The 144,179-nt window shown below is 44.9% G+C and overlaps 1 non-coding gene across 1 annotated transcript; it reads right to left on the bottom strand.

Annotated features, from left to right (window-relative positions):
• Window positions 1-24,335: 24,335 nt before the first annotated feature.
• TRNAP-AGG (transfer RNA proline (anticodon AGG)) lies at window positions 24,336-24,402 on the bottom strand. Its single transcript has one exon. It is a non-coding gene; the product is annotated as a tRNA-Pro (tRNA).
• Between the last annotated feature and the right edge of the window lie 119,777 nt (window positions 24,403-144,179).

A 144,179-nucleotide genomic window follows, 5' to 3' on the forward strand; every position in this document is an offset into this window, starting at 1 on the left:
ATCCCTGGGCCTAAGGAGGCCAAACTTAAAACAACCAGGGAGCTGGCCTTCTCTATAAAAGCCCCCCAATGGTGGAATCAGCTGCTGGAGGAGGTGCGGGCCCTGCGGGACCTCAATCAGTTCCGCAGGGCCTGCAAAACTGCCCTCTTCCAAGAAGCCTTTAGGATGTAACCAGAATAAATATGACGCTGCCGGATAAATAGAGGTTGTAGCACCGCTGTATTGTTTTAACTTTTTAAATTAATTTATATTTGTACTTATATTGTTATTGATTTTATCTGTCATTTGTGATACCATGATTTCGTATCATGTTCTGTAAGCCGCCCTGAGCCTGCCTCGGCGGGGAGGGCGGGGTATAAATAAAAATTTACTTACTTACTTACTAATCATTCTAGTTGCCCTTTAAACTTGCTTCTCCTGTGATTGTCCTGTGATACATTCCAATGCAAATATACTTTCTGTAAGGGAAACAATTAGTTTCTGAAATGCTGTTGAGAGAGAACGACAAACTTTTAACCAGGTTTTAAGCCACAAACTTTGAGATCGGAGCTGTGGATGCATTGACAGGGTCCCTACAAACGCCAGGAAATTTGAGTTTCAGTGCCTAGGGAGGGTGATGTTTGGGGAGAATGTGACATCTCTTCTTGGCGATGCTGTAGGCTTCCTCCCCTAGTCTCTATGGCAAGGGGGGGCCAAGGGTAGCCTTTTTTGCCTACAACTTCCATCAGCCCCAGCCAGTATAGCCAATGGCTGGGGCTGATGGGAGTTGTAGGCAAAAAAACATCTGGAGAGCTACCCTTGGCCACCCCTGCTCTATGGTAAAGACTATGGGAAAATTCCAAGAGCATTACTATGTGGATGTTATGTATGTGAAGGCATGCCTGGACATGTTGGGTGAAAGCTCCTTCCTGGCTCATTGGAGCTATAGGACTGAGCTTGAGGTGCATCACAATAGACTGAGAGGATCCTAGGATCTGCCAATGAGGATACATATCCAAATGAAGGATTCAAAAAGGGCACAATCACAGATGAGCTTCGGCTTCTTTGGGGCTGAGTTTCTCCTGCCCCAACTGTATCTATTGCCATCTGTTGTGGTACTTGGCAATAGTATGTAGCAACTTAGTAGAGATGCTGAATCACTAATAAAAAGCTTCGATCACTATGCAAGAGCCTCCTCATGTATTGGACCCACTATCTAATAGTGGAGCAGGGCTTTTTTTGTAGCAGGAACTCCTTTGCATATTAGGCCACATCCTCTGATGTAGCCAACACACTGAGAGCTTACAGGGTTGTTAGTACGGGGCCTACTGCTCCAGCATCATTGACTACATCAGGGTGTGTGACCTAATATGCAAAGGAGTTCCTGCTACAAAAAGCCATGATGTGGAGTGTATTTTGTCTTCCACTCTCAACTCCTGAGGGGGAGAGGCAGGAAATTGGGACTGGTATGGGTAGTTCACCTCCTAAGCAGGTAAATGAGAGGCCTAGTCACTGGTCCATTCTGGGTACAAAGCTTACTTCTGATCTTCACTGAAGTCAAGTCAGTGGGGTTTAGCTTGAATGCTGTGCCTGCATTCTATATCTTTTTCTCTCTTGCCAATTTCCATTGAGAACTGTGGTGAATATATTCTGCATACCAATGAGAAAACTCAGGTAGTGTTCTGGGTTCGCGTCTCCTGATTGGTTAGTTTCACACTGGGCATGCCTTATGAAATAGAAGATTCTTCCAGTTGAATTTGCTGTGGGGTCACCTTTAGTGTCCCCCACACACTTTATCAGTGGCTAAGGAGGTTGCTGGAGGGGGAAAAAAATCACTAGCAGGGAATGCTGACCATGTGACTGGAGAGGAGGTGATTCATGAGGGGGGAGGTGGAGATGTCAGTGCTTTGCAGCCTGAGTTCCTCCCATTGTTATTTAAACATGAGATGACAAAAGGGGAAGGCAAAATGCTTAGATGAATGAGACTTATTCTGTTTTGGCAGTGGTTCTCCCCTTGGAATGTTTTCCTTGAGGAATTATGGCGGCCTCTCACTTTGGCCTAGTTTCATAAATATTTTGTTCAGATGTGCTTTGGCAACATTAAAGATTAGAGGGCCCCCCTCCCCCATGTAGGGGTTGTGTCTTTCTTTCTTTCTTTCTTTCTTTCTTTCTTTCTTTCTTTCTTTCTTTCTTCTTCTTTCTTTCTTTCTTTCTTTCTTTCTTTCTTTCTTTCTTTCTTTCTTTCTTTCTTTTCCTTCTTTCTTTCTTTCTTTCTTTCTTTCTTTCTTTCTTTCTTTCTTTCTTTCTTTCTTTCTTTCTTTCTTTCTTTCTTTCTTTCTTTCTTTCTTTCATTGGACCGCAAAAAATCCTGGGATTTCCGAAAAATGCTGGATCCCAATACCGGCAAAGTATATGGACTGGGGACCAGGATTTTTCAAAAATCCCAGCTTTATGAGGTCCAATAGACCCAAGATGGAGGGAGGGGACGGGGGGGCGGGAACCCCAGGAGCGGCAAATCCAGAAAAGACAGATGAGTGTCAGGAGCACATTGTTCCTGTCGCTCAGCTGATTCCCTCAACTTTAAACCAGTCTGGTTTAAAGGGACTGCAGAATAAGGGAGGGAGCTGAGAGGCAGGGAATGCCACCCTGGTCATCATAGATCATGTGACCTGAGTGCAGCATTAATAGCAACTTTTTGCCGCTGCATTAACAGTTCTGCCTCTGTAGAAGTTGACAGTTAAATTCCTATCGATTTTACCGGTCTGGCCAATGCCTGTGGACAGGTAAAGGTTTCCCGGAGCAATCAATTGAGTGTCATGTAAGTAGAAGATAACAGTGGCCAAAGCGCCTATTTATCCACGCCATTTATTGACACAGGAGTTGCAAAGGCTATTGCTAGTTGCTTGAGGTATCTGTCATTTAGGAACATATCAAATTCATTTATTTGAGGTACGTGGGCTATTCCATTCACCTTCTGGGCCGGAAACATCGCCTGATCTATTTCTTTGCAGATTTCCCCCCCTTAAGTAATGATTTTTCTCAGACTGCTCTGCAAAAACAACAACAGTAATAACAGTGATACCACGGTGTCTGGTTAGATCCTGCTTTTTTGTTTGTTTGTTTTGAACGGCATTTTTGGACACCTTTTTTTACCGCAGGGTCACCGCTGATGAGTAAAAGGTCAGCATAAATCTCGAGAAACGTGAATGGTCTAGTCTCGCATAGGCTAGCCAGACCGGCTGTTAGTTGACCCTGTTTCATTGACTGGGTTTTCTAATTGGAACTCCAGGTGCCATACAGACGGCCATGCAAGGCTGCTAAGCGCTTGTTTGGTCGGAACATGGAAATCAATTTGCCCATATCTCTCTCTCTCTCTCTAAAAAAAAAAAAAGGATGGCAAATGCCTTGCCTGTACTGTCTGTCTGACTTTGGCATTTAACAAATGTTTCATTTGAACTTTAGAAGGAAAGTGTTCCAGGCACGTGTTAGATCGTTATTGGCCTGTGGGTTGCTGCTGCCTTGGTTTTTGATTTTTGGGGTGGGGAGGGAGGAAGATGCTGAATGGAAAGCAAAATAAACAGGGCTCCCATACTGGAATGGTGCCATTCTAAACAGGACTACTCCTTTCTAATCCCGTTTTGGAGGGTGCAACCCTATTTAGGGTGGCATTATAAGGGATGCCAATTAGTGTAGACCTCTAAGGCTTTGCTGCGGCTGCTTCATTATTGATATGACCTTGAGATTCCTTCTCAACGTAGGGCGTTTATGTTGGCTAGATAGGGTTGCCAGGTCCAATTCAAGAAATATCTGGGGACTTTGGGGGTGGAGCCAGGAGACTTTGGGAGTGGAGCCAGGAGCAAGGTTGTGACAAGCATAATGGGATGCCTAAGGGAGTTTTGGCCATCACATTTAAAGGGACCGCACACCTTTTAAATGCCTTCCCTCCACTGGAAACAATGAAGGATAGGAGCACCTTCTTTTGGACTCATAGAATTGTTCCCCTGGTTCAATATGTTTTAAACTTGGCAGGTGTTTTTAGGAGAGGCACAGAATGCTATGTGGAAAATCTAGTGTCTCTATCTCAAAAAAAAAACAGCTGCCCCAGAGCTCCAGATACCCACAGATCAATTCTCTATTATACCCTATGGGAATCGGTCTTCATAGGGAATAATGGAGTGCCCGGCAGACATCCCCCCCCCCACTTTCTGATGACTCTGAAGTGGGTTGAGGGCCTCCAAACCGGGGGATCCCCTGCCCCTACCTGGGGATTGGCAATCCTATGGCTAGAATGAATGCATTCCCTTCCAACGTTCTCCATGGGAGATACCAACACACTCCTTTTCATGAGAGACTTGGTCCCTGTGGAGTGAACCTTCCTGAATCAATCCAGCATATAATTTTTGATGATCAGTTATATGGAAGCCTACACAGGAATTTGTTTGAGAATTTATCCCATTTAATTGATCTAAGAATCAAGGTAATCAATTGTCGGTTCCTCTTCAATGATTCGGTAGTGGAAATCACGAAAGAAGTTGCAAAAATTTCAGAGGATATTCTATAATAATAATAATAATAATAATAATAATAATAATAATAATAATAATAATAATAACAATAATTTTTATTTATATCCTGCCCTCCCCGCCTAGGCAGGCTCAGGGCGGCTTACAAGATATGGTACATATACCATGATATAACAATAAAGTACAGTTAAAATATAAATTCGTGAATTTGAGTTAAATAAATAAGTTAAAACCGGTATAAATTAATGGTGCTACAGTTTCAGTACATATATAAAGGTGGCTTGATATCATTGCCAAGATTCCACCTTAGAAGGCAAGTAGGAAGAGGGCGGTTTTACAAGCCCTATGGAACCAGTTAAGATCCCGCAGGGCCCGCACCTCCTCTGGCAGCTGGTTCCACCATTGGGGAGCCATTATCGAAAAGGCCTGCTCCCATGTTGTTTTTATCTTGGCCTCCCTCGGCCCAGGGATTTTCAGAAGATTTTGCGAACTAGATCTCAGTGCTCTCTGGGGAAATTCTGAAAATTAAATCCAATTATGTTCTGTTATAAAATTTGTATTATTCTAATCATATGTATTTAAACTTTGTATATGATTTTAGTCTTATATATCGATCTCAAATGTTATTGTATATATATATTTTTTTACAATGCCAATAAAGATACTGTCTGTCTGTGTATAGCTACAGAATCCTTACATGTTGTGATGCTCCCTCATGGTCAGCCCTGAAGCACATCCTTCTGTTGTTTTGTGTGTACCAGCCCCCAAGCTTCCCTAGTTTCACAATGCAGAGAGGAGGGGACTGAACCACTTGGTTTCTCACTCTTCCCTAGATGCCTGCTCTCACAAGCCTATAGCAGAATCCTCAGGACATCCCAGCTCTCCGGTGAGACAAAGGATTGCAGAAAGTTTTGTACCAGTTGTGATTCATGAATACATTAAGCATTCAAAAAGACATTATTGGACACAAAAGAAGACCTCATGGTTTTGGCACCTTTCCATTGGCAGTTCTTAGTTTGGGGTGGGCTTGGTGAAATCAGATCTTGTTTATCCATTCAGGAGAGATGCCTTGAAAGTGCAATTAAAGTACCCTGCTTTCCTGTTTTCCTCCTTCTGATCTCCGGACCATTTGGTGATAGTTCAGTGTTAAATCAGGCTTTTCCCTATTGAAATGTAGATTGATGCTCACATCAATGTCTTGTAAGGATGTTTTCCCATGTTTCTGTATTTCTAAATTGCCCTGTTTCCCAGGAAAGAGAACACCTTTATGGTGCTGTTAAAGGACTCCAGGGGTGCGGTCACACTCACCATTAAATCCATCTGCAACATGCCTCTATTATAATCCACACAACCAATTTCCCGATCAGACAACAGCCAGGCTGCCGTTCTACCCTGTGTGGGTCCCGTCGCTGGTCGATCAGAGCGCTCTACCGGACCTCGTTTCATGAGACGTCAATCCGCATTAGTGCAGGCGCAGTGATGCCGCTATCGCGCTTTGCTTTTTTAAAAAGGAATTTGGAGTTTTGGAGTTCAAGGCCACCACCTTTTTGTATTCTAATCACAGGGCTTTGGTTTTGTTCCTGCACTCCTGCACAGTCTGATTGTGGCCGCACGCACGCATCACTTTAGATATTTCTTTGTATATATCGATGTTTTGATGTGATTGTCTTAAGGCCGTCTGAATTCTTTGTTCGCCCCAGAGGGCGAGCAGATCCAGCATCTCCTCCCTTCTCCACAAGAGACCTCGTACACCTGCCATGACCTTGTTCTCGAGGGCGGGGAGGCGCATCGCTTTTAAATGGGTCAGATCACTAACAGTTTTGCTCGTCCGTTGGCACTACTTTTCCAGCACGAGCACTACGCGTGCAGAAAAAAACCCAGGAATTCAAATCAGTTCACATCTAGTTTCAAAAGTGAGTTTTGTTTCCGGACATAGAGGCGGGTAAACGATTTATTGAGTCAACATTTGCTCGCTCATTCACTGGCGCAGTGATATCACTTGCAGGGGGCTTTGAGTGGGAAGCGGTGGTGCATTTCTGATGAGTCGCCAATGATGGGGCATTCAAACAGAGAAATTCCACTCAGGAACCATCAGAAGAATTTTGTTCCGGATTTAAAGCAGTATCAAATTAGTCTGTGCCCTAGTCGTTTCAACCCGGGACTCGAACGAGCTAACCACCATTCGCAGATGCTGACGTGTGGACAACCGCTTAAAATCCAACATGCTTCCGGACTCCACTCATGCCCGTAGCAGGATTTTTTGAATGTCTGACCTCACCCCAGCGCCCTTTTCTACCCTTCGGCTTGGACCATGCCACAATGGTTTTGAAATATGAAATGCAACCAGGACTTGGCCACATGAAAACGTGAAGCTGCCTTATACCCAACACTCTAGTGCAGGGGTGGCCGATCTGTGGCTCAGGAGCCACATGTGGCTCTTTCACACACATCATATGGCTCTTGAAGCCTCCACAAGAGAAGATATTTGTCTCTTTAAACCACTTCTTCAAGCCAAGCCAGCCAATGGCTTGGAGAATACATTTAAAGTTCAAGTTGCTTTCTTTCCACCTCTCCATCCCCACCTATTTTCTTTCCACCTCTCCATCCCCACCTATTTTCTTTCCTTCCTTCCTTCCTTCCTTCCTTCCTTCCTTCCTTCCTTCCTTCCTTCCTTCCTTCCTTCCTTCCTTCCTTCCTTCCTTCCTTCCTTCTCTTAGACATCTGACGTTTGTGTCTGGTGGCTCTCATACATCTGATATTTATTCTATTTGGTCTTATGTTAAGCAAGTTTGGCCACCCTGCCCTATTGGGTCCCCTCTAACCCCCTTCCTAAAACTGCAGGAATCCCTGCAAGGAATTTTCCTGTGTGTTGTGCTTGGGGGCTGCATTATGGTTCCACCCACCCCCCCACATCAGAATTCCAAAGGTGCCCACGAGCTCAAAAAGGTTGGAGTGCCCTGTTGTATCTCTGAAGGAGGCCCAGTTAGGGTTGCCAGGTTTGGGTTGGGAAATACCTGGAGATTTGGGGGAAGGAGCCTGTGTTTGGGGAGAGGAGGAGCTTCAATGAGGTATGACTCCATAGTCCACCTTCCAAAGCAGCCATCTTCTCCAGGAAAACTGATCTCTTATCACCTGGAGATTCGTTGTAATCCCAGGAGGTTTCCAGCCACCACCTGGGGGTTGGCAACCCTGTTCTGCACCCATGCTCAGAAGGGTAGAATGCCACAGGGTCCACCTTCCAAAGCAGATATGTTCTCCAGGCGAACTGACCTCCATCTCCTGGAGATCAGTAGTAAAAGCCAGCAATCTCCAGCTACCATCTGGAGCAAGGGTGACCAAACTGTGATTCAGGAGCTATAGATGGTTCTTTCGCAACTATTGTGTGGCTCTCGAAGCCCCCTCCATCCCATTGGCCAGCTTGGAGAAGGCATTTGTTTCTTTAAATCCCTCTCCAAACCAAGCCACTCAGACCCCTCTCTGTGGGCACATGTGCTCCCTGCTCCCCCGCACATAAGGCTTGGCTCCCCCCCATGGCCCCCCTGCAGCCACCCCTTGCCTTCTCTCCCTCCCCGGAGCTGCAATGCAGCCGTGCTCCATGGCCCCCCATCTCCTCAGAGGTGCACCAAGCCGCGCTGTGCCAAAGCTGGACCCTACCAGCTTCGATGCGGTTGGGACACCTTCTAACACTTTGAATTTGGAAGTGAGGGGGAGTGAAGCCTTCTCCCATGCGGGCTTCAAAGCTGGCCGCATCGAAGAATTATTAGGAAGGGAATTGAAAACAAATCAGCCAGTATCATAATGCCCCTGTATAAATCGATGGTGCGGTCTCATTTGGAGTACTGTGTGCAGTTCTGGTCGCCGCACCTCAAAAAGGATATTATAGCATTGGAGAAGGTCCAGAGAAGGGCAACTAGAATGATTAAAGGGCTGGAGCACTTTCCCTATGAAGAAAGGTTGAAACGCTTGGGACTCTTTAGCTTGGAGAAACGTCGACTGCGGGGTGACATGATAGAGGTTTACAAGATTATGCATGGGATGGAGAAAGTAGAGAAAGAAGTACTTTTCTCCCTTTCTCACAATACAAGAACTCGTGGGCATTCAATGAAATTGCTGAGCAGACAGGTTAAAACGGATAAAAGGAAGTACTTCTTCACCCAAAGGGTGATTAACATGTGGAATTCACTGCCACAGGGGGTGGTGGCGGCCACAAGTATGGCCACCTTCAAGAGGGGTTTAGACAGAAATATGGAGCACAGGTCCATCGGTGGCTATTAGCCACAGTGTATGTGTGTATATAATTTTTTTTGCCACTGTGTGACACAGAGTGTTGGACTTGATGGGCTGTTGGCCTGATCCAACATGGCTTCTCTTATGTTCTTCTGTGACACAGAGTGTTGGACTTGATGGGCTGTTGGCCTGATCCAACATGGCTTCTCTTATGTTCTTCTGTGACACAGAGTGTTGGACTTGATGGGCTGTTGGCCTGATCCAACATGGCTTCTCTTATGTTCTTCTGTGACACAGAGTGTTGGACTTGATGGGCTGTTGGCCTGATCCAACATGGCTTCTCTTATGTTCTTCTGTGACACAGAGTGTTGGACTTGATGGGCTGTTGGCCTGATCCAACATGGCTTCTCTTATGTTCTTATGTTCTTAAGCCGGCAGGGTCCAGCTTCAGCACAGCACAGCTCGATGCACCTCTGAGGAGGAGGGGGGCCACAGAGCATGACTGCATTGCAGCTCTGGGAAGGGAGGGAAAACAGGGGGCCGTGGGGTGGGGAGCCAAGCCTCATCTGCAGGGGTGGCAGCAAGGGAGCATGCGTGCCCACAGAAAGGGCCCGTGCCATAGGTTCTCCGCCACTGGCTTAGAGGCAGCATTGGTGGTGATTGTTAGATTTGGAAAGGGGAGACTTGAGTTCCGAGTGAGAGAGGATCACAAAACAGTCAGTATCTTTGGTCATGAAAAATATTTAGAATTAGACATGGCTGAACATCCCCTCCCCCCCCCCCACAGCTTGCAATCCAATTTTTTTTTTGGGGGGGGGGAGTACCTCTGAGTTGAGTAGCGATTTTGACACTTTGTCCATTTCTCTAGTGATGCTCTACAAATAAATCCACAATTGATTCGATGTCATTGTCACGCGGTTGCCGGCCCAAGAAAGATGATGCAGGCACAACTGCTGATAAAGAAGTGGAAGACCTTAAAGAGGAGGTTTTGCTTTTTTCTTCCTCTGTAGAGGCACTGCACAGAAATTGCTGATGTGTTGATTTCCAGCCCCCACCCCCCCTCCCAGCTAATTATATAAAAGCAATTTCACAGCAGCAGCTCTGAACGACTTAAAAATGGATGCTAGATTTGTTAAAAAAAAAAAAAAATCCCGGGTGGTAAAACGTGAATGCAGCAGCCGTCCTCGTAATCCCCATTAGCCAGGCTTGCCTCTGCCAGTGATCCTCAAAAATGCTTTTTAATTTTTTTTTTTATTTCACCGTTCTTGTAAGTTTGTAATAATATTTATTACATATGCTCCTTCTGTGCTGTTTAGCTGTACAGTGAAGAAATACACTTCTTAAGTATTGATTTTTTAAAAGAACTCGCAGCTCAATCGAACCGTTTCCTGCTGGGGAGGCCGAACGGAATCACTTCCTCACCTTGCTTCTTAGAACAATGACCAGCCAGGCATTTCTTAAATACAGCTATGTGAAAATAAACATGACTCCTCTTAATAGAGATCCCAAACAGTTGGAGACTACGCTGAGGAACACTTGATCCTTAACTCTGGGGGTGAAGTTTCGTGATTTCTCCCGTGTCTCCGAGGATATTTTGCATTGCGGCAAACTGGCTTGGTTCAGGAAGGCTCAGGGATTTTTCTGACTTTTCTTCCCCTGTGTCAATAGTCAGCAGGGCGCCTTTCTTTCTTCAGCACGTTCTTCTCTAGCTTGCCGTTGCTCTCTGATGTGTCAGGAATTGGGGTAGGCACCTGTGGGTCGATTCACAGACCAGGCTCTTAAAGAAACTCAGGGTGCGTAGAACTTGCTTGGTCCGGTGGTGACTGCTTTCTCCTGAGGACTGGGGCTGCCTAAGCAGGTGAGTTGCTTTTGAAGGCTGAAGCCGGAGTCAAATTCAGTGCGGGGGTTGGTAGTGCTGGCTGTCAAACCAAGGCAAAGAACCATGAGTGCCGAAAAGATGGGGGAAAGGAATTCTCTGAGGGAAAGAGAACATAAGAACATAAAAGAAGCCATGTTGGATCAGGCCAATGGCCCATCCGGTCCAACACTCTGTGTCACACAGTGGCCAAAAAAACCAAGTGCCATCAGGAGGTCCACCAGAGGGGCTAGGACACTAAAAGCCCTCTCACTGTTGTCTCCACCCCCCAAGCACCAAGAATACAGAGCATCGCTGTCCCAGACAGAGAGTTCCAACAATAAGCTGTGGCTAATAGCCACTTATGGACTTCTGCTCCAAATGCTTATCCATTCCCCTCTTGAAGCTGTCTATGCTTGTAGCCGCCACCACCACCTCCTGTGGCAGTGAAGAGGAATTCTCCCTTCTGAAAGCTTCTAATGAATCCCTGGCATCTGCTGTTAAAACGTATGGTAGTAGGTAGGGCTGTTTTTATAGCACCAGCTCTTTTGCATATTAGGCCACACAGCCCTGCTGTAGCCAATCCTCCAAGAGCTTACAGTAAGCCCTGTAAGAAGAACCTTGTAAGCTCCTGGAGGATTGATTACATCGGGCGTGTGTGGCCTAATATGCTATGCAGCCCCTGCTACAAAAAGAACTCTAATAGTAGGTGATTGGAAAGACCTTAGCCTGAAACCCTGGAAAGATGCGGCCAGTCTGATTAGCCAATATGGAGTGTGATAAACTGGTGGTCTGATTCTGCATAAGACAGCTTCATATGTGTTCATGTGCGGCCGCTACTAGCATGGCCTTTGGTGGGTGAGAGCCGTTGAATCCATGGAGCTAATTGGCAGTAGGTTTAAACGTTGACCCAAAAATATTTTGTCACACAATAAGTATTTAACTTACAGATTTAATTGCCAAAAGATTGACTCGAACAACTTCCTTGAAGATAATTCTGTTACTGTCCTGTAGCCATATTAGCTCAATGGAACCTCCATGCACAAGAAGCAGCATGATTCTCAGTATCATGCGATGGATCCCTTAAGACTTCCTGACCAAATTAGCCATAGTTCATCAGCACATTCTTTAATGGTGGTTCTTTTCGAATGGTAGAAAGGGAAGGAAGGGAGTGAAATAGAAGTTTCTCCTTGGCTGCAAATCACACACGCTAAACAATGCACTTTCAATCCACTTTCAATGCACTTTCTGTCAAGTCTGATGTTTCAATAACGAGTCCTTGTTGATAAAAGTTTCAAGTTTATTGTAACATGTTGAAAGACTGGTCGACAGAGATTGAGAGAACTGGCGAGCATATACAGAGGGCAAACATTTAAGGTACAGATCAGAGGAATTCCTACGGGGGGGGTATTCTTAAGCGAGCACATTCACACATCGTTGTTACTTTATCGTTCTCAGGCCTGGCTGGCCTTGGGCACTTCCTTGGTACCCATTATCTCTGAGAAGGCACAGTAATCTTTTTCTCATAGCTAGTTGCAGAGCTTTGCTACATAACAAAGGGAAGAAGGGGGGGTAGGGAGAGGTTGAGCTAGCAGCACTTGAATACAGTATGGCTTTTACCCAGGAGTCACTTCCTGAACCAAAGTTTGAACCAGAGTTTAAATCTATACTAGTAAAGCATAACTCAGACTTGACACTTTCCAACTGGATTTTCCTGGGCGAACTGGCAAAATCCAATTGGAAAGTGCATCGAAAGTGGACAGAAAGTGCCTTATTTAGTATGTGTGATGTAAGGAAAAAAACCAGTAGGTTCCACAAGCACCATTTATTGTCTTCCCCCACTTCTCAACTATCCAGTGAGCTATCTTCCTTTGTCCATGTCAGCAAAACAATTCAGGAGAAGGCAGAGCGTTTTCGCACTGGCCTTACTCGGGAGCGACGTCCCTCTTCACCGCGCAGCGTCTGCGCGGATTTCGCACTAATTGCTCCGCAGAACCGGGAAGAGCCGCAAAGTCTCGCGGCTTTTGCGTCGCAAATGTAAACTGGCCAAAAACCAGTTTACATTTGCAACGCAAAATCCGCAGGACTTTGCAGCTCTTCCGGGTTCTGCGGAGCAATTAGTGCGAAATCCGCGCAGACGCTGCGCGGTGAAGAGGGACGTCGCTCCCGAGTAAGGCCAGTGCGAAAACACCCACAGACAAATCTGGTATCATTGTCAAATATTATTATAGAAGATTTGAAACCTTCTGTTTCACAGAAGTCTAAAAGGAGTTATTACTATTTCAGCTGCGGCTTTTTTACACCTGCTTTCTTCCCCATTAACAAGTTTGGACCTGAGGTTAACAAGATAAATCAAGTTAACGTCTCTGGAGCCCTCTTGCTTGGATTTAATACTTGGATTTAAGGTCTGGACATAAATAAAACTTGTCTAAAAGACAGAGGAGAGGGTTAAATATTTACATGTCACTCACTTTCTCCCAGCTGCAATATTTTAAAAGTGAGAATGAATTGCTGATATCAATATTATTTTAAAATGGAAGATGTCTAGCAATGTGTATACCAGCTCACAAATGAGCCCTGATTTTATTTCACACTGCGTTTCATAATGCAAGTAGTCATAGGACAAAGCAGTAGACAAGTGTACCTTTAAGACCAACTAAGTCTGCCTACTGGGATCTATCTACATGGAATGCAAGTAGTCATTTTACTGGCAACAAAAAAAAGTTACAGTTGAGTCAATGTCAACGAAAATGTCTCATAGCTTTTTATTTAAACTCAGGCTTCACTTTTAATTTTTAAGGACTGATGATATGGAAGATTAAAGGACATTTTCCCTCCAAGTGATTTGTTTAATTCCATTGTGAATAAGTTTGATACTGATGGGCAATGTGTTTGAATATTTCATCACCACGGAGGATGGAGTGCCTAATCTTGGCTGGTTACTGCGCTCCTGTTACACACCCTGTCACTCCTTTTTCTCCTTCTTCCCATTTGACATGACCTGAATAAAGAATGACCAGAAGGCTCAGCAAAAAGAACGGAGCATACAGTTCACTGAGCAATGCTCTTCTGTAAAGTCCTTGAATGGGAGGGGACTGAAGTAGGGGCCAGGCCCAGTAAAAATGCATGGAAGAGCTATAAAATATTGCAGGGAGGACAGAATTGACTTTCCTGTCAGTCATGCTGTCCTTCTGAAGAACTGTACTTTGTAACTCTAGAATATTGCGGGGAGCAGAGGTCTTGCCCTGATCTGGATAGTTCAGGCTAACCTGATCTCTTCAGCTCTCAGAAGCTAAGCAGGAAGTCCGGAGTTGCTACGCAGTGGTAGACAATGGCAAACCAGCTCTGTATGTCTCTTGCCTTGAAAACTATATGGGGTCACTGTTAGTTGGTTGTGATTTGATGCCACTTTACACACACACACACACAGGTCTTAAGCAAGGACTGTGGCAGTAGGAACTGGGCTGCAGGTAGGCAACCAGTCAGTCAAAAAATTATTGTGTATAGTCATTGGCCATTACAAAACAAAACAGAACCCGAACAACAAAGTTTCCAATTAACATCTTAAAAGTTCCCCAGAAAGGCCAACTTCAAGAAATTACAGCGTTTGATATTACTCTTGCTCTTATCTTTTTAGCTGCAAGGGCAAACAAAGAGACTATAGGACACACGAGCATCATTGTCAGATAACACAAATATAATCTTTTCCGTTTCTGAACGTGCTTTTAAGGAGGTTAGTACTCCAGAGAGAAATTTAATTCTGGGAGTGTTGTAGAGTGGGCAAGATAGAATATAATGGGGAAGGTTCTCTATCATAGGTGAACCACAAATGCAAAAACATTGTTCTGTTGGGATGTAAGAGTATCAACCAGTTCAGAGTTGTTTGCATAGCCTGAAAGCGAAGAGCTGTGAAGGATGTTCTGATATTAAATCTGGAGATATTAACCAGGTATGGGGGGGTAGGCAACCAACAGTCTCTACATGTGAAGCTCTAGGTGTGCCTATGAACTCTATTTTTTTTGGGGGGGGGAATTCAGCTGGTAACCACCCAGAAGGTAGAAAATCTGGATGTAGCAGTGGAAAACTAGCCACCCTGGGTAAATGTTGTAATAAGCCAGACACTCTGGGAGGAAGTTGAACACAAACATTGCTGCCAGAAGCTCAGGGACTTCCCTTTGATCCAGCTGGCAGTTGTGTAGAGCTGGGAGAAAAAGGCATAACCCATATGTAAGGAAGCAATCAGCTTAAAGCCAGCTGATAAATTAAAGCAAGTTACTGACCTAAGTTTTGCCAGACACTTTGCCGATTTTTAGTTTACCAGAGCTGCTGTCATCCGAATTAGCTGGGCTGGAGGAGGCAAAGGAAGCCAGTGGATCAAATCTTTTTTCTCGGCTTCCAAGACAAAGAGAGGGAGAAAAAAGGCTGTTATTATCACGCGCTTGCGGGTCTAGCAGAGGCAGGAAATCTTCCTGCCCTTCCAGTTGGGATTTATTTGGTTTTTAGCTTTGTTGTTGTTGTTTGTAAACTTCTAAAGGCACTCCCATTTTCTCTGCCTGACTAGCAAGGCACGTGAGCTGTTCTTGCCTTCTCTATATCAATAAAGAGCCTTTACTTGATTTATGAGAGTGAAATGTGCACCTTTGAACCAGGCGACAAGCAAGTGACCTACAGCGGGGAATCTTACACCATACCTATTGCTTTCTCTGGCCAGTTTCACTGGCACTGTGAACATTGTCAGGTACTGCAAGTTTTCTCAAAGGTTTTATTTGATAGGGGAAACACGACAGTCAAGCAAGCCCTCGCTAAAACTAGTTTCCACGGGCAAAACCCACCTACATATACCTAGAGTCTGTCTGCTATATAGTTCAAATGCAAAAGGGCCAATACCCACCAATCACATTCCCTCTCCTCATAGTTCATTCCATTCCCCTGGTTCTCAAAGCAAACTGGAAATGCCTCTGTGAACTAGAATAATAATAATAATAATAATAATAATAATAATAATAATAATAATAATAATAATAATAATAATAATAATAATAATAATAATAATAATAATAAACAACTTTTATTTATATCCCGCCCTCCCCGCCAAGGCAGGCTCAGGGCGGCTAACAAGACATGGTAAAACCATGATACAATAAAACAATATATAATATAATTAATAATTTAAACAGTAAAACCAATAAAACAATATAACATTATAATATAATCAAATTGTGTATAAGATGGCTCGGTGTTATTGATGTTATCAGGGGTTCCGTCTTAAAAAGCTAGCTGGAAGAGGACAGTTTTGCAGGCCCTACGGAATTGGTTAAAAGCCCGCAGGGCCCGCACCTCTTCCGGCAGTTGATTCCACCATTGGGGGGCCTTCATAGATAATGCCTGTTCTCTGGTAGTTTTTAGTTTGGTTTCTTTTGGCCCAGGGATTTCGAGAAGATTTTTTGATCGTAGTGCTCTCTGGGGAACATATGGAGAGAGGCGGTCCCTATGGTAGGCAGGGACCTACAGTGAATCTTGACCTTGTGTCTAGTCCCAAGGCAAAGAGATACATTATGAGTTATTTGATAAATTGGGCTCCCCCCCTCCCGGTGCCAAGAGAACTGCCTAGTTTTCCTCTCTCCCCTGCCATCACCACCACTGCAGCTGCCAGCCACCGCCAGCCCCCTCCCTTCCCTTCTGCTATGCTCTGCCCCTCAAAGCTCACCATCACTGCTGTTGCTGCAAGAGGGCTGACCCAAGGCTATTCCAGCAGCCGCAGGTGGAGGAGTGGGGAATCAAACCTGGTTCTCCAAGATAAGAGCCCACACACTTAACCACTACACCAAACTGGCTCAGAAGTGCACAAGCGAGGTGGATTGGTGCCCAATCCTGTCTAGATACTCACTCGTATTTTCCTGACTGCACCACGTCACCCTGTGGGTGGGATAGGGGCTTCTTGCGCTGGAGCTTGTGGACGGTTTAGGACATTTCTTTCTGAGCCTGCCTAATTTGGAATGCAATGCCTCTCATTCGCCCCAAACTGCCCATCTGTAAGCAACCCAAGTGCCACAAAACTGAGAACCCGAAGGAGAACACTTCAGCTTCCCCAGGACACTCGGTGGGGGACCTCAGCGTAGCTTTTTTCTCGCAAAATAATTTCAGAAACAGACTAGAATGAGAGATTCCTGAACTACAAGCTATTGTAACACTCAAGACAGTGGAACCTGCAGGGCTTGACAGATAGATGAATTTCTTAGCTTCCTTAAACATGCTAATGGCATTCCCTTTTCGCATCTGTTTGTAAATTTTTATTATGCCGTATGCTAATCTGCAGCTATTCACAGGTTTTACCAATTGTCCTAATCCAATTTTAGCTATATTTGCCGTTATTCACAGGTCTTACCGATTGCCTCACTCCAGTCATAGCTCTAATTGGCCTTTTCTGGTAACATCCTCCTCACCTGCTACCTGTACGTATTAGCTTTTCCCTAATTAATTCCCTCCAACCTCTCCCCGCTATCACTTGTCTCTTCTGACAAAGAGCAGACTGCCTTAGTGTTTGTTACTGTGTCCCCTAATAAAGTTTCGGCAAAAAAAGCTGAATAATATGGTACACATGAAATTAAATGTCAAACCAAGGTGGCAATTCTGCAGCCTCTTATTCCGCAGTCCTCCCACTGACCCTTTAGCTCAGAAAAGCCACAGAATAGTTCATTTTACTAGTGAAATGTATTTTAGTGACTCCAATCTAATTGGAAATATATTACATTATACTATTATTTGTAGTACAGGAATACCATTATGTAGATACAGCGCCGACCCGAGAGAGCATGGCACCCCAGGCAGGCTGCCTACCTGCCAACCCCCAGCTGTCCCCCTGCTCCATTGCCCCCCCCCATCAGAGCACGCAGTGCCTGGGCTTACTGCCTACGATGTGGCTGGTGGCACAGGATCTACTCTTTTGAAGAGCCTACAGAAGGAGGCTTCTCCTCCCTCCTTCCAGGAACCGGAAATGAGGGGGAGTGAAGTTTTCTCCTGCAGGCTCTTCAAAGAAGTAGATGCTGTGCCAGCCACATCAAAGGCGGTAAGGCCCAGGCACAGCACACATGGGGGGGCAGGCGACGGGCAGGCTCTGATGCTCTGATTGCACTGGGGGGGCAAAGGGGGGGAAGCGCAAGGGAAGGGAGGGACAGTGGTGGTGGGGAGGCAGGCAAACTAGGCATTTGCCATGGGCACCGGGGGGAGCCCAATTGGGCGCCCTCCATCTCCCTACCCTAGGAAACCACCTAGTTTGCCTAGTGGGCAAGCCAGCCCTGTTTAGATATCTGGTCTCCTTCGCACACACATACCCAGTTTGTATACCCTGATTCCTTATTCACTTGCACACTTTTGCCTTCAACAGTAAACTTCCTGGACTATTTTAAGTATGGAATAATTAACACCTCTGATCTTGGTTTTCTGCATAAATCTGAATTAACCATCAATGTTATTTAATGACAACCCTCTTTGGTTCATTGCAGGATAATTTTATTTATTCATTTTATTTTATTTATATCTCACCCTCCCCGCCGAACAGGCTCAGGGTGGCTCAGGGTAGTTAATCCTAAACCAATGTCTGTAGTTGGTTTAGAATAGCTACTAAGCCCCGTGGAAGCACAGTGCCCTGTTGCTGATGTACCGCTATAAATCTAGTGCCCATATAACTGTGCTGGCATACAGGCCAGATATGGTTGGCAGTGCAGGGGCCAGGCTGCTGGAGAATCAGGACTTAGTCTGTATTTTTAGACTCCACAAGTCATGTTCTACTACTGGTATAGCAGAATGTTATCTTGTCTAAGGCTGTGGTCAGACAGGCAGTTTGGCCTGATACATTTGCTGTCCACTTACAGCTTAAATGGACTCGTTCACACAGCCACATCTGCTGTCAATTCCCTGGTTGTACTCAACCTGTCGAGTGATTAGTTGGATGCAGAGGGGAGTAAACAGTCCCTAGAGAAAGTCTGGTCCTTACAGATGTCTGTGGATTCATCCCACATTTCCCAGTGCCTGAACACCCCCTCCCCACACTGTTGCAAAGTCAAGCTGTTTGGGAAGTCTGAACCTTTCCTTCCATTTCCACCTCTTTTTTAAAAAATCAGGTAGCTATGAGTGAATAAGTGCCTTATCACCCCTGAGATTGTCAGTCATCACTGTCAAGTAGTCAGAGGTGGAATTCTAGCAAGAGCTTCTTTGCATATTAGGCCACACACCCCTGATGTAGCCAATCCTCCAAGAGCTTACAAGGCTCTATTTTGTAAGCTCTTAAAGGATTGGCTACATCAGGGGTGTGTGGCCTAATAAGTAAAGGAGCTCATGCTAGAATTCCACCCCTGCAAGTAGTTATTCTGGATTTGGAAGCCCTGGGGGAGGTGTGTTTGTTTTTTAGCAACAAATCCCACCTGCCCCACCTCTTGTTTCTGTGTCAAAGTTGCTATTGGAGAGCATCTCATGATTGACATGAGGGTAAATGTACAAAAGTCTTTAGTACTACTGTCATGTAAATCTGCACTTTTCCCGCAATGTATTCCAAGGGAAGGAGTCTAAGAGGGGCCAGAGTATTTGAAAGAGGGACTGTGGAGCTGTCAAAAAGGAGCTGGAGCTTTGGAAACATGCTTATGTGCGTGGGTGAATGACCAAGGGGGGAGGGAAAGCCAGAACAGTCTGAGTGATCGACCATGGGGTGGGCGTGCGGTGAAGCTGGTTCAGGCAGGAAGTCTGATCAAAACTTTCCCATAATTATTTAAACTGCAGCAAAAAGAGACTTGACTAGATCATGCCAAGCCTCCAGTGTGACTGAAGCCTCCATATCGTCATCCCCCACACTGAACTCTGTGAGAATGAAAAACTGTCTACACCCACCAACTACCTTCTGCCATGCCAACACAGCCCTGGCTCAGGTTATGACACATGCAATCACACAAGCTCAATAAGGCACTTTCAATCCGCTTTCAATGCACTTTCCAACTGGATTTTGCCAGTTCACACAGTAAAATCCAGTTGGAAAGTGCATGGAAAGTGCATTATTGAGCATATGCGATCACAGCCTATGTCTGCAGTCAATCACAGTTTATATAGTGCTGTCCTAAGCAATGTATAAACCCCAGCCAGGTTACCTGTAATCTCAGAGGATAGATTGTACAGCTTTGGGACTACATCTCAACGAGCCTGACATGAGACCCCTGAGAGAAGACATGAGACTACCAGCCACCCCAACCATTACTTCTGCTGGATGTAGAGTCATGACATCTTTTGCCTTTCAGGATCTGGGCCCTTTAGAGTAATCCCAACAGAACCTTCAGGTCCAAGGCAACTCTCTACAAGAGATGGCTGGTCCAATGACTACCCCCTGTTCCCCAGTGCTGCAATGTGAGATCTCCAAAGTTGTCAATAACAAAGTATAGGAATTGGAGAAGACAGTTCCATATGAAAAAGCACAGATTAGGGGGAAGTTTTACCTATTTTAATATCTCCTTGGAATCATTCATAACTCCCAACTTCAGAGGAAGGTTGGAAAAGTGCGTAAATATATCATTCATTCATTTTAAAAAACTGCGCTAGTAACTCTGTAAGACTGTGATTGTCTCCCACTAATTTCTTTAGCTGCAGTTCTCACCTTCTGATTCAGGTTACTGTTTCAGATCCTATCCGTATTGGGTAAGATACTTATGCTGATTGCAAGATTTTTTTATTTTATTTTTTTAGTGCCTGCAAAGGCATCACTCTGGGAGCTTGTTAAAATGAAGTCAGGGGCTTGAGAAAATGTGGCAGACAGGAAGAAGTTGAAGGAAGTTGACACTGGGCAAGGGAGGCTCCAGGAAGATGAGAAAGAAGTTATCAAAGGAGGGGGATTTCTTCCATCACTTTTCGCTCTGTGTTGAATAATGAAGGTAAGCCCTCCAAGACATTGGGATAACACCTTCATCCTATTTCTGACATGATGGGCATTTTTTTTTTTAAATAATTGCTAATTTAATTTGAAGCGATGTTTGACAAGCTCTTCCAGGAAGCCGATCAGAATTATGCTTTCCCCAGACTTCCCTTGTCTTGTCGCATCCTCCTCACTGCAATCATGTCAAATTAATGTTCACAAGGTGTCAGTGTGTTCATACAGGCTGTATGTCATCACTGTATAGTTTAAAGGATTATATTTATGGTCAGATTTACAGAAAAAAGGGGGCAGTTTTCAAGGACTTGTTCCTGGACGAGTCAATCAAATGCTGATGCCTTTTCAGCCCCCCGTAGTATCCGCCCGTACTTGTGAAGGGTCTCAGAATTTTCCAATGAAATCTTACTTGGATTCTCAAATGAAACACTCCTAGTCTTTGGTTATGCACCAGCCCAGTGCTGCAAAGGTCAGTTCTGAAAGTGGCAGTCACAAAAATCTTGTCAATTTTATTTTTAAGAAGCCAATTTAAATTAGCATTGAAACTGCGTCATTAAGCCTTTGTCGAAAGCATCAGTGTTCTTCAAACGAGAGGCTTTTGAGTTTAGATACAGGACAAAAGAGTTTATGGTGTCTTACTCGGAGACAATTTGAATCAGCAGTGAAGTTCAAAGTATTTTTTTTTTTTGCCACCGTTTTGGGTGCACAGTGTTTAAGTCTGTTACAGCGGATTACTTTTGACAGCCTTCCAAAATATGTCATGTCCATTTAACCAATTGTCAGTTGTCCTGTCCTTTTCATCTCAAACACCCTTTGATTAATTTTTTTTTCCGCTAAAGTGCTCATGGGTTATCTCTTGTAAAACAATAACAATGCAAGAATAGTTTTTTTTGCTGAATCAGACCAGAGTCCATTCAGTCTGTTGCTAGCTACAACTGACCAGATGTTTCCAAAAGTTAAGCATAAAGGCAATGGCTGTTTGCTATGTTTTGGTCTCATAGGTAATGCTATCTTTGTTCATGGAGGCATTGGTTAACTATAATTGCTAATAGTCATTGATGCTCCGTTGTCCAAGAGTTTGTCCTGTGTTTTATAAAAAGAAGTCAAAGCTCCCAGGGGTGATCACATCTTGAGTTCATGTAGAAGCTGATAACATGCTGCTTGATAAAGTATTGTGTGTTCCATGTCCAGACCCTACTGCCTGTCACTTTCAGGTGTGACTGAGTTGAGGTCTGACATTATGAAATTGGGAGAATGAACTTATATATATTGAATTGCCCCTGCTATTTTGCTGTGCAGTGAGTCATCTTGGAACACATCCTAGCAGGTTAGAACGGATAAAAGGAAGTACTTCACCCAAAGGGTGATTAACATGTGGAATTCACTGCCACAGGACGTGGTGGCAGCTACAAGCATAGCCAGCTTCAAGAGGGGATTGAATAAAAATATGGAGCAGAGGTCCATCAGTGGTTATTAGCCACAGCGTATTGTTGGAACTGTCTGGGGCAGTGATGCTTTGTATTCTTGGTGCTTGGGAGAGGAGCAAAGTGGAAGGGCTTCTAGTTCCACTTGTGAACCTCCTGATGGCACTTGGAGGGTTTTTTTGCTACTGTGTGACACAGAGTGTTGGACTGGATAGGCCATTGGCCTGATCCAACATGGCTTCTCTTATGTTCTAGCTTGTTTGGGTTTTCATTGTTCTGAATAACTTGATGATGTCTGTGTCCACAGACTTGGCTATCTCATCCCAAAGTGGCTAATTACTTTTAACCCTATTCTTTCAAACAAATCTTCAAGCTGAAGTCTTCACGGCTAAAGTGCTGTTTCAGCTTTTCTATGGTGTGACCTTTTGGGTTATAACTTCATTGTTTGACCTTTTGAAGCTTTTCTTCAGAAAATCAACGGAGTTTCTCCTTGTGTTGCCTCTTCAGGTCTCTCATTGGAACTGGGCTTGGGGTTCGTGGAAAGACAAGCCGGTAAGCTGGTTTTTCAGCTTTATTTGAAGGTCTTGTTTTCTAAAATTATAAGAGGGAGAGAGGGGGACAGGGAGAGGGAGAGGGGGAGGGAGGGAGGGAGAAAGGAAGGAAGGAAGGAAGGATTCTTCTTTCTCTAGGCTGTTCAAGCGTCCTGCTTACAAATTGCCCCAAATACAATACTTTTCAGACCAATTTATTTCAATAGAGAAGATTTAAGCATTCGTTTAACTCCTCCATTCAGGGTAACATGTGCTGAATCCCTACTTCTGTTCTATATTTTAGTGGAACTTAAATGAAAGTATAAGAAGTTTTCTCACGTTGACTAAGCCCAATGTTGTTTACCGTTCCGGGGAGTTGTTCCCTAGAGTTTCAAGAAAAATATCTTCCATTCCTGAGGCAGCAGAGCTATTGAATCAGAGAAGACAGGATTATCTTGATGTTAGTAAATACAGCCACTTCACTTCTGTTGACCAGTCGGATTTAGACAGTCACTGGTTGCTTCTAGTTGTCAGGATTTCTTCAGATACTTATCTATCTGATTATGTGACTTTCCAAAAACCACGAAAGCTGATAGAGTGGAATGTTTTATTGGTCTCTCAGTTCATACTGAGCCCAAAATTTTATTTGATTTTCTTAATGTCCTTTTTCTAGATTTTTTTTTTTCTATTCAGTGTGCCTCAGACATCATGGCAGATAACAGACGGGTGGTTTGGGGTGAATGGGAGGCGACCCGAATTGGGCAGGCTCAAAAAGAAGCAGCCACAGAGCCAGTTTGGTGTAGTGGTTAAGTGTGCGGACTCTTATCTGGGAGAACCGGGTTTGATTCCCCACTCCTCCACTTGCACCTGCTGGAATGGCCTTGGGTCAGCCATAGCTCTGGCAGAAGTTGTCCTTGAAAGGGCAGCTGCTGTGAGAGCCCTCTCCAGCCCCACCCACCTCACAGGGTGTTTGTTGTGGGGGAGGAAGGTAAAGGAGATTGTGAGCCGCTCTGAGACTCTTCGGAGTGGAGGGCGGGATATAAATCCAATATCTTCTTCTTCTTCTTCTTCTCTCCCCACAAGCCATTCCTATCCCATCCATGGAGCAACTTGGCACAACATCTCTATAGCTGTGGTTGTGCACGTGTGTGCTCATGTGCCCATGCACCTATGTGTTTGAAATCAATTTTTTTTTAACAAAAAAGGCCAGAAGCGGCTTGGGGTGGCTTGGCGGGTTCACACTGCCAAGGTGCCTTGCTTGCGTGCTTCCGCGTCCAGATGTGTGGCTGGTGTGTGGCTCAGAAATTTGCTACCACTTTGAAAGCGGTAGATTTTTGAGCTGCTCTGAGGATGCCAGAGGATGGGTTGAGTATGGGACGGGGATGGGCAGCAGATGTGAGCGTTTGGAAGGGTTTTCCATAGCACTTTCTGAGGCGTCTCTGGGTCACCTCAAACTGCTGTGTGTATGCAATTTCAGCTTTGGAAGCTGTATGAAAAGACCCTAACAATTGCTGTACCGAGCTAGTCAGCCAGTGAGTGGGTGAGTATAGCACAGGTGTCTTAATTTCTATTTTAAGAACATTCTTAAAATTCCATATATGCCCAGGAGATGGTTACGTTCAGCCTCCCAACATCTGTTGGTCATCCCCGGCCCAAGAGATTCCTGCCTCGCTTAACTAGGGCCAGGGTTTTTTCAGTCCTGGCCCTGACCTGGTGGAATCAGCTCCCTATTGAGATCCAGGTCCTCCCTGGCTTACATATGAACATATGAAGCTGCCTTATACTGAATCAGACCTTTGGTCCATCAAAGTCAGCATTGTCTTCTCAGACTGGCAGCGGCTCTCCAGGGTCTCAAGCAGAGGTTTTTCACACCTATTTGCCTGGACCCTTTTTTGGAGATGCCAGGGATTGAACCTGGGACCTTCTGCTTCCTAAGCAGATGCTCTACCACTGAGCCACCGTCCCTCCCCTAAGGCTTATTAGCCTTCCGTAGGGCCTGTAAAACGGAGCTGTTCCGCCAGGCTTTTAGCTGAGGCTGCGGGCGTCTAGTCTTGATCCGGTTGGCCTCCCCGGCCAGCACTGCCATCTGTGCTAGGAAATGGAATAAAAACTGACATCTCTATAAGATATCATGATGTGAGATGGCGAGGCTGGGCAATATGTGATGACATGGTCATCTGAGTGCTGTTGAGTTGTCTGTTTATAGAATGTTTTTTTTTTATTGTATTTTATCGTTTTATCATATGTTGCACTCCGCCCTGAGCTCTACGGGGAATGGGCGGAATAGAAATATACTAAAATAAAATTGAAATAAAAGAACATTTGCAAACGCAGGATGTGCGTAAATTCTTAAAACATGACATTACCCTAACATCTACATATTCCTACCATACATTTCAGAGAAAGTGTCACTCCTGTGCTAGCTGAATAACAGAGGTAGGGAGAAAAACCCTTCTAAATAAAAAATAAATAAATAGCCATTCTAAATAAAACTTGGTTGGTTGTATGCTTGAGTTTTTCTCCAATAAAATATAATTTTGCTTTAGTTAAAACTCTCATCCTTGACTCTGGGGATCCTGGGAAAACCAACCCTGGTATCCCCAGGTTATTGATTCCGTGCTACTGTTGCCATCTTGCCCACCTAACTAAAATCCCCCAAATTCATACAAAAAGGTAATTTGACTAACACCATACGACCATATAGTTATTGCGTGGGACTCTGCCTAAACTGGGGTGTTCCTCTGAGCCAGTCGTAGACCTAGAGATAGAAGCTTCTTTAGAGTGCAAGGCGGCAGCAGGAAAGGGGGGGTTTCCCCCCAAAAAAATTCAGTTGTATAACTGAATTTGAACTCCAATTTGAAAGTGAGTCACCTTCATATTGAACAAAGCAGGAGTCAAGTTTCACCTTTAAGACCAACCAAGTTTTATTCAGAACGTAAGCTTTCGTGTGCTCTCTAAGCACACTTCATCTGATGGAGTGTGCTTAGAGAGCACACGAAAGCTTACGTCTGAATAAAACTTGGTTGGTCTTAAAGGTGAAACTTGACTCCTGCTTTGTTCAACTGCTTCAGACCCACACAGCTGCCCACCTGGATCTATCTAGAGAGGAAAAACAGTTCTTGTCTTCATGGCTACTCCATAGTGACAAAGTCCCCCTCCATTAAAAGAGTTAGAGGCTGGGGACCTTTTGGGTTGGCTTCCAGGAAATGGCAAAAGTGAACTCTTAATTGGCTTTCATTTCATTAAATATTTTCTTATGCTAAATAGCATTTTGTCACCCTTATTATGATAACCGCAGAACCCGTTGGGACAAGTCAAAATAGCTATCATCACATCTTTGATTGTGTTGTTCTTAATGATTTTGTCATTTCAGCATCAACCACAGAGCTCATGCAGCACCCCTTGGGGGCAAAGGCATGAGCTCACAAACGGATCTGTAGGAGACAAATAAGAGGGTTTCGATGCTTCCATCTACCTTAACCTGCAGGCCGCAGCATAGGGTTGCCAAGTCCAACTCAGGAAATATCTGGGGACTTTGGGGGTGAAGCCAGGAGCAAGGCTGTGACAAGCACGACTGAACTCCAAAGGGAGTTCTGGCAATCCCATTTCAAGGGACCGCACACCTTTTAAATGCCTTCCCTCCATTTGGAAATAATGAAGGATAGGGGCACATTTTTCTGGAGATCATAGAAGTGGACCCCCTGCTCCACCCTTTTTGAAACTTGGAGGGTATTTTGAGGAGAGGCACTGGATGCTGTGCTGAAAACATGGTGCCTCTACCTCAAAAAACAGCCCCCTTAGAGCCTCAAACACCCATCGATCAAGTCTCCATTATACCCTATGGGAATCGATCTCCTTAGGGCATAACGGAGTGCCCACCAGACATTTCCCTCTCCCCACACATTCTGATAACCCTGAAGCAGGGGAAGGGCCTCCAAACTGGGGGAGGGACGGTGGCTCAGTGGTAGAGCATCTGCTTGGGAAGCAGAAGGTCCCAGGTTCAATCCCTGGCATCTCCAAAAAAAGGGTCCAGGCAAACAGGTGTGAAAAACCTCAGCTTGAGACCCTGGAGAGCCGCTGCCAGTCTGAGAAGACAATACTGACTTTGATGGACCAAAGGTCTGATTCAGTATAAGGCAGCTTCATATGTTCATATATGTTCATCCCCTTCCCCCACCTAGGGATTTAGGAAAACTGGAAATTGGACCAGGCTGTGCTAATACTCCCTACAACTGAGTGGTCTCTCCTCACCGCCCTGTTGCTCTCTCCATTTATGTTCAGGTCCTTCACCAATTGAGCAAAACAAGGCAGCTCTGTAAGGGCCTGAAACCCAGCAGCACATGCCCTGCGATCCACCTGATGGTCCTAGTCAATGGGCTGAAGACATCAGAGGCAAAGAACCCTGGAAACATTCACCGGCAAACTTAAATTACATCCAAGCAGTTAAGGTTTCCATTGACTCTTCTGAGCTAGGCTCTTTGGTTTGTCTTCGACATTTGTCAGTACATAAGGACCCAAAACAAATAAAATATGGTTTTCCTTTAGCAATATGGTGTCGCTTTTTATTCTTGTTGGACTGGCATTAACCAAAAATGGGTTTCGAGGCTCCTGTTGCTACATAAGTCATGCATTAAGGAAAAGAAAAAGTAGGTTTTTATACCTCCCTTATCCCTACTTTGAGAGGCCCGTGGCGCAGAATATTAAAGCTGCAGTACTGAAGTCCTAAGCTCTGCTCACGACCTGAGTTCGATCCCTGGTGGTAGCTGGGTTTGCAGGTAGCCGGCTCGAAGTTGACTCAGCCTTCCATCCTTCCGAGGTCAGTCAAATGAGTCCCCAGCTTGCTGGGGGGAAAGTGTAGAGGACTGGGGAAGGCAATGGCAAATCACCCCGTAAAAAGTCTGCCGTGAAAATGTTGTGAAACCAACGTCAACCCACAGTCGGAAATGACTGGTGCTTGCACAGGGGACCTTTCCTTTCCTTTCCCTACCTTAAGGAGTCTCAGAGCTGCTTGAAGCCACATTCCTTTCCCTTCCACGCAACAGGCACCTTATGAGGGAGGTGGGATTGAGAGAGTTCTGAGAGAATTGTGATTGGCCCAAGGTCACCCAGCAAGATTCACACGGAGGAGTGAGGATTCACACCCAGTTCTCCAGATTAGAATCTGCCTCTCTTAACCACTCTACTGTACTATGTTGGCTCTCCTTGAGTGATTACTGAAGGGGACGGGACTCGAGTGATTACTGGGAAGGAAGGGCTTTAACATGTCTATGCTTTGCAGAGAACAGCTATGAAGAATCCTAGCTTTTGTATGTGCAAGTCTGTATGGAAAATGTGAAATGTTGTTGTAACTATTAGCAGGTGGCAGAACGAGATGAGAAGTCTGCTGCATAAAAATAATAAAAACTCCCACAGAAAATGAAGCTTGTCATAAATCAGAAAATGGCACAGTGATAAAGGGCAAGAAAGAGAGAGAGAGAGAGAGCTGACCAGGGAAGGGTGAGTAAGATCACACAGCCATGAACCAGAAGAGAGTAACAAGCGGCTGTTAAAGCAGATGGCAGGTTGAGGGTGTTTTAAACGTAAGACTAAAAAGTATATTTCATGTCAGTTTTATGCATTCATTTTCTACAGTTGCTGATCGTATCTCAGCGGTAGCTACGGATGGACATGAACCACAGAAATGCAGTCTGGTTCCGTTTTTGGGAGAACTACAAACCAACCACGAACCCAGTTGGCTTAAATACAAATTGAGGTTCGTACCCAAATATCTGAGCTATGGAGGGGGGGAAGCCTGCTCCCACATCTCAATTGTTTCAGGGTCTAAACCAGGGGTGAGGAACGTCAGGCCCGAGGGCTGTTTACAGCCCTCGAGACCACTTGGTCTGGCCCTCGAGGATTGCTGGGCCGAGCCCCCCCCCTCTCGTGGTCATTGTGAAGGACTGCTGCTGGCGTATGTGGGTGCCTTTAAAGGTCTGCTGGGAGCAGCTGAAGGGAAGGAGGGAGGGATGGCAGGGGTGGGGGGTGGAAGTCAGCTACTACCAGTTCAATTTGCACATGATTATCCCAGATGGTGTGGCCTAATATGCTAATGTGTGTGATCTAATATGCTAATATTAGGGGATGTGGTCTAATATGCCTGGACCTAGGCATTTGCCTAGGGCAGCAGGCTGGGGTGTGTGTGTGCTGAATTAGGCTCTCCCAGCGTAACTTCAAATAGAAAAACAATTATTTGCATTCATTTTGCTGGCCTGAATCGTTCTCCCTCGGTGGAGCATTGTTTTTTAAGTTGATAATTGTGTATGGCCTGCAAATGATGTTATAAATATCCAAATGGCCCTTGGCAGAAAAAAAGGTTCCCCGCCCCTGCTCTAAACAGCTGAGCCACAGGGACAGCCTGCTCGGTGCGATTCAGCTGTTTAAAAGGGCTTTCTTGGACAGCTAGCCCCAGGGGCTGGCTGCCAAGAAAACCCCTTTAAACAGCTGAATCCTGGGAGCATGCTGTCCTCATGGTTGCAGAAGATTTTTTTTTTTCTGACTTTCAGTGGAAACAGAAAGCTGGGGTTTAAAGGGACCCAGAGTCCCTTTAAACCCCTGCTTTTTGCTCCATCCATAAACTGCCACAAACTCCTTCAAAAGTTTGTGAATGTTCGTGATGGTAGACCCACCATGAATTTCTGTTTCCGAAACAGCAAAATTCATGATGAATTTTGGTTTGTGGTTCAGCTTGTACCCATCCCTAGACATTTGGTTCCGCTTTCTTTGGGCAGGGTACCTCAGCAGGTTCAAGGCTGTTTTTCTCTTTCACAGAACTCCTGACCACAGAACCTATGCACACCACTTAGGAATGACGGGCCCTTAAGAAGATGCTTATTTGTACCATTAAAATGAGCTTTCATTCCTAAGCTAACTCTCAAACTCTAATTTAAAAACAAATCAAATAAAAGCATGGCTAAGCTAAGACTAAGCTAATACACCAGTTTGGTGTAGTGGTTAAATGTGCGGACTCTTATCTGGGAGAACCAGGTTTGATTCTCCACTTGCAGCTGTTGGAATGGCCTTGGGTCAGCCATAGCTCTCGTAGGAGTTATCCTTGAAAGGGCAGCTTCTGTAAGAGCCCTTTCAGCCTCACCCATGTCACAGGGTGTCTGTTGTTGGGGGAGAAGATATAGGAGATTGTAAGTCGCTTGGAGTCTCTGGTTCAGAGAGAAGGGTGGGGTATAAATCTGCAGTCTTCAGCAGTCTTCTTCTTTTAAGAGCTACACAATCTCTAAGAATTCTTTTTTTCTTAAATTCTTTTTTTTCTTGTATGAGGTTTCCATCAAAAGGATTGGTTCAGAGCCCTGGAAGGGAGGCATGGCTTTTTAAGAATGATTGCCACACTGTTACGGGACTCAAATCTAACTTCTGTAGCTACCTTCTGGGAAAAAAAAAATATGTAAGGATGAGTATAATTCTCTGTTTAAAATCAACAGGATCAGACTTTTGTCTTAACTTGTGGAGGAGTCATTCTTGGGCTATGCATACTTTGAGCTTCTTCTGAATTTCAGAAGGGAAAAAAATGGTAATTGAGAATGAATAGGAGCAGAACAGATTGCAGTGCTCTGTAATCATCACCATTTGGCGTGTGTATCTTGTTTCCAGCTCTACACTGAAGGGCATTGCCCTTGTCCTGAAGGATGGCTGCTTGCTCCTACTGGTCTTTTTTTTGGTGATTCCGGCAGCGATCTCATGTCACCATTTGCATACTCCTGTTCGCTTTTGTTTTTCGACACACGCGTGAACACCTGTTCTGTCAGTGTGAAATGCTCAAACATCACGAGCGCCTACTGAGTTTTAATCTGCTCCAACTTGGAAAACCATTCAGGCAGCGGTTTATGCTTCCCATTTACTATATTGAGGACGGGCAGGTATCTTTGCAGTGACTTGGAAAAGTACAGTGTTCTCTCACTGATGTGTCTGTTCTATGTTCAATCCTGTTGCATATTAGCAGGGCTTTTTTGGGTTGAAAAAGCCCAGCAGGAACTCATTTGCATATTAGGCTGCACCCCTCATTCCAAGCCAACCAGAACTGTGTTTCCTGTGCGTTCCTGCTAAAAAAAAAGCCCTGCATATCAGCATATGTGCATCACAATAATATCAGTTAGCCATTTGGGGGCACATAAAAAAAATGGCAGGTTTTCATCTGGGAGGTGATATCCTGGATCATAAGCCTTTAGTGATTTTACTTTCTTGTCTTTCAGTGTGCATACGTGGCAACAGGAATGAAATTAAAATGTGGTGGAGCTGCCAAGGACCTCTCAAAAGTCAAGTGGCATCCTTCAGTCTGGTTGGCTAAAGACATCATAAAACTCTGCTCTCCTTTCCTTGTGGGTTCTCAACATGTGTCCATCAGAAGCAGATCCACAAGTCTAATTAATCATGGAAGAAATAAGCTGTGACAGGCATGGTCTCTATCACTAAGACAGGTTGGTAGGAAGGGCAAAGGACAGGGTGCTTTCACACGGCGACTGTTTGCAAGTGGATTTTGCTATTCTGACTTGGACCGATTCCTCATTAGCAGTCCTTATGCCAATAAAGATCTGAACTTGAACTCATTAGCAGTTGCTCCGCCCTTGGGCTTCTGCTTTCCTCGGATCAAGCGATCAGTTCCTCACTAGTTGCTGCACAGCCATGTTTTGACTCACGGCGCCTTCCAATTTCCCTCACAGCTTCTGAATCTCTCCCCCCCCCCCAAAAAAAAACACAAACAAAGCAGGAAGCTGTGAGGGGAATTGGAGAAACCACGGATCAAAACGAGCCCCATGGCAAAGAGTGGTAAAGCTGCAGTACTGCTGTCCTAAGCTCTGCTCACAACCTGAGTTCGATCCTGGTGGAATCTGGGTTCAGGTAGCCAGCTCCAGGTTGACTCAGCCTTCCATCCATCTGAGGTCAGTAAAATGAGTCCCCAGCTTGCAGGGGGGGAAGTGTAGATGATTGGGGAAGGCAATGGCAAACCACCCTGTAAAAAGTCTGCCATGAAAACGTGAAAGCAACGTCACCCCAGAGTCGGAAACGACTAGTACTTGCACAGGGGACTACCTTTATCTTTATGGATCAAAATGCACCCATGCAGCAACTGGTGAGGAATTGATCAATTGATCCAAGGAAAGCAAAAGCCCGGGAACGGAGCAATTGCTAGTGAGGGATCAAGGACAATAAAAATCCAATTGCAAAGCACATTATTTAGTGTGTGTGAACAAATCCATAGTCTTGCCTTGATGGAAATTCTCCATAAACAATGTTATCCTTGGAGAATAATATTCGTAATATATTTTTTTTTTTGGTTAAAAAAGAAAAGACCAGTATGCTTTTTTCCCCCTTTGTCTAAACACACATTATGGTTTTGGGAAGTGACTTCACATTTTGCTATTTAAAGCAGCCAGTGGGGGAACCCTGGGTCTTCTCTGAGAGTTTGCTCCAGGTGTGCAAATCATGCATGGCATGATGGTGTCGCCCAGAAGTGACATCATCATGCCATTGACATTGGGGGTGACACACTAGTTTTGGGCAAAACTCTTTGGTTTGTAGCTGATTTTACCATAGAGTTATGCCCCAAAACTAGCGTCGCTGGGTGACATCAATGATCACTTCTGGGTGGTATCTTCATGTCACCTTTGAGCTAGTTGTGGGTGGGATTTCCCTCTGCCAGCAAGCTGACGAGTGGCAAAAAAAAAAAAAAAAATTGTCCTGCAAAACCAGAATTTTCTTCACCTTGGGCAGGGGTCTGGCAACCCTAATTCGTAGAGTGGTCTATGACCAGGTAGTTATATTTAGAGTCAAAGCTGATGGAGAGCCAGTTTGGTGTAGTGGTTAAGTGTGCGGACTCTTATCTGGGAGAACCGGGTTTGATTCCCCACTCCTCCACTTGCACCTGCTAGCATGGCCTTGGGTCAGCCATAGCTCTGGCAGAGGTTGTCCTTGAAAGGGCAGCTGCTGCGAGAGCCCTCTCCAGCCCCACCCACCTCACAGGGTGTTTGTTGTGAGGGAGGAAGGTAAAGGAGATTGTGAACCGCTCTGAGACTCTTCGGAGTGGAGGGCGGGATATAAATCCAATATCTTCAATATATTTCGGTTTATAAGCCAACTAACTGCAATTTACAAACTAACTTCTTTTATCATGTTTTTACAGATAGTTCTTATGGTTGAATAGATATTCTTTTTGTTTAAGATGCTGGCTTTTGCCATAAATATCTATCTATAAGCTAACTTCAGATCATGATCCTGAGCTGACATGTCTGAAGTAACCATAGTTAGTTGACTGGCCCATGTGCAGATAATTATATCTAGGATCACAGTTGTCATGACAGAGATCTGCAGAACTCAGTCTTTTAAAGGCAAATTGCAAATGGAATTAGATCCAAACCAAAGTTTCCATTGGTATAAGGGTTTCTACCTGTGGAGCACGACCCCCCCCTCCAAAAAAAGCCCAAGTAATTAAGAAATAACGAGCTGTCAGAGAATTTTGAGTTCCTTGGAGTACATCATGCTACTGTTACAGCTTTATAATTGTAAACCTTCACCTATGCAATAAAGGAGAACAGTCTTTGGTTACAAACAGAGCGTCTGCACATATTAGAACATGGCACATATTTTACAGAAATTTTTATCCAGTCCAGAAAGTTGCACTTTGGTTATTTGTTACTGCGATATCCTTCTCCTGCTTTTGTGGTTTGTTTGTTGTGGGATTATATAGATCTTTTGGGGTTTTTTTTGGCTTTCTGAATATTAACAACAATAACAAGTAAGTAAAGTAAAAGTAAAATTTTATTTGTATCCCGCCCTCCCCCGCCGAAGCAGGCTCAGGGCGGCTAAGCAGGCTCAGGGCGGCTACAAAAACCTGTTTACAGGAACAGAGTCAAATACCAGCAGAAAGTGATAATGCCTCATCGTTGTGGTGATGGCATCATTTAAAGTGTATACCCGGGAAAAAAAAGAAGCAAAGAAAGGGGAACTAATTTCTATGACTACTGCTGCAGCTGTGGTTTAGGGAAAGCAAACATCAGCAGGAAACATTTTTTTAAAAATGCATCAGAAGACAGGGCAGGTTAACTTTCATGTAACTGGGATGGACTGTGGATACTGTGAGAGATGTACAAGTTCCTGGTGGAATTTAATGTAATTCTTACTTTGATAATCTCAGCAGTGGTATAGTTAGATGCCAAACTCTGGCTAGTAGGAGCTTATTTTAATAACATCTCACTTTGAAAACTGGCAAGAGGCCCTGGAGGCTGGATTTCAGCTGTATAGATGGCACTTTAAAACCGGAGATGCTTTTTTCCCTTGGCATTCAAGTCAAATTCTGCTCATGCTCAAGCAATTACATATAGCTCAGTATGTCAATCATAGCCAATCTTTTCCTATGCGATTGGCTATGCCGAAATCTTAATGAAAGGGTTAGATGACATGTGAATGGGTATCAGTTCCATCCTTATAAACTGAGGCTGTTGTACTAATGATGGCTATCCAACTATAATATAGTGAGTTCAGCCAGCTTGAGGTAAGCAAGAGCAGAATTGAACACAAACAGGCAACACGAACCCTTATATACATTTGGCCTGAGTCAAACACGCCTCTTTATGTGGGCGGCAATCCACCCGACTGGTCTCTCCAGGATCCTTCATTTGCATTTCCTGAGAGAAATGCCTTGTTTCCTGATTGGCTGGTTCTAAAAGAACAGCCAATTGAAATAGAGGCATCAGGATCCAAGAGGGCAATGAACTATGTGTCAAGGTCAACTAACAGACATAGCAAAAACAGTCAATATACAACACCAATGCAGTGGTTTTTCAGGAGACTGCTGGAGCTGCCAGCATGCTCAGTTCTGGTAAAGATTCAGTTCCTAGATAGAGGTCCCAGGTAATTTGAGTGGGGAAGACAGAACTGGGAGCATGCCGCATTAATCCAGAATTGGTGCCTCCTCAATTACCCGTGGCGCAGAGTGGAAAGCTGCAGTCCTAAACTCTGCTCACGACCTGAGTTCGATCCCCAGCAGAAGCTGGGTTTTTCAGGTAGCCGGCTCGAGATTGACTCAGCCTTCCATCCTTCTGAGGTTGGTAAAATGAGTCCCCAGCTTGCTGGGGGGGGAAGTGTAGATGACTGGGGAAGGCAATGGCAAACCACCCCGTAAAAAGTCTGCCATGAAAACGTTGTGAAAGCAACGTCACCCCAGAGTCGGAAATGACTGGTGCTTGCACAGGGGACCTTTCCTTTCCTTTTTTCCAATTACATGAACTAGAAGCTGGTGAGAGGTGCCCTGGTGGGATTGATTCAGGTTCCAGTTATAGAGGACAAGAGGCTTGACTCAACAACAAACGACTCTTTTCTTTCCAAGCTTGGAAAGAGGGTAGTGAGCAAGGTAGGGGAGGCAGCTATTGGTTTATTTATTGGTTGAGGAAGAGGAGAGGGGGATGAATAAGGGTCCCAAGAATATTTCCAAAAAGGATATGAGTACAAAGCTATCCAGATGGGGAAGATGTGATTTGGAAGCTGTCTTGGTTTCAGTGGTGATATGTGGTGTTGGTGAGAAGTTATGTCCCAGATAGTCCCAATTATCTTATTGTCTGGCCCACAAATGGATAAATCCTAATGTGGATACATTTCTTTCTTTGACAGGATGGTAAAATGGCAGGATCTTTTTTTTGTGGCTAACGCACTGATGTGCTGGAAAAGGCTCAGCTTTCTCTCACTGTGTGGGAGAGGATTGGTCATGAAACTGCCCCATCTGCTAACTCTCTTGCCTCTGTTATGGCAACAGACCAAACTTGTTTAGCGGTTCATGGAAACCAATGGAGATGAGAGTGGCTCCATCGTCAAGATGGAGGATGTGAGAAGGAGAAGCCAAAATGGAAGCTTGTTGACAACACTTGTAGCTTCCATTTTTTTTTGGGGGGGGGGGGGTGGAATTAGGCAGTTGTGTCATCTCTCAACCATACTGTGAATTACAGGCCATTGAACTCAATCAGATATTGAAATTAGGCTTGCCAATCCCCAGATCTGGAGGGGGGCGGAATCCCCCAGTTTTGCAGGCTCCTCCCCACTGCCAGTCAGCTGGCCAGTGGGGAAACCCCCACCCAAACAGCTGCAGTGTTCCTTTAGATCTCAGGCAGGTTTAGAAGCTTGCAAACGGCTTGTTATGAAAGAGGTGTCTATGTGTGTGCCTTTAAATTTCATACTGAAGCTACTGACCTAGCAGGGGAGCAGGAAGAACAGGCAGAGCCATGTTTGTGTGTGAAAGAGGAAGAGAGAGAGGCCAGTCTCTCTCTTCATTTTGCATTCCCTTCAGAAGTCATTTGCATAGTAAAAAAGGATAGTAGAGTCAACTAGAATCAGATTATGTGATAGAGGAAAACTCCACCCCCTAGATCTCTGTCTCCTTAAGTTGGTTGAAATACAACAGATTGTTACATTCAGCAACTCTGGTAGGTAAAGTTATCTATACAATTGCCCCAGGAAGATCACAAAAGTGTGGGAATGAAAACTGTGTTTATTTCGACTGCTTTGTGAGTGTGTTCACTTCCATTTAGTGGGAATACGGCTGCTGGTGAACAAAAAAGGCAAAAAAAGAGGCTAAGGAACGAAGACTATTCAGGTGAACTGCACTGCTGTGTTTATATTTATCTATTTGGAATTGGAAAGTCTCCTGGCTCAGAAGTCCCCAGACATTTCCTGAGTTGGACCTGGCTACCCTAATCGAAATCAAATGTCTGTTGTCCAAGACCACGAGATGATCTGTTGAAAATTCAAGATTAAAATTTGCAGAGGAGACATGAGAGTGACCGTTTTGTTGCTTGCATGGCTCTAAGCTTCCATTTGCTCCTACACACCTGGCCTCCCTTTGGCCATTACAGGAAATCACAGCAACCGATGCTTCAGACTGAGCACGATGATAGATGAAAAATCCCCACTGTGGACATAGTTTTGCACCTTGAAAACTGTACCGCCGTCATGCTGCTGTTTCAACGGCCTTTTTTGAACGGAGCCCAGGGAAGAGATGGAGAAAATGTCAGCTTTGCCAGAGTGAGTGCTAGGCTGGTGTGCTTGTGGATGGTTAGTTCCGTATCTCGAATCATTTCAGTGAAATCTCTTAAGGCTCCCGGGGGCTAGCTGCAAAATGAGTTCTCTGGGGAGCCTATAATCACCTCATTGACACTCCGGAGCTGCATTAATATGCACCTAGAGCCATGCTGGCAGTTTCCAAAGAGCAAATTACAGAGTTTCTCTTTCACATATCCTGCAGGAGTCTGGCTCATTGACATATAAAGTGGACGTTATTAAACCGAGACAGACATCTTTGAACTCTAAATTCTGGCCTTGGCAGACGCTGCGGATTCAGCTCGGGGAATATAAGAGAAGAAGGTGTTTGCTTTTCACTCCCTCCCCCCGCCACCAATAAAATTGCAAGGAAAAATGCTACTTCGGACAAATCGAACCGTTGATCTCCTAACATTTCTGTATCTGGAGAAAACAGGTTACAGGGGACTGCTTGGCATTTAGGGCAGTATTTCACAGTCCTTACGAGGAGCTGTCTTTTAAAAGTAGTTTCTAATTTGGAGCTCAATGTTTGGGAATGCTTTCGTAAAAGTTTGGGAATGAAACCAGCCGCCATGAACGTTCCGTGCATCAGTACGTCAAAAGCTTCCATGAAGCTTGCGACCATGACGGAATAAGTTTAAGATGCCTCCTGGCAACCCGCTCCACCTCGGGTTCTGTTTTTGCAGACCTTCGATACATGTTGCACAATTGCGAGTGTGCTTCTGGTTTAAAACTTGCCCTGATCTACAACAATGTGCTCTGATCTTCAGCAGCAGCAACAGCAAAAAGGCAGATATTTCTCAATAATTTCCAAGAATAGAGAGGAGAAAAGCCCTTGCAGTTGGGGGATCAGGGCTTCTTTTTTTTTTGGCAGAAAAAAGCCCAGCAAAAACTCATTTGCATATTAGGCCACACACCCCTGATGTCACCATTGTTCCACACAGGGGTTTTTTTTTTTTTTGGTAGAAGAAGTCCAGCAGAGACTCATTTGCATATTAAGCCACTCTTGGGTTTTTGGCAACTTCATTTCCAAGAGTCATGAGTTAATTACGGTAATTGTTTGTTTATGCATGCTGATGCTTAGATGGTTTAGTGGTAGGGCTAATTAGCAAGTCTGCACATACTTTCCGCCACAAGCTAGGTGTCAATATGCATATTAACATTTATTTATTATTTAATTATTACTTCCGATATTTATCCCGCCCTCTCCACAGGTGGACTCAGGGCAGCTAACAATCAATTCAGATATCTATAATTACAATTTAAAACCGATAAAACATAATTTAAAAACATTTTATGGTGCTCATTTAACTTCAGTATAGGCGGGATCTTTCTTCTTCTTTTCTGACGGTGATCCCATGATCGTAGCTCCTCAGCAGTGCAAGGTGTTGGGAAGTCCTAATTAGTTAATCAATAGGTTGGGGATGGTCTATGGAGAAAGCATTGGGTTTCAGTTTATGGTCTTTCTAAGTCCCTAGCCTTCCTCACCAGTTGCTGTTTAAAACTCAGAAGGCGTTTTCGCACTGACCTTAATCAGCAGCGACGCCCCTCTTCACCGCGCAGGATCGGCGCGGATTTCGCACTAATTGCCGCGGAGCACCCGGAAGAGCCGGAAAGTCCCGCGGCTTTTGCGGCGCAAACGGAAACCGCCAAAAACCAGTTTCCATTTGCGCCGCAAAAGCCGCGGGACTTTCCGGCTCTTCCGGGTGCTCCGCGGCAATTAGTGCGAAATCCGCGCCGATCCTGCGCGGTGAAGAGGGGCGTCGCTGCTGATTAAGGTCAGTGCGAAAACGCCCAGAGAGTCAATATGTAGTTAGAGAAGACAGATAAGATGTTAAATCCTTTTTTTTTTTTTTTGTACGACTCCAAGTTATCCTTTCCTCACTAGATTAAGTAAAGATTACTTTGTTAAAGCTAATTACGTGAGCCTGGCTGTTTTGTGGTTTAATCTTTTTGTGGTTAAATCCTAACAGCCACATCCCCTGATGTCACTATTGTTCCACACAGGGCTTTTTGTGGAAGAAGCCCAGCAGGAACTTATTTGCATATTCGGCCACATTCCGTGACACCAAGCCAGTCGGAGCTGCGTTCCTGCTTAAAAAAAAAAAAAAAGCCCTGTATGGGATGATTAAATGAACGTCATTTCCTGGTATCTCATCTTCCCATTGGCACTGCTCTCCTGATAGAGGCTGAGGTCCTCAAGTCCAAGAAGAAGTAATTGGGGCTGGACCCAGCAGTGTTGAGAGCTCAGATGCTGTTCCAGCAAAGATTAAAGGTGGACTGCGGCCTTAAGCGCTCCTGCAAGGAAGTAGAGATGCATGCTTTGCCCTTAGAGGGACAGGCTACAGCCTGTCTTAAAGATCATCCCTGTATGGGATGATTAAATGAACTTCATTTCCTGGTATCTCATCCTCCCTGGTATCTCATCCCATACAGCTTCTTCTTAAAGAAGCTGGGCATGGTTGCAGAAGCAAAAAATTTCATGGGGTTAGTTGGATGTTTCTTGATGTTTTGAGCCTTCATTGGTCAGGGATCTTGGGGCTGCAATGGATTATGGGTTGGGGGTTTGGAGTCTGAGTCCAAAGAAGAGAGCAGGGCTACTTCCCATTTTAGCAAAATGTCCACTCTTTTAGGTTCTTCTCCATTAAATGACTCAAGTGGATTCAAGAATCAGTTTATTTGGCTACTGACATGACAGGCTAGACGAGTGCTGCTAAAACCGGCTTTGGCAGGCAAAGCCTCTCTACATATATCTTGAGGAGAACCATTATACCATTCAAGCATTAGGTGCCTCTTTCAATATTCAGTCCCGGCAGTCTCTTTGAATGCAGATCTCTGTGAACCAGAAAGCAGATCTCTGTGAACCAGACCCCCCAACCTTGACGCGTCTGGCACAGGGCGATAGTGGATATGAGATGGTTACAATACAGAATGCAAAAGATAGCATGCGTAGCTGAGATTGGGAGGTTACTACAGGGTAAGCTAAAGGTTCAAAGTAAAACAGTTCAAAGTGTAAAGGTTACAGAATACATCATAGCAAGAGTCAATCTTGACATTAGATAGCCCAGTTTCATGAGATCCCTCTTGGACATCAAAGAGGACTGCTGGAGGCATAGTGTAGTGGTTAAGAGTCCGCACACTTAACCACTACACCAAACTGGCTCTCTAGAGAACATCCTTTCTTTGGGATTTCCTAATGCAACGTCCTTGATTCAGTGCAGCAAGGATTTCTCAGTTGAAGGTCACAGAGTAGCGGATGCATCTAACATGGCGGTGTACTTTTTCCAAACTGTAGTATAGTCTAAGACCACTGGGCCCAGTTGTTTACTAGGTACACAGATGTTATTAATATTCTATAATTAGATTCTAGAGAAAGTATTTACCGATCGTCAGTTCAAGGATGCTGACTAAGTATAAAACGTCATTTTTGCATTTGGATTGCAGACCTATGAAAGGTGTTTCCTTAGTGTTTTATACGTATTATTAAAACATTTATTTCCTTCTGTCTGAATGAAATAAGTCACCTGAGCAAGTAACTGCTTCTTAGGAAGTCTTGATAACTTGTCAGGTTGGTGGGGGTTTTTTTAGCTTGTGTTTTATTTTCCATTTTATTGCTCATTTAATGGCTTCCATTCTAATCTCTGCATTTCACTTCCCCACATGATTAGTTCTATAATATTAAAAGAGATATTGAAATGCACAGCTTATGTATCTGCAGAATAATTACATTTTCTGTACCACTCAGTGAAGAACGTGATGTCAAAATAAATAAATAAATAAATAAATAAATGCAAGCAAGCATCCTGATCAAAACTATTAAACGATTTACAGTGAGACTTTGAAGAATCATGGTGGAATAATTACTGAAAAAATAGCTTTCCATTTCTCTACGCGTGCGAGTTTAGCCCATTTAAAAAAAAGGCTTCTGCAGAGGGATGAAATGAAAATTTGCTTGTTTCTCAGTGCGAACAAAGTCATATGTTCACAGTAGTGGGTAGGAGTCCCAAATCCAGTAGCTAGTTTCCAGACAGTTCTTGCTGGGCAGCAGGCTTACTTGTTGCACACAAATGTGCAATAGACCTATTTCGTGACACTTGTTGCATAAGCCTAGTGTCTGTACTTTTAAATGGGCACTGTGCAGTAGTGCTAGATCTGAACTAACTTGTGAAATACCAGTTCCAGGGGGTCGTCAGCCTTACCATGTTGTTCTGGAGCTTCGTGTCACAGGTGATGGGGATGGCTATTTCCCTTATTAGGCTGAAGACCTACCTTTTCAGGAGGGTTTAAGTGGGCATAGCGGGAGAACTGGCACTATTGCAAAGTTGACTCTTGTTTATTTTTATTACTATATTTTAACTGAATTTTAGTTGTATTTCACTCAAGACACCATATCATTCAGCAAATCACACTTTCCATATAGGTGGGTCCAAAGCTCGTGGAAATATTTAGGCATCCATATCCCTTTGGATTTTGACGACTTCGCTAAAATAAATCAAGTTGAGATCACCAAGGCTATGAACAACTTGCTACTCCAATGGAACTCAATTTTTTTTTTTACTCTCTTGGAATATTTAGTTAAATCATTAATACTTCCCAAGATTGTCTTTTACTTACAAGCTACCCCTCTCTGTATTCCAACCCCATTGCTTCACAAATGGCAATCCCATATAAATAATTCTATTTGGCAACACCGAAAACCTAGGTCAAACTTCTCCTCCATCAAACGCCCAGTCTCCGAAGTTGGCCTAGCTGTCCCAGATATTATGATGTACCACAGTGCAATCATCTTGTCCAGCTTAGTGAAATATTATAAATCAATATATCAAGCTGAATGGAAAAAACAGAAGACAAATATCTTACAGCTCCTTCCTTCCAAGAGGAACTTTGGAGAGTTACCGAAAGCTTCAAGCCAATTTTCTATAAAAATCCCTTCTTACTCTCTATGCTCCAAATCTGGCATAGGCACCATAGAATTTTAGCCCCCCCACCCCACGTCACCCCTTACCACTTTTGTTGGTCAGCCTTGGTTCATGCTAGGATTACATGCTACTTCTTTTTTAAAATGGAAACAATCGGTATTAACTCAATTTATTGATGTTCTCTTGAAGGGACAGCTTCAAGACAAGTCGACTCTGGAATCAATAACTTGCTTTCAGCTCCCTTGGTATGAATACCTACAGCTCCAACACCTTTTAAATTCATATATGTATTTAAGCTTGCAAAGGAAGGGAGAGAAGAAATTTGAAACTAGAATAATACAGGATTGTAAGCAGGGCATCCTATTTATATATTGGTCTGAGGCTGCTGCGGAGACCAGTGGGGGGATGACTGGCCTGGGGATTCCAGTACTTCTGGGGAGAGGAAGGTATGACGATGGGAACAGACATTGTTATAAGGGAAGGAGACGGAGACATGAAGGTGCTCGGCCCCCTTCCAGTCTGTGTCCCATCCCAATGGTGGCAGGTAGTGGGGTCGGGTTGAATTACTCGCCTCCGTCATTGGTGTTATGCAATGCCAGGTCCATACATAATAAGATCTCAGTCCTCTGAGAGTTACTACTCAAGCAGGACATGGACCTGGCTTGTGTGACTGACACCTGGGTGTGAGATGGAGAGACTGTAGCTCTCTCCCAAACAGCTCCCCCAGGATACTCAGTCTTTCACCAATCATGGACTAGCGGGCGGGGGGAGGGGTGGTCCTATTCATACGAGAGGCTTACTCCTTTCGGGCACTCCCGGCCCCAGAGATCAATGTCATTGAATGTGTCAGTCTGGCGTGGGATGTGGGGGAGGGGTTGGTGATATGGCTGGTGTACCATCCACCTAACACACCGGCCAGCGCCTTACCATCCCTGATGGAGGCCGTAGCAAGCTGGGCATTGGAATACCTAGTGCTAGTGATCCTGGATGACTTCAATGTCCATGCTGACAACGTGGCCTCCAGCCAGGTGATGGACCTAGTGTGATCCATGGCAACACTGGTACTCTCCCAATTTGTTATATCGCCCACCCACCAGGTGGGGCACATGTTAGACTTGATCTTTGTGGCAGGGGTTTTGGTGGACAATATTATTGCAGAAGCAGTGCCATGGTTGGGCCACCTTACCCTTAAGGCTCATATAGATGTTTCACCCCAAGCCTGTTTAGGTGGCGAGCATATTTTGGCTCACCCACGGAGCCTGATGGACCCTGGGCGGTTCCAGATGGCTATACAGGATCCTTGGCCCCCTTGAAATTCTCTCAATGACCTGGTTGAGTCCTGGTATGTCCGGCTCAATAGAGCCATCAATGAAATTGCACCTTGGCACCCTCTGTGCCCTCGTGTTAAGCTGGCACTGTGGTACACCCTGGCATTGCAGCAGCTAAAATGAGGGCTCAGACAGCCAGAGAGGCAATGGCAGCATACTCGAGATGAAGAGACTAGAACATCTTATAGAGAGTTTATGAGATGGCAGTCAAAGCCACAAAGAAAACTTACTTTGCTGCCAAGATTGCATCTTCAAATTTGCGCCCGGCACAATTGTTTAGGACGATTTGGACTCTTACAACACTGCCGCAAGGCATGCCAAATGCTAGGAAATTGGAGATAGACTGAGGCTTTCACGGAATTTTTTGCAGATAAAATCTCATCTCTCCATCGCGAGCTCTCCACACATTGGAAACAGTATATGAACTTGAGGCCCCGTTCCTGTCTTCTGGACCAGCTCTGGATTGCTTCAACATGCTCAGTCTGGAGGAAGTTGACAGAATCCTCTCCACTGTATGCTCAACAACTTGTGATCTGGACCCTTGCCCTTCCTGGCTAATTAAAGCTTGCCAGAGGGAGCTTAGATGTCCTATACAGGACATCATAAATAGATCCCTCTCAGAGGGGCTTTTTCCAACGCCTCTTAAAGAGGCCGTGGTCTGCCCCCTCTTGAAAAAAGTTACATCAGATCCGGCCAAATTGGCAAATTACCAGCCAGTCTCAAATTTACCTTTTTTGGGTAAAATTATTGAGAGGGCAGTTGTGTTACAGTTACAGAGTTTTTTTGGATGACGCTTCCGTCTTAGACACCCACCAATCCGGCTTCTGCCCAGGTCATGGGATGGAGATAGTGCTAGTTGCCCTGCTGGATGACCTCCAGCAGCATCTGGATCAAGGCGGTGCTGATGCTGTTAGACCTATTGGCTGCGTTCAACACGGTCGACCATCGGCTACTGACCCATGGACTCGCCAATGTGGGGATTCAGGGGTTGGCCTTGAAATGGCTTTCCTCTTTCCTTGATGGTCGGGGACTAAGGATGTTGATTGGGTGAGAATTGTCCCGGAGGCACCCACTTAATTGTGGGGGTGCCACAGGGGGCAGTTCTCTCCTCGATGTTGTTCAACATCTACATGCGCCCCTCTGCCCAGATTGCCTGGAGGTATGGGTTGGGCTGTCACCAATATGCTGATGACACCCAGCTCTATTTACTGATGGACGGCCGGCCTGGCTGTGTCCCAGAAAATCTACATCTGCCACTGCAGGCTGTGGTGCGGTAGCTCAGACTGAATAGGTTGAAGTTGAATCCAGAGAAGACAGAGGTCCTTTGCCTGGGTCGGGGCAGTCCAGGAAGGGAAATTCCCCTACTAGCGCTTGACGGTGAGCCACTGGAAGTGGCGCACAAAGTCAAGAGCTTGGAGGTACTACTGCTAAATCCGTTTTCTTCCATCTTAGGTGGGTGAGGCAGTTGGTCCCCTTCCTGGATCGCGATGACCTGGCAACAGTGATCCACGCAATGGTCACCTCGAGGCTGGACTAGGGTAATGCCCTCTACATGGGGCTCCCCCATGCCAAACCTGGAAACTACAGCTAATGCAAAACATGGAGGCCAAGTTGTATTGGGGGTCCCTAAGTGGGAGCACATACAGCCGGGTCTGCAGGAACTGCACTGGCTGCCAATAGTGTACCAGATTCATTACAAGGTGCTGGTTATTACCTATAAAGCCCTATATGGTCGAGGACCTGTCTACCTTAGGGACCGCCTCTCCCCATACATTCCCCAGAGGGTACTTCAATCTGGCTCTCAAAACTTACTGGTAATCCCCAGGCCGAAGGAGGCCAAACTGAAAGTCACCAGGGAAAGGGCCTTTTTGATCGCCGCCCCCCACTGGTGGAACCAGCTACCAGAAGAAATACGGGCCTTGTGGGATCTTGGCCAATTCCGCAGGGCCTGCAAAACCATCCTCTTCAAGCTGGCCTTTAACTAACGTAGTGCCTACAGCGCAAATGGAATGCTGTCACACTGAAAATACTTAGATCTTAGCTCCAAATGATATGTAATGCCGATTTTAATTCTGAATGTATAATTTTATTGAATGGATTATTTTATAGCTGGTATATTTTACTATTGTGGATTTCTATGTTGTAAGCCGCCCTGAGCCTGCTCCGGCGGGGAGGGCAGGATATAAACAAAACAAAACAAAATAAAATAATTAAATAAAGTAAATATAATTTCCGCCCCCCCCCCCTTTGCTTGCATTTATATGGTTTCGAGCAATTGTTATATAGCAAGTTAACCCCTATGAAAGGTTTAATCTCTAAAATATATAAGATTTTGTTATACTCTCTATGTGCGAAATTGCACTCTTACCAAAATGCTTGACTTAAAGACATACAGAAAGAATTAGATCAATGGCAATCTATCTGGGCATCTTCCTATATAAAACAAGAGCTATGAATGTTCAGCTACAGGTCCTTAAAGTTCTCCTGCGGTGGTATAAGACCCCAGTACAATTGTCACACACTTCACCCTTAATCTCTCCATCATGCTTCAAAAACTGTGGACACAGAGGCACATATCTCCATACCTGGCGGTCATGCCCTATTATTGAAAGTTTTTGGAAACAAATTTATCAAGAAATACACATTTTGACCAACTACTCACCTCCCTTCACACCTGAATATGCTCTTATGACTCTTCAAGACCCCACCTGTATTCCTAAACCTGCATCAGAATTAATCTCTCTCATGTTGGTGGCAGCTAAATGTTCAATTGCCACAGTCTGGAAACAACAATCTCCCCCATCTAGGCAAACCATCCAGAAGCTATGGGACTATTTTGTTTTAGATAAATTGACTTATGATTTAGACACCAATGAGACAACTTTTATAGAGAAATGACGCCCTTTTATTGTTAAAAATTTTCATATAGATGAAATTCCTGGGAACTTGTACGTTACTGTATACCTCTCTTGTCAATTGCTACTTTAATGTGGTATGTGTTTTACTTGCTCACTGCTTGCATTAATGGTTTATACTTTTTTCTTTGCTGGCTGTACAATCCAAGTTCAATATGTAATTACTTTGCTAAACCAATAAAGATCCTTTATACTTAAGGGGGGGAAAAAAGAAGATTTACACTCGAGTACTTTGATTCTTTTAAGCACAAGGCATCTTGAACGCTCTGACTTTCTCACCAGGAGCTGTGTTGCGGGTAGGGTTGCTGAGCTCAGCCTGGCAACCAGGGGAAGACTGGGAGGAGACAGGGACATAGGGGGTAGCTGTCAGCATGGCATCACTTCCAGGAAAACTCAAAAATAATGGCAAACCACTAAGAATCATTGGAAGTTAAATGGTAAAACCAAAGAGTTTCTGGTAATTCCCAGACAGGATCAATGCCACTTCTGCGCAATTTTTTTCCCTGCTGCCATTCCACCACTCTGAATGGTGGTGGAAAACCAGGGCCAGGGGTTTCAGAGTGGCTAAAATTGTCTTTCTTTCCTTTCCCTGCAATAGATAACCTGTGAGGTAGGTGGGGATGAAAGAATTCTGAGAGAACAATGACTGACCCAAGGTCACCCAACTGGCTTCACGTGGAGGAGTTGGGAATCAAACCCTGTTCTCCAGAGTCCGCTGCTCCTATCCACTGCACCACACTGGCTCTGGATTGGAACGATTCCAGCAAAACAAAGTAAAAGGGAGAAATGGCTACTCACGTGCAAAACCCAGTCTGAGCACCCCACCAGTTTGGTGTAGTGGTTAAGTGCACAGACTTATCTGGGAGAACCGGGTTTGATTCCCCACTCCTCCACTTGCAGCTGCTGGAATGGCCTTGAGTCAACCGTAGCTCTCGCAGAGCTGTCCTTGAAAGGGCAGCTTCTGTGAGAGCTCTCTCAGCCCCACCTACCTCACAGGCAGTGCTCCCTCTAAGCTGAGTTAGTGTGAGCTAGCTCACAGATTTTTAGCCTCCAGCTCACACATTTTTGTCTTAGCTCAGGAAGGATGACCCCAGAGCACAAAAATTTATGCAGTAGCTCACAACTTTAATGCCAGTAACTCACAAAGTAGAATATTTGTTCACAAGACTCTGCAGGGTGTCTGTTGTGCGGGAAGAAGGTAAAGGAGACTGTAAGCTGCTCTGAGACTGTGAGAATCAAATATCATCGTCCTCCTCATCATCGCCTTGCTAGCAGCTCTGACTACTGAATCAACCACAACAGCCAAATTCAGCTGAGCTGCTGAGTCCAGAGTGTTCCTTTCTCGCTTTTCACATTCAGCCTGTCAGTTGCATTTCATCCCTGAAAGAGACCACATTAGCATTCCTATTAAGAGGTGTCTCGCAGCCCGGGTTTCAAAGTACGTTGCTGGAGTCTGGAGTGGCACCTTGCCACAAAAGCTAGATGGACAGAACTGTGATTATTCTGCCCCTTGGCAATGCTACGGAGGTTGAGTCCCTTTCTAAGGGACACGGTTGCTGAATATGTAACCATTCCAACGAAATGTGATTTTTTTTGTTGTTGTGAGCCTTGTGACATCAAAGTAAATGAAAGAAGGGGTGAGCTTAACTTCCGGTGACACTCAAATTTAGACATCATTGAGAGTCCGCTTTGCTTTGCGGTTTGCTTTGTGAAAAGCGGGCCTGCAAACATTTGGATATGTTATTTATTTATTTATTACACTGGCATCCCGCCCTCCCCAAACGGGCTCAGGGCGGCTAACAACAGTCACAATTCGATGAGAGATTCACATTCTAACAATAAAACATTATTAAAATATTAAAACGGTTTAAATACAGTTCAGATGGCGTTCTGTCTGCTTTGAATTAATGTGTGATGATACTGTGGGGTAGATAGGATACACCCCCGTAGATGTTAAAAAATACCTCCATTTAGTTATTAAAAGCCTGCCTCAACAGATATGTCTTACAGGCCCTGTGGAATTGTGACAAATCCCACAGGGCCCTAGTCTCCTCAGGGAGGGCGTTCCAGAGGGCAGGCGCAGCCATGGAGAAGGCTCTTGCCTTTGTAGTGGTCAGACGGGCATCCTTTAGCCCGGAAATCTTTAACAGATTTAACGAACTTGATCGTAGTCCTCTCTGGGGCTCGTGTGGGGAAAGGCGGTCCCAAAGGTAGACAGATCCCAAGCCATACCTTAATGGCTGACCTTTACTTTACTTTAATGGCTGACCTTACGATCGAGATGGAATTACTGGGAATGTCAGTCAGTCAGTCACATTTTATTTGTATCCCGCCCTCACCGACCAAGAGGCTCAGGGCGGCTAACAGCAAAAGCTCAATACATACAATATACAGTAAATAACAAATAATTACAGTTGATTAAAATCCGTTGAAATTCTAAAAACATTCATACTTTGCGCTACAATCACTGGCAAGTTTACTGGTAGTTTAGTAGTTTAAGCTGGTGAAGGCCGTCTGGAACAGGATGGTCTTGCAGGCCCTGCGGAACTGTTCAAAGTCCCGCAGGGCCCGCATTTCTTCTGGGAGCTGGTTCCAGAACTGTGGGGCCATGACAGAAAAAGCCCGAGTACGGGTGCTCTGGAGTCTTACCTCCTTTGGCCCGGGGATAGTCAGCAGGTTCTTCCCTGCTGACCTCAGTGCTCTCTGGGGTTCATATGTTCTGAGTGGGCTGCTATCCTGGCAGGCCACTGACATTAGGGATGCCAACTTTGGGTTGGGAAATACCTGGAGAGTTTACGAGTGGATCCTGAAGAGGGTGGGGCTTGGAGAGAGGAGGGATTAAAATGGGATAAGAGAACATAAGAACATAACAACGTGACAACATAAGAGAAGCCATGTGGCCAAAAAAACCAGGTGCCATCAGGAGGTCCATCAGTGGGGCCAGGACACCAGAAGCCCTCACCCTGCTGCCCCTCCCAAGCACCAAGAATACAGAGCCAGGGCCAGCCCACCCACGAGGCAAACTAGGTGGTTGCCTAGGGCGCCAGGAGGTAGCGAACGCTGAATTGGGCTTCCCCCCTCGGTGCCCATGGCAAATGGCTAGTTTGCCTCCCTCCCTTCCCACCACTGCTACAAGCCCCCTGCCGCCCTCCTTCCCATCCCGTTACCACCCCCCGTTCTACACCGCATTCCGCTGCACCGAGGCTGGTCCTTACTGACTTCGATGTGGCTGGCGCAGCTTCTATGTCTTTGAAGAGCCCGCAACACGATAGGAGACTTTACTTCCCCTCACTTCTGGTTCCGGGAAGGAGGGGAGTGAAGTCTCCTATTGTGCCGTGGGCTCTTCAAAGAAGTAGAAGCTGCACCAGCTGCGTCGAAGTCGGCAAGGACCAGCCTTGGTGAAGCAGTGTGCATGGGGAAAGGCAGCAATGGAGCGTCGTAAGGGGAGGGAGGGTGGCGGCAGAGTGGCGGCAGGGTGGTGGTGAGCAGGGAGCCTGCATGGGGCGCCACATGCCCATGGGCCGGCACTGAACAGAGCATCACTTGCCCCATATATAATGAAGTAGAGTCCACCTTTCAAAGTAGCCATTTTCTTCAGGCGAATTGATTATCTACGTCACTTGGAGATCAGTTTTAATCCCAGGAGAAATCCAGCCACCACTTGGAGAGTGGCAACCAGGACTTCTTTTGAGCAGGAATGCACATGAATGTCGTTCCGGCTGGTTTGGCATCAGGGGGTGTGGCCTAATATGCAAATGAGTCCCTGCTGGGATTTGTCTACAAAAAAGCCGTGTGATATCAGGGGGTGTGGCCTACTATGCAAATAGGTTCCTGCTGTGCTTTTTCTAAAAGAAAGAAGAAACCCTGGTGGCAATGGTGACTGGCCACCAAGAACAAGCAGAGCTGCATAAGTCACTTGGCTCAGGACTTTTAGAGAGACAGTTTGGTGTAGTGGTTCAGAGCGGCAGATTCTAATATGGATAAACAGGTTTGATTCCCCAGACTTTTACATGCAGCAGCTGCGTGAGTAGAAGTAAGTGTAGAGACAGAAATACTAGTGTAGCGCATGACCTTTGGTTTACAGTTTTGATTTTGGAAAACCATTGATCTCCACTTGGATCTGTTTGCTGGGTGGGGTAAGCCCAGCTTCCAGGATCAAGATAGGACAACGTGGTATGTGGTTGGCTGTGTGACTTGTCAACTTGGTAGTGATGGGACACTGCTGTGAATTTTCTGTATCATGGTTGACGTCTCTCATGAGCTCATTGTCCCAAAAGAGTCCTCTGCACTGTGTAGGATCTCCATTGTGGACAAGTTGAAGTGGAAGATGTTCCCTGAAGAAAGTTTGAAAACCACTGAAGTACAGTCCTCGTTTATGACTGGGCTTCTTACCTCAATTAGGGCTTGCCTGAATTTATGGCATCATATTTTATTTTTTCTTTAGGAGCCTCGGATATTCTAAATCTCTGTTCTGTTTTTATCTACCGATCTATAAATCTATATCTATTTATATAAAAATAGATGTATAATTTTGTTGAAATGAAACTGGAAACAAAAGCGGGTATTAATAATTATTTAATAACAGGGCTTGATATATGCGCACACCTTCTGAAACAGCAGGTGTTGAGAATTGCAGTCATTTATCTGGGTTATGAAAAGCCTGAAATTAAGTCTTCAAGGTTCTGGCATTTCTATTGTACAGTATTATAGTTCTTGTTATCCACACAATTTAGGGACCAAGGCAGGAAAGGAAAAGACTGTGACCAATTCCCCACTAGCCTTATGCCGCTCTCACACTCACATTCAATAGGAATTCACACTATCTGCCCTTCACCTTTTTTGCACCGCATATAGAAACCAGTCATAGAAACCAGTCGAGGCACTGCTGTTGAAGACGCAGCTGCGCTGGGCAGGGCATATTTCCAGGATGGAAAACCACCGCCTTCCCAAGATTGCCCTGTATGGCGTACTTTCCACTGGCCATCGAAATAGAGGGGCACCAAAGAAGAGATACAAGGACTCCTTGAAGAAATCCCTTGGTACCTGTTGCATCAACCATCACCAGTGGTCTGACCTGGCCTCAGATCGCAAAGCATGGAGGCACACCATCCACCAGGCTGTCTCTTCCTTTGAGAACGCACACATAGCTGGTCTTGAGGACAAAAGGAGATTGAGGAAGAATTGCACTGCTATAGCATCAACCCCAAATCAGACTTTTCCCTGCAGCCACTGTGGTCGGACCTGCCTGTCCCGCATTGGTCTTGTCAGCCACCAGCGAGCCTGCAGCAGACGTGGACTACTGCACCTTTCTTAAATCTTCATTCGCGAAGTCAAGCCGAGAGAGAGAGATAGAAACCAGTTTTTAGAGTATAATATAGTGGGTTCTTAGGCATTGAAGAGGCGAGGTGGTAGTAATACCAAGCTCTTTATCGAGTACAGCATGGTAGGTGGCTGCACTAACAAGACTGGAGAACGGGGCCTGCTGGGCCAACTATATACAACACTGGGTTCCCGCGTTAGCACACTATTGGGTCATTCAAACCAGCAGGGTGCCTGTGATTGGAGCAGGACAGTCTGGTTTTGGATCCTACTGCCCATTGTTCCCAAGCTCAGTCCATCACGCTCCAATGAGCCAGGCAGGAACACCATTGATAAGAACATTGACTCTCATATATAACATAGAGGATCTTGTTTGCTGCACAAAAGAGGCAGAGCTAGTTTCAGCCCCAGGGCAGATAGCGTGAAATCTGACAGAAGCTCCATAGAGAAGAGGAGAGTGAGAGCGGCATAAGGCTAGTGGGGAACCGATGTGTGTGTTGTAGGACTGGTTTTTGCCTATTACTTGATTGCTTTGGATGCTCATGGCTGAATGTCTGAATGGACTCAACTGAAAACACTGGGCCATCTACAAAGAACCATACATGGGACTCAGTTTATGGAACTGATCTTCCAAGACTTGATCAGTCAGCTTGCTACTCTCCATTATGGGACTGCACAGCTACTATGTTGATGGAGACAAGGTCGAGCTCATCTGTAACTGTTGTTCATCAAGGGGTCACTTTGCAGTCACACATCCCTCCTCCCTGCCCCACCGTGAGCTCTAATGAATCTACAGAGTAGGGCTACCTGTCTCCAATGGTGGCTTACTTCATTACACAATAAAAAAGAAATTGTGAAATCAATGTGAACTAAATCGCCTACTGAAGAAGGTTGTGACCCCGCCTACTTAAATTCTTTTCTGAGTAGCACCATAATGTTGTTTAACTGATTTTAATATTGTTAATGCTTATTGGTTTTATTACTGTAATTTAATACTGCTATTTTTTTTTGCAGATTTATATCCCGCCCTTCTCTCTGAATCAAAGACTCAGAGCGGCTTACAATCTCCTATATATTCTCCCCCAACAACAGACACCCTGTGAGGTGGGTGGGGCTGAGAGAGCTCTTACAGCAGCTGTCCTTTCAAGGACAATTCCTGCAAGAACCATGGCTGACCCAAGGCCATTCCAGCTGCTGTAACTGGAGGAGTGGGGAATCAAACTCGATTCTCCCCAATAAGAGTCCGCACACTTAACCACTATACCAAACTGGCTCTCCTGCTGAATTCTGACTGATTGTTAGTCATCCTGAGACCGTTCGCAGAGAGGGTGGGATATTGTAGCAGGGGACCCTGCCGATTGGTGGTAAAGCAAGAGACTAGGCCACAGGCAGATCAGGAAAACAGCCAAAGTTGATTTAACGTGCACGGCCTCTCAAAGGATTAGCATCCTGAATAATCCGAGAGCCCCGATCCAAAGAGGGGTATGGGTTTTATACCCCAGATAACTGATTACAGTAAATGACAAGAACATTATAATAAAAGACAATCCCCTTTCCCGTACATCATCAGAAGCATCATTTTACCAAAGGAAGCAAGGGCGGGCCAGCATAGCTTATTCCATACACGGTATTCTGGCTACTAGCAAATTACTGTAATATCTGTTATCATAAACATGTTTTGCCACTTGGCTCTCCGGAAATTATGGGGCTTTTCTGGGTGCTAATTCTGAGTAATTTGTTCCAGCAAGCTTCACCAAAGATAGTTCATCATCATCATCATCGTTGTTTATTACAGTCTCATGACCAGAATACAGTATAAACATAATATGAAAAAATAAAAACAGACATAGGGCATTTTCCCACTGACCTTACTCCGGAGCGATGTCCCTCTTCACCGCGCAGCGTCTGCACGGATTTCGCACCAACTGCTCCGCAGAACTCGGAAGAGCCGCAAAGTCCCGCGGCTTTTGCGTCGCAAATGTAAACCGCCAAAAACCATTTTACATTTGCGACGCAAAAGCCGCGGGACTTTGCGGCTCTTCCGGGTTCTGCGGAGCAGTTGGTGCGAAATCTGCGCAGACGCTGCACGGTGAAGAGGGACATCGCACCGGAGTAAGGTCAGTGGGAAAACGCCCATAGTATACTAAAATAGAAATTCAAGAACTTTAAAATGCAATTCCCGAAGTCAAAGAATTAATGCACAAAACTCAGCAACTGAATGCGTAATTTCTGAATTCTTATCTGATAGGAACCAATTAAGTCTTGCTTTGTTTGTATTAATATAAGCAGGTGTCCTATCGACTAATGGAGTAATAATTCTAAAACGATCCTCCCTATAATATGGACAACTGAAAAACCTATGCTCTACAGATTCAACCTCACTTAGAGGGCATGAACATAGCCCTTCAGAATAGCGGATTTTATTGTACCTGCCATGCATAACTGCAGATGGAAGGGTAGAACATCTAGCTAGAGCAAATGTCCTTCTAAAATTTCTTCCTTCCAATGAGGTCAGATATGATGCTGGATCAATAATGCTTTTGATATTTAACAACACTCCAAGTTTGGATGCACTAGAGATATCAGACTGTCGCTCTGTGTCCTCAATTCTATGTTTAGTCAGCCCTTTAGCTAGTTCAAGTCCGTAAGATAAGAGTAACTGAGGTGAAAAGCCAATTCTATGAATATGGCTATAGACTGCCTTGAGCCAACTGGATTGGAAATCATCCTGGAAAATCAAAGGAAACAGGCCTTGTGGGTTAAAATGACTTTTCAGCCACATATAGGTCGTTTTTGCACTCACCTTAATCAGCAGCGACGACCCTCTTCACCGCGCAGGATCTGCGCGGATTTCGCACTAATTGCCGCGGAGAACCCAGAAGAGCCGGAAAGTCCCAGCGCTTTTGCGGCGCAAATGGAAACCACCAAAACCCAGTTTCTGTTTGCGCTGCAAAAGCGCCGGGACTTTCCGGCTCTTCTGGGTGCTCCGCGGCAATTAGTGCGAAATCCGCGCAGATCCTGCGCGGTGAAGAGGGTCGTCGCTGCTGATTAAGGTGAGTGCGAAAACGACCATAGATGAATAGAATACAAACCCTAGCTTCAAACCTGAGATTACCAGACTCCAGTCATATCCAAGCATTGGATACACAGTTTGGAACTTGCAGAACAGCTCTTAGAAATTTGGACTGAACTATTTCTTGGTACTTGGGAGGGGGAGCATTGGGAGGGCTTCTGGTATCCTGGCTCCACTGGTGGACCTCCTGATGGCACCTGGTTTTTTGGCCACTGTGTGACAGAGTGTTGGGCTACAGGCTTGATCCAACACGGCTTCTCTTACGTTCTTGTGGGGCAAAGCATGAGGAGAGTTCCTTTTTCTGTTTCTAACTGCGTAGCCAGCACATAGGCGGGGGAGCTGGGGGAGTAACTTCCCTTTTCTAGCAGAAGTATTTCACACACACTTTTATATCATTTACTTCAGGCCTTGGCCTGCTTTTATATTACTTATTCCAGGCCCGCTATAATATAATTCCAAAGTAAGTAAATAAATAAATAAGCAGTACATCGGAAGGGTTTGTTTCATTCACTTTGTTCATGTCCTACCTTTCTCCCCAATAGAGACCCGAAGTTGCTTACATAGTCCTCGCTCCTCCATTTTATCCTCACAATAGCCCTGTGAGGTACATTAGGGGAAGTGTGAGGGAATGGCCAAAGGACATCGAGTGAGCTTCCATGGCAGAATAGGGATTCGAAGCTGGTTCTCCCAGGTTGGACTCCAGCTCCCTATTCGCTGCACCACCATGGCCGTCAGTCTGGTCGGATCTAACCAACACTGAGCATTGAATCTAGCCAACTTTTCCACTCAGTGTTGGCCGTTTCTCCTCTTTCCTACAGTCCCCATCCCTCCTGGCTTCTGTTCACAATCCCATTCCTCAACAGAGCCTTTTTGGTGGTCAGAGGGGGATCTCCACCTTCCTTTTCCACCACTAGAAAAGCTGGGGGAATCTAACCTATGAAATATGGTCACTACTACTATGTTGGCTCTTGAGAATTTCATGTGTGGGCTTAAAGCACGTCTGTCTTCTAGGGCTGTCAATCCCCAGTTGGGGGCTGGGAATCCCTTGGTTTGGAGCCTCCCCCCCACTTCAGGGTTGTCAGAAAGTGGGAAGGGGGTTGAATGTCTGCTGGGCATCCATTATACCTCATGGAGACAGGTCCCCATAGGGTATAATGGAGAATCAAACTGTGGGTATCTGTGGCTCAGGGGACTTGTTTTTTGAGATAGATGCACCCATTTTTTAGCATACCATCTGGTACCTCTCCTAAAATACTCCCCCAAGTTTCAAAAAGAGTGGACCAGGGAGTCCAATTTTATGAGCCCCCAAAGAAGGTGCCCCTCATCCTCCATTATTTCCAAATGGAGGGAAGGCATTTTAAAGAGGGCACAGTTCCTTTAAATGTGATGGCCAGAACTCCCTTTGGAGTTCAATTGTTCTTGTCACAACCTTGCTCCTGGCTCCACCTCCCAAAGTCTCCTGGCTCCACTCCCAAAGTCTCCTGGCTTAACCCCCCAAAGTCCTCAAATATTTCCTGAGTCAGACCTGGCAAAACCTAGTGTCTTCTGGGGCCAGCTTTCACCTTTTCGCTGTGAAGAGGTGAACATATACTCTGGAACGGGATTAGTTTCCATGGAGATATAATGTTGTTGTTTTTTCTCCCCACCAGTGTCTTTAGGGGATTGGAATATATACCCAGGCTGTGATGTAACATAGGGACAATATGGGATGTTCAGAATAACAATACAGCAGAGCCGTCTGGAGTGGATAAGTTAGATAAGGCCTGCATAACTTATTCTCTGGCATGCTGAAAAGAAGAAATATTTTGGAACATAAAAATGCATTCATATGATTGTCAAGACTTTTTTTTTTTTTAAGTCAGAGGTAATCAAGAGGATTACAGAACAGTGAGCTTTGCTTCTGTTGCTGGGAAATTAATTATAAGCCTAATTAAGAACATAATTGTGCAACATTTTAAACAGAAACTTCATAGGTCACAGCAATAATATATCCATGCAAGGGAAAGGAGATTACCCTATTATGGGTTTTTTTTGGATACTGATAAAGCAATATTTAAGGGTAGGCTTTTTATTTTTACACTTTGAAGTTTGGCCTTGCTTTGTGTCTTGAGTGTTGGATTTCTTTGTGAATGTTCATAAGGATATTTAACTATATCCTTATTTATTTAACTAAAAAAGGTAAGAGCCTTGGTAGACCGGAACAGATGGTTCATCTGGTCTAGCATTCCACTTTTAATCATGACCAACCAGATAGCTTCACATACCCAGGGGTGGCATAATTTCTAGCAGGAGCTCCTTTGCGTATTAGGCCATGCCCCCTGATGTAGCCAATCCTCCAAGAGCTTACAAAAAAAAAGCCTTGTAAGCTCTTGAAGGATTGGCTACATCAGGGGTGTGTGGCCTAATATGCAAAGGAGCTCTTGCTAGAATTTCTGTGCTTACCTAAGTGCCATCAAGTTGCGATTGACCTATGGCGACTCCAGGAAAGAGCTTTCAAGGCAAGTGAGAAGCAGAGGTGGCCTGCCGTTGCCTTCCTCTGCAGAGTCTTCCTTCCATGGAGGGCTTCTGTTCAATAGTGGGTTCGATACATGATGAGGCTTGGTTGCGTGATCAAAGCTCTTTATTGAGGTTACAGCATGGTAACGGTTAAACTAAGACTACCATACTGGGCCAATGGGGCCAACTATATACACTCCCAAAGTTCCCGCGCTTGAGTGTCATTGGGTCATTTGAACTAGCAGGGAGCTGGCGACTGGTCCGGGAAGGCGAAGATTTGGATCCTACTTCCCATTGTTCCCACATCTCCAAGCTCAGTCCTCAAGGCTCCAATGAGCCAGGCAGGAACTAACATCCCATACTGAAACATAGCGTCACATACACAACAGCTTCCATCCAAGCACCAACCTTCCTTAGTTTCTGAGATCTGACAAAATTGAACTACACTGTCCGTCCCTCAAATAGCTGTTGGAAGCTCATAATCAGGGACTACACACAACAGCACCCTCTTAGACCCTCCTCTTTTGTTCTCAGCTGGGCCTGGTTTCTGGTTTTGAGGTACAGTTTTCAATCTTTCCCTAGCATTTTCCAGTGAGCAGGGCTTTTTTTGTAGCAGGAACTCCTTTGCATATTAGGCCACACATTCTTAATGTAGCCAAACCTCCAAGAGCTTACAGTAGGCCCTGTAAGAAGAGCCCTGTAAGCTCTTGGAGGATTGGCTACATTAGGGGTGTGTGGCCTAATAGGCAAAGGAGTTCCTGCTACAAAAAAATCCCCACCAGTGAGTCTTGTCTTCTCATAATGTGACAAAAGTACTATAAAATAGTGGGTTCAATACAGGAACAAGGTGTTGATGAGCGATTGCAGCTCATTTTATTACAGGCAGAACATGACTGAAAACTGGGGCCAACTTTATACAACCCTGGGTTCCTGTGCTAGCATGCCATTGGGCCATTCAAACCAGCAGAGAGCTAGCGATTGGAGCAGGGCAGTAGGGATTTGGATCCTACTGCTCATTGTTCCTATGTCCTCAAGCTTGGGTCTACTGACTCCAATGAGTCAGGCAGGAACTCAAATGGAACTGCATAATTCACATACACAACAAGTTCGATAGCCTCAGTTTAGTCCTTTTAGCTTCTAGGGAGAGTTCGGACTTGATTTGGTCTAGAACACAACAGAGTGGTCTTCTTGGTGGTGCACGGTATCCATAAACCTCTTCTCCAACACCACATTTCAAATGAACCTGCTTTCTCCCTGTCAGCTTCATCGAGTTGAGTCTCAGACTTGGACCTATGAAAAAATGGCTAGCGTAAGCCATTCTCTCCTTAGTAAAGGTACACCCAGCCTACGCAGCATCTGAAAGACAAAGGCCTCTAGGGCAATACAAGATAATCTCAGGATAAATTTATGAATGTATGTATGTGTCAAGCTCCGACAGTCCCAATAACGATATCCTTTGTTTATTTCAAATAGATTCATTTATTAAGACCTAGAGACGCTTACGAGACAGGTAACTGAAAGAACTGAAGAATCAAAGCACATACAGAGATATGTAATGGGGGTTCACAGCCGTTACAATTTAGTGGGCCCTTCTACCTTAAGGGTCAAATGTTACTACAATAAACAACAAAAGCGGAAGAACTGCATATCAAAGAGATAAGGACGTTCGAAGTTACCAGAGCATTCCTTCTCACACTCATAAGACACAACAGTGCTCCATGAGAATCTAAACATCCCCTAGCCAGATGGCCCTGGCTATTAGGTAGTAAATACCACAATTCAGCTTCTAAGGGAAAGATATATGCAGGAGCTTGACAGTATGTATGTATGCATTTATTTATTTATTTTAGATTTATATGCCACCCATTCCGTGAGCAGACTCTGCGTGGCTAACAGTCATGATAAAACTATTTAAATTACAATGATAAAGAATAAAACATATATAAGCAATATAAAAACTGAATATTGGTGCTACAAGAAGATTTTGTAACATAGGCGGTTTGTCAGCATCTCAGTTCTCTGTCCCATTGTTGTTCTATTAGCAGTCTTGCAGTTGGTATTGTTCAGCAGCATAGCAGTGGCAGCCTCCTCCCATATTAGTTGTTATAGGCCTGCCAAAAGAGTTCAGTTTTACAGGCCCTGCGGAATTGGGAGAGATCCCGCAGGGCTCTCGTGGCCTCTGGGAGAGCATTCCGTAAGATCGATGCTGCCACTGAGAAGGCCCTAGCCCACATAGAGCTTAGTCTGGCCTCCCTTGGTCCGGGGATGGATGACATTTTGACTTCCTGAACACAGTGCTCTCTGGGGTATATATGGGGAAAGGTGGTCCCTTAGATAGACAGGTCCTCGGCCATATAGCTGAGCTCTGGGACTCCCAGGCATTGCTCTGGGGAAATATGTGCAGCCCTGCCTATGTCATGAAATGTGAATGGGGTGGGATCAAATCAGATATTTAGTCCTCCTTCGATACTGGGCTGCAGATCAATTAAAAGTACTTCTGAAGTTGCACGCAAGCACAGTTGAATGCTGAAAGGTAATCGTTTCTGTCCAGGGGTCAGTCACAAATGTGTGAGATTCCTTAGTCCCAGCATGCTCCTGGGGATGCCTAGAGACCTTCATATAGCATGTGTCCTAGTGTTGCCAACCTCCAGGGGGGACCTGGAGATCTCCCCTCATTGCAGTTGATTTGCAGATGACCAAGATCAGTTCCCCGTGAGAAAATGGCAGCTTTAGAAGGTGAACTCCATGGCATTGAGCAGGGCTGAGTTCCCTCCCTTCCCAACCCCACCTTTTCCAGGCTCTTAGAGACCTCCCCCAAAATATCTCCAGGTATTTCCTCAACCCAGAGCTGACAACCCGATCAGTTTTGGCAGTTCTCTCACCAGTATCCCATCTATAATATAGTGGGTTCTTAGGCACTGAAGAGGCGAGGTAGTTGTGATATATACGTGTCCTTTTGTGATTCACCTAGATTTGCAGGAACACCGTTTGGCAGAGAATTGCATCACCTTTTATGGCTACCCAGACCAAATGGCCTAGCCACACTGTGTCGGGTGACCACGTGACCAGTTCGTCTGCCAGACCGTTTGTATTTCAGCTCACAATTCCTGACCCCCTCGTCGGATGAAGTGCGCTTAAGAGAGCGCACGAAAGCTGACGTTCTGAATAAAACTTGGTTGGTCTTAAAGGTGACACTTGACTCCTGCTTTGTTCTGCTGCTTCAGACCAACACGGCTGGCTACTTGGATCCAAGCTCTTTGTTGTGTACAGCATGGGAGGTGGCTGCACTAACAAGACTGGAGAACGGCGCCCGCAGGGCCACCTATATGTAATAATAATAATAATAATAATAATAATAATAATAATAAATTTGTATCCTGCCCTCCCCGCTGAAGCAGGCTCAGGGCAGCTCACAACACAGGCACTTCAACAATTAAAGCAATACATATTATAAGTACATACATATTATAACTCAACCATTTATAAAATTCATCATCATTGTAATTAAAAAAAACATCCTAGGATTAAATTAATACAAAAAACTTGGTGTTATGCATCGTACAGTTTTTCCGTGGCAATGGTATTAATTCAACAATATGCTGTAAGATCATTAAGTAAAGGCCATCTGAAAAAGAGCAGTCTTACAGGCCCTGCAGAACTGAGCAAGGCTCCGCAAGGCCTGCACCTCTTCCGACAATTGGTTCCACCAGTGGGGGGCTGACTGGGTTCCTGTGCTAGCATGTGATTGGGTCATTCAAACCAGCCGGGGGGCTGTGATTGGAGCAGGGCAGCTGGGATTTGGATCCTACTGCCCATTGTTCCTAAGTCCCCCAAGCTCAAGTCCTTCAGGCTCCAATGAGCCAGGCAGGGACACCATTTGGTACACACCGATTCATATACATAACACCATCCCTCTCAACTTCTTCTTGCTGGAGGCAGGAATGGCAGAGTTGTTGATTATGGGGTGTGAATATTTTGTGGCGAATGCAGCTCTTGCCAATCCCTTGACCTTCTTCATTGCTTATGCACTAAGCACTCTATACTTCAGGTTGCTTCCACTTGATTCCTCTGCCCCCAGAAAACTTCAGCCAAGGGGGGTTGGTTGGTTGGTTCACACAACATTGCCATGCACACTTGTTAATCTTCTGAGTTCTCCCCCAGTTTTGCTGCATAGTTTCCAAAACCTGCTTTAGTAACATTCTTCCCGAAAAGCTGAACTCAAAGAAGGTTTTGATTACAATTTCAGGTGGGCAACTGTACTGGCCTGCAGTAGGAGAGCCGGATTTGAGTCCAGTGGTGTCTTCAAGACCAGCATTTTTTTCAGAGTATAAGAAGAAGAAGACCGCAGATTTATACCCCACTCTTCACTCTGAATCTCAGAGCGGCTCATAATCTTCTTTACCTTCCTCCTCCACAACAGACACCCTGTGAGGTGGGTGGGGCTGAGAGAGCTCTCCCCAGAAGCTGCCCTTTCAAGGACAACTCTGTGAGAGCTATGGCTGACCCAAGGCCTGTCCTATCTACTAAGACCAGCCTCAGATGCTCCCACACACACACACACACACACACATATATATATATATATATATATATATATATATATATATATATATATATATATATATATATATAAAATTTTCTTTTTATTGATAAACATTGATAAACATTAAACATAATCATACACCTTACATACTAAATATGTACACTTACACATAACATCAACATCGACATACTAACAAACAACACCTAACGGAGCGATTGAGTCAACAAAGACTATACCTTTCAGCATTTTCATATCATTTCAAATCCTAATGTTTTGGCCCATAAATACATTGGACTCCATGGGCATTTTCGCACTCACCTTCAAGTGGCGCGACCACCCTCTTCACGCCGGCGGATCTGCAGGGATTTCGCATAAGAAGTGCCGGAGCAGCGAAAAGAGCTGGCGACTTCCGTCGCAAAAGCCGCTCAAACGTTTTCCTGCTTCTTGGCGGTTTCCGTTTGAGTGGGTTTCGCGACGAAACTTTCCGGCTCTTTTGGCTGCTCCAGCGCTTCTTATCCGAAATCCCTGCAGATCCGCCGGCGTGAAGAGGGTGGTCGCGCCACTTGAAGGTGAGTGCGAAAATGCCCCATGTCTCTTTACATTCTTCCATATTACCTCCTTTTAATCTGCACGTTAAGATATCCATTTCAGCTGCTTCCATTAATTTAGACAAAAATTCATTCTTGTTTGGCGTATGCTCCCACATATAAGTAGTGTATCCAAGACACCTCGAGGCTCGGGGCTTCTGGACTTGAAGACCTTTCATTCTTTAATGGCCTCCATTCTAGGCTTCTCACATAGGGTTCAAAATAGGGTTGCCAGGCCCCTCCAGCTACCTGCGGGGGATGAAGGAGTAGAGTTGCCAGATCCAGGTTGGAAAACTCCTGGAGATTTGGGGATGGAGCCTGGGGAAGCCGAGGGCCTCAGTGGGGTACAGTACCATAGAGCCCACCTTCCAAAGCAGCCATTTTTTCCACCTTCTAAAGCAGCCAGTCTGGAGATGAGCAGTGTTTCTGGAAGATCCCTAGATGCCACCTGTAGACTAGCATCCCTACTGCAAAATGAAGCTGAAAAGACCACACAGAGTGGGCAGATCTAAACTGGCCAAGATCTGCCCCCATCCTTGGTTCACATCTAAATGAGCGTATGTCCATCAATCCAGTAGGGAAAGGACGGTGGCTCAGTGGTGGTGCATCTGCTTGGGAAGCAGAAGGTCCCAGGTTCAATCCCCGGCATCTCCAAAAAAGGGTCCAGGCAAATAGGTGTGAAAAACCTCAGCTTGAGACCATGGAGAGCCATGAATGGGGCTGTGGCTCAGTGGTAGAGCATCTGCTTGGGAAGCAGAAGGTCCCAGGTTCAATCCCTGGTATCTCCAAAAAAGGGTCCAGGCAAAATGGTGTGAAAAAACTCAGCTTGAGACCCTGGAGAGCCGCTGCCAGTCTGAGAAGACAATACTGACTTTGATGGACAGAGGGTCTGATTCAGTATAAGGCAGCTTCATATGTTGTACATATGTTGTACAGTATGTGCACATGCTTCAGGAGGACAGCGGGTTTATTGCATTGACTTCTGTGCACAGATCTCCATTGCTGATCTCCAATGATCTCCACAAATCCCCTGGTGTGTGTGTGTGTGTGTGTGTGTGTGTGCATGTGTGTAGATACAGATGTAAAGGTAAAGATAGTCCCCTGTGCAATCACCAGTCATTTGTGACTCTGGGGTGATGTCGCATCATGACATTTTCACGGCAGACTTTTTATGGGGTGGCTTGCCATTGTGTTATGTACTGAGTTGGTTGGCAGCATGGTGACCGCACTGAATTTACTGCTCCGCAGAAGTTTCGTGGGCATCCGGGAAACTGTGGGTCTGCCTAACAGCTCTGAGGATTGGAACTGTATAACAACCAATGAGCGGTCATGGTGTGAAGCTTGACCGCTGTGATTTGGTATGGACTGGGGGGGGGCGTTATTGGGGGTGTATATAAGCGGGGTCTCAGCCCCACCATGTTGGTTTTGTGTAGTATGTAGTCACCAATAAAATAGTCTGTGTGATCTACCAATGCATCGGACCCAGTATATTTCACATTGCCTTCCCCAGTCATCTACACTCCCCCCCCCAGCAAGCTGGGTACTCATTTTACCATCCTCGGAAGGATGGAAGGCTGAGTAAACCTTGGGCCGGCTACCTGAATCCAGCTTCCGCCGGAATCAAACTCAGGTCGTGAGCAGAGAGTTTAGACCACAGTACTGTAGTACTGCTGCTTTACCACTCTGCGCCACGGGCTGCTTTCATTCACAGAGGGAACACCTGGACCGAGGCGGTATGGCAGTATTGCTGTTGTTAGACCTTTCGGCCGCGTTCAATATGGTCGACCACCGGCTGCTGGCCCGCCGCCTCGCCGACGCAGGGATTCAGGGGCTAGCCTTGCAATGGCTTTCCTCTTCCTGGAGGGTCAGGGACAAAGGGTGGCAATTGGGGGGGAGCTGTCCCAGAGACACTCACTCAACTGTGGGGTGCCTCAGGGAGCAGTTCTCTCCCCTATGTTATTTAACATCTACATGCGCCCCCTTGCCCAGATTGCCCGGAGATATGAGCTGGGTTGTCACCAGTACGCGGATGACACCCAGCTCTATCTATTGATGGACGGCTGGGCTGCCGATGTTCCTATAAACCTGGACCGGGCGCTGCAAGCCATGGCAACCGTACTGAACCGTACATGGCAACCGTACAGTTTCAGTGGGCTGAAACTGAATCCAGCGAAGACAGAAGTCCTTTGTCTAGGGCGTGGTGGTCCGGAGGGAGGGATCTCCCTTCCAGCTTTTGACGGTGCATCACTGATACCAGTGCGCAGGGTCAGGAGCTTGGGAGTGCTACTGGAGTCTTCCTTGACAATGGAGGCCCAGATAGCAGCCACTGCCAAATCCGCCTTTTTCCACCTCAGGCGGGCGAGGCAGTTGGCTCCCTTCCTGGAGTGCAATGACCTGGCAACAGTGATCCATGCAACGGTCACCTCGAGGCTAGACTACTGTAATGCCCTCTACATGGGGCTGCCCCTGTGCCGAACCCGGAAGCTGCAGCTAGTGCAGAATGCAGCAGCCAGACTGCTATTGGGCCTACCTCGGTGGGAACATGTGTGAGCTGGGCTGCAGGAACTGCATTGGCTGCCAGTTATTTACCAAGTTCGTTACAAGGTGCTGGTTATTACCTTTAAAGCCCTATATGGCCGAGGACCTGTTTACCTTAGGGACCGCCTCTCTCCATATGTTCCCCAGAGAGCACTGCGATCCAGCTCACAAAACCTTCTGGAAGTACCTGGGCCAAAGGAGGCCAAACTAAAAATAACCAGAGAACAGGCCTTCTCTATAAAAGCACCCCAATGGTGGAACCAGCTGCCGGAAGAAGTGCGGGCCCTACGGGATATTAGCCAATTCCGTAGGGCGTGCAAAACCGCCCTCTTCCGGCTAGCCTTCCAAGATGAAACCTGAAATGAACACCATGCCATCACTAACATCAACAATTGAGTTAGCAATAAGATAAGATTATTTTAGATTGATTTTAGATTTTTATATTATGTAATTTAATGGTAATTTTAAATGGTACTGAATGTATAATTGTTTTATTGTTTAATATGGCTTTTTCCACACTCTGTAAGCCGCCCTGAGCCTACCTCGGTGGGGAGGGCGGGGTATAAATAAAATTTTATTATTATTATTATTATTAACATAAATTGAAAACGAAATGCTGCCGCCCCTTAAGGAAATAAACTCCAGTTTATCATCTAAATCAGCAGGACCTGAAAGGTTATTCCTACGGTAGGTGTCTTTAAGAAGCACTGAGACCCAAACTCTCACAATATCAGAATGGCTCCAAAAAGTACAAGAACTATGTATCATAGATAAAATCAAGGATAACTCTTGCTATAGAAGCTCAGTGGGTGACCCTGGGCCCTTCACACTCTCTCAGCCCAACCTACTTCACAGTGTTGTTGTGAGGATAACACAAAGGAGAAGGGGAAGGAGGAGGAGGAGGGGAAGAAAAAGAAGAAGAAGAAGATGATGATGATGATGATGGTATTGGATTTATAACCTGCCCTATACTCTGAATCTCAGAGCAGCTTACAATCTCCTTTACCTTTCCCCTCCCCACAACAGACACCCTGTGAGGTGGGTGGGGCTGCCCTTTCAAGGACGACCTCTGCCAGAGCTATGGCTGACCCAAGGCCATTCCAGCAGCTGCAAGTGGAGGAATGGGGAATCAAAGCCGGTTCTCCCAGATAAGAGTCCGCACACTTCACCACTACGCCAAACTGGCTCCCGAAAAGCTTTTACCCATAAAGGTCATATACATCCCCCCCCCCGCCCCCAGCAAGCTGGGGACTCATTGGGCCGACCTTGAAAGGATGGAAGGCTGAGTCAACCTCAATCCGGCTACCTGACCCCAGCTTTTGCCGGGATCGAACTCCGGTCATGAGCGGAGCTTAGGCCTGCAGTACTGCAGCTTTATCACTCTGCGCCATGGGGCTATAGATACAGATGTAGATAGATGTAAATCATTTCAACTGCCATCATCATGTTACTTGCATGAATTTTGTTGATTTACTAACTGAAACATTGGAAACACTGCATAATGAGCAAATTAGGAGGCTTCAGCTAATTTCCTTAAACAATGCTGCTGTTCAAAATCAGTATGAGGATTTGGTAGCACTCATTCCTGAATAGGTTTGGAGGAAGGGAGGGACCTCAGAAGGGTATAACACTACAGAAAAGTCAATGGTAGTCTCCTGTGCAAGCACTGAGTCATCACCGACTCATGGGATGATGTCACATCACAACCTTTTCTTGGCAGACATTTTGTAATGGGGTGGTTTGCCATTCTCTTCCCCAGTCAGCTACACTTTGATGATAATACTGGATTTATATCCCACCCTCCACTCCGAATCTCATAGTCTTAAAGCGGCTTACAATCTCCTTTGTCTTCCCTTCCCCACAGCAGACACCCTGTGAGGTGGGTGGGGCTGAAAAGACTCTCACAGCAGCTGCCCTTTCAAGGACAACCTCTGCCAGAGCTATGGCTGATCCAAGACCATTCCAGCAGCCAGAGCTATGGCTGATCCAAGGCCATTCCAGCAGTGCAGGAGTGGGGAATCAAACCCGGTTCTCCCAGATAAGAGTCCACATACTTAACCACTACATCAAACTGTCTCTTTACCCCCAGCAAGCTGGGTACTCATTTTACCGTCCTCAGAAGGATGGAAGGCTGAGTCAACCTTGAGCCGGCGACCTGAACCAAGTTTCTACCGGGATCGAAGTCAAGTCATGAGCAGAGCTCGGACTGCAGTACTGCAGCTTACCACTCTGCACCGTGGGGCTCTAACACCTTCTAAAGCAGCCATTTTTTCTCCAGGGGAACTGATTTCTATAGCTTGAAGATTGGTTGTTGTAGCAGATCTCCAGTTACCACCTGGAGGTTGGTAACCTACTGGGTGGGGGCAAGGAACATAGGTCCTGTCCACATTATTTAAAGCTGCCAGGTGGCTCAGTTCTTTTCAACAAGAGCAGCACAGGATGACACTCTAGAAAAGAGATTTTTGTGCTGCTGATGTGGTAATATATAAAAGGAGCCATATATTTCGCGGTAGTTAATAAAAAGAAACCTCCAGGTAAAATTCCCTAGTACGTCCACGTCTCTGCAATACAGTGATTTTTATCAGGAAAAACCTTCCATATCTGAAGGTTACATTTGTGAAGTATTGGTCTATTAAGCTTGCCTATGGCTCAATGCATCTCCTCCTCCTTTCCCCCCCTGTTTCAAATTGCGGCACTGGCTATGACCTTGCACGAATATCCTCCCGTAACGCCAGACATTGGGCCCAAATATGTGGGATGTTCTGAAATCGCAACCATTTTTAACTTAGCATTTCTTGACCCTCCTTTCTGAGGAACAGGGTATTACTCTCCGGTTCTTCAAAATCCCCCTAGATGGCACTATAGAATGTATTATTAAGAGGTTCTTATATAATATTCTTCAGCAGGCGCCGTTTAAATAATTCTGACCCTCCCTGCCCCCCTGCACACTTCAAAACACATAGGGATGAGCTTTCTTACTAAGGAAGAGAAGGGTGTGTGTGTGGGGTGTGGGGGGGTAATCCAATGATTTGGTTTAAATAAACTGACAAGACCCTGCATTTTATTCATCATCTTGGAAGAAACAGATAGTAGTAATCAAGCCCTGTGCAATTGTTGTAAAGAACCCCGTTTTCCACAAGGTCTGATAGTTGAAGCACATTTTTTTCCCTTCTGAACTGAAATTATTCTTCCACAAAGCAAGGAGGAGGGGTTGATTCTTAAAGCGATCAGAGCAGAGGGTCCTGGCATCTTCCTTAGATCCTGCCAAGGGTTTTAAGGCTTTTTAAAAAGCAGGAACTCCTTTGCATACTAGACCACACCCCCTGATGTAGCCAATCCTCCTGGAGCTTACAGTAGGCCCTGTACTAAGAACCCTGTAAGCTCTTGGAGGATTGGCTACATCAGGGGTGTGTGGCCTAATATGCAAAGGAGTTCCTGCTACAAAAAAAGCCCTGTGGACTGGACCTGGCTGAGGCTTTCGCGCAGGAAGGTTTCTGATTGGCCATTGGTTTGGCAGCAGCTGGCATCACAGGGAAAGAATCTTTGTCGTGCGGCTGAAGGTACACTACAGCAGCCATTCTGTCTCTTGTGGCAGCTGTTTCTGTCACGCATCGGTATTTCGAATAATTGAGCTATTGTTTAAATCAAAGACTCATCTTATTGATAATCCAACACTTGCCCAAGGAACAATACCTTGGAAGTGATACAGAATGTTACATAGCATGGCATCTTAAAGGCTACTTCAAAGACAAAGTTCAGATAACTTCAAAACATAACATACAGATGTGCATTGCATAGAAGGTTCAAAGCATACTATCAACTACCCATTTGGATACTTTAACATCTCTCGGTTCCCACATATTCCTGACTTGCTGATATGTATGGGAACTCGGGGGAGAGGCACTTCTGCTTTACAATAGGAAGATTACTTGCATATCCTGCATTCTTGAGAGTCCACAGGTGGGGGAACTTTGAAGAGAGATCTTTATTCAGAAAAGAGGGATAATAGAAAGGAGGAGGGGGGAAGTATGAACACAGAATGCATACTAAATTAATACTCAGAAATACCATGCTTGACAGTTTCATGGATGCCAGTTGACTGTGGGCCTAGTCACTCACACTCAAGCTATCCTACCTGACACAGTTGTGGGGATAAAATGAAAGGGACGATAATACTGTACGTTACTTTAGGTCCCTACTGAGGAGAAAGGTAGGGTATAGATGAAGTAAATAAGAAGTTAAATCTGAAGCTCACCTGCAATTTTACTGTGAATATGTTATTGATTTCTTCTCAGTAGTGACCCAGAGCAGTTTACAACATTCTCTTCTTCTCCATTATGAACCAGTTTGATGTAGTGCTTGAGAGCATGGACTTTAAAGTGGGAGGACCAAGTGTGATCCCCCCACTTCTCCACATGCAGCTATTGATGTGACCTGGGGTCAGGTACAAGTTCTTTCAGAGCTGTTCTCTCAAGAGTAGTTCTCTGAGAGCTCTCTCAGCCCCATTTACCTCACAAGGCGTCTGTTGTGCGGAGGGGAAGGGAAAGGAGAGACTGTAAACTGCTCTGAGTGAAGGGCAGGGTATAAATCCAATCTCCTCCTTCTCTTCTTCTCCTTCTCCTCATTTTCTCTTCACAATAACTCTGTGAGGTAAGTCAAACTGAGAAGACATGACTGGCCAAGATCTCCAAGCAAGCTTCCATGGCGGAGTGAAGACATCAAACCCGGATCATCCAGATTCTCAGTCATCTGACACTGCAACTACCACAACCGGTTGGGCATACATTTTGTCCACCCATGAACCTGCCTTCTATGGAGTCAGAGCTTTGGTCTATCATATATTGTCTACCGTGAATGGCAGTGGCGAGTCATCCAGAGATGTAACGGGCAATTTCCTCTGCGAGTCAGGCCCTTGTCGATCGTGGCAACCGTTAATTATTTAGAAAAGAGCAAGAGTCCAGTTGCGCCTTCTGGACTAACAAAATTTGTGGCAGGAGATGAGCTTTTGTGAGAGACACTGCTTATTTCTGTTGGCACTTATTTTCACGTCACTTGCATCTGCCAGGAAGCGCAGTTTGGCAATTGATGCCCAAGGACAATTTTTAAAGGACTTCTCAGGACTTTTCCAGTACCTGGACAGGATAATAAGCATATGCCTGTTTCAAAGGAACCAAATTACAGATACGAAACAGCTACACTTTTGTGTTGTTGTTCTGTCCGTTACGCCTGGTATTGAAAATGCCTGCTGGAAAGAATGATTTATGTGACTGTGAATATCTCTTTTTAAAAATCTGTTTCTAAATACTTACATCTTGGGGGGGCAGGTAAGATTATTATGGGATTAACACACCTTCCAGAAAGTCTGAAAGGTCTGGGACTTTTCAAGTTAGAAAAGGCAGAAGCTTATAAAAAAAGTCCAAACATACCACTGTATCTTAAGTGTTGGGCGCTTATTCCTTTTATCTGTTTCTGGTATTTAACCGATTTAAATACACCCCTGACTTGTATTATTGGTTATCTGCAGACTTCAAATTCAGCAGGAGCTCACAGGAGAGCAGCTCCTGAACCTTTTTGAGGGTTCCCCTTCCTGCTCCCCACCTACCTACCTTGTCCATTGAATAATAGGTGCAGCTGCATAACAATCCCTGGATGAGCTCCACCACCTATTTTTCTACAAAATGACCCTTGGTTATTTGTTTCTAAGAGCCCCGTGGCACAGAGTGGTAAAACTGCAGTACTGCAGTCGGAGCCCTCTGCTCACATCACAACCTGAGTTTGAGCCCAGCGGAAGCTAGTTCAGGTAGCCGGCTACAGGTTGCCTCAGCCTTCCATCCTTCCGAGGTCGGCAAAATGGGTACCCAGCTTGCTGGGGAGGGGGGGGGGGAGTGTAGATGACTGGGAAAGGCAATGGCAAACCACCCCGTAAAAAATCTGCCTTGAAAACGTTGTGAAAGCAACGTCACCCCAGAGTCAAAAAAGACTGGTGCTTGCACAGGGGACTACCTTTACCTTTTTAAGCTGGCTCAAGATTGACTCAGCCTTCCATCCTTCTGAGGTTGGTAAAATGAGTACCCAGCCTGCTGGGGGGAAAGTGTGGATGACTGGGAAAGGCGATGGCAAACCACCCCATAAAAAGTCTGCCATGAAAACGTTGTGAAAGCAACGTCACCCCAGAGTTGAAAAAGACTGGTGCTTGCACAGGGGACTACTTTTACCTTTATTTGTTTCTAATATTTTACTGATGTAAATACACACTTGACTTGTATTATTGGTTATTTTTAATCAACTGTTTTATGCCTTTCTTTGATTATCTATCTGTATTTACTCCTGATCATAAATTACCAGTGCTTTTTTTTTTTTTTAATTATCAATAAAGGTATGAAATTGAAAACTGAAATTGGTTAGAAAAGAGATGACTCGGGGGGAACATGGTAGAGGTTTATAACATTATGCATGGGGTGAAGAGAGTTGATAAAGAGAAATTTTCTCCCTCTCCCAAAATACTAGAACTCGAGGGCATCCAATAAAGCAGATGGACAGTAGGTTCGAGATAAACAAAAAAAACAACAACCCCATCACTTTACACAGAGAGTGATTAAAATGTGAAATTTTCTGTCAGAGGATGTAGGGATGGTCACAGGAATGAACAGCTTGAAAAAGGGATGACATGGATTCTGATTTTATTTCATATTTCCTTCATTTATCCCCTGCCTTTCTCCCCAGCGGACACCCAAAGTGTCATACGTTATTCTCATCTCTTTCATAAAAGCCAGTTTGGTGTAGTGGTTAAGTGTGCAGACTTTTATTTGCGAGAACTCGGTTTGATTCCCCACTCCTCTGCTTGCAGCGGCTGGAATGGCCGTGGGTCAGCCATAGCTCTCGCAGGAGTTTTCCTTGAAAGGGCAGCTGCTGTAAGAGCTCTCTCAGGGCCACCTACCTCACAGGGTGTCTGTTGTGGAGGAGGGAGGTAAAGAAAATTGTGAGTCGCTCTGAGACCCTGAGATGCAAAGTGGAGGGTGGGATATAAATCCAATGTCATCATAGTTTTATCCCCACAACAACCCTGTCAGGTAGGACAGGTTGCAGGTGTATGACAAGGCCTACAGTCAGCTGGCAAGCTTCCATGGCAGAGCGGGGACATCAAACTTGGGTCCCCCAGATCTTAGTCCAGCATGCTAACCAAGGGGTCTAACAGGAAGAAGAAGAAGAAGAAGAAGAAGATATTGGATTTATATCCCGCCCTCCACTCCAAAGAGTCTCAGAGCGGCTCACAATCTCCTTTACCTTCCTCCCCCACAACAGACACCCTGTGAGGTGGGTGGGGCTGGAGAGGGCTCTCACAGCAGCTGTCCTTTCAAGGACAACCTCTGCCAGAGCTATGGCTGACCCAAGGCCATGCCAGCAGGTGCAAGTGGAGGAGTGGGGAATCAAACCCGGTTCTCCCAGATAAGAGTCCGCACACTTAACCACTAAACCAAACTGGCTCTCCACACCAAACTGGCTCTGAGCATGTGGCTCAGCTGTAGAACGTCTGCTTGGCATGAAGGATGTCCCATGTTCAGTCCCCAGCATTTCTAGTTGAAAGGACCAGGAGATGAAGTGAAAGACCTCTGGGTGAGACCCTGGAGAGCAGCTACCAGTCTGAGTTGACAATATTGACCTTAATGGACAGATAGTCTGATCCACTATAAGGCAGTTTCATGTCTCCATTCAGCCCATTAGAAGAAGATGAAGAAGAAGATATTGGATTTATATCCCGACCTCCACTCCAAAGAGTCTCAGAGCGGCTCACAATCTCCGTTACCTTCCCTCCCCCCACAACAGACACCCTGTGAGGTGGGTGGGGCTGGAGAGGGCTCTCACAGCAGCTGCCCTTTCAAAGACAACCTCTGCCAGAGCTATGGCTGCCCAAGGCCATGCTAGCCGGTGCAAGTGGAGGAATGGGGAATCAAACCTGGTTCTTCCAGATAAGAGTCCGCACACTTAACCACTACACCAAACTGGCTCTCTTAGGACATTAGGGTAGTATCATAGGATCATAGAGTTGGAAGGGACCTTCAGGGTCACCTAGTCCAACCTCCTGCACAATGCAGGAAACTCACAAATACCTCCCCCTAAATTCACAGGATCTTCATTGCTGTCAGATGATCATCTAGCCTCTGTTGAAAAACCTTCAAGGAAGGAGAGCCCACCACCTCCTAAGGAAGCCTGTTCCACTGAGGAATCGCTCTAATGGTCAGGAAGTTCTTCCTAATGTTGAGCTGGAAACTCTTTTGATTTAATTTCAACCCATTGGTTCTGGTCCTACCTCCTGGGGCCACAGAAAACAATTCCACACCATCCTCTATATGACAGCTCTTCAAGTACTTGAAGATGGTGATCATATCACCTTTCAGCCACCTCCTCTCCAGGCTAAACATCCCCAGTTCCTTCAACCTTTCCTCATAGGACTTGGCCTCCAGACCCCTCACCATCTTTGTCGCCCTCCTCTGGACCTGTTCCAGCTTGTCTATATCCTTAAAATGTGGTGCCCAAAACTGAACACAATACTCCAGGCAAGGTCTTATCAGAGCAGAGTAAAGTCAACCTTGAGCCGGCTGCCTGAACCCAGCTTCTGCTGGGATTGAACTCAGGTTGTGAGCACAGAGCTCAGATTGCAGTACTGCAGCTTTACCACTCTGAGCCATGGGGCCATGGCAGATGGCCTTCTAGCTTCTGTTTAAAAACCTCCAAGGAAGGAGAGCCCACCACCTCCCAAGGAAGCCTGTTCCACTGAGGAACTGCTCTAACGGACAGGAAGTTCTTCCTAATGTTGAGCCGGAAACTCTATTGATTTCATTTCAACCCATTGGTTCTGGTCCTGCCTTCTGGTTATTACAAAGGAAGTGAAAATTGCATGTAGTCAGAGGAGGAAAAAAAATTATGTTAGGAAGGTGCGTGTTTTCTAACAGTGGTTTCCCGAGTTCATTTACGTGTATTTGCAGGTTGAGCCCTGTGGCTGCGTAATGACAATTTTTCATTTTGGCATAAACATCTTCCTCTTTGAAATATAATTCGCGTAGATAATTTTCTTTCTTTTTTCTCTCTCCTGGTAGTTTAGCACTTTCTGGGTGGAGGAGAGAAACACGCTAGTAATCCTCCCAGCTCTCAACCCCATGTGCATCCACACACACACACACACACACACCACAAACACACATGCATATTCATGTGCTTTGACAGGTCTCAGCAAACTGAGTTTGAGAATGTTTCCTTGGGCTGGCTAGAGGCCACTTTGTTTTCTGGAATAATGTAGAATAGCTTCAGGCTGTCACAGCAGCCGAATCACACACACACCGAATCTGTAACTCATGGGAACTGTGGAAGGGGGATTATCTAGCTTCCTGAATATATCTGTGCCAAAGGACACGATTTCAAACACAGTCCGTGATACGCTCTATGACATCTGCCACTTGGGGTAGGATGGGGGTGATTGGTTGAAAACAGCTTTCTGGATCGGACTGAGGATCCCCTCCCAAAGTCTAGCTTTCTCTTTCTAACAGTTCCCAGTAGGCAGCCGTGTTGGTCTGAAGCAATAGAACAAAGCAGTAGACAAGTCCATCTTTAAGACCAACTAAGTTTTATTTAGAATGTAAGCTTTCGTATGCTCTTAAGCAGACAGAATGGGAATGGAAGCGGCAATTCTTAATATGTGGGCAGTGTAGAATCATGGGAATGTTTTTAGCAGATTAAAAGAATCGCAGATAGGGATCTGTGTTTGTTAGTGTTAGGACAAAGCAGGGCTGGAAAAAACACTGGAGGGTGATAAAAAGAAGATTGCTGTTGTAGGTGTGAAGTGCCATAAATCTAAGTAACATTCTGGCTTTGTTAGTTTAAATAGTGTCCTTCTAGATGTTTCCAAAAGGTTCTTTAATGGAGTACGAATGCAACCTCTTTCTCCTTTACTCCCCCACTCCCATCATCTGGCATCCAGAGAGATGTTTCAGAATATCCAGGTGATTTTTAAACGTTACAATTTGAAATTTCTGATTTGTGCCCCATTTATCCGTTTTGTGTGGAGAGGAACTTGTTTAGTCTGCATAAAAAGCATGTGAACATTGTTAGTGTCTGTCAAGTACATTTTGCATAGGAGAGGGCAGGGTTGTAGGACATGTCTGTGAACATTATGGAAGGAGGACGTTGAGGTGACTAGTTACTACTAGAAGTGGTTGGAAAGTCAAACTAGGACCTGGGAGATAAAGGGTCAAATCCTTACCTTGTAAGGTTTCCTGGATTGGGAAGTGATGTATCGCACCAGGCACGTTGCACGGGATGCTCTAGGAATTTACTGGAAACTATGGTTTCATGCAGGCCTTGGATTCAGCAGGAGCTCACAGGAGCATAGCTCCTGAACCTTTTTGAGGGTTCTCCCTCCTCCTACCCACCTTGCCCATTAAATAGCAGGTGCCGCTGCATTGCAATCCCTGGATGAGCCCCATCACCTATTTTTTCTACAAAATGACCCCTGGTTTCATGTGGGGACGCTGTAGCAATTTTGAGGAAAACTCTATGGTACCATGGAGTTCTCCCCAAATTGCTGGAGTATCCCTGTGTGAAACTATAGAGATTCCAGCAAATTCCTAGAGTGTCCCGTGCCCAGTGTGATATGTCACTTCCGGGTGATGTCATCATGCTGCATGCACTGTGTGCACGCAAGAAAATGTCCCTCACTGGCAGCTTGGGGGACTTGGCAACCCTAGCTCAGTTCCCCTGAAGGGTGAACTAGGGTTGCCAAATCCAATTCAAGAAATATCTGGGGACTTTGGGGGTGGAGCCAGGAGACTTTGGGGGTGGAGCCAGGAGACATTGGGGGCGGAGCCAGGAGCAAGGGTGTGACAAGCATAATTGAACTCCAAGGGAGTTCTGGCCATCACATTTAAAGGGACAGCACACCTTTTAGAATGCCTTCCTTCCATAGAAAATAATGAAGGATAGTGGCACCTTTTTGGGGGGCTCATAGAATTGGACCCCCTAGTCCAATCCTTTTGAAACTTGGTAGATATTTTGGGGAGAGGCACTAGATGCTATACGGAAAATTTTGCAGCTCTACCTCAAAAAACAGCCTTTCCAGAGCCCCTGACACCCGCGGATCAATTCCCCATCATTACCTATGGGAATCGTTCCTGGAGGTGCATAATGGCTGTGGGGGTGGAGCTTCCCCTGCCGGCCAGCTGGCTGGGGGAGGTGGGAAGCCTTTAAAACCAGGGGATCACCCTCTGGGACCTGGGGATTGGGAAGCCTAGGGTGAACTCCATGGCATTGTTCCCCACTGAAATCCTTGCCCTCTGTAGGCTCCATCCCCAAATCTCCAGGAGTTTCCCAACCTCCATCTGGCAACCCTATTCCCCGTCAGTGGCCAGGGGGACCTGGCAACATTATTTGAGAGTCCCAGACAGGCAGTAAAAATGCAAGGCATATGTAGAGGATCCCAGGTTTGAAAAGCCAGTGCAATGTACATTGCAAACTCACCCTGACCAGAAGAAGAAGAGGAAGAAGAAGAAGAAGAAGATATTGGATTTATATCCCGCCCTCCACTCTGAATCTCAGAGTCTCGGAGCGACTCACAATCTCCTTTATCTTCCTCCCCCACAACAGACACCCTGTGAGGTGGGTGGGGCTGAGAGAGCTCTCCCAGAAGCTGCCCTTTTAAGGACAACCTCCGCCAGAGTTATGGCTGACCCAAGGCCATTCCAGTAGCTGCAAGAGGAGGAGTGGGGAATCAAACCCAGCTCTCCCAGGTAAGAGTCGGCGCACTTCACCACGATGCCTAACTGGCTCCATAGTAGCCTCCATGTAACCACTCAGCCAAGTAGGGAGCCTTTTGTCCTTCAGAAGAAACTCAAGCTCCTTTGCTCTCTGCAGCCAGGAAAGGGATCGTCAGCTGATTTACAGATTGCTGAATATACAAAGCCGCGGTGCTCTCGAGACAGCCAACAGGCTGTTAAATAAATTTACGCTTAAGAACAGACGTTGTGCTTTAGATGCTGAGTCTTGTTTTCTAACACCATATTATGCAAAATGGCTGTTTGTGACATTTCTGAGGTCTACATTTACCTGCCAACGGGCATAAGGTGAACAGCTCCAGTGCATCGTCGGGGAAGATTTATGAATCCGTATGATAAGGCAGCCGAATCCCTGAGAATGCAGATTCCGGAATTGTTCCAGGTATGTAAACCAGTGCAGTGAATTCTTCCACCTGGTCTACCTTTCGCTCCCTACTGTCAGCATTCCAGGTGGTCCATCATTGTGTTTGCTTTCCTCTGACAGCGAATGAACATAATAGATTGAGGGCGGGGGTGTGTGCAGCTGTTGTTTCCTCTTGCCAGTTCTCAAGAGATCTGCAGCACAAATTCCGGGAAAGGGTCACCACGGGTTCAGCCTCAGGATTCATTCATGCAGAGGAAGGGCAGTGGAGGCCCTTCTGCCCTGTTTGTTTTACCCAGGGCTTTTTTTGTAGAAAAAGCCCAGCAGGAACTCATTTGCGTATTAGGCCACACTCCTGATGTCACTATTGTTTCACACGAGGCTTTTTTTGTAGAGAAAGTCCAGCAGGAACTCATTTGCATATTAGGCCACACTCCTGATGTCACTATTGTTTCACATGGGGCTTTTTTGGTAGAGAAAGTCCAGCAGGAACTCATTTGCATATTAGGCCACACTCCTTGATGTCACCGTTGTTTCACACAGAGCTTTTTTTTAAAGAGAATGTCCAGCAGGAACTTATTTGCATATTAGGCCACACACCCCTTGATGCCACCATTGTTTTGCACAAGGTTTTTTGAAGAGAAAGTCCAGCAGGAACTCATTTGCATATTAGGCCACACCCCTTAATGTCACCATTGTTTCACACAGGGGTTTTTTATAGAGAAAGCTCAGCAGGAACTCATTTGCATATTAGGCCTCACCCCCCTGATGTCACCATTGTTTCACACAGGGCAGATGCCTCCTATCTGCATTAAAAAGCTACCTGGATTTTCCCGGTAGCATCCCCCTGAATCGGACGTAGGTCGCATAATTGACTGCTGTCCGAATGCCCTGGGGTGACTCATAAGCGGAAGAGCTGTTTGATCGCGCCAAGCCATTTCCAGCACAGTAGGGTTCCCCCCCCCACAACCCCTCTCAGAGGAGCACTTGTGCACTTCTTTGCTTGAGCACACACACAGGGATCTTTTGAAAATGAAAAGTCCTTTCCACAGCGGGTCCATGGTTGAGCCATGCTAGCCGTGTGAATGGGCAACTACAGACCGCTGCTGGGATCCTGTCCCTTTAGCGGCTGCTGTCTTATAGCCCGGAAACAGACTAGACTCAGGTGGGTTTTTTTTTCCCTACGGGAGATTATCACATCAATTTCACAGTGCGAAACCAGCCGCTGTATTCCACTGAAGTCTCTGTGCTCCTCAGGCTCCACCCCCAAACCTCCAGTAGTTTCCCAACCTGGATCTGGAAAGCCTTTGCCAAGATCTTTGCAGATGGGATTAGCCTGGGCTACCCAGATCAGGGCTTCTGCAGCAAACCATTACTGTTTTCGCACACAGCTTACCTCGCAGTCACAATCCTGTTCCCTCCGCAGTATCCGGTCAGATTTCCCACCATCTGCGCTGGAGTTACAGGAAGTGACGCGGCTTTTGCGTAGCAAATGTAAACCGTTAAAACCCAGTTTACGTTTGCTATGCAGAAGCTGCGGCACTTTCTGTAACTCCGGCGCAGATGGTGGGAAATCCGACCGGACGCTGCGGAGGGAACAGGATTGTTGCTGCGAGGTAAGCTGTGTGTGAAAATGGTACATGTGTTAAAGCAGGGTTTCCTGCTTGGAAAGCTAGCGTGGTATAGCAGTTAAGAGAGCCAGTTTGGTGTAGTGGTTAAGTGTGCGGACTCTTATCTGGGAGAACCAGGTTTGATTCCCCACTGCTCCACTTGCAGCTGCTGGAATGGCCTTGGGTCAACCATAGCTCTCATAGGAGTCGTCCTTGAACAGGCAGCTTCTGTGAGAAGTTCTGTCAGCCCCACCTACCTCACAGGGTGTCTGTTGTGGGGGGGGGGGGAAGTTAAAGGAGATTGTAAACCGCTCTGAGACTCTGATTCAGAGAGAAGGGTAGGTTATAAATCTACAGCAGGGGTGGCCAACGGTAGCTCTCCAGATTTTTTTTGCCTACAACTCCCATCAGCCCCAGCCATTGGCCATGCTGGCTGGGGCTGATGGGAGTTGTAGGCAAAAAAACATCTGGAGAGCTACCGTTGGCCACCCCTGATCAATGGTCTTCTCCTCCTCCTCCTCCTCCTCCTCCTTCTTCTCTTTCTCCACATGAAGCCTGCTGGGTGACTTTGGGCCAGTCAGAGTTCTCTCAGAACTTTCTCCACCCCACCAGCCTCATAATGTACCTGTCATGCAGAGAGGAAGGGAATGCAATTTTCAGCCACTTTGAGACTCCTTAGAAGATCAAGGAAAGTGGGGTATAAATTCCAACTACTACTCCTCCTCCCAGAAGAAGTTGTTTGTTTGTTTTTTGGTCAAGAATGCCATTGCCTCTTCATGCCTCTGCATGGAGTTCTTGCCTCACACTTGAGCTGCGTGGGGGAAAGTCTACCGCTCCTCCATCTCTGGGCTGGGGGAAAATGCTTTTTATTATCGATTTGTCTAGAAATCTCATATGCCACCTCTGCAGACCAATGTGAGGGTAGCTCACAGCAATAAAAATCAAACAGGCAGTCAGAAAGCAAATCATACCTATTTAAAAACATATCAATAAAACAGCCATCTGAAAACATGCCAATCAAAATAGCCCAGAACCAGTGTGGTGTAGTGGTTAAGAGGGGCAGACTCCAGTTTGGAGGACCAGGTTTGATTTCCCACTTCTCCTCCACATGAAGTCTGTAGTGTGATCTTGGACCACGACTGTCTCAGCTCTACCTACCTGCCAAGGTGCCTGTTGTGGGGAGATTGTAAGCCACTTTGAGACTCCTTAGGGCAGAGAAAAGCAGGGTATAACTCCTCCTCCTCCTCCTTCTTCTTGGATAGAACCATAGAGTTGTAAAGGGCCAGACAGACCATAGAGACCAACCTCTTGCTCGATGCGGGTTCAGCCTAGAGCACCCCTGACAAAAGTTTGTCCCACCTCTGCTTGAAGACTGCCTGCGATGAAGAAGATGAAGAAGATATTGGATTTATATCCCGCCCTCCACTCCGAAGTGTCTCAGAGCGGCTCACAATCTCTTTTCCCTTCCTCCCCCACAACAGACACCCTGTGAGGTAGATGAAGATATTGGATTTATATCCCGCCCTCCACTCCGAAGAGTCTCAGAGCGGCTCACAATCTCCTTTCCCTTCCTCCCCCACAACAAACACCCTGTGAGGTAGATGAAGATATTGGATTTATATCCCGCCCTCCACTCCGAAGAGTCTCAGAGCGGCTCACAATCTCCTTTCCCTTCCTCCCCCACAACAGACACCCTGTGAGGTAGATGAAGATATTGGATTTATATCCCGCTCTCCACTCCGAAGAGTCTCAGAGCGGCTCACAATCTCCTTTCCCTTCCTCCCCCACAACAGACACCCTGTGAGGTAGATGAAGATATTGGATTTATATCCCGCCCTCCACTCCGAAGAGTCTCAGAGCGGCTCACAATCTCCTTTACCTTCCTCCCCCACAACAGACACCCTGTGAGGTGGGTGGGGCTGGAGAGGGCTCTCCCAGCAGCTGCCCTTTCAAGGACAACCTCTTCCAGAGCTATGGCTGACCCAAGGCCATACCAGCAGGTGCGAGTGGAGGAGTGGGGAATCAAACCCAGTTCTCCCAGATAAGAGTCCGCACACTTCACCACTACACCAAACTGGCTCTCCAAACTGGATGGAGAGCGCACCACATCTTTAAGCAGTTGATTCCACTGTGGAACTACTCTTACAGTAAAAATAGAGCAAGACCTTTCCATATGCTATTCCCAGGAAGATAGAAAATGTGGGCTTCTCTTGAGTAAAAGAAAACCTCTTCCCCGGTTTCAGGGCTTTTTTTGTAGCAGGAACACCTTTGCCTATTAGGACACCCCCCCCTGATGTTGCCAATCCTACAAGAGCTTACAGTAGGCTTCGTAAGAAGTGCCCTGTAAGCTCCAGGAAGATTGGCTACATCGGGGGTGTGTGGCCTAATAGGCAAAGGAGTTCCTGCTACAAAAAAACCCCTGCCAGTCTATTATTTTTCCCTCCCTTTTCAGCACCCTCATGGCCGTACCAGTGAAATGGTTGAGAAGGACCATGAATAGATTGACTAATATCTTAGAATGTTATTAGAGAATGGAACGAATATTTGGTGAATATTTGGCCTACAAATTTGCAATGGAGAAAATTCGAGAGCAATTTCAACTCTGAAATTAATTAACAACAACGAAGACGACTGCAGATTTATACCCCGCCCTTATCTCTGAATCAGAGACTCAGAGCGGCTTCCAATCTCCTAGATCTTCTACCCCCACAACAGACACCCTGTGAGGTGGGTGGGACTGAGAGAGCTCTCACAGAAACTGTCCTTTCAAGGACAACTCCTGCGATAGCTATGGCTAACCCCAGACCATTCCAGCAGCTGCAAGTGGAGGAGTGGGGAATCAAACCCGGTTCTCCCAGATAAGAATCCACACACATAACCACTACACCAAACTGCTTCCCTCAACATTAACATACTGTCACTCGGAAATACTTTAAAAGCCTTCTTGTCAAGCTATGAAATCAAGATTTCCCCCCCCAGAGCAGCTGATAAGACTGAAGTTTCACCTGTTGATCCGTTCAGAGGCAGATGTGTATCAATTTCAAGTATGAAGCACTAGGAATGCTGTTGGAGTTTGAGAGACGGAATAAGCTAATAGACTCGGGTAGCTTTCGAGTAGGCTCTTATGTGCTATTTGATGATAATTGGGAAGGCTGTTTAAACTTTACCATTATCGGCATAGTGCGCTGTTGACAGAACACAGAGCATTTCTGGGATTCTAACCTTTTTCAAGCGAGGCTGTCTCCGAGTCAGAATAATCTTTCTCTGGGCAAAGCCACCATTTAAGCTCCCGTGGCGTTGCCTTTTCACTCCCCTGGAGAAGATAACATGGTAGGTTGAATTATCTGGTAGGAAATTGCCTAGGATTATTTTCTCAATGACAGCTATTGTTAGCGACCCGCGACAGTTGCCGAAAGACTGATGAACATATTCCACAGTGAGCAAGAATGCTCTCTCCGAGCAGAAATTAGGCAGGTTACGCAATTTGCAAAATCCTGCCGACGGTTTGAAGGAGATCTTTAATATCATGTTTCGTGAGCCATGCGCCTGACCCGGGCATTGTCGCATTGTGCCTGGAGGCAGCAATATCACAGTGGAGGTCCCAATTTGCGCGTGTCCTTTGGCTTAACTTTGAATAATGTGTACCCAATTACAGGAGTTAAGAAAGGTTAGGTGAGCCATCATTTACGCTTGGCGCCAGCTGCATTCACCCTGTGGTGTTACGAAATTGTTTCTCAAATGACCTTATCAAATTTGTGGAAACGCTGCCTTCGACTCGATTAAAAAAAATTGCACCGATGCCAAGTGTTTTTGTTAATCGGCCCGCGCGTGGGGATTATAGGTTGCATTTCCAAGGTGGCTGCAAGTGTTAATTTTGACAGAATGTGGAGAAGAGGTTTCCCACTTCTCCTGTATTCAGTGGTGGCCCACCCGCTGGGCAAATTAGGCATTTGCGTATGACATGGGCCTCAGAGGAGGAGCACTGAATTGAGCCCACACCCCCTCCCTGCCTTCTGGGCGACCTGGCACATTTCCACTAGCCATTCGTTTCATCTCCTGAGAGTAGAGGTGCCCTTCTCAAGGTGGAGCCCCAGGTTCTGGAATGGCAAGTCAACTCCAGGCGACAGAGATAATTTCCCTGAAGGATACGGGAGCTTTGGAGGGTGAACTCTATAGCAGAAGAAGAAGAAGAAGAAGAAGAAGTAGAAGAAGAAGATATTGGATTTATATCCCGCCCTCCACTCCGAAGAGTCTCAGAGCGGCTCACAATCTCCTTTACCTTCCTCCCCCACAACAGACACCCTGTGAGGTGGGTGGGGCTGGAGAGGGCTCTCACAGCAGCTGCCCTTTCAAGGACAACCTCTGTCAGAGCTATGGCTGACCCAAGGCCATGCTAGCAGGTGCAAGTGGAGGAGTGGGGAACCAAACCCGGTTCTCCCAGATAAGAGTCCGCACACTTAACCACTACACCAAACCGGCTCTATGGCATCACATCCCCAGTCAGCTCCTTCCCCAGGCATTGTCCCAAAATCTCCCTGGATTTCCAAAACAGTAAAGAGTTCAGTAGCACCTTCAAGACTAGCAAATGTTATTGTAGCATAAGCGTTCAAGAAAGACAGCTCTCTGTATCAGATGCATCCGCCGAAGAGAGCTGTGTTTCTCAAAAGCTTATGCTATAGTAACATTTGTTAGTCTTAAACAGGTTTTTTTTTGTAGAAGAAAACCCAGCAGGGACTCATTTGCATATTAGGTCACACCTCCTGATGTCACCATTGTTTCACACGGGACTTTTTTTGTTGTTGAAAAAGCCCAGCGGAAACTCATTTTAGGCCACACCCTATGATGCCAAGCCAGCCAGAACTGTGTTCCTGCTCGGAAAAAGCCCTGGTCTTAAAGGTACCATCAGACCCTTTACTATTTTGCAGCAAACAGACTAACACAGCTAACTCCTCTGGATCTATGACCATTGGTTCCCAAAGTTGCTGTTAGCATTAGCAACCCTAACTGCTTCGCCTCCCCAGCTATTTCAGAAGAATGCCAAAAAGCATCACTTTCCTCTAAGCTTTGAATGGCGCTTTCCTTCTTTCATATACCATCTCAAACCCCACCACCTTTGTCTTCACCGCTTCACCTTTACGGCTCTTCCAACTGCTGTAAAGTTTAGTTTTTTTTTTTTTAAAAAAATATTTTACTACTAGAGTGGCTTATCAATCCATAGAACATCCATAGTAAGCTTGAGGGCCCCTGCAGTTTTTCCAAATTCTGCATATTTCTTTGTATAATCTTTGGCAGGGCAGGGGGAGATATTCTCCCCATCTCTTGAGTCCCACTATCTACCATGTTTCCCCGAAACAGTCTTTGTCAAACACTGGCAGAACGCAGGCATGTAGTGTGCCAGTGCTGCTAATCTCTTAGCCCTGAGTACTAGGAGAACTACGGCCACCCAGAGAGCAAGCTGATTGAGGCTCCCATATAACTCACGCCCATGACTTGGCAACCTTGTGGAAGCAACAAGTCTATTCCCTGGCTTGCATCCACACTCCCTCCTGATTCCAGTTCCTGACTGGTTTGAATTCCTTGGCACCCTGACCCTCTGGCTTTGGACACTGACTTCTGCTTCTGGCTTACGATTTTGCTGTGGTGACTCGGCTCCTGATTGACTTCTTGAACTTTGACTTCGGACCGGCTTTAGCTCCCTCCTGCCTCCACCCTGAGAACGTGACAACCTAGACAAAATGGCAACTTTGAAGAAGGGTAGATTCTTTGAAATTTAATTTAATTTAATTTTTAGATTTATATCCTGCCCTATCCCTCAAGCAGGCTCAGGGCGGCTTACAGTCAGTTCCCCTGGACAAAATGACAACTTTGAAGAAGGGTAGATTCTATGACATTTAATTTAATTTTTAGATTTATATTCCACCCTATCCCGCAAGTGGGCTCAGGGCAGCTTACAAAGTTACAATCAGATCTCAGTTAATTGTCCTTCTCTCCTTGAAACTTTGCCCTCTTTAGGCACTGCCCCAGATCTTCAGGAATTTCTCGAGCCAAAGCTGGCAACCCTAGAACAATGACATAAGCCACTTTGCATCCCTTTTGGGAGAAAAGTAGTCTATAACTATATAAATTAAAAAATGAATAAGACTATTGCCTTTTTTCATTTGTGTCTATAGGCGAACCCCCGGCTTTCATATACTAATAGCCTCCTGCGTTTCCTAATCCTTCACAAATCCGGCTCCCTATTCATCTTGCTCCCATTCTTTCCCCTCCTCCTTTCCCTCCTTCCTTTCATTAAAGTCCTTTCTTCTCTATATTCATGAATTGTTTGCTCAGAAATGCCGTGGCTGATAACATCCACAACGGCGGTGAGCCAAATTGTCACTTGGTATTTATTTATAACCCATGAATTATTGAAGAGGTGGTACAGCCGTTCCACGATGATGATAACGCATGCATTATTTTCCCTGTCATTGGCCAAAGCATTTGTTGTCCGTTTGGGTATCAGCCCGGGAGCATCGGTCTGAAACTGCCAATAAGGGAAGTGATGGATGTATTTCATCGTTGACTCGGGTGGTCAGCAGAAGGATCCTGAACACTTTTAATACATATTAACTCCCCACCACCACCACCACTCTTGGGAATGATGAAGCCATTTTAGCAGAATGGGATTGCTATTACTGCCTTTCTTACTATTCTTAACACGTAGATTAACTATGTGCAGGGGTCGTTTTGCAGAAAAATAGGTGGCAGAGCTCATTCGCATAACTCATTTGCGTATTTATTTTATTTATTTATTTAGTAGGCTTATATTCCGCCCTTTCCCGTAGATGGACTCAGGGTGGATCACAACATACAGTAACAACAATAAAAACCTACAGTTCGGAGTTGAAATAATACATTAAAATTAAACAAGTGAAAACAATAAAACAATAAACAAATCAATAAAGTATGCTGACCCCAAGCGAAAAGCAACCCAATGCAAGAAAGGAGAGCCCCGAGTGAGCGAGGCCTGCTTAGGTTGGCTAGAGATTCTGGACAATGTGCAAGGCGTACCTCAAAATAAAGACACAGGTTTTGCCTACATGCAAAAAAGAAGAAGAAGAAGAAGAAGAAGAAGAAGAAGAAGAAGAAGAAGAAGAAGAAGAAGAAGAAGATGATATTGGATTTATATCCCGCCCTCCACTCCGAAGAGTCTCAGAGCGGCTCACAATCTCCTTTAGCTTCCTCCCCCACAACAGACACCCTGTGAGGTGGGTGGAGCTGGAGAGGGCTCTCACAGCAGCTGCCCTTTCAAGGACAACCTCTGCCAGAGCTGTGGCTGACCCAAGGCCATTCCAGCAGGTGCAAGTGGAGGAGTGGGGAATCAAACCCGGTTCTCCCGAATAAGAGTCCACACACTTAACCACTACACCAAACTGGCTCTCTAAAAGAGGAAAGGCAGAGCAGGGAAAAGGTCACAGAGAGAGATCAGACTGAGGATGCCAGAATTTTTTATTTTATTTTATTTATTTATTTGCCTTCGATTTATATCCCGCCCATTCCAAAAGCGGACTCAGGGGGGCTAACAGTCATAATAAAACCAACAATCTCAATTACAGGCATAAAATGACAAAAAAGATAAACAATTAACAATTTGAGGCAAGATATTAGGTGCTACACAGAATCGTCAAGCATTGGCGGATCAGATTATATTAGATCGTCTGTTTATCAAAAAAAGATTCTTTTGATCTGCTAAAAACATTCCCATGATTCTACAGACCAACTCACTGCCCACTAATATTAAGAATTGCTGCTTGCCATTCCCATTTTGTCTGATGAAGTCTGCTTGGAGCATACGAACGCTTACATTCTGAGTAAAACTTAGTTGGTCTTAAAGGTGCCACTTGTCTACTGCTTTGTTTATCTGTTGGTGGTCCTTCTGATGTCATTGCTCAGCAGCATAGAAGCGGCAGCCTTCTCCCACTACTACTCTAGGCCTGTTGAAAAAGTTTCGGTTTTACAGGCCCTGCGAAATTGGGAGAGATCCCGCAGGGCTCTTGTGGCCTCAGGGAGAGCATTCCACAGCATTGGTGCTGCCACTGAGAAAGCCCTGGCCCATGTAGAGCCTAGTCTGGCTTCTCTTGGTCCGGGGATGGACAACAGATGTTGAGTTCCTGAAAGCAGTGTTCTCTGGGCAGTGCTCATTTGAGATGATGCCAATAGGCATTTTGCTGATCATGTTGATGAGAGATTTGGAGCACCTTCCCTATGAAGAAGATGATGACGATATCGGATTTATAACCTGTTCTTCACCCTGAATCCCAGAGTTTCAGAGCGACTTACAATTTCCTTTACCTTCCTCCCCCACAACAGACACCCTGTGAGGTAGGTGGGGCTCAGAGAGCTCTCCCAGAAGCTACCCTTTCAAGGATAGCTCTGTGAGAGCTATGGCTGACCCAAGGACATTCCAGCAGTTGTAAATGGAGGAGTGGGGAATCAAACCTGGTTCTCCCAGATACGAGTTCATGTGTTTAACCTCTACACCAAACTGACTGAGGAAAGGCTGCGAAGCCTGGGGCTTTTCAATTGAGAAAAGAAATGGCTAAAGGGGGGAAGTGAGAGAAGTTTATAAAATTATGAATGAGGTGGATATTTGACAAGGAGAAATTCCCCTCCCCTCTGAAAATACTACAACTTGAGAGTATCCAATGAAGCTGATTGGCAGTAGGTTCAGGATGGACAAACAGAAATAAAGAACATACAGAGAATGATAAAAAAGTGGAATTCACTGCCACTGAATAAACAGTGTTAAAAGGGGATTAGATAGAGTCATGAAGGATAAGAAGAAGAAGAGATTGAATTGATACCCCATCCTTCGCTAGCCAAAGGAGTCTCAGAGCGGCTTACAAATCTCCATTCCCGTCCCCTCCCCACAACAAACACTCTGTGAGGTAGGTGGGACTGAGAGAGTTCTCCCAGAACTGCTGTTGAGCAGAACAGCTCTGAGAGAAAGTGTGGCTGACCCAAGGTCACATCAGCAGGTGTATGTGGAGGAGTGGGGAATCAAACTCAGTTCTCCCAGATAAGAGTCCATACACTTTACCACTATACCAAACTGGTTCCTAGCCATTTTGACTGAGGGGAATTTCTAAACTTCTAACTTCTCCTCATTCCAAGGCACTAAACCTCTGAATCCCAGAGTCAGGAGGCAATATTGAGGCAGGTCTTGGCCTCTCTGCCCTGTTTTTGGCCACCCAGAAGAACTGGTTGACAACTGTGTGAGACAGGATGCTGGGCTAAATTGACTATTCATCTGATCCAGCAAGGCTCTTATGTTCTTATGGAAGATGGGCTTCCAAAAAACCTTTGAGATTTCTGGTCAACATCATGCTGATTTGCTTCTGGACCAAATGTACGGTACTGGTGCTTAACCTTTAAAGTCCTACATAGCCTTGGGTACACAGTAGGGTAGCTGCTCTGCATTGGGAAATACCTGGAGATTTTGAAGGTGGAAGTTGGGGTTTTGGTAAGGGGACTGCAATAGGGTATAATGTCATACAACCCACTTTCCAAAGTGGCAATTTTCTTCAAGTGAACAGATCTCTGTCACCTAGAGGTCAGTTGTAATAGGGGGAGATCTGCAGCCGCCACCTGCAGTGGAAGCTGGTCACCCTGTCCCACAGGCTTAAAGCTCCTTCATTTTCTTTTGCAGCAGCTTTGTCTTTCCATCTAGATCTGTTGTCAGTATTGCCATTGTTTTAATGTATCTTTCCCCCCAATTGTCCTTATACTGTTGCTACGTGCGTTGGGACTTGAGATACTTGAGACAAAAGCAGGTATATCAATATTTTAAACAAATAGTGGGGATGGGTATTAAAATGTGAACTACGAATAAGGGAGGGGTTGGTTTTGTATAATATGAGGGAAACTATCGTTCCTTTTGTCACTCCAACACACACTGTCACTTTTACTTGTCACAGTTGGCAATAGCTTTGCTGATTAAGTAACTTTTGAAATCTGCCACATGGCCTATTTTGCTGTTTCAAATTCAGAAATTTTCCCATGCAGAAGCAGAGGGTGGATTTGCAGGCTGCTGCTTTCAGAACGCTCCTTAACGAGGCGGCTTTTTCCTTGCTGACATTCCTAGGGGAGGGAGCGCTTGGGAAACTCTTCTGTGTAAAAAGTGGCAAGTTCCCCAAAGACTCTTTTGCACTGTCTTCCCTCTCTGGCTTTAAGTGGCATCCATCCTGAACCAATGGGACCGTTCACAGGGAGAAGGTGGACTGAATTCCAAGTATCTGGAACATTATTCTACAAAATATTTAACTTTCTTTTTAGTGAACTCTCTGTATTCCTGGGGCCTAATGTATAGTCTCAGTAAGCAATCCATCAGCCTATAAAATAAACTTACTACTATAGAGCAGATGGCGACTGATAATTTGGCACCCTATACGGCCTGGGACCTGTCTACCTTCGGGACTGCCTCTCCTCATATGTGCCCCAGAGAGCACTACGTTCAGGGTCCCCAAATCTCCTTCAGATCCCCGGACTGAAAGAAGTTTGATTGTCCACCACTAGAGCCAGAGCTCTGTGGAATGCCCTCCCCAAAAATATCAGGGCCCTGCGAGACCTGCCACAGTTCCACCGAGCCTGTAAGGCTGAACTATTTAAGCTTGCCTTCAATGGTTAAGGGGAGGTAGCAATTGCCCCACAGCACTGAAAATCCAATTGAACAAATACAGATATTCAGAAACATCAACATGCATCTTGGATTTTATGGTTAAAAGGTGTGGAATTGATTTTTTGTATATATATATATTTTTAATATTCTATGTGGTTTTTAACTGTTAGCCACCCTGAGTCCATTAGGGAAGGGCGAGATATAAATTTGATTAAACAAACCAATAAGTAAATCAGTGCTGGATCCAGACTGGCAGCTTCGGGCTCACCAGAAGCGTCTCAAATCAGGTTGGTTCAAAATGGAGTGGCCGAATCTTGATCAGCTCTTTTCCAGTTGGCTTTTACTTAATAATTTCACAGCCATCAATTTTACCGTTGAAGGAATACCGTCGCCACGGAAAAACTGCACGATGCATAACATCAGATTTTAGCGCCAATGTAATCTTAGAAGGTTTTTAACGACAAGAATGAATAATTTTATAGAAGTATGATTTATAATATGTATGTATTTATAATATGTATTATTTTAATTGTTGAAGTGTTTATGTTGTGAGCCGCCCTGAGCCTGCTTCGGCGGGGAGGGCGGGATACAAATTAAATATTATTATTATTATTATTATTATTATTATTATTATTATTATTATTATTATTGTTGTTGTTGTTGTTGTTGTTGTTGTTGTCATCAGACACTCCTTCACAAGTCTCCCGTTTCCTGTACGGGAGGCACTTTGGTGCGGTCAGACGGCTGTTGTGCACCATCCCCATTGGCATGGTTTGAGGTGTTTTCTGCTTCACACTCTTAGCTACTGTGTTCCACCAGGTTTTGGATTCATTCGGAAAACTTCCAAAAGCGACAAGTCCTCATAGCATTTCTCAGGGGTGGAATTCTAGCAGGAGCTCCTTTGCATATTAGGCCACACACCCCTGATGTAGCCAATCCTCCAAGAGTTTACAAAAAAGAGCCTTGTAAGCTCTTGCAGGATTGGCTACATCAGGGGTGTGTGGCCTAATATGCAAAGGAGCTCCTGCTAGAATTCCACCCCTGGCATTTCTGACTAATTCAGTGCTGGCTGAGGGTGGCATCAATCCACATTTATTTTAACAGGATAACTTTATCCCATACCCATGTCTGGAATAGCTGTTGTCACAATTGTGGTTGAAATTCAGACCTTTTTTGGTCTTCTTTTCAAAGCTTAGGAAATTGGATTCTAGGGGGTAAAATTCCCGCCCCCCCTCCAGCCCTCTGCCAACAACCGGTCGTTCTGTTTTCATTCTGAATGTGAAGCCACATTTTGCTGCTTATTTCTTTGCTAATCGAGTCTCAACTTTTAAGTAGAGATTTGCATATTTTAGTAGATGAGCATTGGTTGTTCTTTTTTTTTTTTTTAAGGTGTTCTTTGTTCTATAAAAGGAAACTGAAATTAGAGGATTTCTGGGCAAAGCTATTTCTTTTGCAGCAGGCCAGAACTAATGGGATAACAAACACCTTGGCTGGGATCCAGAGAGTTACTTTATGCTAGCTCAGTGATTTCCAAACTGCGTGCCGCTAGAGTGGGTAAAAGTGTGCCTTGAAAAATCAAGCCACCATATTAAACATATCCACTGGTCTCTGCCTGCCAGACCAAGGAGGTCCTAGTCACACTCCCTTTGCCAATGTATGAGCAGTGATGACATTCCAAGGGGTGGAGTCACGGGTGGAATTCTAGCAAAAGCTCCTTTGCGTAGCAGGCCACCCACCCCTGATGTAGCCAATCCTCCAAGAGCTTACAAAAAAGAGCCTTGTAAGCTCTTGCAGGATTGGCTACATCAGGTGTGGGGGGGTGGCCTAATATGCAAAGGAGCTCCTGCTAGAATTCCACCCCGGGGTGGAGTAAGACTAAAGTGGGATTCTCCGATGCTGATAGGTATGAGGGAAATCCAGAGATATCTCTGTTGCTCAAACGGCATGGTCCTATCTCTGAATCCTAACTTAATTAGACAAAACGGAAGGTGAGATGCTGAGGTATAATGTTTATTAGGCTACCCAAGGAGAACGCTTGCTGATTGTTGCTCTAGTCTTTGGTCTGGAGAGCAGGGTGGTGTAGTGGTGGAGAGTGTTGGACTTTTCTCTGGGAAACCCAGGTTTGAATCACCACTTATGACCTGGAAACTAGTTGTGCGTGGCCTTGGGATTGTCGCCTAATCTACCTCATGAAGTTGTGAAGATAAAAAAGGAGGGGAGGGAATAATGTCAACCATCTTGGTTCTGCATTGGGGTGGAAGGCGGGGTTCAAATGAATTCAATACAGGGCTTTTTTTTAGTAGAAAAAATCCCGCAGGAACTTGTTTGCATATTAGGTCACACCCAACGTCATCAAGCCTGTGTATTCCTGCTAACACAAAACCCTGATCCATCCTTCCTTCCTTCAATTCCTTCCCTCCCTTCTTCCTTCCTAAAATGTATGCATTCTTTAATGTGAATGATATATACTCCTAGTTTGAACACGGGAAAAAAAAAAAGTTTGGAGTTTTGCAACCCAGCAGTATATAAAGAGCACCCGATTGTCATATTGTGTGAACTGGGCAACACATGCATTTTCCAGTTTTGGGTACTCAGTGCTGGGAAGTCATGTGCATAAGAGGATAGGTTTGTGTATACCTGAAGCTGAAAAATGCATGCATTTTGTTCATACCAAACAGCTATTGTGAATATCAGGATAATCCTTAGTAGAACGTATTCCCTTTGTGTGAGGCTGGCATGCCAAAAACTGTAATGACTGAAAAGGACCATTGGTTCTCAGAAATGAAATATAAGAAGCACTATCTAGAGACAACTGTTATTCAACAGGTCTTTTGTCTTTGTGGGGTTTTTTTTGGGGGGGGATCACATTCCAAACTATTTGGAGAGCCAGTTTGATGTAGTGGTTAAGCGTGTGGACTCTTATTTGGGAGAACCGGGTTTGATTCCCCACTCCTCCACTTGCACCTGCTAGCATGGCCTTGGGTCAGCCATAGCTCTGGCAAAGGTTGTCCTTGGAAGGGCAGCTGCTGTGAAAGCCCTCTCCAGCCCCACCCACCTCACAGGGTGTCTGTTGTGGGGGAGGAAGATAAAGGAGATTGTGAGCCGCTCTGAGACTCTTCGGAGTGGAGGGCGGGATATAAATCCAATCTCTTCTTCTTCTATTTCAGTAAATGCCCTCAGGTTCAAAAATCCATTGCAGTGGGTGGAGTTGGGGAGAGGCCACTGTTTTTAAAAAGGCAAATCGAAATCTCTCTTGGGTACATTCAGCCTCGTGGTTCTGAGAGTCATGAGTAGGGATTGGCGCAAACAAGGAAAACGGAAGTTTGTTGGACGTTCGTGGTTTTGGGTTTTCATGAATCCTAAACCCCGAACCTCCAACAAACTCCTCCATTGGATGAACCATGACTTGTCTGTGGGAGATCAGTCAAGTAGGGTAGCCGAACTCAACTGAGCGTTCAAAGTGAGCTGTGAAGGTTTTTATAGGCTTTTGGAGCCCACTTACAGGCCAGGCTCACCTGTAAGTGGGCTCTGAAGACCTATCAAATATCTCCCAGAGTGTGCTTCAAAGGCCTATAAAAGCCTTTAGAGCTCACCCAGAGGTGGGTTTCGAAGACATTTAAATGCCTTCAGAGCTCACTTCCAGTTGGGTGGCCCAACCTGGAAACTTACTCAGGTTGGGACATGGGGCCAGTGGGGGGCTCTGACAGCATTTAAATGCCTTTCAGAGCTTCGTTCTAATCAGGCTCTGAAGGTATTTAAATGCCTTTGGAGCCTGCACAAACCACCCTGGTTCATGCTTGAACCACAGTTAGTGGTTTGGTTTGTGCCTGTCCCTAGGCATGAGTGTTGAACATATGAACATATGAAGCTGCCTTATACTGAATCAGGCCCTGGGTCCATCAAAGTCAGTATTGTCTTCTCAGACTGGCAGTGGCTCTCCAGGGTCTCAAGCTGAGGTTTTTCACACCTATTTGCCTGGACCCTTTTTTGAAGATGCCAGGGATTGAACCTGGGACCTTCAGCTTACCAAGCAGATGCTCTACCAACTGAGCCACCGTCCCTCCCCAAACCTGGCGGGTTTGATGGTTGCTTGTTTGTATTTGATGTATGTGAGGAATCTTTGAAGGTATTTCTCTCTCTCTCCCAATTCCTTTCCCATGATACCTGCCCTGTAATGATTAAGGAAGTATAAATACTTTTTTTTTAAAAAAAATAGTTGTATCAGCCATTTTTGTCGCCCATTTTATTTTTTGGCATATTCCTCATTCATCATTGCCACTTTGCAGACATTTTTATATTAAATCCTATATTTACCCCAGCTATACATGTCTGGTGCAAAACAGGTATTGATTTCAACACTGATATTTCTATTAACTCTTTTTTCCCCCAGCTTGGTTGGGGAAACAATGACTGCCAGTTTTGTCCTGAGCTCATCAAAGAAGCCAGGACTTTGGAATGGCACCAGTGTGTAAATGAAACTTAGTGAAATTTAGAAAGAAAGAAAGAAAGAAAGAAAGAAAGAAAGAAAGAAAGAAAGAAAGGAAGGAAGGAAGGAAGGAAGGAAGGAAGGAAGGAAGGAAGGAAGGAAGGAAGGAAGGAAGGAAGGAAGGTTGAAACGCTTGGGACTCTTTAGCTTGGAGAAACGTCGACTGCGGGGTGACATGATAGAGGTTTACAAGATAATGCATGGGATGGAGAAAGTAGAGAAAGAAGTACTTTTCTCCCTTTCTCACAATACAAGAACTCGTGGGCATTCGATGAAATTGCTGAGCAGAAAGGTTAAAACAGATAAAAGGAAGTACTTCTTCACCCAAAGGGTGATTAACATGTGGAATTCACTGCCACAGGAGGTGGTGGCGGCCACAAGTATAGCCGCCTTCAAGAGGGGTTTAGATAAAAATATGGAGCACAGGTCCATCAGTGGCTATTAGCCACAGTGTATGTGTGTATATAAAATTTTTTGCCACTGTGTGACACAGAGTGTTGGACTTGATGGGCCGTTGGCCTGATCCAACATGGCTTCTCTTATGTTCTTATGAAGGAAGGAAGAAAGAAAGAAAGAAAGAAAGAAAGAAAGAAAGAAAGAAAGAAAGAAAGAAAGAAAGAAAGAAAGGTTATAGCTGAAAACAGATTGGCAAATTCTACTTAACAGATTTACTTTTAAACCAATTAAACGCATTAGTCAATATATTACCAATAGGAAAGAGCCTTTCAGGAGATATGAAAGGAAATATGTGACAATATCCATTTAATAATCAAATGCTACCTATATTCAACATTTTCTTTTTTTTAATTCTTGTATATTGCAGCAGAAACAAAATAGCTTCCAAAATAAATGTGCTTAACTTGCAATTAAACCTTGCGGTCGGAATTGGCAGCCCACTGGCGAGTCATTGAAAGCTTTAGTGGATTAACTCTCCCCGTTTAAACTTGCTGAAATGGTGTCAGGAGAAAAATACCAGGACTGAAGAGACAGGAATTGGACTACTCTGGTCCAATTGTAAGCCAGCTTTCTGGTGGCTAATACAATAAGCGCAGCCTGCTAAAATGAGCTGTCATTTGACCACTTAATTGTCTTTTTTGTTGTCTCCTATTTTCCCGTCTTCTGATTTCCCTGTTTTGTTGTACAGTCCCTCCTTGCTTTCCAACAATGCCGTGTTCAAAAAAGCTGGTGTCCTTCTGTTTTGCCTCTGTTGCCAGAGGCCGTTGTTCAGCTTCAGTTCTGCCAAGCGTGCCAAATTCATTTTTGGAATTGGCTCAATATCCTCTCTGCAGCTCCGGAGGTACCACAACATTGAGGAGAGAAACAGAGGAAACCACAGCCATCTGAAGTAAAAGACTCTGCCATAGGGAACATCTGAAAAAAATAAAAACGAAAGCCAATATCACTGCCATAGGAGGAATGGAAGGAGTTTCTCTTTGACTTTTGCTCAATCAACTATCTGCCAATGAATGGGAGGATATGTAGAATCTTTTGGGATCAAGTGCCGTGTTCTACTGGAGAAAGTTTTCCTTCCAGACGTTTCGTTCTCAGCTGCGGAGATCATCCTCAGTGGCGTTGCAGCCGGAGCAGGCGCTCAGACCTTCTTGGCTGCTGTGCATTGAGTGGGGCCAGGGCTGCAGGAGAGCTGCTATTTCTAGGCTGGAGGGGGTGTGATGAAAGGGCAATTGGTTTGTGGATGTGCCCATTGTTTGGTGGGGCTTCCTGGAAGGGTAGTGATAAGGAAACTGGCTGTTGAATGTGACCATTGTTCTGTGTTAATTGCTGGGAGGGTTGGAAGGGGTTTGAAGATAAGGAAACAAACCAATTGCCCTTTCATCACACCCCCTCCGCCTCCTCTCCAGGCTAAACACACCCAGCTACTTCAACCTTTTTTCATAGGACTTGGTCTCCAGACCCCTCACCATCTTCGTCGCCCTTTTCTGAACCCGTTCCAGCTTGTCTATATTCTTCTTAAAATGTGGTGCCCAAAACTGAACACAGTACTCCAGATGAGTATTGAACACGATACTCAGCCCTCCAATTTACCTCCACTGCAAGCTAGGGACACCAGCCTCCAGGTGATAGCTGGAGATCTCCTGGTATTTCAACAAATCTCCGGGAGAATAAACTGGTTTTTCTGGAGAAAATGGCTACTTTAGAAGGTGGACTCAATGGCATTATACACCACTGAAGTCCCTCCCCTCCTCATATCCCACCCTCCTCAGGTTCCTCTCTTCCAGTTTCTAGGAATTTCCCAACTCAGTGTTCACAACCTTACAGCAACCTTATGAGATAGGTTAACCGATGGAAAGGTGATAAGTATAATGTCACCACTGAGTTTCATGGGGATTTGAACCAAGGGCTCCACATCCATAAGCCACACTTTAATTACTGCATAGCTATTTCCTTTTGTAAGATTGTGGCTGAGCCTATGGGGGAAATGAAAAGAAAAATCCTACTACATTGGCCAGCATCTTTTGTAGAGCTGCACTGACTCATTGAAGCTCTCCATTCCAGGATGGTATCTTTCTGACCTTTATGAAAAGCTGCTTCAAAAAATTCCCTGGACTGACTCTGCTTTCTTTCTTCTGTTTGTTTTGCCCTTGCAGGTAGTGAGAGCCAGTTTGGTGTAGCAGTTAAGTGTGTGGACTCTTATCTAGGAGAACTGGGTTTGATTCCCCACGGCTCCACTTGCAGCTGCTGGAATGGTTTTGGGACAGCCATAGCACTCGCCAGAGTCATCCTTGAAAGGGCAGCTTTTGGGAGAGCTCTCTCAGCCCCAGCTACCTCACAGGGTGTCTGTTGTGGGGGAGGAAGGTAAAAGGAGATTGTAAGCTGCTCTGAGATTTAGAGTGAAGGACAGGGTATAAATCCAGTATCATCATCATCTTCTTTCAGGTAGTGAGAGGCAGTTTGGTGTAGTGGTTAAGTGTGCCGACTCTTATCTGGGAGAAGTGGGTTTGATTCCCCACTCCTCCACTTGCAGCTGCTGGAATGACCTTGGGTCAGCCATAGCTCTGGCAGGAGTTGTCCTTGAAAGGCCCCTCTCAGCCCCACCCACCTCACAGGGTGTCTGTACTGGGGGGGAGAAGATATGGGAGATTGTGAGCCACTCTGACTCTCTGATTCAGAGAGAAGGGCGGGGTATAGGTCTGCAGTCTTCTTCTCTGTGTCACAGTGTCATTCCAGAGGTAGAGCTCTGTCACTGACAATTACTGCAACGCTCTCTACATGGGGCTGCCCCTGTGCCGAACTCGGCGGCTGCAGCTGGTGCAGAACGCGGCGGCTAGGCTGTTGTTGGGACTCCCAAGATGGGAGCACATACAGCCGGGGCTGCGCGAACTGCACTGGCTGCCAGTGGGATACCGAGTTTGTTACAAGGTGCTGGTTATCACCTTTAAAGCCCTATATGGCCGAGGACCTGCCTACCTGAAGGACCGTCTCTCCCCATATGAGCCCCAAAGAGCATTGCGGTCGGCTGGAAAAAACCAGCTGACCGTCCCTGGGCCAAGGGAGGCCAGATTGAAGGCCACCCGAGATAGGGCCTTCTCTATTGCTGCTCCACTGCAGTGGAATCAACTCCCGGTAGAGGTGCGGGCCCTGCGGAGTTTGGAACAGTTCCGCAGGGCCTGTAAGACCCACCTCTATAAACTAGCCTTCAACCAATGATAAACTAGGAAATGCCTCTAAAAAATTGCTCTTGGTTACTGAATTTTATGGAATTATTGAAGATCGAATGTTTTAGCACCATTGTAATTTGTAAATTTTAACTTGTAATTTGTCTTAACTTGGATTTTATTTGCAATTTATGTAATCTGATGTATAATGTATTTTATGTTGTAAGCCGCCCTGAGCCTGCTTTGGCGGGGAGGGCGGGATAGAAATTAAAAGTTATTATTATTATTATTATATTATTATATAACATCCCCCATGATTAATCTCGGGCTCCCTGCTATGAGGGGATCCAGAAAAGGCTCTTTGAAGAGGCGAGTGCTTTTCCTAACCCTCACCTCAGCTAGCACAGAGGGCGGAACAATTTGAAGGTCATTTCCATTGTCTTATCAAATTTCTCGGGATCTACACGAATTATCGCAGCAGAGCACAGCTGATCTTTTATGTTATCTCGCAGAGAAGGAAATGGGAATGGAAGGCCAACATAAATTATAATGGCAGGTGCTCACAAGTGGTAAAATTCTACAGAGAAAGAGAAGTATTTTTTTGGTATTTTTTTTTGTTTCCATTTCCGTTATTGCTTTTAAATAAAGCATATTGTAGCCTGCCTTTCAGCTCAAAGGTTTTTTTTTTTTTTTTATGGTAGTCAGGCACTGGCTCATTCAGGGGAAATATTTTGCAAGACACAGACTATGCCAGCTTCCAGGTAGGGCTCGGGGATCCCCTGGAATTATAGCTCATCTCCAGTCTACAGAGATCAGTTCCCCTGAAGAAAAATTCCCCCACCGGCAGCCAGGTAAGATTTGGCAACCCTATCTGGAAGGCAGAGGCAACTTTATTTAGCCATCTCTCTGAATACCCTCCATGTCCCTGGTAGGGACAACAGAGGTTGCCATGATTTCCCTCAGTCAACAGAGGTTGCCATGATTTCCAGGTGCACACACAAATGTACACACATGTACATATAAATTCCAAAGAGAGAGAGAGAGCTGGTGAACAGGGTGTGAACCAAACTCCTTCTAACATCCCAGGTCAAGTATGGATTTTTTTATAAAACTAGGAGGGTTCAGGTTGGAGCCAGAGTGAATTTTGCTGGGTCAGGGTGAGTCAGAGACTGGATACAAGATGGCTGCCTGGAGGCAGACTCTTCCAGGGCCAAAGTAGACATGATATTTGAGAGTAGGACCTGCCACATTTTTAGAAGATGGATAGGGACACAATGAATCCGTTGTCTGCTTCCCTTTTGGCACAGCAGAACACAGCCGTGGTTAACCAAGGTATTATGTAAGTGATCCCCTCCAGACTGAGAAGTTTGCATGAAAGCCACCTTCTACACATGTTCAAATTCTAGCTGGATAAATGCATTTATTTAATTCAGTGTTTAAACTGCCCTTCCTAGGGTTGCCAATCCCCGGTTGGGTAAATAAAAAAACCCCGCTAAGAGACACCATAAATTTTAAACAAGAAGACAGTGTAATGTAAAGGTCAGTGGTGTTCTGACAAAGCTTGCACATAGAACTTAAAATAGAAAAGAGCATGTAGCAACAAAACATTAACAGAAGACAGTTCAAAAGCAGTCTTTCCAATCACAAAGGAGAGACAATATTCTAATATTTAGTTCATGGAACTAAAAGAAGCCCTTCCAAAGATGTCTCTTCTAGATATCAAGACGTTTTATCCATCTTTCTTCAGTTTGGAGGCTATGTGCAAGCTTTGTCAGAACACCACAAACCTTTACATTACACTGTCTTCTTGTTTAAAATTTATGGTGTCTCAGCTTCAGCGTTTTTTTTTTTTTAAATTTACACAGCTGTACGCTAAGATCTATAGTTTTGCTAATCCCCAGTTGGGGCAGGGGATCCTCTAGCTTGGATGTCCTCTTCCCACTTCAGGGTTATCAGAGGACGGGGGGGGGGGGGCTAAAAGTCTGCTAGGCACCTCATCATACACTATGGGGACTTGTCCCCTAGGGCAGGGGTGGCCAATGGTAGCTCTCCAGGTGTTTTTTGCCTACAACTCCCATCAGCCCCAGCCATTGGCCATGCTGGCTGGGGCTGATGGGAGTTGTGGGCAAAAAACATCTGGAGAGCTACTGTTGGCCACCTCTGCCCTAGGGTATAATGGAGAATTGATCCATAGGTATCTGGAGCTCTGGGGAGCTGTTTTCTGGGGAAGAAGCAACTTATTTTCAACATAGCATCTGGTGCCTCTCCTCAAGAAATCTCCCAAGCTTCAGAAAGATTAGACAAGGGGGTCCAATTCTATGAGCCCCCAAAAGAAGGTGCCCCCATCCTCCATTATTTCCAATGTTGGGAAGGCATTTAAAAGGAGCATGGTGCTTTTAAATATGATAGAACTTCCCTTGGAGTTCAATCGTGCTTGTCACTCCCTTGCTCCTGGTCACACCCCAAAGTCTCCTGGGTCACCTCCAAAAGCCCCCAGATATTTCCCGAGTTAGACCTGGCAACCCTAACCCTTCTCCATAAATACCCATCTACAGTATTTGTTACAGCGCTAATTGATTAAAGCCGAAATGACAGGATTGTCTGTAGTATAGGTAAAACAGTGTGGGGGTTTTCCCCCCATGATTCAATGCAACAAACTGCAATCCACCCGGAACAGCAAAGGGAAAGACCAAGACAAATCTTTTAATATTAAATAGCTAGTACTCGAATACTGAACAAGAAAGAGTGTTAGGAAGAATTAAGAGTAGCACGTAGGAGGGAAAGCCAGAAACCTCAGTGATAATTGGTTGGACTGTTTAGAATATTATGGAACCAGTAATTCTGATTCACTTGATAAAGATGAATGGTGACAGCCAGGGCTTTTTTTGTAACAGGAACTGCTTTGCATATTAGGCCACACGCCCCTGATGTAGCCAATCCTTCAAGAGCTGACAGGGCTCTTCTTACAGGGCCTACTGAAAGCTCTTGGAGGATTGGCTACATCAGGAGTGCGTGGCCTAATATGCAAAAGAGCCCCGGGAGAGCTACTGAATAAGGACATTTGCAGGCTAATTAGGGTTGCCAATCCCCAGGTGGGGGCAGGGGATCCCCCGGTTTGGAGGCCCTCCCCCCACTTCTGGGTCATCAGAAAGCGGGGGGGGGGGGAGGGAAATGTCTGCTGGGAACTCTGTTATTCCCTATGGAGATTTATTCCCATAGAAAATAATGGAGAATTGATCTGCGGGTATCTGGGGATATGGGGGGGGGCTGTTTTTTGAGGTAGAGGCACCAAATTTTCAGTACAGCATCTAGTGCCTCTCCCCAAAATATCCCCCAAGTTTCAAAATGATTGGACCAGGGGGTCCAATTCTATGAGCCCCAAAAGAAGGTGCCCCTATCCTTCATCATTACCTCCAGAAGGAAGGCATTGAAAAGGTGTGCCGTCCCTTTAAATGTGATGGCCAGAACTCCCTTTGGAGTTCAATTATGCTTGTCACAGCCTTGATCTTGGCTCCACCCCTAATTTCTCCTGGCTCCACCCTCAAAGTCCCCAGATATTTCTCAAATTGGACTTGGCAACCCTAAGGCTAATGGGGAAAGATGTTGGAAATGTTAACTTGGAATATCAGGCCACAAAAAGAAACAAGACATTTCTAGTTATTGGGCAAATGCTGGTGTCCATTAAGAAAGTGTTATTGTGTAGTGCCTAAATCATGAAAAATGATACAGTTACACATGAGAATGAGGATCTATTAGTAGACTGGGGCTGCAATGTATAGGAAAGGGGCATTAACTCTTCCACCCTGAACTACTTAGCCAAATAAAAATACCCCCATTGGTTGCTTTGATTTCTAGTACAGAAAAACACAAGTGCAAAATAGATCCCTGGCTCCCCCCTCCTTCCATAGTGTTAAGTGCAGCCTTGAACTGGGAACATGGCCGGCGCATGGGAGTAAGTGAGGTAGCAGGCCACCTAGGGCCTAGGGGGTAGGTGAGGTAGGAGGACACCTTGCCTACGGGGTGCTGTTGGGTGCCCCTCCCCCTTCCCTGCTGCTCTCAGCTTCCCAAGATGTAAACCTGAGAAGCTGAGAGCACTGGGGTGGCGAGCACTGGGATGGCGAGTAGCCATGTGTTCTCCAGCGGGCCAAGCTTACCTCATGAGGGAAGTCAAGCTCAGAGGAGAGCCACACTGCCTTTAGGATGATAACAGCCAGGCAGGGCATCAGCATGGCTTCTCTGAGCCTGGCTTCCCTCATGAGGGAACCCAAGCTCAGAGGAGAATGGCCCCGCCCAGCTGCTCTGGCCTTGAAGGCAAGAGCAGCCTGGTGGCACAGCTTCTCTGAGCCCAGCTTCCCTCATGAGGGAACCCAAGCTCAGAGGAGAATGGCCCTGCCCAGCTGCTCTGGCCTTGAAGGCAAAAGCAGCCTGGTGGCACAGCTTCTCTGAGCCCAGCTTCCCTCATGAGGGAACCCAAGCTCAGAGGAGAATGGCCCCGCCCAGCTGCTCTGGCCTTGAAGGCAAAAGCAGCCTGGTGGCACAGCTTCTCTGAGCCCAGCTTCCCTCATGAGGGAACCCAAGCTCAGAGGAGAATGGCCCCGCCCAGCTGCTCTGGCCTTAAAGGCAAGAGCAGTCGGGTGGGGTGGCTCACCCGTAGCCCCCGTGCAGCCTTTTTGGGTCTGCTTGAGAAGGCTGAATAGGGGCTATGGGTGAGCCATGCCCATGCACAGGTTGTGCCGCTGGGTGAGCTGTGGCACTGCGCAGGCGCCAGGAGCCCGCCCAGATCTCTTCTGCTGCACCTCTGCACCAGCCTTCTCCATGGGTGAGGGTGTGGCAGTGGGGCAAGCAGGGGGGGAGGTGCGGGGCAGGTGCTGGCCTGGGGTGCCCAAGGCCCTAGTGCCGGGCCTGACTGGGAAAATGTCACAGGAGTAAAAGCCCTCCCTTCCCCAGTGCCGCAATCCTAAATCCACAGGCAGACGGCCTCCCTATGGCTGTTTTGTGTGTGCGCATGTGTTTTACGGATACCTTGCGCACGAGGAAACTGATTCTCATATTTCCGAGTGCTTTGGCCCTAATGAAAACAAGTTACAATATAACACACAAAGAGAATATGGAGCACCGCACGGTTAGAGGCTTGATAAGCTGCTCTCCAACTCACAGCACGGCTGTTCTTTTACAGCAGAATGAAGACGTGCACATCTGCATTTCCCCCCTTGTCCAACATTCCTTGCATAGAAAAAAAAAAACATGTCAAGGATGTTTCTAGCCCCATCTAGCTGCTTAGAAGAAGGTATCAGGACAAGCTCTGTGTCGACAGGCTTGCCTCTTGGAGCCAGACAGACGCAGAAAAGGAAGTCATTGTAGTGTATCGCTAGGATGCCATTACGATATAACGCAAGGACGATAGACCAAGCAAACGCGGCCATGGGCAGAGGCGACTGGGCTGCCCCCAGGCAACTCCGCACAGGGTGCGAATCACCCCGCCCTTCACAGGCTGTGGCGGGAAGTTTAACTGGCCAGGATTGGGCTGGCCAGCCAGGGAGGTTGTTCCGGGATATTGTATATAAGCGGGGCCCGGCCCGCGTGTTCTCTCTCTTGTAACGTGCCTCCATTAAAGCATGTTGCCCTACCAACGTCTCCTGTCTCAGTACGTTACAGTCATGCTGGTTACGATCGGAAGAAACGGTTTAAGCTCCTGTATGAAGATTACTTCAACTTACTGCAAAATGGCTGATGGATGCAAAAATTTAGTCACGGTAATTCAAAGGTATGATTCCCCCCCCCCCAATCGAGTTCAGATTTATTAATGCTAAAAAATGTTACATTTTATTTTTGCCGCACAATATATGCTGAACAACACATTTTACCAAATTAATGAGGTCATGTAAGCTATTGGTATTTTCATTTCTGCAGTCTAGCAGGAACAGTTAATTCGCCATTATGCTTAGGTTGTCTGATATTTAAGCAGATCGCATGCTTGTATTTTGCCTGCATATAGAAGTTTGCTCAAAATATTTATGGACACCTTTCCGCTTAAAATTCTCTTTTTAGTGTGCAGAGTTCTCAGTGTTTCCCACTGAATTCTGTGAATCATATGAACAGGTTGGAATGTAAACCGCACCAGAGAGGGGGCTAAAACCGACCCCAGGTACTGGGGCTAGCAGAGACAACTTTAACCCCATATCCCACAACCTACCACCTTACTCAATCCCTTAGGTTTGCCAGACACAAGGTGGTGGTTAGCAAGCCTCGGATTCAGTGGGAACTCACAGGAGCACAGCTCCTGCACCTATCTGAGAGTTCCATCTCCTCCTTCTGAGAGCTCCACCTCCTTGTCCATTGAATAGTATGTGCAGCTGCATAACAATCCCTGGATGAGCTCCACCACCTATTTTTTCTACAAAATGACCGCTGGTGGCTAGAGATCTCCTGGGGTTACAACTTATCTCCAGGCAAAAAAGATCAGTTCTAGGGTTCTCAGCCCCCCAGATCCCAGCAGGAGTTCCCCCACTTTTCAGAGCTTCAATGTACTGCCAACTGGCTGGCCAACAAGAGAAGCTCCACCCACAAACAGAGAGATCACCGGCCAACATCCATGGTGCAAGAACATCACCTTGAAGGGGGTGGAATCATACCTTTGAGCTTCAATGTACTGCCAACTTGCTGGCCAACAAGAGAAGCTCCACCCACAAACAGAGAGATCACTGGCCAACATCCATGGTGCAAGAACATCACCTTGAAGGGGGTGGAATCATACCTTTGAGCTTCAATGTACTGCCAACTGGCTGGCCAACAAGAGAAGCTCCACCCACAAACAGAGATCACCGGCCAACATCCATGGTGCAAGAACATCACCTTGAAGGGGGTGGAATCATACCTTTGAATTACCATGCCTGAAAATTTGGTGCCTCTACCTCAAAAAACAGGCCCCCAGAACCCTAGATACCCATGGATCAGTTCTCCATGATACCCTATGAGGACCAGTCTCTATAGGGTAGAATGGAGCTGGTCCTTTTAAAAATATTTCAAATATTCCTTTGCATGTTATGTTGTGATCTGCCCTGAGTCTGTTACAGGAAAGGGCAGACTATAAGCCTACTAAACAAACAAACAAGAAGAAGAAGAAGAAGGAGGAGGAGAAGAGCTAACTTTCCACAATAGATGCAGATTGACTTGCCTGCACACAGAAGACTAAAATTCGCCTAATGAAAATCTGCTGAGCTGTAGATAGGGTTGCCAATCCCCAGGTGGAGGCAGGGGATCCCCTGATTTGGAGCCCCCCACCCCGCTTCAGGGTCTTCAGAATGTGGAGGGGAGGGGAATATCTGCTGGGCGCTCCATTATTCCCTATGGAGACCGATTCCACGGAGCAGGGGTCAAACTCATTTGTTATGTGAGCCACATCAGACATAAATGAGACCTCGTCAGACCATGTCTGTGTCATAAAATATAATGCCCGGTAGCAGAGATATAAACTTTATACAGATGTCTGTACCTCTCCAGTGCGATCCAGGGAACTGGGTAAAGGAAGCTCTGGCTCTTTCCTTCCTCCTAAGGGGACCAGGAGGGAGGAAGCCTCAGCCGATAGAAGGAAGAGAGGCTTGGCTCAGTAGCTCTGCTGTGTGACTGAGAGGCCTAGCAAAGCAAGCTCTGCCTCCCCCACTTCTTACCAAAGGGAGGAGCCGATTATGCTTGTCACAACCTTGCTTCTGGCTCCATGCCCAATGTCTCCTGGCTCCACCCCCAAAGTCTCCTGACTCCATCCACAAAGTCCCCAGATATTTCTTTAGTTGGACTTGGCAAACCGAACTGTAGACAAAGAGTGGTGTAGAGTGTTCTCATGCTTAGGGGGAGGGACGGTGGCTCAGTGGTAGAGCATCTGCTTGGGAAGCAGAAGGTCCCAGGTTCAATCCCCGGCATCTCCAAAAAAGGGTCCAGGCAAATAGGTGTGGAAAACCTCCGCTTGAGACCCTGGAGAGCCGCTGCCAGTCTGAGAAGACAATACTGACTTGATGGACCAAGGGTCTGATTCAGTATAAGGCAGCTTCATATGTTCATATGCATTCTGTCTATGTTGGAGACATGAATGGAGGGAGGAGTACAGGTGTGTATATGCATCTTTAAAATAGCAAGGCAGAATTCTCAAGCCTCAAACTTTTCACAGCATAACCTGGATTTAACACAAGGCGCTGGACAGAGGTTTTGCAGAAAATTGATTTTTTTTTCTTATTTTTGTCTCGGTAAAGAGTGATACCCTTGTGACCTGCAAAAAAGTCTTACAGGAAGAAGGCTGCTGGAGAAAACGAGTGAGGAAGAAGATGGTTCTAAACTCTGTTTTTGAAAAGAAAAAAGATGTGCCCAACGGGACTGCCAAGCATTTCCCATTCCTGTGAATGGCATCTCGATACGTGATGGTGGTGGAAAGGGCAGTCGAGTTACCGTCCACTTATGGCAACCTTGTAGGGTTTTCAAGGCAAGAGACATACAGAGGTCATTTGCCATTGCCTGTCTCTGTGTAGCAACCTTGGACTCCCTTGGTGGTCTCCCATTCCAAGTACCAATCAGGACCAACAATTTGAGATAAGACAATTCTTTGAGAGCCAGTTTAGTGTAGTGATTAAGTGTGTGGACTCTAAGCTGGGAGAACCAGGTTTGATTCCCCACTCCTCCACTTGCACCTGCTGAAATGGGTCATCCATAGCTCACATAATAATAATAATAATAATAATAATAATAATAATAATAATAATAATAATAATAATAATAATAATAATAATAATAATAATAATAATAATAATAATTTTTTATTTGCACCCCGCCCTCCACACCGAAACAGGCTCAGGGCGGAGAGCCAGTTTAGTGTAGCGGTTAAGTGTGCAGACTCTTATCTGGGAGAACCGGGTTTGATTCCCCACTCCTCCGCTTGCACCTGCTGGAATGGCCTTGGGTCAGCCATAGCTCTGGCAGAGGTTGTCCTTGAAAGGGCAGCTGCTGTGAGAGGCCTCTCCAGCCCCACCCACCTCACAGGGTGTCTGTTGTGGGGGAGGAAGGTAAAGGCGATTGTGAGCTGCTCTGAGACTCTTCAGAGTGGAGGGCGGGATATAAATCCAATATCTTCATCTACCTCACAGGGTGTCTGTTGTGGGGGAGGAAGGTAAAGGAGATTGTGAGCCGCTCTGAGACTCTTCGGAGTGGAGGGCGGGATATAAATCCAATATCTTCTTCATCTTCTTCTTCTCTTCTTCATCTTCTTACAGGACATGGTGGGTCACACCATGATATAACAATAAATACAACGTAACCATTAAAATACATTTCCTAAAAACAGCGATTAGATTAAAATTTAAAATTTAAATTACAGTATAAATTAATGGCGCTGCATTCTTAATATACATGTAAACATAGCTTATTGGTGCGATGGTTCCATCTTAATATGCCAGCTGGAAAAGGACGGTTTTGCAAGCCCTACGGAACTGATTAAGGTCCCGCAGGGCCCGCACCTCCTCTGGCAGCTGGCTCCACCATAGGAGTTGTCCTTGAAAGCGCAGCTGCTACAAGAGCTCTCTCAGCCCCACCCACCTCACAGGGTGTCTGTTGTGGAGGAGGGAAGGTGTAGGAGATTGTGACCACTCTGAGACTCTGAGATTCAGAATATAGGGCGGGATATAAATCCAATATCATCATCTTCTTCTTCTTCTTCCCTTGTTGACAGTCCTGGGGTACAGGTGGACCAGATATGCCTAGATAAATTATTAACTGATGAAATCTCATGAAATTCCATTACAATTTGATTACTTTATATTAAACGTGGTCATCCTGTCCCATTAAAATCCCAAATTTATGTCCGCTTGAAAACCTCTGTGCTGCTGCATGTTTACTTATTGTTAGTTCCTGGAGATCCTCTAGTTCCCTCTCTATTTCAAACTGGCTCTTAAAAGCTCAAGAAGCTTGTATTCTTGACAAAATATCTGCTTCTTTGTCACGTCATGATTCTGAATTTTTTGACTCTCATTTTGGGACCGTTCGGTTTCCTTTTCTCACATTTCTGGCATCAAAAGCTGAGTACTCTTTCTTTTTAGAAACTATAGATCTTATTTATTAAATAGTAATCTAATTTGTTTAATTTTTATATGAAACTAAGTGAAATATGTGAAATCTGTGGCACAGGGTGGTAAAGCTGCAGTACTGCAGTCCAAGCTCTGCTCATGACCTGAGTTCGATCCTGGTGGAAACTGAGTTCAGGTAGCTGGCTCAGGGTTGACTCAGCCTTCCATCCTTCTGAGGTCAGTAAAATGAATACCCAGCTTGCTTGGAGAACCGTGTAGATGACTGGAGAAGGCAATGGCAACCACCTCTTACAAAACAGTCTGCCATGAAAATGTCATGATGCGACGTCACCCCAGATTTGGAAACAACTGGTGGTTGCACAGGGGACCACCTTTATCTTTGAAAGTTATTTTGTAGATAGATAGATAGATAGATAGATAGATAGATAGATAGATAGATAGATAGATAGATAGATAGATAGATAGACAGACAGACAGATAGACGGACAGACAGACAGATAGACGGACAGACAGACGATAGATAGATAGATAGATAGATAGATAGATAGATAGATAGATAGATAGATAGATAGATAGATAGATAGATAGATAGATAGATAGATAGATAGATAGATAGATCTATTGATTGGGGAGGGACGGTGGCTCAGTGGTAGAGCATCTGCTTGGGAAGCAGAAGGTCCCAGGTTCAATCCCTGGCATCTCCAAAAAAGGTTCCAGGCAAATAGGTGTGAAAAACCTCAGCTGGAGACCCTGGAGAGCCACTGCCAGTCTGCGAAGACAATACTGACTTTGATGGACCAAGGGTCTGATTCAGTTAAGGCAGCTTCATATGTTCATATGTTCAATATGATAGATAGATAGATAGATAGATAGATAGATAGATAGATAGATAGATAGATAGATAGATAGATAGATAGATAGATAGATAGTGCAAATACAAAAAAGAGAAAACCCAGTTTTGCTTCAAGACAACCCATACATTGGATTCCAGATTCTGTAACTAGTTTACATTATTTGAAGTTGCTTATATTTTCTCATTCTGTATAATCCCCCCTCCCCCTGCCAATCAGCTACTCTGGACTGTAGAAGGCAAATGTGTATATGCTGCTTTCTTAGCTGACGGTGTGAGTGTAGTAAATGCAGAGATCATGGGCAAGTGGAGGTCCACGTTTGGAAATCCGGAACCAATGTGAAAAAATGAAGTGCCGTCTTTTGGTGCTTCATCTCCATCCCATCCCTCCTTATAGGGCTGCTATAATGATACATTTCCATGGATTTTTCTTTTGGATGAGATTCTTTCCAACTGCCATGCCACTACATTTTTACCAGTTAAGACATTTTGCCCTGTTGGGACAGTTCCATTTATATGCTAAGGCTGGTGGTGTTAGGTCTTCCAAGCATCACTTAAATGGAATCTGATATGAGCTATTTGTATTGAAATGTACAAACTGTATACTCAACTCCTCTAATTCCCATGAACGGTCTTCTCTAAAGGGATGCATCACAGGCATTGGACAGATTGTGAGTGCCCATTTCACATTTGCATGGTTCCATAAGCGGTTACAGGCAGATGAACTGTCTGAAATCGTCCCATAGTTCTGGTCAACACTTCCTCTAAACCAGGGGTGGCCAACGGTAGCTTTCCAGATGTTTTTGCCTACAACTCCCATCAGCCCCAGCCAGCATGGCCAATGGCTGGGGCTGATGGGAGTTGAAGGCAAAAAAACATCTGGAGAGCTACCGTTGGCCACCCCTGCTCTAAGCTGTGGAGTGTGGTGAGCAAAAATTCTACTTTCTGAGCTGCTGGCCTTAAAGTTGTGAGCGAGCCATTTGGCTACTGCATAACTCCATTTGATCTGGGGCCATCCTTCCTGAGCTAAGAAAAATAATGTGCGAGTTGGAAGCTAAAAAACCGAGAAAGCTCTCACTAATGCAGCTTACAGGGAACACTGGTTCTAGTCACTCCAAAGGGACTCTTGTCAAACATTATCAGGTTTTAGGTGTGAACTGGCAGAGACTGACCAAGAGAAAGATCTTGGGGTCGTGGTAGATAACTCACTGAAAATGTCAAGACAGTGTGCGTTTGCAATAAAAAAGGCCAACGCCATGCTGGGAATTATTAGGAAGGGAATTGAAAACAAATCAGCCAATATCATAATGCCCCTGTATAAATCGATGGTGCGGTCTCATTTGGAGTACTGTGTGCAGTTCTGGTCGCCGCACCTCAAAAAGGATATTATAGCATTGGAGAAAATCCAGAAAACTAGAATGATTAAAGGGCTGGAACACTTTCCCTATGAAGAAAGGTTGAAACGCTTGGGACCCTTTAGCTTGGAGAAACGTCGACTGCGGGGTGACATGATAGAGGTTTACAAGATAACGCATGGAATGGAGAAAGTAGAGAAAGAGGTACTTTTCTCCCTTTCTCACAATACAAGAACTCGTGGGCATTCGATGAAATTGCTGAGCAGACAGGTTAAAACGGATAAAAGGAAGTACTTCTTCACCCAAAGGGTGATTAACATGTGGAATTCACTGCCACAGGAAGTGGTGGCGGCCACAAGCATGGCCACCTTCAAGAGGGGTTTAGATAAAAATATGGAGCAGAGGTCCATCAGTGGCTATTAGCCACAGTGTGTGTGTGTGTGTGTGTGTGTGTGTATATATATATATATAATTTTTTGGCCATTGTGTGACACAGAGTATTGGACTGGATGGGCCATTGGCCTGATCCAACATGGCTTCTCTTATGTTCTTATCAGAGATTTAGCATCTACTCAAATCTGTTAATGAGTACTTTTTTAAAAAAAAGTTATAACCAAAAGTTTGAAACTTATTTATTGCTGTCAAGCTGTCACATTTTGATTTAGGGTAGGAGTCACAAGCAATGTGCAAAAGCAATCAAGCGGGAGTAGCCAGATGTAGTTTTAATTATGTACATTTTTGGCAAATGAAGACCTGTGTAGGTGGAGACACTTGAAAAGCTATGGTTCATAAACTGCCCACAGGGACTCTTTAATATTTCAGGGCCATAGGTGTGCTGCTTGTATACTTTGAGCTTCTTCTTTTTTCACAGAATAGGACTTTTAGCAGTTTTGTTTTTAATTTGCTGCTTTTAATGTGACATCTCACCTTACCCCCCCCCCCCCCCCGGTTTGCTCAACCACGAAAACATAGCCAAAGAGTTGGGAAATCATCAGTTATGACCGAGCACCATCTCACGGAATAGCTCCAGCGCAGTCACTAGAATTATCTAGAAGATTAGGAATTGCTCAGAAGGCTTGGCGAGGTGTGCCAAGAAAAATAAAGATACCCCAGAGTACACTTGGACCTTATGCCTCTATGAATTCTGATTTTGTCTGTAGGATACAGTTATTATGCCAAAAGATTGCCATAGGAAAAATGACAAGGCCCCTGCTGAATTTTCCAGTCAGTCATAAACCAAGGCGCTGCATTTTGGATTATAGGCTATTTATTTTCTCTTGAAGATCATTTTCTTTGTTCCGAGGAATTTGTTAGGAGCCAGCAAGAACTTATTCCCTTTCCTGTCTGCATAGCACCAGGGGTTTTTTTGTAGCAGGAACTCCTTTGCATATTAGGCCACACACCCCTGATGTATTAGATGTTCAGCATCTAGCCCAGCGTCCTATCTCAGTAGGGTTGCCAAGTCCCTCTGCTGCTGCGGCGGGGGACTCCTCTCGCATGTGCTTCATGTGTGCAACATGACGATGTCACCCGGAAGTGATGCCAGCACAGAGGATACATTGCACCGGGGACACTCTAGCATTTGTGGTAAAAACTCTATGGCACCATAAAGTTTTACCACAAATCCTAGAGCGTTTCTGGCGCACCGTATCTGGTGCAATGATGTCACTTTTGGGTGACATCAACGCACAGGGAACATCATGCAACAATGGGGCTCTTTGGGGGTGGAGATCACCCTGGTGACTGCTCCATGCTGGCAGATTTGCCCCCCCCCCAAATCTGAGGGGGGGGGGTCACCCGCCCCTGGTGGGAGTTTGGCAGTCCTATGTCTCACACAATGGTTAACTTACAAAAAGGGAAATGCATTCTCGTGGAGTCCATTATGTAGAAAGTCTAACATTATAAGTGGGCTGCTCTGCTGTGCAGCTTTCATCATTTTTCATCATCTGCATTGGAACCCACGCATTTATTATTAGATAAGGTGACAAATAGATACCTCTGAAAACATACACTGAAGGCTGTAACTGGGGAAAAGTCATTTTGCTGCGTGATGTCATTATTGCATTGGTCATTTCTTTGCCCCCAACTGCTAATTTCTCTTTATCCTTTCCCTTTCTTTCCTGAACATAACCTTCCTCTTCCTTTCCCTCTTCCTTTGCCCTTTCCCTCCCTCTCGGGCTGCTTTTCTATTTATCGTTGGGCCGCGAGTCTGTACTGACTGTCTCCCCACACTTGCCTACCTGTGATGAACTCTTGGGGTACCATCTGTTGGCTGAGGCTCCTTCCCCTCCTGGTCCCCTGAGGAAGGAAAGCTTCCATTTCCCATCTCCCTGGATCCAATGAGCAAGATACAAAGAAAGCTCCTTTAAAATCAACAAGTGCTTATGTTGTAATTAGGGTTGCCAAGTCCAATTAAAGAAAAATCTGGGGACTTTGGGGGCGGAGCCAGGAGACTTTGGGGTGGAGCCAGGAGACATTGGGGGTGGAGCCAGGAACAAGGACGTGACAAGCATAATTGAACTCCAAGGGAGTTCTGGCCATCACATTTAAAGGGACAGCACGCCTTTTTAAATGCCTTTCTTCCATAGGAAATAATTAAGGATAGGGGCACCATCTTTTGGGGCTCATAGAATTGGACCCTCTGGTCCAATATTTTTGAAACTTGAGGGGTATTTTGGGGAGAGGCACTAGCTGCTATACTAAAAATCTGGTGCCTCTACCTCAAAAAATAGCCCCCCACAGAGCCCCCAATACCCATGGATCAATTCCCTATTATTCTCTATGGGAATCATTCTCCACAGGGAATAATAGAGTGCCTAGTAGACATTTCCCTCCCCACCCATGCTTTCTAAAGGGGGGGGGCTCCATACCAGGGAATCCCCCCTCCCTGCCCCCTCCCTCTCTCTCTCTCACATACACACACACAAATACTTACCATACTTGGTCTTCTTCCAGCAGAATTTGCTCGCTGTGAAAACGAAAGCAAGCTGCACAGAAAAAGAAAGGGAGGGGCCGTTCCTGTTTCCTGTGCAGCCTTAAAGGGACACATTTTAAAAACGGATCCCAAGCTGTAAAACAACATGATGCTTACAGGTATGTTCTCTCTCCCCCTGCCCCCAGATTTTTTAAGAGCGGGGAAGGAGGCTGAAAATTCGGGGGTCCCCCGCCAGGGCGGGAGGGTTGGGAAGCCTAGTTGTAATCATGGGGATTTTTTAAAAAAAATCTGTAATTGTGTTTATTTGTGTCTTTTATAAAGTTTATATCTCTGCCACCTGACATTACCTGACTGCTAGGTTTTGAATTTGTAGTATGCACATTTGAATTTGTGGTATGTGCAGCCTCATTTGGGGCAAGAGCCCACAGGAGTGGAGCTCCAGAACCTCTAAATGTTATTGTGCTCTTTCTTTCTCTCCCCCCCCTAAAAAAAAATACTTGCTTCTTGGCCCCATTGTCCAACCGCCCTGTGAGAATGTTGCTGAACTCTAAAATCCAACAAACTTTTTAATATTTCCCCCCATAAAAAATGGAAAAAGAACAAGAACATATAAAGCAGACAGATGGAAATCTTCATCATGCCACTGTGGCCACATAGGAAAAAGTCATTTAAAAAGCTCAGTGCTGGGTCCCATGCTCTTTAACTTGTTCATTAACGATCTGGAGTTGGGAGTGAGCAGTGAAGTGGCCAAGTTTGCAGACGACACTAAACTGTTCAGGGTGGTGAGAACCAGAGAGGATTGTGAGGCACTCCAAAGGGATCTGTTGAGGCTGGGTGAGTGGGTGTCAACGTGGCAGATGAGGTTCAATGTGGCCAAGTGCAAAGTAATGCACATTGGGGCCAAGAATCCCAGCTACAAATACAAGTTGATGGGGTGTGAACTGGCAGAGACTGACCAAGAGAGAGATCTTGGGGTCATGGTAGATAACTCACTGAAAATGTCAAGGCAGTGTGCGATTGCAATCAAAAAGGCCAACGCCATGCTGGGAATTATTAAGAAGGGAATCGAAAACAAATCAGCCAGTATCATAATGCCCCTGTATAAATCGATGGTGCGGTCTCATTTGGAGGTTAAAAGCTTGGGGCTCTTTAGCTTGGAGAAACGTCGACTGCGGGGTGACATGATAGAGGTTTACAAGATAATGCATGGGATGGAGAAAGCAGAGAAAGAAGTCCTTTTCTCCCTTTCTCACAATACAAGAACTCGTGGGCATTCGATGAAATTGCTGAGCAGTCAGGTTAAAACGTTTAAAAGGAAGTCCTTCTTCACCCAAAGGTTGATTAACATGTGGAATTCACTGCCACAGGAGGTGGTGGCGGCTACAAGCTTCAAGAGGGGATTGGATAAAAATATGTAGCAGAGGTCCATCAGTGGCTATTAGCCACAGTGTGTGTGTGTTTGTATATGTGTGTGTGTGTGTGTGTGTGTGTATAGTGGCTATTAGCCACAGTGTGTGTGTGTTTGTATATGTGTGTGTGTGTGTGTGTGTGTGTATATATATATATATATATATATATATATATATATATATATATATATATATATATATTGGCCACTGTGTGATACAGAGTGTTGGACTGGATGGGTCATTGGCCTGATCCAACATGGCTTCTCTTATGTTCTTGTATGATGGGAGGAAAGTTTTATTACAATTATAATTCAAGAAGCATTTTAAGGTAGATGCTGAGCTACTATAATTTAGTACACCTTCTGACGATGTCAGGGTGTTTGTGGCATACGCAAATGAGTTATGCAAACGAGTTGTGCTGATGAGCTGCAGCACCTCTTTTTCTACAAAATGACCCCTGAGTGTGTGGCTCTAAAAACTTTAATATGCATCGTATATTTAACTGTTGAGATCTTCCCTGAACCCTGCTTAGTTGGGAAAGGAGCGGGATCTAAGCAGATTAAATAAATAAATAAGTTCCATGCTAGTGCTTAGAGAGGACCAGACCTCTAGCAAGGTTCCATTTTGTAAGTTTATTTGTGTACAACTGCACGTAGGGGGGTTACGTTTAGCTTGCTTGAGCTTGCATTTTGGGACTTCTGGGCAGCTAGTGACCTAATTTAATTCCCCTTGAGATTTTGATAAGAGGAACTGGCAGCTCTTCTTGCTTTGGGAAAGAAATCCGGCATGACAGGCCTATTGATTTTATGGGCTGTCATTCCCCCCTTGTAGAGAGAGAGAGAGAGAGAGCCACATTCCACTGCTAAGTGCTTAGCCTAATGGCAACTTGGGAGAGTACAAGGAGATTGCTGAGCAAAAGGAAAGAAAAGGGGGGAAAGGTGTGCATTTTGCATGAAATGAGAATGAAATACATAATTATAATTAATATGGTATAACTAATACCAGAGGCACCTTAAAGACTAGCAAAAGATTAATGTAATCAGCATGAAAATATCAGACTTTTGTGACTGAGAGTACATTAAAATCTAGATAATGAGTTTTGATGTTACTTATAGACTGATACAGAAGCAAAATGGGGTTCATAGAAATCATAAAATAATAGAGTTGGAAGGGACTTCCAGGGTCATCTAGTCCAATCCCTTGCACAATGCAGGAAATTCACAAATACCTCCCTCTAAATTCCAGGGTCTGCATTGCTGTCAGATGGTCATCTAGCCTCTGTTTAAAAACCTCCAAGGAAGGAGAGCCCACCACCTCCTGAGGAAGCCTGTTCCACTGAGGAACCGCTCTGTCAAGAAGTTCTTCCTAAAGTTGAGCCGGAAACTCTTCTGATTTAATTCCGGCCCACTGGTTCTAGTCCTACCTTCTGGGGCCACAGAAAACAATTACACACCATTCTCAAAGATTTATAGACATATATTCAATATCCATTAGACTATTGAATCCAAGCTCTTCAGTTGTATACCTCTATCAGCTCCTAGCTCCAAACTTGCGTAGAGCCTTTTCCTTGGCCAGATTTGATGTTCTTCCCTCAGCTATTTTATCTGGTAAATTCTAAGAGATTCCCAATTCTAGCAGGTGCTGTCCACGTATGAAAGACTGTACTGAAACTGTCTCCCATGTTCTTCCACAGTGTCCTTTCTATTTGATGTCCTCTCAGGGTCTTTTATCCCATATTAGCCCAACTTTTAGAGACCTTTTAAGGTTCTCTTTTTCCTCGATAACCCAGATATTGAAATAACTGAAACAGTAGCAAAGGTTCTTCATAGTGCTATGAGTACATATTCTGATAAGTAATACCAGGGGTGGAATTCCAGCAGGAGCTTCTTTGCATATTAGGCTGCACCCCCCTGATGTAGCCAATTCTCCAAGAGCTTACAAAAAAGAGCCTTGTCAGCTCTTGGAGGATTGGCTACATCAGGGGTGTGTGGCCTAATATGCAAAGGTGCTCCTGCTGGAATTCCACCCCTGAGTAATACTCTGTATTAGGTTTTTTTTAGGCTGTTACTCTTTTTTCTTTAATCTTGTATTTTTAATCTTACTCTGTATGGATTCTGTACTCTTCTTATTTATAATTTAACTGGCATTTTATTGTATATGTCTATATATGCCGATAAAGTCTTGTAACTTGAATTAGATTATTGACGGATTCCTCTCCCTTTACATTGCCTCGCCTATTGTCAGGTTTTGAAAACAACAAAAGAACTAGGAGAACCACAATGTACACAAAGCAGAAAATGGGATTCAGTGTGGTTAGAGCGCACCAGACGCACAGGAGCCCATGGTAAGTGAAAGGTTCAACTGCTGGCTATTGACTCTTAGCCTGACAACTGATATAAGGCCAAAGCCACTGTGACTTCATGCTAGATGCGGCTGGAGGCATGGCTTCATTAGCTAAGGCAATTGAAACATTCTCAGCAGGAAAATCTGGAAACCAGCAGGCGTGATTAGGAGATGGTTGTTCTTAGCTTAGAGCATTCTAGAGAGGCTCAGTTTAGACCGCAGAGTATATTGGAGAGAGAGTGCAAGATTTGTTTTAAAAGCTTATATTTTTCTCCAATATTTGTTTTCCCCCATGAATGTAGTTTCCACTAACTTCTACAGAGGGAAAAGTTACTTTCTTGATATCATTTTTTCCTATGGAGTTTAGGTGTGCTTACGTGCAGGAGTGGCATTTTAGCAGGATCTCCTTTGCATATTAGGCCACACACCCCTTGATGTAGCCAATTCTCCAAGAGCTTACAAAAAAAGAGCATTGTAAACTCTTGGAGGATTGGCTACATCAGGGGTGCGCGGCCTAATATGCAAAGGAGATCCTGCTAGAATTCCATCCCTGCTTACATGAGTTTATACCTAAGGTTTTTAGGGCACAACTTGGGATATGTAGTCCTCAGAGTGCCTGACACCTGAAATGGCACTGCCATTGTCTATGAAAGATCTTCTGTCAGCAGAGATGCCAGGTCCCTCTTGGCAAGCAGTGGGGGATTGTGGAGGGGGGGGGAATTAACAGGAGAAAGAGAAAGGTCCATGTCATGTTGCTGGCATCACACCAGAAGTGATATCATCATAACAGCAACTTCTGGGCAACACTTTGGTATTTGGGCAAAAACTCTATGATTAAACTAACTTCTACCACAGAGTTTCCCCCCAAATACCAGAACATTGTCTGGAAGAGGGTGGCATGATGATGTCATTTCCTGTGTGATGCTGGCAATGTGGCCTGGGTCTTTGTTTTACTCATGACAGCTGATAAGGGAGGGCAGATAGAATACCACTGAAAAACAATGAGTATATTTCAATCCTTATATATGATTTATCCTATATACAACTTTAAACCAGTGTATATAAATATCAATTTCCAAATTACTTCCCTTCAGAAAAAAATTACAAATTATTAACAAACAACAATTAGTTCCAATACTTTCCAATAGAGGGATTTTCATAAATCCTTCCTCCAATAAACAAAGTGCATTATGCAGTCCATAACTTCTTGTGAAATTCTTTCAAATGGAGGGACCAGGGAATCCTTATAGCCTTCATAAGACATCTCCTCAAGATTTCAAGATGTTTCAATAATGGTCTTCTTCAGAAACCCCTTTTTTTCCTGTGGTATAGCTGATAACGAGAGGCAGGGCATGGCAATGGGGAACCCCCCCTCCAATGGGGGGGGTCTGGCAACCCTATCCACCAGTATTCATCTTCCACTACTGCTGCAAGCCAGTAGCTACCCTTCAAGGATTCTTCTGCCACATCTCCATTGGCAATATAACAGTCACAAGTGGTCACACAGTATAAGTACAATGGAATACTAAAACAACTATATGAATAACCAATAAAACGTCAATTACAAATAATCAGTCATTTCCATTCATGTATGAGCACAACTACAGAACATGGAATGCACCAAAAATATGCAATACAATATTCACAAAAAATGGACAGGTTCGAGGTAAATGGCAGAACCAATAGTCCACAGAAGCCAAAATCCAAATTCTAATGATGAATGGAACGTCAAAGTCCAAATTCCCTTTTGAGCATCCAACGCTTCCATTTCTGTTGGATCTAGTTCTCATCCAAAAAAGGTGTTCACTCAAAAAAGATGTTCATTCTGTGCGTTGCCAGCTAATATTGGTCATGTTTCACAATAAATTGCTTTTTCACGAGCCGACAGTTTCATGAGTGATCGTCTGGAAAGATACACAAAGGATTTTGTAGAGGTCTTTGGACACCACAGCAAGCCTTTGAATGGTCAGCTCGTGAAAAAGTAGTTCATTGTGAAACGCAAGCAAAATTAGCTAGCAACATATTGAGAGAACATCTCCATCTCCATTGGAGCAGCTTCTTCTTTTCTGTTGATGTGGCTGTTGATCCTTAAAGGGGGGGGTGCATCTTAATGCGGTCTCTCAGCTTTGGCCATTCTGCCTTGCATGACTCTGCCAAGAGTTCAGACCCCTTAGGGAAGGGGCATCAAACATATTGCCTGGGGGCCAATCAGGCCCTCGGAGGGCTCCTATCAGGCCCCCGAGCAACTGGCTCATCTGCTTCCTTCTCCCTCTCTCTTGCTTCCTTCTGCATCTCAGCTTGCTTTGCAAGGCTTACTCAATCGCACAGGAGCTTCAGAGCTCCTGTGATTTTCTCCATTGATTGAGGCTCCTTCCCCTCTTGGTCCCTGGGGAAGGAAGGAAAGAGCCAGAGCTTCCTTTGCCCAGTTCCCTGGATCCCATGGGAGAAATACAAAGAAAGCACCTTTAAGACCAACAAGTGCTAATGTTTTAAGCATGTTTCATTTTAAGGGGTTTTTTTTAGTCATGCTTGTCTGTGTCCTTTGAAAAAATTATATCTCTGCTAAAGGTAAAGGTAGTCCCCTGTGCAAGCACCAGTCGTTTTCGACTCTGGGGTGACGTTGCTTTCACAACGTTTTCACGGCAGTCTTTTTACACGGTGGTTTGCCATTGCCTTCCCCAGTCATCTACACTTTCCCCCCAGCAAGCTGGGCACTCATTTTACCAACCTCGGAAGGATGGAAGGCTGAGTCAACCTCAAACCGGCTACCTGAACCAGCTTCCACTGGGATCGAACTCTGCTACCAAATCTTAAATAGGTACACACACAGCCCATCCTGACATGTGCTAGCCCGGCCTGACAAGGTCTCATTTATGTCAGATAAACTCATAACCACCCTGAGCCCACCTCGGCGAGGAGGGCGGGATACAAATGGAATTAAAGAAATAAGTAAATAACAAGCAAACAAATGAGTTCGACACCCCTGCCTTATGGTATAGCCCGCTCCCCATGTTAACATGTCTGTCCAAGAGGACATAGTAACCAGGGTTTTTTTCCCCAGGCCGTTGTTCCTGTGCCTTTAAGAGGAGCTCATTCTGTAAGTTGTGGAATGCTTATCTCCCTGCTACCAAAAAAAGTTTAGCTGCTGATCTTGCAACAAAAGATAATCTGATCCAGCAGCCGGCCAGACTGTCCCCCCACCCCACCCCCCCTTGGCTTGTTGGCAAGCCTCTTCTTGACTGAGTTAACGGTACATCAACAATATCAAGCATTACAGGCGAGGTTACAGGAAGGAGAATTAATGGATCTTTGAAATCTCCCAAATTGTCAACCTGCCAAAGGAGAGGGCTATGTTCTGGAATTAACACTAATAAAACACAAGAGGCTTTGAGTAAGTTCTTTAAAGGAGAAGTCTATTCATATTGCTTTGTTTTACTGAAAGATCCAGAAGGCAAACGCGTAATCTGCAGAATAATTCTTCTTATGATTTATAGCGATGCCGCCCAGAGAAAGCACTCTCTCTGTGTGTTTAAATGCCATAAATTAAATTACATCTATTTTTCAGAGGGGATTATTAAAGCATATTTATGTCTCTTTTAAAAGGTCAGAGCTCTTTAACACTCAATGTGCGGTCAACTTTATGGGATGAAATCTTCATGAAGAACTCATGGCCTTGTGTAAATCCTTCTTTGAAGATCTATGGAGCTTTCTTTTTTTCCCCTTTTCGCAAAGGCATCTTTATTTTTGACAATGATATCTAAGCGTGAAACATGTTTCCCTCCTTCTCTTTGTGTTACATTGGCGCTTTCGCTGCTGTGTGGTATTGCTTTTAATTATAAATGGATATAAATTCTTCCCTTTTGTAGCCAGTGGATTTCAAACATCAGGGTGACAGGATGCTTGGGCTGAGTTCCCGTGCTTCACATTTCCACATGACTACAGTTATGCTTGAGCCCCGTAGCACAGACTGGTAAGCTGCAGTACTGCAGTCCAAGTTCTGCTCACAGCCTGAGTTCGATCCCGGTGAAAGCTGGGTTCAGGTAGCCAGCTCAAAGTTGACTCAGCCTTCCATCCTTCCGAGATTGGTAAAATGAGTCCCCAGCTTGCTGAGGATAAAGTGTAAATGACTGAGGAAGGCAATGGCAAACCACCCCGTAAAAAAGTCTGCCGAAAAAATGTTGTGATGTGATCTTACCCCATGGGTCGGTAATGACTCAGTGCTTGCACAGGGGACTACCTTTACCTTTTTATGGTTATGCTTCTAGATGGAATGCCATTTAAATGCTGGTTTGCTATGGGGTAGGCAGGAGGGCCAGTAATAAGTTTTGGTATTTCTTTTCTGTCTCTTCTTCCCTCCCAAGACAATCAGTGACATTATAGTATAACATATTAGATAATAGCATTGTGTCTTACTCAGAACTCAGTTTCCTCTAAACTCTGGGTTGGATTTGTGGGTGTGTGGGTCATGGGATCTTAATAATAACAACAATAATAATTTTTTATTTATATCCCACCCTCCCCACCGAGGCAGGCTCCGGGCGGCTTACAGGACATGGTATAGACCATGTTATAACAGTAAAAACAAGATAATACAGTTAAAATACAATTCATAGTTAAACATTAAATAAATAATCTAAAACCAGTATAACTTAATGGTGCCACAATCTCAATATGTGCAAAGATGGCTTGACATTACTACCAGGTTCAATTTTAGAAAGCTAGTTGGAAGAGTGCGGTTTTGCAAGTCCTACGGAACTGATTGAAATCCCGTAGGGCCCGCACCTCCTCCAGTAGCTGGTTCCACCATTGGGGTGCCTGTATCAAGAAGGCCTGCTCTCTAGTTGTTTTTAATTTGGCCTCCTTTGGCCCAGGGATTTCCAGAAGATTTTGTGAACTAAATCACAGTGCTCTCTGGGACTTCCCCCAAGTCCTGATCCTGTTTATTCCTAGGGTTGAGGGACTTGTGTAATAATAACTGAACGGGTTAGGCAACTGGTGTAGTTCAGCATGGTATAATGGTTAAGAGAGGTGAACTTTTCTCTGAAAAAAATGGGTTTGATTCCCCAATCCTCCACACTAAGCCTTCGGGGTGACCTGGGGCCATTCGCTGACCACTCTCTCAACCCCTCTACCTCACAAGGTGATCGTTGTGGGGAGGTGATTATAAGCCACTTTCAGACTCCTCAGGGTAGAGAAAAGTGAGGTATAGAAACTAACTCTACTTCTCTGTGGGAGGAAGGGGAGATCATTCCTTTCTGTGTTTTCCATGAGCAAAACTTCTCTCTTGCAACAGGCAACAAGGGCAATATTATCCACTTCAATCACACAGCTGGTTACATATGAGTCTCAACCCTGGGAATACACATCCCCAGACTGAAAAAGGTTCAGAGGGGAAGGACTCTATGATTCTCGCATATCTAGGACAGCAATTGCTTTCCACTGATAGTTTCCATGATCCAAACCTGTGGCTCTAACTTGCTTTATAGGGATAGATCTGCTTTCAGTTAGTGGGGAAAATATCTGAACTAAGGATTACCAGCACTATCTTAGTGGTACCCAGCTGAAATCTGTAGGCCCAAGGACAGTGCTCTTCTTCAGAGATTCATTATGTGGGCTGTCTAAAATCCTGGAATGACTGTGGGAAAAAAAATCCTGGAAAGGATCCGCCTTTGGTTACAGACAGGGTCATTAAGATTTTGGTGACTCCAGGGACAAAGCTTCAATGATCTCCAGACCATCATTTGGAAAATCCCCTTCAATGGCCCATAGGGTATAGTGGAGCCGAAGAGCTGCCGAATTTTGGCAGCTATTTGGAACTGCTGTATTCGGCACCCAAAGCAGATCAGGGAATCTGATTTGGCTGTATACACCCCGACTACAGCTGAATCAGCTGTTTTTCGGATTTGTATTTGGTTTGGCCAAACTGAATGCATGCCCCTACTAGTAACTACTATACAGTGAAAAGAAATCAGCTGCCCTCTGTGCCAGGCTGGAGGAAAGAGATTAATGTTGTAAAGAATGTATGGCTGAATGTTGTAAAGACATAGGTTCCCTCCAACTTGGTTCGTTCACCCTGATTTTAATCACTCTTTCATAAAATGTTAATATCAGAAGCTGTAATGTAATGACCAGATCCAGAGAATGGTCCTGAGGGTAGATTTGATACTACTTGTTGTTAAAGCTGGACAGGCTTTGACTGAATCCATGCTGGGATCATTCTCGATCTTTCTTTATAGAGACAGCCAGTTTGATATAGTGGTTAAGTGTGTGGATTCTTATCTGGGAGAACCGGGTTTGATTCCTCACTCCTCCAGTTGCAGCTCCTGAAATGGCCTTGGGTCAGCCATAGCTATCGCAGGAGCTGTCCTTGAAAGGGCAGCTGCTGTGAGAGTCCTCTCAGCCCCACCCACCTCACAGGGTGTCTGTTGTTGGGGGAGAAGATAAGGAGATTGTAAGCCGCTCTGAGTCTCTGATTCAGAGAGAAGGGTGGGGTATAAATCTGCAGTCGTCTTCTTCCTGTGTTTTGAAATGGTGACTATACTTGATCCTGGTTCTTAAAAAGCAAATAGATACACATACATACAATACTGCATAAAACTACCACACACCTTTCTAATTTGTTTAAAGAGCGATATCATACAAGGGAGAAAGTACTTTTATTTGCATTCGTTACTCACCCACTATTATTGCAGTAAATGCAGAAATACTCGAGTTGTTTAAATCGAAAGGGACGCTCCAAGTTGTTTATAGGCAGCAACCTCAGCAAGTGGGAGTAGCATTACAGCAAAGGGAAAACATTAATAAGGTAGTTTGTCATCTAATAATTCTTTCCAGTTTATTCAAAATTAGATTTAGAGCTGGTGGCTAATAGGGGGATTATGCAGTTTTCCCTGCATGATTTGAAGAACTGTTTGTTCAGCTTCATCAATATACTTTGGATATCTGATACCTATTAAATATGATACAGCCATCAATTACAGAACTTCTTCATGCTTGTTTTCTAGCCCAGCCTTAATACTTCTTGCCTCAGTATCCTCATTTGCCATAGAATATATTTTGGAAGGAGGAGGAGGGGAAGGAGAAGAAGAGGAGGAGGAGGAGGAGGAAGATTTATACCCTGTCCTTCACTCCACGTCTCAGAGAAGTTTACGATCTCCCTTCCTCTCCCCACAACAGGTACCCTGTGAGGTAGGTGGGGCTGAGAGAGCTCTTACGGAAACTGCTCTCGAGAGGGACTGCTCTGCAAGAACTGTGATTGGCCCAAGGTCACCCAGCAGCTGCATGTGAAGGAGTGGGGGATCAAAACCAGTTCTCCAGATTAGAATCCACTGCTCTTAACCAGTACACCAGACTGGAGATATGAATAGTTAGGAGTATATCCTTATGAAGTGATCAATGATCAGAAGCAGATGAGCTGTCTCAGCATTCCCTGGATCTCTCGCCAGCCCAAGCAGGCCTCGCTTCCCCAGGGCTCTCCTTTCTTGTGTTGGGTTGCTTTTGGCTGGTGGGGGGTGACATATGCTAATGAGCTCTGCCACCTATTTTTCTACAAACAGCCCCTGCATACTACACATACAGGCTTTGTTACTGCAACGTCCAAAAAAATGTAGAAGCAGGGGACTGTTTGGCTTCTGTTACTTTGAAAAACAAAACCCAGAAATAACTATAAAGAAGCTCTCACATTATACCATAGAGGCTGCCGACACAGCAAAGCTACCAGCACTCTGATCAAGCAGGCCTCACTCGCCTGGGGCTCTCCTGGGCAGCCCTCCCCCCAGTCAAAAGGCCAGCAAGCCACCCTTTGCCCAAAATCACATAAGAAGTGGAGAAAGGGTGACGTGGGCTTCTCCAGGGGTTAATGAGGGCTGCTGGGGGTGGCTGGCTGGCTGGCTGCCCGCTCTCCTAATCCAGGGGTTGTTATGCAGCTGCACCTACTATTCAATGGACAAAGTAGGTGGGGAGAAGGAGGAGGAACCCTCAGAAAGGTTCAGGAGCTGTGCTCCTGTGAGCTCCTGCTGAATCTGAGGCCTGGACTAACACCAGTGCTGTGCTAAGTTTCTCTCCTCCTTAAGATGCCGCAAAACTTTTTTACATGCCCTTCGGCCATCGTGTCGTTTGATCTCCATGCAGAGGGGTGCTTGCAGGGGTCCTTTTGTAGAAAAAGAGGTGCTGGAGCTCATTAGCACAATTCATTGGCCCAACTCAATTGCATATGCCGCACCCCCCTGACATCACCAGAAGGTGTACTCCATTAGATCAGCTCAGCATCTACCTTAAAATGCGCCTCGAATTATAATAGTCATAATAAAACCTTACTCCCAACCTACTTTAAAAATGACTTTCACCTATGTGGCCACAGTGGCATGAGGAAGATTTCCATCTTTCTGTTTGATATGTTTTGGTTATTTTTTCCATTTTTGTGTGTGGGGAAATATTAGAAAGTTTGTCAGAGTTCAGCAAGATTATCAAAAGGGTGTGTGTGTGTTGAACCATGGAGCCCAGAAGCATTTTTTTTTGGGGGGGGGAGGGGTAAGAAAGAGCACAATAAAATTTATCGGTTCTGGAGCTCCTGCCCAAAATGAGGCAGGAATAAAGAGACAGATGGCGATTTCTCATTTGAGAAATACCCGTATAGTATAATGTATTGATTAAGATGGGATTAGAACTACAAACAAACATTATCTGAGACTTTGAACAATGAAAGGAGTTAACGTTGGGACCGAAACAAAAATGCTCAAGGAAACAAGATCAGTTTGGACAGCACGCTCAAAGACAAGTGATGAAGTGAATGGAGCTACCTGTTCGGGAGCACATTCAACCTGCGCTGAAAGCGTTACATTGGTTGCCTGTGGCATTCCGGATTCACTTCAAGGTGCTGGTTACAACCTTTAAAGCCCTATATGATTAAAGCCCTAAACCTCACACAGTTCCGCAAGGCCTGTAACGCCACTTTCTTCCGGTTGGCCTTTAACTGCGGAGCCTTGTACTGTAGGAAAAAATTGAAGAAATACTGTTGCCACCGAAATTATGTCACATCAAGGATGCTAGCGCTGCATGGTTTTGATTGTTTTAATTATTGAATGTTAACTTTGTTAACATTGTTGTGGATTTCAATTGTCTGTTGCGGTTTTATGCTGTGAGCCACCCTGCGCCTGCTTTGGCTGGGGAGGCGGGATATAAATCAAATAAAGTGAAGTATATGGCCTGGGATCTGTCTATCTTCGGGACTGCCTTTCCCCATACATGCCCCAGAGAGCACTACATTCAGGGTCTCAAAATCTCCTTAAGATCCCTGGACCGAAAGAAGCTCAATTATCCACCACCAGAGCCAGAGCATTCTTGGTAATAGCCCTCACTTTGCGGAATGCCCTCTCCGAAAACATCAGGGCCCTGAGGGACCTGCCACAGTTCTGCAGGGCCTGTAAGACCGAATTATTCAAACTTGCCTTCAACGGTTAAGGGGAGGTGGTTATTACCTTAGAGCACCAACAATCTCACTAAAGTAACATAATGGAAATCAGAAACCTGCCATCTTGGACTTTTAATGAATGGATTGATAATTGTTGATAGGTATGGAAACGTTTTATTAAACATTTTATTATATATTTTGCAGCTAAGATCCTTTTGGCGCAGAGATGGAAATGTCAGGGAATCCCTTCGAAAATGGACTTGGTGGGGAAAGTTCTGGAGACTGCAGAACTCGACTTTCTATCCCAACTGACAGCTGGGGAATCTAAAAAAGATGCGAGAAAAAACTGGATGAAATTTTATGTTTGGTTGGACATTCAAGACTCATAGGATTCTCTGGTGTGATCTGATTTCTTTTTCCTGTGTTTATAATATAATATTTATCTTCAAGCAAACTTTTAAATCCATTTTGGCAAAAACTGGCAAGTTATCAGAATACAACGAAAGATTTATATTATACAACTTATAAATGAAATATATATATATATATATATATATATATATATATATATATATATATATATATATATATATATATATATATATATATATATATATTCCATTTTTAAGTTGTATAATATAAATCTTTCGTTGTATTCTGATAACTTTATAAAAACAAGACCAGAATGTATGGTGCCTTTACCCTTCCCTTTCTTTCTGTTTCCTATTTCCTAAACTTTTCTGAAACTAATAAAAACTTTTGAAAACTGGAAATATTCTCTGTTTGTTAATTGTTAATGTTTTTAACTGTTGCTAGCCGCCTTGAGCCCATCATGGGAGGGCGGAATATAAATCTGATGGGATAGATAGATAGATAGATAGATAGATAGATAGATAGATAGATAGATAGATAGAAGGGCCTTCCTTAGGTAGGTGATTCATAACAGGAGAGCCACCACCAATAAAGTCCTGTCTCTATGTTCTGTCAGATCTAAACCTTGAGAAATGGAAGGAAAGCAGGGAAAGAAAAAACAAGGCCATTGTGGCTGTAAGTCAAAAAGGCTTTTGCACACTAAATATGCCATATGCCTAGTTAATAACTGTTATGAATAAGTGACAGGGTTCCCTGGCTTCTTAAAAAAAATACGCCTGGGTTTGGACACAAATTACAGCTTAATTTTGGAGGTGTGACAGTTTCTCAGCATTCCCTGGAGCAGCTCACAATACCAACCTTTTCAATTGCAGAAGAGGGAATCGTTTTTTTTTTAACGTTCTGTTTGTAGATTCCCCTAATTGCTGCTTCAACTGCTGACGGGAGGGGGGGGGGGAAGCAACATTCTGATCATTGACAGATGGCGTTCCAAGTGTAGCAGGCCAGATCAGAGAACCGTTCCTGTTTATGTTAGGGAAGGAGCGGAAAGTCTCCGCCACGCAAGATAACTACTATTATAAAAATGAGCCCCAGAGGTCTTTACGATCAGCAACCCAACAACTTCTGGTGATATCCGGCCCCAGAGACGTCTACCTGGCCTTGGCAAGATGGAATGAGCTCTCCCTGGAGAGCCGGGTCCTGAGGGATCTGCTTCAGTTCCACAGGGCCTGTAAAACACGGCTCTTTCGACAGTCTTTTAGTTGAGGCAGTGGATGTCGCTTGTTATCAGCCTCCCCCCTTCATTCCATCCCGGTGCTATAAGACCTGCTGGACCTGGACAATAGTCCATGTCTGTGAGGCAGAATTTGCCATTTTGGTACCTATTGTTCTCTGTAGTTTTAGATTTTATGTATTTTAAATTGGATTTTTTTTACTGTTGATTGTTTTTATGACGTAACCCGCCCTGAGCTTGTTCTACGGGAAGGGCGGGCTAAAAATTGAATAAAATAAATAATAAAATAAAATAAAATAAATAAAAATGATCCTGTATGAAAGACCTCAAGGTTTGGATGCCTGGATTATTTTCACAATCGGGAAATATTTGAGTTAAAGGCTGAATGGTTCTTTCAAGTTTTGGTTGCTGCATTCTTTGGTTTGTAAAGAATGCTGCCTGTTTGCTAACAAGCGCCACCACTAAAAAGTCTCCCATTCCAAATTCTCCCCTTTCCCGTCTTCTCAGTGTACTAAAATGTACCTCATGTTCTGACATCATCAGGGGTGGAATTCTAGCAGGAGCTCCTTTGCATATTAGGCCACACACCTCTGATGTAGCCAATCCTCCAAAAGCTTACAAGGCTCTTTTTTTTGTCAGCTCTTGGAGGGGCATGTGGTCTAATACGCAAAGGAGCTCCTGCTAAAATTCCACCCCTGGACATCATGATGCGTATCTCTTTCAAACACCCAGGCCTCATTTTGGGCAGCAGCTCACAGGAGCAGAGCTCCTCTACATTTTATCCAGAACCGCTACATTTTATCATGTTCTTTCTTTGCATGAGGGAATGCCAGGGGATTTGGGGTACTTGCTCCTTTGACTCAGAGGTCGAGTCCAGACTGGCAGCTTGGGGCAAATTTGGAAACCAGCCAGCTCAAAAAGGAGTGGCCAAATCCCCTCCATGCATTCCAGCACAAGGTGCCCCTATCCCGCCCATGGGGCACCTTGGCGCGGTCAGACAGCTGTAGAGCACCATGCACAAATGCCGATGAGCGCCAAGAGCGGATTGACAGGTTCACACCACCAATCCGGCTCGCCTGCGTGCTTCCGCATCCATACATCGAAGAGGCGACTGGTGTGCTGCTCAGAAATCTGCTACCACTTCCAACGTGGTAGCTTTCTGAGACACTCTGAGGAGGATAGTGAGGAGCCCGGTGGCACAGAGTGGTAAAGCTGCAGTACGGCAGTCCAAGCTCTCTGCTCATGACCTGAGTTCGATCCTGGTGGAAGCTGGGTTCAGGTAGCTGGCTCCAGGTTGGCTTAGCCTTCCATCCTTCCGAGGTCGGTAAAATGAGTACCAACTTGCTGGGGGGAAGGCAATGGCAAACCACCCCGTAAAAGTCTGCCGTAAAAACGTTGTGATGTGACATCACCCCAGAGTCAGAAACAACTGGTGCTTGCACAGGGGACTACCTTTATACCTTTGAGGAGGATGGGGTGAGTTCGGGACCTGGGTGGGCAGCAGATGTGGATGTTTGGATGTGCTTTTCTGGTCAGTTTCCAAGGCAGCTCTGGGTTGCCTTAAACTGCCTATCTGTAACCAGCCAGGAACTGGAACAAACTCCCAGAGGAGGTGCGGGCCCTGCGGAACTTAGACCAGTTCCGCAGGGCCTGCAAGACCGCCCTCTTCAAACAGGCGTTCACCAATAACTGAATTAATGTTTACCGCCAGATTAATAACGGTTACCGCCAGTGTTGATTTAGGAATGTTTTAATTATTGATTGATTTTAATGTGAATTTTAATGTGAATTTAATGTTTTTAATACTGTATTGTTTACTTGAAATGCTGTTAGCCGCCCTGAGCCTGCTTCGGCAGGGAAGGGCGGGATATAAATAAAATTTTACATTACATTACATTACAACTGGCAATTTTGTATATGGTTGTTTTAACAGCAGGCTGAAATGACAGCCAACAGTGAACTTTCAGAAGATGTTCACACAAAAAAGGTGAAATCTGTATCTCCCACAGCAGTGGGTAAGGTACTCATGCATCCCCCCCCCCAAAAAAAAGGATTAAAAACTATGAAATGATGGATGTAATTAATACAAGACAGTCCATTGGAATATCAATAAACCTGGGAAAGGAAAGGCATGAAATAACAGAAAAGGGTGCCAAAATGGCCCCTAAGTTAGCAAAACAGCTGAATTTGTATTTTTTTTTTTTAAAAAAAAGAATTGGTGTGAGAAAAATTGTGTTTGTTAATTGCTGTCAAGTCATTTCTGAGTTATGGCTACCCTATGAATTAATCTTACCAAAAATCCTATTGTTAACAGCTTTGCTCAGCTCTTGCAAACAGAGGGCTGTTGCTTCAGTTTTAGCATCAATCCACCACATGCCGGGCCTTTCTTTTTTTCCCTGCAACTTCAGCTTCTTCTAGCATTATTGTCTTTTCCCATGACTCTTGTCTTCTCATAATGTGAAGTGTTAGAGCTCCTAAAAAATGGGGCTAAGAAAATCAGACATGTACAGGCTTGTGTATCCCTACCTTCGATAAAGTTTAGGAGCCCCCTGGCTGCAGTACAGTCCACGCTGCAGTACTGCAGTCCAAGCTCTGCTCACGACCTGAGTTTGATCCCGGTTGAAGCTGGGTTCAGGTAGTCAGCTCAGGTTTGACTCAGCCTTCCATCCTTCTGAGGTTGGTAAAATGAGTACCCAGCTTGCTGGGGGTAAAGTGTAGATGACTGGGGAAGACGATGGCAAACCACCCTGTAACATAATATCTGCTAAAAAAATGTCATGATGTGATGTCACCTCTTGGGTTGGTAATGATTCATTGTTTGCACAGGGGACTAGCTTTACCTTCAATAAGATTTCAAAACAGGAGGGGAAGTAGACCGATTTCGTCTCGTTTCAGAAGTTCCCCAGAAAGGAGACACATAAAAGCATGCATTATGCAGGGCTCTTTTTCTAGCAGGAGCTCCTCTGCGTATGAGGCCACACCCCCTGATGTAGCCAATCCTCTTGTAGCTTACAGTAGGCCCTGTACTAACAGCCCTCTAAGCTCTTGGAGGATTGGCTACAACAGGGGGCGTGGCCTAATATGCAGAGGAGCTCTTCTAGAAAAAGAGCCCTGTGCGCTAGGATATGTCACCCTCTCTTGCCCATAGCTAATACACAGCCAAAATCACTGCTACTGTCCTGAATCCTTCTGGTGTGACAGTTACTTTGTTTGAACTTTCATCACAATTATACAGACTGTTAAACTTTGCAAGAAGCTCATTCTTTTGTCATATATTTTTTTCTTGATCCTTCTAAAGACCCAATAATCATTTCCCACACAGCTAATCCTTCTCTCCACAGATCGCATTCTTGCATTTAATTTTAACTGGATTCACGGGCTTCTTAAATTCCATAAATCACTATATCATTAAGCAGAACACCTTCCCTTATTTCCTAAAGTACAATTACCAGAGTAGCTTTTTATCTCTTTTTAATTTGTTCATGCTAAAACGGCCAGATAAAACAGGAAGAAAAGACTTACTTCAATGCAGTACCCTGATACTGAAGAACCAATGTGAAACAGGAATGGTTGTTTGATGCGGTCCAGGACAATCGGAGTTTCAGATCTCTACTAATCAAAGAACTTTAACTGAAAAAGTTAGCATCTTTTTCACGAGTGTTATTTTGAATCAGCAGAGCTTTTCCTGCAATTTAGGCAGGCAGCTCTGGGCTCTGTCCATACAATAAGGAGTCTCAGGGCTTTTCCAATTCATAGTTCCTCCAGGATATTTTTTTTGTTCCACACGTTTTGCTTTTTCTAGTGGTCGATTCAATATGACATCATTTTATTGCATATCTCCCTGCAGATTTAAGCTGCAGTTTTTAGTGTTGGAAATAGAGTGATATAATATCGAATTAGTCACTGGAGGGAGCAAAACACATGAGGAACTCCACCCCAACAACAGAAACACACAAATGAAGAAAATGAGAACAAGGAAGAACCCTCAAAGGTGTCTGCACTGCCTAGAGATCCAGACAGCCCAGGTAGGTCTCACTCACCTGGGCCAGCAAGCCACCCGTCACCCAAAATCACATAAGAAGTGGAGAAAGGGTGGTGCGGGCTTCTCCAGGGGTTAATGAGGGATGATGGGGGCATGGCAAAGCTCCTGGTGGTTGGCTGGCTGCCCGCTCTCCTAATCCAGGGATTTTTATGCAGCTGCACCTACTATGGACAAAGTAGGTGGTGAGGAAGAGGGGAAACTATCAGAAAGGTTCAGGAGCTGTGCTCCTGTGAGCTCCTGCTGAATCGGAGGCCTGCATATCATAATTGTAAAACTCGTACAGTTCAAGGGAACATTCTTTTTGGTACACTCTGCTGTCTTGTTTATGTTGTCATGCAGCAGCAAATATTGCTCAAGAATTCTTGAGGTAAAAATCTGACAGGGTATGTGTAAGGTTTTGCCCAACTTCAATCACAAGACTCCTTAGGTTGGTTCAAAATAAGCTTTTAAATGATGAGGCTTGAAGCAAACATTAACGGCATGAATTCGCAAGACCAGGTTTTGCCAGACTGAAGTGAACTGGCCCACCTCTGGCAATTATAGGTTACAAAATAGTGGCTCCCACTCTTCCCACGCCTGCCAACAGTTTTTTGAATTAATATGAAGGCCTTTCTCAGGTCTCAGTGTTACTTCCTGTCAAGGTCACATTCCACGTACTCTTCCCTTTTCAATTGGTCCATATCAGTGTTACCTAGTATTATATAGTGAGTTTGGCCAGCTTGAGATAAGCAGAACCATTTATTGAACAAGAGCAGAACTGAACACACACAGGCCACCCCTCTCCTTATATCTATTAGGCTTGAGTTAAACACACTCCCTTATATGGGCAGCAATCCACCCTATTGGTCCCTTCAGGATCCTTCAATTGCATTTCCTGAGAGAAATGCCTCATGTCCCGATTGGCTGGTTCTAAAAGAACAGCCAATCAGAATGTAGGCCTCAGGGTCCTGGAGGGCAATGAAATATGCTTCAAGGTCAGCTAACAGACATAACAAACCAGCAGACAAAACAACCAATGCACAACACCTAGGGAGACCAGATAGTCTCCCTGTACTCGTCTTCCACCTGAAGGCCTGGATCATCCCACTACACTAGGGTTGCCAATCCCCAGGTGGGGGCAGGGGATCCCCCGGTTTGGAGGCCCTCCCCCCACTTCAGGGTCATCAGAAAGCGGGGGGGGGGGGGAGGGGAGGGAAATGTCTGCTGGGAACTCTGTTATTTCCTATGGAGATTTATTCTCATAAAAATCATGGAGAATTGATCTGCGGGTATCTGGGGCTCTGGGGGAGCTGTTTTTTGAGGTAGAGGCACCAAATTTTTAGTATATCATCTAGTGCCTCTCCCCAAAATATCCCCTGAGTTTCAAAATGATTGGACCAGGGGGTCCAATTCTATGAGCCCCAAAAGAAGGTGCCCCTATCCTTCATTATTTCCTATGGAAGGAAGGAATTGAAAAGGTGTGCCGTCCCTTTCAATGTGATGGCTAGAACTCTCTTTGGAGTTCAATTATGCTTGTCACGGCCTTGATCTTGGCTCCACCCCCAAAGTCTCCTGGCTCCACCCCCAAAGTCCCCAGATATTTCTTAAATTGGACTTGGCAACCCTACACTACACACAAAATACTAAATGTCTAAAAAAATCAATGGGTGTTAGTATTCATGAATACAATCATAGCATGGGATAGTACATCATAAAGGTGCCGATAACGGCAACATAATAATAGACCATTAATGAGCAAAGATAATAATACCGACGATACGAACAGCAGTGACATCTCAAAGCCATAACTCTCAGGGACTTATTCCTAACATATGAAGCTCCACGGCCTGGGGGTGATGTCTTTCACATTACCTATAAATTGATCCTTTTAAATGGAAGTGCCAGGAATTGAACCTGGATTCTTCTGCTCTCACAGATGGAAGAAAGAGATGGATGCCAAGGGTTGGGTAAACTAAGAGCCACTCTCTTCAATTAATTAAACAGCAAGACAATGAAATAACAAACAGCACAGCAGGGTCAGAGGTCAAACATCCCCTCCCATGCCGCATGATGGGCGAGCCATCCTTGCCCCTAGGAAGAGCCATACCAGGCTCATACCTGGCCAGCACAACAAATGGACATGCCCTGGAGTTCCAACCCCAGCTGCGTGGTTGAAGGGAAGGTTCAATCCAGGCAAACCCAAGGCAGTCTGCTTCCTCGCTCAACCAGACCACACAGTCCAGGAATGATTCAGCAAGACCCCCCCATGCACCCCGCTAAAATGGGTGTGTGTGTGTGTGTGGTCATGGTGCTCACTCAGCTGCATAACAATAACTAAACAGAATCCTGCCAACCTATAAAGTGACCAACCTACTTAACGGCCGCACCCCAGCCAATTCCACAATCCCTTCTGTAAGCAGTATGGGGAAAGTGAAGAACACCTTGCCCACATGCCAGTAAGGAAAAGGCAAAAAAAATCCTACCTGGTCCCAATGAAACAAGGATGACCAGTTCTTGCTTGCACCGCATAAGGGGCGGGAGGGTGGGCCGAGCATGAGGGTGACGACTGAATAGGGTGGGAGCAGAGCCAGCCGTTACAAAACACTGGCTCTGCCTCTGCAGCTCTCAGGGTGCCTCGAACTCCTGCCACTCTTCCTCCTTACTTGGAGGCAAAAGCAGCCCCCCAACAACATGGCTGGTCAGAAGAAGATATTGGATTTATATCCCGCCCTATACTCTGAATCTCAGAGTCTCAGAGCGGTCACAATCTCCTTTACCTCCCCCCCCCCACAAAAGACACACTGTGAGATAGGTGGGGGTAAGAGAGCTCTTACAGCAGCTGTCCTTTCAAGGACAACTCTTACGAGAACTATGGCCGACCCCAGGCCATTCCATCAGGTGCAAGTGGAGGTGCAGGGAATCAAATCCAGTTCTCCCAGAGAAGAGTCCATGCACTTAACCACTACACCAAACTGGCTCTCCGCCTGCCATCGGGAGCGAGCCGAATTGTGTGAAAAGCAAATGTTCTACTGAGCCATGACCCCTACCTAAAAGAGAGGCTGGTATATCTCTATATACCTTATGCTGAAGACAGCAGTGGGTGAGGCATTGCCTTCGTGCTTTGCTTGTGAGGTTCCAGAGATATCAAGCCAACCAGAAACAGCCATCAAACTGTTGAGCTAGATGCTGGACTAGATGGAACTTAGGCAAAGGTAGCTTTCTGTGTTGATCATTTAGAGGGGAAAGCATTCTCATCAATGCTTTCTAGGATCTGCATTCAGTAGCAACCGAAACTACTCAATGCGTTACTTTGCCAGCTTTCAAGAACAGATATTTCCCTGGTGGTTACATTCCTCTCTCTGTGATATCTGCAATGGTGCTGAGAGATAACAGTAGTTTTGGGTTTTGAATAATCTCTTTTGCATACCAAGGGAAAGCAGCTTTTGAGCGATAATTAAGTGAAATATGCAGAGCAGGGTTTGATAATGATAATTTCTTAATAGGTCAACATAATTGAGTTATATCAAATCTGTTGGAAGTTCGGAGTCTTTTTCATGCGTAAAGATAGCTAAACCTCTGAAAAGTGTTTGATTTTGAAGGTATTTGGAATGCAGTGCTAACATTCCAATATTTATGTGTGTGTGAGAGAGAGTGTGTAGGTGTGTATTATAAATGGTCTTGAATGTAAATAAAAAAGTCATCTTTTTTGAAGCTGAAAACATACAACAGAGTAGAAGCAAGCAGTCACAAAAGAAGATCAGTGAAATGGGTATGTCTTCTTGCCACCCTTCGATAAACTGACTTCCTGTCAGAGTCTGAGTTGGCACTTGCTCATTAAAAGTTTCAAGGTTATTTTTAATGAGGTTTTTAAAGAAAGTTTCCTTGGTAAACATAAAACAAAATCTGAATTGAGAATAGATTATGAAGATATTTTTGTTCTTTGGGGTTGGATTGTTGTGACAGATCTAAATATATTATTTTCAGTCCCTCTCATGATCACATATTTAATTTTTTTTAAGTATTATCATGGATGGCAAGGAACTTGAGGGAGAGTGATACGCAGGGCTTTTTTGTAGCAGGAGCTCCTTTGCATATTAGGCCACGCCCCCTGATGTAGCCAATCCTTCTGGAGCTTACAGTAGGCCCTGTACTATGAGCCCGGTAAACTCTTGGAGGATTGTCTACATCAGAGGGGTGTGGCGTAATATGCAAAGGAGTTCCTTTTACCAAAAAAAGGCCCTGGTGATAAATAAATCCAAGATATGTGAGGTTTCCAAAATTGTCAGTGTTTGAACAGGACATCAGAGTTTGAATGAAAATGGATAAGGAGATTCCAGTTAGGATGATCCCATCCAATGGTACGATTGGGGAATATTTCTTCCTCTTATAATCTGTTATTTGTTCTCTTATTTCTCTCTCACCCCCTCCAGCTAGGATGCTTGACAGCTCTGGTGGGTATAATCTTCCAGTCTTTCCTTGCTTCCCTTAATTAAGTGACACATTAAATTAACAAGCAGGCTTTTAAGGTCTGGGGTTGGGATGGGTAAATTATGTTTAATGGCATACGTTTAGATGTAGCTACTCTAAGAAGAACCCCCCCCCCCCCAATTGCTCTTCTTGCTGATTATCTGTGTTTCTCTTTTGAAAGAAAATAACTCTTACAGATTTTGTTCAGGGCCGTGGAAGATCTCCTGTCATTAGGTATTTTCATGGTGCTTTAAGATGCTTAGAAATAAGGACATGGCAATCCACATTCGTATTCAGGACAGAGACGAATTTTAGAAAGTCTACTTTGAGAATGGAGTCTCTCACTTCAAAACCCCGGTGTCCTTATGACTCAAGGCCTCCCGCCCTCTCCAGATTTCATCGTGGCTCATAACGGCTCAGCAAATCTAACCCTCTTGCCAGCCCCGCCCCTTTCACAAATTTAATGAATCTACCAAGTTTTGTATGTCTTTGTTTTGAAAGGAAAAAAAAAACACAGTAGTTGAGACAAGAGCAGAGGATTTCTTCTAAGCAGTTTCTGCATTTTAACTGTTTCTACAGACGTGTGTTCTGGGATGTATCTTTTGTATACCTTCTAATTAGCTGACTGGGGAGAATGAAGAACCATATCTTCCAGAGTTTGTATCAGCCAAGTTGGAGAGGTTCTCGGTTAAGTAAGACGTCCTTGTTTCTCTTATGCTTGTCAGACGTTGGAACTTCAAACAAGAACGAATCATTTTGTTTCAAAATTAATCCATTTATTTGAGAACAAGCGGTCTGGTATAGAAGCAGATTGAGTTGGATACTCTCCAAGGCTAAGCCTTGGGGTTTTGTACATTTCAGAGAGGCATAACAATAAAACCATTCTCACACTCTTGGAGACAGTTGACGCTTCCCATACTCCCTTATCTCTTTCTCAGGGAAGGAACCCTGCTGGTTACCTTGGAGCCTGTTAGCTTCAAAGGCCCCAGATGTTCTTTGTACCAAGTGAGAAATTCCTCCCCTTGCGGTTAGCGATTGCTTTGGTTTGAAATGCATATCTCTGTTCCCAGGGTTAGTAGAGGGCATGGAATATAACAGTTTGCAAAATGGAGTTAGTCAGGTCAAGCAGGCATATTTATCTACTATAGTAATAAGGTTGAGTTACAACATCTGACAATGCTTTGCTAAGCATGATGCAAGTGTGAGACAGTTTCCTGGTTGCAAAGACCCAATAACTCCAGTATTGGTGGGGGAGGGAAGAATTAAGTATATAAGCAAACCAGAAATACAGAAATAAAAAAAAAGTACAATTGAACTCCACGATATTATGGCATCTGAGCATGCCTGTGCTATGTGCCATCGAGTCTGACTTAACGATGACCCTATAAATACCTGGTTATGGGGAAAATCAAATTAGCTTAAATACACCATCTTCCTTCCCAAATTAAATTAATTTCTACGTGATATAGGAAAGAATAACTTAATGATCCCTGAGCTGGATGGCCTAGACTAGCCCAATCTCACTGAATTTCAGAAGCTAATTAGAGCCCTAGTTCGTTCTTGGATAGTGTTGGGTATGTGGACTCAAGGGAAGACTGAAATGGGTGTTGCTGCCAGACTCATTGGAGCCATACGAACAGAGCTTGGAGACTTGGGAACAATGGGCAGCGGGATCCAAATCCCTGAAGCCTTACACCAATCACGGGCCCCCTGCTAGTCTGAATGACCCAATAGAATGCTTGCGTGAGAACCCTGAGTTGTATATAGTTGGCACCGTTGGTCCAGATCCCCAGTCTTAGAGTGCAGCCCTATACTATGCTGTACTACAATAAAAGAGCATGCTCACTACCACCTCGCCTCTTCATTGCACTGAACCCACTATATTATAGATAGAGACCACCAAGGAAGTCCAGAGTTGTTACAAAGAGACCAGTAATGACAAACCACTTCTACAACAACTAATGATCTCCGGCCATGAAAGTCTTCAACAACATATTGTACAGCTCTACGTATAAATTTAAAGTAATTAATAATAAATAATACAGGGAGGAAACTTTTCAACAGATCCAGAGATTGGAAATGCTTCGGAACAAGAAAGCACATCTTCTTTACCATCTTCTTCTCACTTTGACCCAGAGAGAACTCCCATTTTCTGGGTTATACCTCTGAGGATGCTGGTCACAATTGCTGGTGAAACATCAGGTCTTACAATGCCATGGACATGGCCATATAGCCCGGAAAAATCTACAACAACTAAGAAGAAGACATTAGATTTATATTCTACCCTCCACTCAGAGTGGCTCACAATCTCCTTTATCTTCCTCCCCCACAACAAACACCCTGTGAGGTAGGTGGGGCTGGCTCCACCTACATCAAACTGGCTCTCAAACCACTTCTGTTTGTCTCTTGCCTTGGGAACCCTTCTGGCTTTTTTGTAACAGGAACTCTTTTGCATATTAGGCTAGACCACCATGATGGAACCAATCCTCCAAGAACTTACAGTAGGCCCTGTACTAAGAGCCCTATAGGCTCTTGGAGGACTGGCTACATCAAGAGTGTGTGGTCTAATATGCAAAGAAGTTCCTGCTACAAAAAAAAGGTGATAGATAGATAGATAGATAGATAGATAGATAGATAGATAGATAGATAGATAGATAGATAGATAGACAGACAGACAGACAGACAGACAGACAGACAGACAGACAGACAGACAGACTGACTGACTGACTGACTGTGATTTTTCACTCCCCCCAACAACTTAATAGTTCCAGGTTGGTTGTTCTGATTAAGATCATTCTGGTTACCTTTCCATCTGGTTAGTCATCATTCATCAGATCACATGCCAATCAATGGCTGGTCTCTAACAAGGCTGCTTCCTATAGCATATCTTCCTTCCTAGAATCAATCTTCTCCTTCCCACAAGCTCCCCCAGCACAGTTGGGAAAAACACATTGAAAACCACTTCATCTTATTCAGGCTGAGGGTCTTTATTTGGCCTTCTTGGGTTGCCTTATTAGGTAGCCTACAGGTCATTTACTACTGCTTCTCTACCATGTGGAATAGGAAAAGGGAGAGGGGGATAGGAGCAGCCTGTTTCTCAGTCTGAGTTTCAGCACTAATAAAGCAAAAGCAAAAATTTTTACACAGATACTTGGGTGAAGTGTCATTTCCTCGCAGGGGCCATCAACGTACGGATGACAACCTACACCCCAAACCTCTGGATGATTTAGGAAGCTCATATGGATACTGAATAGCATCAGGGCAGCATGGAACCCTCTGCTATACTCCATGACCAGTCTCGTGGAGCTGATTCTTCGTCTTCTGCCATCACCTTCTTGCATTGATTTATAATGAAATGAAAATCACACCTCTCTAGCAGTTGCCAAATATATCCCAGCTGTACTATAAAATTTGAGTGACTGCCATTAATTCAGTGCCCAGTTAAATATGCAGTGATTCTCTGACTATTTTAATTTGATTTTTTTAAATAAAGTGTCCAATATTTTCTTTTTCCTAAAGTGCTGCATTTTCCTTTTTCTTGTGCCTTTCTATTATTTTGTCTAAACATGATATGTAGACTTCTTTGAATAAATGAATGAATTAATTAAATGAAATACACATATGGCACACACATATATGGGCACAAAACAGATAGATAGATGGATGGATGGATGGATAGATAGATAGATAGATAGATAGATAGATAGATAGATAGATAGATAGATAGATAGATAGATGATGGCTTTTTTGTAACAGGAACTCTTTTGCATATTAGGCTAGACCACCATGATGGAACCAATCCTCCAAGAACTTACAGTAGGCCCTGAACTAAGAGCCCTATAAGCTCTTGGAGGACTGCCTACATCAAGGTGTGTGGTCTAATACGCAAATAAGTTCCTGCTACAAAAAAGGCAATAGATAGATAGATAGATAGATAGATAGATAGATAGATAGATAGATAGATAGATAGATAGATAGATAGATAGATAGATAGATGGATAGACAGACAGACAGACGGACAGACAGACAGACAGACGGACGGACAGATAGATAAATGACAGTCAGACAGACATAGATAGATAGATAGATAGATAGATAGATAGATAGATAGATAGATAGATAGATAGATAGATAGATAGATAGATAGACAGACAGACAGGCAGGCAGGCAGGCAGGCAGACAGACAGACAGACAGACGGACAGATAGATAAATGACAGTCAGACAGACGATAGATAGATAGATAGATAGATAGATAGATAGATAGATAGATAGATAGATAGATAGATAGATAGATAGATGGATGATGGCTTTTTTGTAACAGGAACTCTTTTGCATATTAGGCTAGACCACCATGATGGAACCAATCCTCCAAGAACTTACAGTAGGCCCTGAACTAAGAGCCCTATAAGCTCTTGGAGGACTGCCTACATCAAGGTGTGTGGTCTAATATGCAAATAAGTTCCTGCTACAAAAAAGGCAATAGATGATAGATAGATAGATAGATAGATAGATAGATAGATAGATAGATAGATAGATAGATAGATAGATAGATAGATAGATAGATAGATAGATAGATAGATGGATGGGGGGGATATTTTTGTATGACCACTGTCACATAAAAGTAGTTATGCACATCCACATTTGAGGAATACCATTTTAAGAAGAAGTAATATAAAGCTCAAGAATATTCCGTTTCAAAAAATACAAAACTAAAAAACGTTTGTAACAAATACAAGAGACCAAGGCCAGCGAGTGCCAGCAATCTTCTTTTCTACAGCTGCAAAGAAGCAGAATTTCTCCTGCTTTAATAAGGCTGCCATGGGAAAATTGTATTATCATATCCTGATGGCTGACAAAAAAGGCCCTTTGTGTGTTTGTGTGTGTGTGTGTGTGTGTGTGTGTGAGAGAGAGACATTCTTACAAATGTAAAAGAAAAGGATGAGCAAAAGAGCAGAGTCTAAAAATTTTAATAGGCAATTCAGATGCCATCTGGCTGAACAGAAAGGACGTGCCAGGCTTCTGTTCAGAGACTTTCTCACCTTCGAACATAGAACAGACATAGGATGGAGCATCCCAACTGGCCTGCTAATTCAAGGCTGGTTTGACAACTGAATGGCAGTCCTCTATCACATTGTGTGAGAACTAGTAAAATGATGGGGGTGGGGGGGGGGGAATGACTGGCTGGAATAGCTGGATTGCTTCGCCAGAGATTGCACCCAGACATTTGTTATTTCATTTCTGCCAGCTGAAAGTTACCCATCCTCAGCCAGGATCAACCAAATATTCCCAAACTAGAAAAAAAAAAAGTTTCTTGTACTTTCCACCCCCCACCCCCTCAAACTGTGATCTGGATAGCCCAGTTTCACACCAGAACAAACTACTTCCATGAATCATGATCCTCTTGAGGCAAAGCTCTATGGGGCAGCAAAATATCAATATGCAGGACTTTTGGGGTAGAAAAAGTCCAGAAAAAGAACTCATGTGCATATTAGGCCACACCCCCTGACACCAAACCTTCCTTCCTTCCTTCCTTCCTTCCTTCCTTCCTTCCTTCCTTCCTTCCTTCCTTCCTTCCTTCCTTCCTTCCTTCCTTCCTTCCTTCCTTCCTTCCTTCCTTCCTTCCTTCCTTCCTTCCTCTCTCCCTCCCTCCCTCCCTCCCTTTAAAATGCTTGCTGAGCTACATGCAGATGTTAAATGGGAATGTACAAAATGACATTCATAAATGGGGAAACTGTTCAAAAAAAGGCCCTGTCAATATGCATGAGCAATGTGCAGCCTTCACCATATACGGCACAGTCAGGCCTCATTTTGGACAGGAGCTCACAGAAGCAGAGCTCCAGAACCTCTACATTTTACTGTGCTCTTTCTTCTGGGCTCCATTGTTCAAGCCTCCTGTGAGAAGTTTGCTGAACTGTAAGATTTGACAAGCTTTCTAATATTTCCCCCCTCCACACACACACTGATAATGTCGTCAAGTCACATGGGGGTGGGGTCATCAAGTCATATTTGGCACTCCGAGAAGACCAGTGCCCTAGGGGTCGGCGAGTGGCAGGGCAGGCCCTGATGAGAGTAGCCCTATTTCTTCTTGTGTAAAGCTCAGTCGGCTCTCAAACAGCAGCTCGGAAGCACAAAAGATCATTTACTTGCTTGATGACTTGGCCCCCGATATTTTAAAACTGAAAACGTTAAAAGGACATAACAAAAAGAAGGATTTTGCCTAATGGGGAGACAGGTGCAAAGGGTCAAGAGATGATCTGGTGGGTTTTAAACGAGAGTAACACCATTGGTATGTCTACTCACTCATGCTTGCACAGAAGCTTTCCATTTCTTCCTCATCTGCATCTAAAGTTGTGGTGTAAACTCAAATGCAGGGCTTTTTTGAGCAGGAACGCACAGCAATGCAGTTCCGGCTGGCTTGGCATTGGGGGTGTGGTCTGATATGCAAATTAATTTCTGCTGGGTGTTTTCTACAAAAAAAGCCCTGTGCAAAAGTGGTGACATCAGGGGGTGTGGCCTAATATGCAAATGACTTCCTGCCGGGCATTTTCTATCCAAAAAAGCCCTGCTCGAATGAATTAAAAAAATAGTTGGCTTTTCCCCTCCCTGGCTAGTTTTTTTGTTTTTTTTTTAATGGATGTGGATATTTTAATTCTGGTCAAGTCAGTAAATTCTGGCTGGCTGGCAACCCTACTTAGATCACTCCATGTTGGCAGCAAAGAGTCTCCTTCCTTCTGGCCTGTATGCTTGCAACATAACACATCAACTTGAACTGTAGCCAGAGCTCTGATTTTATAAAAACCTTCTTGCTCCGTTGCGTACCACCAGGCAAGCAGTCTGCAATCTGTGCTCTAACCTAGTGGAAAACTCAACTCACAGGGAAGGACATAACCTTTGTATATGTTTTCTACAATGGGAAACGTTTCTTAGCAGTATGCGTAATTCGGGAAAAAAACATTATTCTTCCACTAAACTGTTTATAGGTAAGTAGGGAAATATGGTTGAATGCTTTTTTCCCCCAGTGGAGACAATCCAAAATGGCCTTGTTGGCTAACAAGATTTGAATTCTCTCTGCTTCTTTCAGCATCCCTCTTCAATATAGCTTTCCTTAATGTTGTGCGCAGAAAAGAAGAAAGTAAAAAAAGAGAGCAGCAAGGATTTCTTATTCATTCTCCCCCCTTCCCTTTTTTTGTTTTTGTTTTGTTCCAATAGTCTTGTCTGTCTCCCTCATGCCAGTTTAGGGGATTAGGATTCTGTATAATAGAGGACAATAGATTAAAACCCATCTGTGCCGGAATACAGAAGCGTCATTTCATCCGTGATGGTGTCAACAACTCACAATTTTGCTAAGTGGATCAAATTGAGAGACATCATAAGAACAAAATGTATTGTTTTGTTTTCCCTTTGGATGGGGTTGGCCATTCCAGTGTGAAGTGTGTTGAGTCCATTTCCAGGTCCTCATGGACCTCACAAACTGGTTCATAAACTGGAAAAATCCATGGAAGTTCATGTTTTTGGGTTCATGAATTTCACAACTTATGAACCTCCACGGACCTCAATTTTATTTTATTTTTTTATCCTTGCCCATCGCTAGTTGTGTCCTCTGAGAACCAGTCAATGTGATGCAGAGGACCATTGAAAGAGATGGAGGGATTAAAAAACCTCAACCTACTAACCTTTAGACAAAACGCTCCAACTAGGGAATAAAATAATGCATGGGAAGCGTAAACTTCAAAGCTCTGATACTTAGGAGAATGCCATGAGCAATGGGTTCGATCCCACAGACACATTTCACTAATGGGAGTGTCTTCCTCTGCTAGCAGGGAATCAGATGAAGCCACCTTGTGCCAGAGCAGCCTAAATCAGCCAGCCTTGACCAATCTCATTAGAGCTTAGAAGATAATCAGGGTTGGCCATCGTTAGTACTTGGATGAAAACTGACCAAAATCCAACCTATTGACCATTCCTCTTTTTTTTCTCCCCCAAACAAGTATCTTTATTTAATTTATCACTCAAGGGGATAACATAAAATGTACATATCAGTACAGTACATTCAGAAATACTATAGTATACCATTTCACACACACTAAATTAATAATAATACCAAGCACAGTTCCTCAACTTGCTAATTGTTAACATTGGAGAGCCAGTTTGGTGTAGTGGTTAAGTGTGCGGACTCTTATCTGGGAGAACCGGGTTTGATTCCCCACTCCTCCACTTGCACCTGCTGGAATGGCCTTGGGTCAGCCAGAGCTCTGGCAGAGGTTGTCCTTGAAAGGGCAGCTGCTGTGAGAGCTCTCTCCAGCCCCACCCACCTCACAAGGTGTCTGTTGTGGGGGAGGAAGGTAAAGGAGATTGTGAGCCACTCTGCGACTCTTCGGAGTGGAGGGCAGGATATAAATCCAATATCTTCATCTACCTCACAGGGTGTCTGTTGTGGGGGAGGAAGGTAAAGGAGATTGTGAGCCGCTCTGAGACTCTTCGGAGTGAAGGGCGGGATATAAATCCAATATCATCATCATCATCATCATCATCATCTTCTTCTTCTTCTTCTTCTTCTTCTTCTTCTTCTTCTTCTTCTTCTTCTTCTTCTTCTTCTTCTTCTTCTTCTTCTTCTTCTTCTTCTTCTTCTTCTTCTTCATAATATAACTCAAAAGAATAGTAAAAAAAAGGTAAAGGCAAGGTCCCCTGTGCAAGCACCAGTCGTTTTTTACTCTGGGGTGATGTTGCTTTCACAACGTTTTCACGGCAGACCTTTTATGGGCTGGTTTGCCATTGCCTTCCCCAGTCATCTACACTTTCCCCCCAGCAAGCTGGGGACTCATTTGACTGACCTCAGAAGGATGGAAGGCTGAGTTGACCTGGAGCCGGCTACCTGAACCAGCTTCTGCTGGAGCCGGCTACCTGAACCAGCTTCTGCTACCTGAACCAGCTTCTGCAGAGCT

This window comes from Heteronotia binoei, chromosome 9 (assembly GCF_032191835.1).
Source record: "Heteronotia binoei isolate CCM8104 ecotype False Entrance Well chromosome 9, APGP_CSIRO_Hbin_v1, whole genome shotgun sequence".
Lineage (NCBI taxonomy): Eukaryota > Metazoa > Chordata > Lepidosauria > Squamata > Gekkonidae > Heteronotia > Heteronotia binoei.